The 128,406-nt window shown below is 41.7% G+C and overlaps 5 protein-coding genes across 7 annotated transcripts; 2 read left to right on the top strand and 3 right to left on the bottom strand.

Annotated features, from left to right (window-relative positions):
- The first annotated feature begins 3,992 nt into the window (after positions 1-3,992).
- ccnjl (cyclin J-like) lies at positions 3,993-32,997 on the top strand. The gene is made up of 6 exons (XM_020484625.2): positions 3,993-4,308; positions 4,919-5,020; positions 11,101-11,311; positions 28,321-28,620; positions 30,213-30,372; positions 31,021-32,997. The coding sequence occupies exons 2-6, from the start codon at positions 4,952-4,954 to the stop codon at positions 31,505-31,507; spliced, it is 1,227 nt and encodes a 408-aa protein (XP_020340214.1). The 5' UTR covers positions 3,993-4,308; positions 4,919-4,951; the 3' UTR covers positions 31,508-32,997.
- Positions 32,998-39,402: 6,405 nt separating this feature from the next.
- fabp6 (fatty acid binding protein 6, ileal (gastrotropin)) lies at positions 39,403-40,793 on the bottom strand. The gene is made up of 4 exons (XM_031825920.1): positions 40,635-40,793; positions 40,205-40,380; positions 39,635-39,724; positions 39,403-39,526 (listed from the first exon to the last, which is right to left on the bottom strand). The coding sequence occupies exons 1-4, from the start codon at positions 40,699-40,701 to the stop codon at positions 39,476-39,478; spliced, it is 384 nt and encodes a 127-aa protein (XP_031681780.1). The 5' UTR covers positions 40,702-40,793; the 3' UTR covers positions 39,403-39,475.
- Positions 40,794-45,650: 4,857 nt separating this feature from the next.
- pwwp2a (PWWP domain containing 2A) lies at positions 45,651-61,855 on the top strand. 2 transcript variants are annotated; one of them, XM_020485984.2, is made up of 3 exons: positions 45,651-46,821; positions 52,075-54,001; positions 57,768-61,855. In XM_020485984.2, the coding sequence occupies exons 1-2, from the start codon at positions 45,680-45,682 to the stop codon at positions 53,972-53,974; spliced, it is 3,042 nt and encodes a 1,013-aa protein (XP_020341573.1). In that variant the 5' UTR covers positions 45,651-45,679; the 3' UTR covers positions 53,975-54,001; positions 57,768-61,855. The 2 variants fall into 2 exon arrangements, with proteins under 2 accessions (XP_020341573.1, XP_020341574.1); XM_020485985.2 differs by lacking the exon at positions 57,768-61,855 and having other exon boundaries at positions 45,664-46,821; positions 52,075-56,005.
- A 352-nt stretch (positions 61,856-62,207) lies between these two features.
- Positions 62,208-81,887, bottom strand: ttc1 (tetratricopeptide repeat domain 1). 2 transcript variants are annotated; one of them, XM_020485986.2, is made up of 8 exons: positions 81,796-81,887; positions 69,081-69,669; positions 68,833-68,893; positions 68,634-68,746; positions 68,115-68,151; positions 67,665-67,813; positions 63,037-63,091; positions 62,208-62,606 (listed from the first exon to the last, which is right to left on the bottom strand). In XM_020485986.2, the coding sequence occupies exons 2-8, from the start codon at positions 69,645-69,647 to the stop codon at positions 62,470-62,472; spliced, it is 1,119 nt and encodes a 372-aa protein (XP_020341575.1). In that variant the 5' UTR covers positions 69,648-69,669; positions 81,796-81,887; the 3' UTR covers positions 62,208-62,469. The 2 variants fall into 2 exon arrangements, with proteins under 2 accessions (XP_020341575.1, XP_031682837.1); XM_031826977.1 differs by lacking the exon at positions 81,796-81,887 and adding an exon at positions 74,711-74,855.
- Positions 81,888-90,754: 8,867 nt separating this feature from the next.
- On the bottom strand, positions 90,755-105,873 carry adra1ba (adrenoceptor alpha 1Ba). The gene is made up of 2 exons (XM_031826976.1): positions 104,778-105,873; positions 90,755-92,097 (listed from the first exon to the last, which is right to left on the bottom strand). Exons 1-2 carry the CDS (start codon positions 105,745-105,747, stop codon positions 91,556-91,558), a joined length of 1,512 nt encoding a protein of 503 aa, XP_031682836.1. The 5' UTR covers positions 105,748-105,873; the 3' UTR covers positions 90,755-91,555.
- Positions 105,874-128,406: the final 22,533 nt, after the last annotated feature.

Below are 128,406 nucleotides of genomic sequence, written 5' to 3'. Positions count from 1 at the left end.
TAGGTGTGTCCAAACTTTTGACTGGAACTGTGGTTGTATGGTTTGTTTAAATTTGCAATCATTGGTTTTTGTTTGAAATACATTTTAAATAGAAAAATCTGTAAAAGTATCAAATAAAATGTATCTGGGTATTTTAATAGTAAATGTATATTATCTACATTATCTTTGAAACCTCTATCAGGGTTGTGACATTTTGTGAAAATGCAGTTATTAGGTGAGAATCTGAAGGTATCTGATCTGACCTGTAGGAATTCTCCAGTTGAACGTGTGTTTGTAGAAGATAGTGCTTGTTGAAAGTGTCTGCAAAAGTGAGACCATCTGACACTTCCATTAAGACGTCTATGATCTACAGTTACCTTCATGTGAACTAGAAGGAGGCCCCCCTCATGTCATGTCAGCCTGAGCCCTCTGACCAGATCCTAAAGCCCAGCCTGGAGAAAACTCTTCACACATCAACCACCACTCCAGTCAAATCCTCCTCCAACAAAACCTGAAACAAAAGAACCATACGCCTTTAAATGTCAAGAGATCTCAAATGTTACAAAAATAGAAAGACACAAACAAATCACCAGGCCAACCAAAATAAATGGATGACTGGATGACTGTCTGACCTTCTTTTCTCTCCTCCTGAGGTTTGGCCTGGGGCTATGTGGTCCAGGCCCAGTGGGAGCTGAAACGACGGCGTGGCAGTTAGCTCTAGCAGCAGGTGCTGGTTGGGTTGTACTGGAGCTGAGCATACCACTGGAATCCACCTAGCATGGCCAGCGTACTCACAGTCACAGGGCTGGCTATAAATAGCCCCTGAAGCCCCATAACACTATCATCAGTGAGATAGGCCTGGGGTTCTGTGGGTGCGTTGCGCGGGGAAGTGCTGGGCCACTAAATGGCTCCTGTACATTGAATCTGTGTTATTTGACGGTAGGGATACTGTAGGTATAGGAGGAACCTATACGTTTCCTTAATAGGGTCGTTCCACAAAATGAGTTCCTTTTGCATCTCTTTGATATTTTAAGTAGAACTTGTTCACCAATATTGAATTTGAAAAGGCTGTTATATTACATGTACTTCCCATTTATACAGATCACATGGGGAGGGGGATTCAGGTACTAAGTTGTAAATATAGAAAAAAGGAGTTGCCTGGTAATGTGTATGTATCTTTCAAATCTTGGAATGTTCTCAAACCATTACTGTCCATGATATCGGCAAGGGTAGGGATTCCACATTTGGACCGGCATTGTAAATAAGAATTTGTTCTTAACTGACTTGCCTAGTTAAATAAAGGTTAAATAAAATAAATAAATATGGCAACAGACTGACTTAAAGATTAAATCATTAATATTTTTTTTAAATTAGGGGGATGCAAAAGGCCGCCCCAAAAAAATCAGATTTTTAATATGAATAAAGACTTGCCAAAGTGCCAAAATTCAGCATTTTGGTTTGTCCCCCTGTCAACCCTGAGTCACTTCTGGGAAGTTTTTTTTAAACCACTTAATCACTAAATTTCTCCAAGTTTCACCATCATTGTAAAGCGCTAGTTATTTTGTTGCTTTGACAAAGTCCTTTCTGAAGATTATTATTTATTTATCTCCCTTGTTTTAATGTCACCCTGTTACATGAACTGCACTCTCATTTTAATATGGTGAAAACTATTCCTTTTAATATATATATATATAAACATTGAACATCTAATAGTCAAATCATAGAGTACTAGCAGGTGAGCTGGTTCTACTCTTTTTTTGCAATTTTCTGGTATTTTGTGGTGGAAAACTGAGTGGGTTGAGCAAAACACGTAGACCCGGTTACCCATAGATGGACAGGCTAGAAATGTTTTAACAGGTCATTTTTTGGGGTGAAGCTTGCATTCAATTGCTACTCCTTGTTGCACACAACAAGCTTCCATTCTCCCTGTCATGAGGACATTTATGGCTGATTTAAGAAGAAATCGTCAACCCTGTTACTTTATTTGGCACTTAATAGGAACTTACCATAGTCATACTTTTTTATTTAACCTCTTGAGATGGGAATACCTATTTTTATGAAGTTGAACATGTGCTATTTATGACAGAATGTTAACATTTTGTGAAATCAACATTTTTTAAATATTTTTTTTACCAAGTTACACTTCTCAAAAGGCACTGAATTGTTGGACGACCTAGAACAAGTTACATTTCTCAAAAGGCACCGGATTGGCGAAACAGCCCAGAACTTCGATTTTAAGTTGATGTAATAATGAATAAATATATACGTAAGGACACATAGTGGGCACATTATAGATATATTAACTTTGATAGCTATAGTATAAGTGTTTCTTTTTTTGCAAGTTTTGTCTTATTGACTGTTGTTGTAGCAGTACTGCTGTGGGATCATGAATCAGCAGTTGAGAAATCCCCCTGTGTTAAATGTGTCATGGTGCTGTGCCAAACGTCCCTGCTGGGCCATGCGCCTGATGGGACACGACCATACCAACCATACCAAGAAGACAGGGAATGGACATTTGGTCCAATTTACCATGGCAGCGCCAAATAGTTTGGTGGCATGGCATTCACAGCATTTCAATGAGCTATCTGGTATTGCTGTGTGTGCTAAAGCCCCACTCTGCTAGATGTCTGTGGTGTGCATAGCCCCAGTCCCTGCAGATCAGCTGGGATAAACTGTAACACTATGGTGTTAACTTATGTGTCTGGGGTGATTGAGGGGGTCTGTATGTGGGAATGGCCCTACAGTGATGGACAGGGTATGATTACTCCTGCATTCTTCACGCCTTATTAGTTTGCATGCTCTCTTGCACTCTTCTAAACAAATACAAATTTGAACACATTTCATCAAATTATGCAGACCTGGTCCAATGGAAAATGCCTGATACCTAACCCTACAGATCATAAATGTTTAGGCTTTAACAGTCACATTCTGTTAAAGGTCCCCAAAGCACACACATCACTGGGTCGCTCGTCTTTTCAGTTCACTGCAGCTAGCAACTGGAGTGAGCTGCAACAAACACTCAAACTGGACAGTTTTATCTCAATCTCTGCATTCAAAGAATCAATCATGGACACTCTTACTGACAGTTGTGGCTGCTTTGCGTGATGTATTGTTGTCTCTACCTTCTTGCCCTTTGTGCTGTTGTCTGTGCCCAATAATGTTTGTACCATGTTTTGTGCTGTTGTCATGTTGCTACCATGCTGTGTTGTCATGTGTTGCTGCCTTGCTATGTTGTTGTCTTTAGGTCTCTCTTGTCGTGATGTGTGTTTTGTCCTATATTTATATGTTTTTTATTTAAAAAAAAAAAAAGCCCAGCCCCCGTCCCCGCAGGATGTATTTTGCCTTTTGGTAGGCCGTCATTGTAAACAAGAATTTGTCCTTAATTGACTTGCCTAGTTAAATAAAGGTTAAATAAAATAAATATGGCAACAGACTGTGCAATCATGGAAAATATGTATGTTATTGTTGTATAAATCCAAACAAATCCCCCCCCTCCCCCACACGCACATGAACATTTACTCACCAATAACATGAAAGTATCTCTCTAAAAAAGCAATAAAGTATGTCCAGGATGATGAAAATGGATCCATGGCAAACATCGATTAGTTCATGTGCCACCTGTTGGTCAAACAGAGAAATGGCATAAGAATCATAATGTAGAATCATAATGTGGAATCCTAATTAATTATAATGCCATTGTCCTACATACATGGTCTGATTGCATTGCCACACTGATGCAGGTTTTGGTGTAATTCCTCTAGTTCACAAAAAATAGGATATAGATTATTATTATTGAAACATATTATAATACATTTGTCCAGACATATAGGCCTACGACCTGTACCACCATCGTTCAATAGCTTAATGTATTTTCAAATAGGCCTGATCTCCCCAGAATATAAAACACGAAGTTCAAATCCTGTAACAATGTAGCCTACAAGTATGGATGTTACATAGAATATCCACCCCAATATTATTTTAGTTGAGGGCGCTATCTGTATATTCAGAGACCACTCCAGTTTTTCTCCATACTAAGAGGGAGAGCGGCGTGTGGTTAGTTGTCTGACCGAGTTCCATTGAGAGCGAGGATCACATCACAGGGGGCGAATGAAGAGGGGCGTAAATAAAAACAAACATAATTCAACCACAATATCCCGGTCTTTAGGTGTGGGTTCATGACGATTAAACTAAGAGTTGGTTATTTTGCTGATATTTTCATGTTGGGAAACTGTCGGCGAAGGATTTAATCTCAGATTGCGGCTGGTCTGAAACAAAGGGGTCGGGGACTCCGGAGTGTTGCAGTGTTCAGTGGTAAAAGCAGGTTGAAAGGTAACGTTTTAATAAATATTAGCCTAAAAATCCAGCATATCACTAGTTTTGCACGTTGTGGACTAACCTTTCCAACAGTTTCCGTTGTACAGTCATGTTGCGTTGAACAATTCTCAGAAATATCCGATTGGTAGTTCATAACTTTCTAGCGGTTAGGTGAATTGCCACGCGTGGTAAATTAAGCCAAGTAACAATTTATGTGAACGAAGCCAACAATTTACATGTGTCTGAACATTAGCATACCTTTTGCAATACAGATTGTGAGGTAGGTGCTTGCTTTTTAGATTGGCTAATGTTGTAGGGTAGCCTACATATTCATTTAATTACCCAAGTGTAATAAACTGCAATCCGCTAGAGCACCTGGTGGTCTCTTAACTCGATGACTGCACACGTCCAACATACTACTATGACAGTTTGAGTGCATTATTTTTGCTGCAAAATCCAAATGGTTTGGGTACCACTGAAATAACGCATTAACTCATACAACAATTCAAGTTAAACGTGTCAGTTTTCCTACATTTGCCATTATGAATGAGATGATACCAGTGATGTAGAATCGTTTGGACAGGGATCTAATCAGTTTCTGGACACTGCTTGATGTTTTCCTCAGGGTGGACCGTGGGCACGACTCACTACTGGCAAGATGGAACGGGAGGGGCAGTGGTGGAAGAGCCAGCTCGCTGCAGACATCCACCAGTCTCTACGAATAAAGGTGAACGTCTTATTCTTTGATGGTTCTTGAAATCTTTTTCATCCGCAGCAAACATGGTGCTTAGTTGAATTACACAAATACCACAACAACAACAAAAACAATTTCCAGTAGTGAGCTCATCTATTCCTTGCTGTCTTTGATGCTAAAGTGTGAAATGTCACCTCCCCCTGTAACGATTGAGGTGTTTATCCCTGTCTGATTATCAAAACCTCTTCCACAGCATGGGACACATCTTATGTTAATGGTACACATAGATGCACTTATCTAACTTATTGTGTTATTCTATTTTGTAGATCAGGATTTCCACCATCCATCAGGGATTGACACTTAATCTGTGAACAATGATAAACTCCAAAACGTCTTGAAATAGAGATTATATTGAACGGTCATCCTAAATGGTCATTTGTCAAATTGACAATGTTTATTTTGAGCAAATGCTGGGCATATGAGCTGATGCCTCCAGCTAAACTAAGAGGAGATCTGTGTTGTGTTCAGATGGGTGGAAGAGGTTTGTTCTAGGCAAACGTTGGGTTGTTGTTTGTCTGTGTTGACTGGATTAGGGAGCACAGAGGACCTGACTACTCCACTCTGCTGCTTTTTGACTGTAACACCAGTGTGTTACACTTAAGCAATAAGGCCCGAAGGGGTGTGGTATATGGCCAATATACCACTGCGAAGGGCTGTTCTTAAGCATGATGCAACACGGAGTGCCTGGATACAGCCCTGGTTTATTGGCCTTGTACCACAAATCCCAGAGGTGCCTTATTGCTATTATAAACTGGTTACCAATGTAATTAGAGCAGTAAAAATAAATGTTTTGTCATACCTGTGGAATACACTTGGGAAATTGTGTTTCCATAGCTAGGGCTGACTGTGAGGACTTTTGTGAAGAGCAGAATCAACAACCTCAGCATAATTAAAACAGCTTCTTTGTGAGAAGGTGTAACCTCACAGTTAGCCAATGTTATGTAAATGCCAGCTGAAAAGTACCAGTGGCCTTGCCTTGGCCCCAACTTAGAGCAGGCCCGCCGGAGCTATGGCTCAGTGAGACACGGGTGCCGGCCCGCGTAGTTCCTCAGTGGAAATGTGCCAACATGGCTCGCTCTGGCTGTTTGTGGCTGTTTATAGCCCGGCTGTATATCATGCCCACTTCCTGTAGGAACTGCTAAGTGGAAGCTCTTTGTCTGTATGTGGAGCATTTGCTTTTATCCTGATTCCAGTACTGCTCTCTTGCCAAAGACTCAACATTATTATACTGAACAAAAATATAAACGCAACATGCAAAGTGTTGGTGCCATGTTTCATGAGTTGAAATAAAATATCCCAGAAAGCCTTGTTCTGGGGACAATAAAAGGCCACAACACAATGCCACAGATGTCTCAAGTTTTGAAGGAGTGTCCACCAGAGTTGTTGCCAGAGAATTGAATGTTCATTTCTCCACTATAAACTGCCTCCAACGTCGTGTTAGAGAATTTGTCAGTATATCCGAGCAGCCTCACAACCAGCGACCACGTGTAACCTTGCCAGTCCAGGACCTCAACATTCAGCTTCTTCACCTGTGGGATTGTCTGAGACCAGCCATCCTGACAGCTGATGAAACTGAGTAGTATTTCTGTCTGCAATAAAGCACTTTTTGGAGGAAAAACTCAGTTTGATTGGCTGGGCCTGGCTCCCAAGTGGGTGGGCCTATGCCTGGCTGCACCCTTGCTCAGTCATGTGAAATCCATAGATTAGGGCCAAATGAATTCATTTCAATTGACTGGTTTCCTTATGTGAAGTGTAACTCAGTAAAATCGTTGAAATTGTTGCATGTTGTTTTTATATTTTTGTTCAGTACAGATATGAAGTCCCTCTCGTCCTTGCCTGTTATCCAATAGCTAACCTTAAACACATTGACCTAAAACAGCGACAGATAATGGGGCTGAAGTGATGAATGACTTTATGCGGACATTCCTTGTTCATCGTGACGGAATGCAATCTCCAGAGCTTTGATGTTGACACACCACCCTAGTTTGAAAAAATGTACATGCTGGCCAGATCTGATTTTATCACCAGCTATTCAGAAATAGAATGTGACAGGTGAAACCTCACATATAGCATTTTCTTCACTGAATAAATACTTCAGCAAATGGATGCATAAGCGCTAAACCAGGTGATTTTACCACAGGGATAGTGTAAAGTAACCCATTACAACTGCTCTTGTTACTGAAATTGACTAGTTTTTCCGAGTACTTGTACTTTTTTGAGGAATTTTGAAAGTCAGTCATTTTGCTTGAGTAAAATTGTATATAAATAACAGTACTTCTTCTTGAGTAGGATATCTCAGTACTCTTTCCACCCTTTAAAAAAAATTGCTTTGAATGTTTAAACCCTGTCAAACTGCAGCAACCTTGTACTTGTTCATATGAGTTCTATTTTCAAACTAAACTAATTGGGGGGGGGGGTCCTTTACATGTACAAAGAGACAAGAACTGCGATTGAACAGTAGAACTAACAGGTCTGAGCTTGCTTTACGCAGGCTTGCATCTTGTAGGCCTATGCATCTGTAATTGAAAAGTTACTCACACAGTATGGCATCACTATGGTGTTGATTAATTCATTCCAGTCATCAAGTCCAGTCTAGTTTTGGGATTGAAAAATCCTAGCCACCCGAAGTTTGAATATGAACCAAATTTCGTCACATTCACGTTTTCTATTAGCACAAATAAATGAGCCTGTTTTAGGCTATAATTACAGTACCCCGGTCAACTGTAAGTGCTTAGGCTATAAATGCATGACTTTTCTGCTTCGGTTTCCCCTGGCCAGAGGGGATCAGATTACATAGGCTTCTCTAGGCTACCTGCAGCTGTGGTTTGTTATCAGTAATCTACAGTTGATCAGATTGAAGCACAGATTAATTGAGCACGAGTTGACAAATCATGATGAAAATTTATCAAATTGAATGTGCACAAGACATCGCTCTACTGCTGTATATGTACAATTATAAACTGGGTGGTTCGAGCACTGAATGCTGATTGGCTGACAGTCGTGTTATATCAGGCCATATATCACGGGTATAACAAACATTTATTTTTACTGCTCTAATTACATTGGAAACCACAAACCACCTTGGGGGTTTGTGGTTTATGGTCAATATACCACGGCTAAGGGCTGTATCCAGGCACTCCTCGTTGTGTTTTGCGTAAGAACAGCCCATAGACGTAGTATATTGGCCATATACCACACCCCCCCGGGCTTTATTGCTAAGGTATATCAGTCACCAGTGACTTCATCAGCTGCCTGTTGCTAGCTCGCTTCGCTGACAAACACAGGGATCAAATTTTTGCTAGCTATCTGATGTTGTGCACTGATAAACAGCGTGTAGCATCAGTTTGTAACTTATTTACGAAGTTTGACAGTTTGCTGATGAAGTTGTAGACATGTTCCCAGCAGTCAGTCCGTTCTTCAGCATGTTTCCAAAGCACGGATCGCTACATCCTAACGTTGGTCGGCTAAAAGCAAAGTGCAGGAGCACAGAATTTTTCCAAGTTAATGACGATGACGTCCAGAGTGCTTATTTATATCCGTGGCAAATCATTTTAAAGATGCACATTTCCTACTAATGTAACAGCATTGTTGCGTAAAGTATTTTGTAAAGTTTTTATGTTTCCCTTTTATTAAGATGTCCGAAGCCTGCTGGTGGTAGTTCTGTGATAACTGCACTGTAATTTACGTTTTGTGGAAGAAAAAACAACTTTGTTTTTTCGGGTTAGGGGATTTTTTTCTAAAAGTTAATGTCCCAATTTTGTTAAAACGTTCATACCTGTAGTCTAAACAATAGTGCTTTGTCCCTTTTTTTTCAATACTTTTGTGTCTATTTTTTATTAAACCAAATGAAGTGCTGGGGCAGAAGACAGTTCACCACACGTTTGCTGGCAGTCCTGCTGTGCTGATTTCTGCAACATGGAGAGATGGAAATCGCCACACGATTCTACAAATTAAAAAACGTATATGTATGATCTTTTGAGACAGAATCTTTACATTATTATTACGACATATGGGTAGGACATTTCAATACTCGTTCCACCCCTGTACAAGGGCATGGTGTTTTATGAGAGCTTGATGCACAAACCATTCTTTCCCACTGACTGTTGCTATGGAGGCCTTTACCTCTGTCGTCTACTCACCGAAGCATGTTCAATGTATTAATAGCACTTCTTCATCCGCCAGACCCAGAGAACTTGTTTCCACTGCTCCAGAGTCCAATGGCAGGAAGCTTTGCACCACTCCAGCAGATGCTTAGCATTGCGCATGGTGAGCTTAGGCTTGTGTGTGTGACTGCTACAGCACTTGGCAGTCCTGTTCTGTGAGCTTATGTGGCCTACCACCTTGCGGCTGATCCGTTGTTGCTCCTAGACTTTTCCACTTTACAATAACAGCATTTACAGTTGACCAGGGCAGCTCTAGCAGGGCAGAAATTTTACAAACTGACTCTGGGGTAGTGGGTGCTAAGATTCTGATGGGTTTAATAACATCATCATACTTGCACAAAATTATTGTTGAATTGTGGAAGGGAATTTATTAATGAATTGGAAATTCAAAATCAGTAACGTTATTGTTCCACTTGTGAACTGCATTATTGTGTCTTATTGTGTCTGTGTCTTGTGAACTGCATTATTGTGAAAATGCAATAAGCAGAGCAGCAACAAACGAAGCAACACAAATGAAGCAACACAAAAGTAACCCCTTCAAATTAGTTGATTCGACTATTTCAGCCACACCTGTTGCTGACAGGTGTATAAAAAACGAGCACACAGCCGTGCAATCTCCATAGACAAATATTGTCAGTAGAATGGCCTACTGAAGAGCTCAGTGACTTTCAACGTGGCACTGTCATAGGATGCCACCTTTCCAACAAGTCAGTTTGTCAAATGTCTGCCCTGCTAGAGCTGACCCGGTCAACTGTAAGTGCTGTTATTGTGAAGTGGAAACGTCTAGGAGCAGTAATGGCTCAGCTGCGAAGCGGTAGGCCACACAAGCTCACAGAATGGGAGTGCATAGTGCGTAAAATGTCTGTCCTCGGTTGCAACACTACCGCTTTCCAAACTTCCCCTGGAAGCAACATCAGAACAAGAATTGTTTGTGGGGAGCTTCATGAAATGGGATTCCATTGCCGAGCATCCGCACAGAAGCCGAAGATCACCATGCGCAATGCCAAGCGTCAGCTGGAGTGGTGTAAAGCTCGCCGCCGTTGGAATCTGGAGCAGTGGAAACGCGTTCTCTAGAGTGATCTGGGTTTGGCGGATGCCAGGAGAACGCTACCTGCCCCAATGCCAACGGTAAAGTTTGGTGAAGGAGGAATAATGGTCGGGGGCTGTTTTTCATGGTTTGGACTAGGCCCATTAGTTCCAGTGAAGGGAAATCTTAATGCTACTGCATACAATGACATACTAGACAATTCTGTGCTTCCATATATGTAGCAACAGTTTGGGGAAGACCCTTTCCTGTTTCAGCTTGACAATGCCCCCGTGCACAAAGCGAGGCCCATACAGAAATGGTTTGTCAAGATCGGTGTGGAAGAACTTGACTGGCCTGCATAGAGCCCTGACCTCAACACCATTGAACACCTTTGGGAGGAATTGGAACACAGACTGCAAGCCAGGCCTAATCGCCCAACATCAGTGCCCGACCTCACTAATGCTCTTGTGGTTGAATGGAAGCAAGTCCCCACAGCAAAGTTCCAACATCTAGTGGAAATCCTTCCCAGAAGAGTGGAGGCTGTTATAGCAGCAAAGGGGGGACCACCTCCATATTAATGCCAATGATTTTAGAATGAGATATTCGACGAGCGTGTGTCCACATGCCTTTGGTCATGTAGTGTATTTCACAGAGTTTATTGAGCAATATTTTAGGCCCACGGTCAAGAATGGGCGGCAGTTTCTTGGCTGTGATTGACATTTGAAAGTGGAGTCTTTGCACATGCTCTCATATGCCTCCTGACACGGTGCTGTATTTTGTCTGTATACGCAATTCAACTCTGCAGTCTGCAATATCCTTACTCCCTCTCATCCTGTCTCCTCTCATTTACCTGCTTTCCTCAGGAGCTGAAGTTGCCCACCTACAAGTCCCACTCTCCTCAGATAGGGATGCGGCGTTACTTTGCTGACCTGCTGGCTGTCCTCAGTAACCGCTACCAGCTGTGCCCAGCGGCTCGCCACCTGGCCGTCTACCTCCTGGATTTGTTCATGGACCACTACGACGTGGCAGTCCGCCAGCTCTACATCATTGCCCTCTCCTGCCTGCTCCTAGCCAGTAAGTCAGCTACTGAACTGCTAACAATAGATCTGGTAAAGATGGAACAGCAGTAGGAGTATCTGTGGTACGCATCAAATTATAGTGACAAGTTTCAGATACTTCAGTTATAATATCCTTCCTTTTTTGAGTAGATTTTGGTTGTTTATCCCGCTCTTTTACAGAAATGTATATTTAAATGTTTTCCACTACAGATGTTTTTTATTTGTGGAAAGGAAAGCAGGGAGAGTGAGCAGCACTACAGCCTATAGTGGGCTTTAAGTGGCTGTAGCTGCGTGGTTTGTCTGAGACATGTTTGGTGACAGCTGTGTGTTTAAGAGGCCATGCCCTCCCCTGGTCCCTCAGACCTCTGTCAGTCACCAAGGGAACTTATCACATGTACAAACCATGAGGCCTGCGTTACCCACAACCCTTGCCGGCATAGTAATTATAGCTGTTGGAGAGAAGAATCAAATCAAATTTTATGTCACATGCGCCGAAATACTTACTTACAAGCCCTTAACCAAAACTAGATTTTTTTTTAAACGGCATTGAAGAAAATATTTACTAAATAATCTAAAGTAAAAAGTAACACAATAATGAGGCTATATACAGGAGGTACCAGTACCAAGTCAATGTGTGGGGGTACAGGTTAGTCGAGGTAATTTGTACATGTAGGTAGGGGTAAAGGGACAATGGATAGGTAATATACAGCTAGTAGCAGCAGTGTAAAAACAAAGGGGGGGGTGTCAATGCAAATTGTTAGGGTAGCCATTTTAATAATTGTCCAACAGTCTTATGGCTTGGGGGTAGAAAGCTGTTAAGGAGCCTTTTGGACCTAGACTTGGTGCTCCGGTTACCTCTTGAAGTGGGGTAGCAGAGTGAACACTGACTTGGGTGACTGAAGTCTTTGACAATTTAAGGGGCCTTCCTCAGACACCGCCTAGTATATAGGTACTGGATGGTAGGAAGCTTGGCCCCAGTGACGTACTGGGCGTCCACATCACCAACAAACTATCATGGTCCAAACACACCAAGAAAGTCATGAAGAGGGCACAACAACACCTATTCCCCCTCAGGAGACTGAAAAGATTTGGCATGGGTCCCCAGATCCTCGGCTGCCGAGCAGTTGCCATATCAGGCGGTGATGCAACCGGTCAGGATGCTCTCAATGGTGTGTCTCCTTTTCCTGTAGTCCACGATCATCTCCTTTGTCTTGTTCATGTTGAGGGAGAGGTTGTTGTCCGGGCACCATACTGCCATGTCTCTGACCTCCCTATAGGCTGTCTCATCGTTTTTGGTGGTCAGGCCTGCCACCATTGTCATCAGCGAACTTAATGATGGTGTTGGAGGCGTGCTTGGCAATGCAGTCGTGAGTGAACAGGGAGTACAGGGGGGAACTAAGCAGCATCCCTGACGGGTCCCCGTGTTAAGCATCAGCTTGGCAGATGTGTTGTTGCCTAACCTTACCCCCTGGGGGCAGCCCGTCGGGAAGACCAGGATCCACTTGCAGAGGGAGGTGTTGAGTCCCAGGGTCCTTAGCTTAGTGATGAGCTTTGTGGAGACTTCTAGAGAATTGATGGAGTTGTAGACTTTATGACTGTCTATATCGGGGAATAATTGCCATTGTAGTGAAACAACATTTTTGTTGACCAAGTAATTATTATTATTTATGGGTTTTTTTTATGTTGGGGGTGGTACAGGTACATATTCTTTTTTTTTTTTTTTACGTTTGTAAAACATGTACCCACTCACTCATGCTGCCACTCAAAAGAAGAAGAAAAACCTGCAAGAAGTGCATACAGAGTTGAAGTCATAATACATTCAGTATAAACAGGAAAACATAAGTGGGCCTCTACCCCCAACCTCCTCCTTCTTCCACTCCCCCAACCCCACCCAGCCAACATTTTTCAATCCAACCCCCGGAAACCATGTTTCCCACCCCACCTAGCAACTAGGGTTGCTCGTCAGTCACTCCCCAGACCAGCCACCCCCTCCCGGCGACGAGAGAGAACCCTCCCCATACCACCCCTTCCCTGTGGTCCTGAAAGCAAAGAAAGTTAAAAAGATTAAAATAGGCAGTGGGGGAAAAAGTACCCAATTGTCATACTTATAAAGATACTTTAATAGAAAATGTAAAAGTGAAAGTCACCCAGTAAAATGCAACTTGGGTAAAAGTCTAAAAGTATTTGGTTTTAAATATCAAGTATCAAAAGTAAAATAATAAATCATTTCAAAGTGCTTATATTAAGAAAACCAGAGAGCACAATGTTTTTGTTTATTTATGGATAGCCAGGGGCACACTACAACACTCAGACATAATTTACAAATGAAGCATTTGTGTTTAATGAGTCCGCCAGATCAGAGGGGATTAGGGATGACCAGGGATGTTCTCTTGATAAGCATTCAATATGTAAAGAGTACTTTTGAGTTTCACGGAAAATGTATGGAGTATAAAGTACATTATTTTTTTTAGGAATGTAGTGAAGTAAAAATGGTCAAAACCCCCAGAAAACTATTTAAGTATATTTAAGTGCTTTACACCACTGGAAATAGGTACAGTGGCAAGAAAAAGTATGTGAACCCTTTGGAATTACCTGGATTTCTGCATAAATTGGTCATATAATTTGATCTGATCTTCGTCTAAGTCACAACAATAGACACACACTGTCTGCTTAAACTAATAACACACAAACAATTATACATTTTCGTGTCTTTATTGAATACACCATGTACACATAAATAATAATGTGTTGACCCTCCTTTGGCAGCAATAAACTCAATCAAATGTTTTCTGTAGTTGAGAATCAGACCTGCACAACGGTCAGGAGGAATTTTGGACCATTCATCTTTACGAAACTGTTTCATTTCAGCAATATTCTTAAGCTGTCTGGTGTGAACCGCTCTCGGGTCATGCCACAGCATTTTAAATCGGGTTGAGGTCAGGACTCTAACTGAGCCCCTCCAGAAGGCGTATTTTCTTCTGTTGAAGCCATTCTGTTGTTGATTTACTTTTGTGTTTTGCATCATTGTCCTTTTGCATCACCCTTCTTCTGTTGAGCTTCAATTGGTGCACAGATAGCCCAACATTCTCCTGCAAAATGTAAATGTAATGTAAATGTAAATGTAAATAAACTTGGGAATTCATTTTTCCATCGATTTTATTTATTTTATTTTACCTTTATTTAACTAGGCAAGTCAGTTAAGAACAAATTCTTATTTTCAATGACGGCCTAGGAACAGTGGGTTAACTGCCTGTTCAGGGGCAGAATGACAGATTTGTACCTTGTCACCTCGGGGGTTTGAACTTGCAACCTTCCGGTTACTAGTCCAACGCTCTAACCACTAGGCTACCCTGCCGATGATAGCAAGCTGTCCAGGCCCTGAGGCAGCGAAGCAGCCCCAAACCATGATGCTCCCTCTACCATAATTTACAGTTAGGATGAGATTTTGATGTTCTCCACAACCCCTTTCCAACTTAATGCAAGTCAACAATTCTTAATCTTAGGTCTTCTGAGATATCTTTTGTTTGAGGCATGGTTCACATTAGGCAATGCTTCTTGTGAATAGCAAACTCAAAGTTTGTGATTTATTCTAATTTTTATAGGGCACAGGTCAGCTGACTCCTGACTCCAATGAGCTTTTTTCATTAGCCTAGGGGCTCACATACTTTTTCCAACCTACACTGGAAATGTTTAAATTATGTATTCAATATAGACAAAGAAAAATACAATAATTTGTGTGTTATTAGTTTAAGTACACTGTGTTCATCTGTTGTTGTGACTAAGATGAAGGTCAGATCAAATTTTCTGACTAATTTATGCAGAAATCCAGGTAATTTCAAAAGGTTCACATACTTTTTCTTGCCACTGTATGTATGTGTTGGGCTTTATAAATGGTTTATTTGTATGTGTAGGCTTTAGCTGAGATTATTCTTTACAGAGTCAAGTATATTTGTCCAGGCCTCAATTGTTCCTTGACTAGGACCATTCATTCTCGCTGTCGATAATTTGAAAGTTATAACTTCTAATAATAAAGCTGTATTCACTGGCAAATTGGGATAGAGTGAGGTTATTGCCATCTAAAAGCTCAGACACACCGGTAGGATTGTCAAATGTTTGACTGCCAAGAGTCAATCTCTTTTGTGTTCACACAGCTAGCTAGCTAAGGACACTGTTAATTCGGCAGCTAACACAGGTAGCTGTTTCTTGGAAACTAGCTAATCCATTGTGATTTAATTATAATGTCAATACTAATGGTTAACTAGTTGGATTAATAATTTAGTGTTGTGTGCATTGTCTGTGCACTTCGCTAGATACCATCCTGTAGCCTACATTGCATTTGAAACATGACTGGCTCATCCATAAATTTGACTGGAGTGCAGGGTGAGATTCCCAAAGGCTGAAGCGTAGACCTTCTTTGCTCCAGTAGTGCTCAGTTCACGAGCTCAGAGCATGCCCGGCCCAACATGCATTTGTAGTCTACTTGTGTGCCCCTTGCTTTAGCTACTGTCATGGAGTTTGCTAAATATTGCCATTAAGAAACTGATCAAACACACAGGTGCAAAATCAAGATGACCAACAAGGATGAAAAGCCAGAGAGGGAGTGCGCTGATGGGAGTCCACAACTAAATAATCATTGTGGAATCTGAAAAGACGCATATCTCGAAAGCATGATGGTGTACTTACTACGCCCACTTACTGAAAGGAAGGAATGAGGTGGGTAGCTAACTGTGTCATTGTAGCAAAGTATTTATAAACAAAAAAGTCTGATTTCTTAAGAATCCTTCATTTTTGTTCTATTATCTAGGCCTGGCATATTCCAACTTTCAAGGAGCTTTCCGTTTTGATTGGGTTATTTTTCCTAAAAACCTTTAGGCCTACCTATAAGGGTGTTTTCCTCCACTGTACTCACATCCTACAATACCCTGTACATTATGCCGTGAATCTATTCTACCACGTCCAGAAATCTGCTCCTTTAATTCTCTGTTCCCAACGCACTAGACAACCAGTTCTTTAGCCGTACCCATATCCTACCCATCTGTTCCTCTGGTGATGTAGAGGTTAACCTAGGCCCTGTAGACCCCAGTACCACACCTATTCCCCAGGCGCTATCATTTGTTGACTTCTGTAACCATAAAAGCCTTGGTTTCATGCATGTTAACATCAGAAGCCTCCTCCCTAAGTTTGTTTTATTCACTGCTTTAGTACACTCCGCCAACCATACTGTCCTAGCCGTGTCTGAATCCTGGCTTAGGAAGGCCACCAAAAATTCGGAAATTTCCATCCCCAACTACAAACGTTTCCGCCAAGATAGAACTGCCAAAGGGGGTGGAGTCACAATCTTCTGCAGATATAGTCTGCTGAGTTCTGTCATGCTATCCAGGTCTGTGCCCAAACAGTTCAAGCTTCTACTTTTATAACTCCACCATTCCAGAAATAAGTCTCTCACAGTTGCCGCTTGTTATAGACCCCCCCTCAGGCCCCAGCTGTGCCATGGACTCCATATGTCAATTGATTGCCCCCCATTTATCTTCAGAGTTCGTACTGTTAGATGACCTAAACTGGGATATGCTTAACACCCCGGACATCCTACAATCTAATCTAGATGCCATCAATCTCATACAAATTATTAAGGAACCTACCAGGTACAACCCTAGATCCGTAAATACGGGCACCCTCATAGATATCATCTTGACAAACCTGCCCTCTAAATACACCTCTGCTGTCTTCAACCAGGATCTCAGCGATCACTGCCTCATTGCCTGCATCCGTAATGGGTCCACTGTCAAACGACCACCCCTCATCACTGTCAAACGCTCCCTAAAACACTTCAGCGAGCAGTCCTTTCTAATCGACCTGGCCCGGGTATCCTGGAAGGATATTGACATCATCCTGTCAGTAGAAGATGCCTGGTTATTCTTTAAAAGTGCTTTCCTCACCATCTTAAATAAGCATGCCCCATTCAAAAAATGTAGAACTAAGAACAGATATACAGTTGAAGTTGGAAGTTTACATACACCTTAGTCAAATACATTTAAACTCAGTTTTTCCACAATTCCTGACATTTAATCCAAGTACAAATTCCCTGTTTTAGGTCAGTTAGGATCACCTCTTTATTTTAAGAATGTGAAATGTCAGAATAGTGGTGGAGAGTGATTTATTTCAGCTTTTATTTATTTCATCTCATTCCCAGTGGGTCAGAAGTTTAAATCCACTCAATTAATATTTGGTAGCATTGCCTTTTAAATTGTTTAACTTGGGTCAAACGTTTTGGGTAGCTTTCTACAAGCTTCCAACAATAAGTTGGGTGAATTTTGGCCCATTCCTCCTGACAGAGCTGGTGTAACTGAGTCAGGTTTGTAGGCCTCCTTGCTCACACACTTTTTCAGTTCTGCCCACAAATCTTCTATATGATTTAGGTCCGGGCTTTGTGATTGCCACTCCAATATCTTGACTTTGTTGTCCTTAAGCCATTTTGCCACAACTTTTTAAGTCTGCTTGGGATCATTGTCCATTTGGAAGACCCATTTGAGACCAAGCTTTAACTTCCTGACTGATGTTTTGAGATGTTGCTTCAATATATCACCTTATTTTTCCTACCTCATGATGCCATCTATTTTGTGAAGTGCACCAGCCCCTCCTGCGTCAAATCACCCCCACAACATGATTCTGCCACCCCCGTGCTTCACAGTTGGGATGTTGTTCTTTGGTTTGCAAGCCTCCCCCTTTTTCCTCCAAACATAGCAATGGTCATTATGGCCAAACAGTTCTATTTTTGTTTCATCAGACCAGAGGACATTTTTTTTTAAACGTTGTCCTCATGTGCAGTTGCAAACCGTAGCCTAGCTTTTTTTATGGTGGTTTTGGAGCAGTGGCTTCTTCCTTGCTGAGCGGCTTTTCAGGTTATGTCGATATGGGACCCGTTTTACTGTAGATACTTTTAGATACTTTTGTACCTGTATACTCCAGCATCTTCAAAATGTCCTTTGCTGCTGTTCTGGGATTGATTTGCACTTTTCGCACCAAAGTACGTTAATCTCTAGGAGACAGAACGCGTCTCCTTCCTGAGCGGTATGACGGCTGCGTGGTCCCATGGTGTTTATACTTGCATACTATTGTTTGTACAGATGAACATGGTACCTTCAGGCGTTTGGAAATTGCTCACAAGGATGATCAAGACTTGTGGAGGTCTGTAAAAATTAATTTAGATTTTCCCATGATGTCAAGATAAGAGGCACTGAGTTTGAAGGTAGGCCTTGAAATACATCTACATGTACACCTCAAATTGACTCAAATGATGTCAATAAACCTATTAGAAGCTTCTAAAGCCATGACATAATTTTCTTGAATTTTCCAAGCTGTTTAAAGGCACAGTCAATTTAGTGTATGTAAACTTCTGACCCACTGGAATTGTGATACAGTGAATTATAAGTGAAATAATCTGCCTGTAAACAATTGTTGGGAAACTGACTTGTCATGCACAAAGTAGATGTCCAAACCGACTTGCCAAAACTATAGTTTGTTAAAACCTCTCTAGGGTACGTGGGACAGTACGTCCCACCTGACCAATATTCAGGGAAATTGCAGAGCGCCAATTTCAGAAACAGAAATACTGATTATAAAAATTCAGAAAACATACAAGTGTTATACATAGGTTTAAAGATGAACTTCTTGTGAATCCAACCACGGTGTCAGATTTCAGAACGTTTGTTAGATAAAGTCTCTCTTTATATCCAAAAACCTCTGTTTTGTTCGCACGTTTTCTTCAGTAATCCACAGGCTCTAACGCAGTCACAGCAGGCAGACAAAAATCCCAATTGTATCTGTAAAGTTCATAGAAACATGTCAAACGATGTTTATATTCAATCCTCAGGTTGTTTTTAGCCTAAATAATCGATAATATTTAAACCGGACAATAACGTTGACAACATAAAAGGTAAACAAGAAAGGCGCACTCTCGGGATTGGACATGAAAAAGCTCTGTGACACTTTAGGATACAGTCATTCAGACTGATTTCCCTAATTTCACCAGAGGTGAAAATAGTGCCCCCTACCCTAGAGAAGTTTTAACAAGAAATTTGTGGAGTGGTTGAAAAACTAGTTTTAATGACTCCAACCTAAATGTATGTCAACTTCCGACTTCACTCCAGACTTGACTGCCCTTGACCAGTACAAAAACATCCTGTGGCGTACTGCATTAGCATCGAATAGTCCCCGCGATATGCAACTATCAGGGAAGTTAGGAACCAATATACACAGTCAGTTAGGAAAGCAAAGGTTAGCTTTTTCAAACAGAGATTTGCATCCTGTAGCACAATTTCCAAAAGGTTTTGGAGCACCTCCTCCCAGCTGCCCACTGCACTGAGGCTAAGAAACACTGTCGCCACCAATAAATTTACGATAATCGATATTTTCAATAAGCATTTTCCTACGGCTGGCCATGCTTTCCACCTGGCTACCCCTAACCCGGCCAACAACTCTGCACCCCCCTGCAGCAACTTCCCCAAGCCCCCCCCCCCCCCCGCTTCTCCTTCACCCAAATCCAGATAGCTGATGTTCTGAAAGAGCTGCAAGATCTGGACCCTCTCTTTCTAAAATTATTGCAACCCCTATTACTATCCTGTTCAACCTCGCTTTCGTATCGTCTGAGATCCCCAAAGATTGGAAAGCTGCCGCTGTCATCCCCCTCTTCAAAGAGAAACTCTAGACCCAAACTGTTATAGACCTATATCCATCCTGCCCTGCCTTTTCTAAAGTCTTCGAAAGCCAAGTTAACAAACAGATCACCGACCATTTCAAATCCCACCGTACCTTCTCCGCTATGCAATCTAGTTTCCGAGCTGGTCATGGGTGCACCTCAGCCACGTTCAAGGTCCTAAACGATATCATAACCACCATCGATTAACTCTGTCAATCACCGCATTCTTATCGGCAGACTCAATAGCCTTGGTTTCTCAAATGACTGCCTCGCCTGGTTCACCAACTACTTCTCAGATAGTTCAGTGTGTCAAATTGGAGGGCCTCTTGTCCAGACCTCTGGCAGTCTACATGGGGGTGCCACAGAGTTAAATTCTCGGGCCGACTCTTTTCTCTGTATTTTTCAATGATGTCGCTTTTGCTGCTTGTGATTCTCTGATCCACCTCTATGAAGACGACACCATTCTGTATTCTTCTTGCCCTTCTTTCGACACTGTGTTAACAAACCTCCAGGGGAGCTTCAATGCCATACAACACTCCTTCCGTGGCCTCCAACTGCTCTTAAATGCTAGTAAAACTAAATGCATGCTCTTCAACCGATTACTTGCAGCACCCTCCCACCTGTCTAGCATCACTACTCTGCACGGTTCTGACTTAGAATATGTGGACATCTACAAATACCTAGGTGTCTGGATAGACTGTAAACTCTCCTTCCAGACTCACATTAAGCACCTCCAATCCAGAATTAAACCTCGGATCTGCTTCCTATTTCGCAACAAAGCCTCCTTCACTCATGCTGCCAAACATACCCTCGTAAAACTGACTATCCTGCTTATCCTTGACTTCGGTGATGTCATTTACAAAATAGCTTCCAGCACTCTACTCAGCAAATCACAGTGACATCCAGTTTTTCACCAATGCCCCATATACTACCTACAACTGCGATCTGTATGCTCTCGTTGGCTGGCCCTGACTTCATATTCGCCGCTAAACCCACTGGCTCCAGGTCAGCAAGTCTTTGCTAGGTTAAGCCCCACCTTATCTCAGCTCACTGGTCACCATAGCAACACCCACCCATAGCACACACTCCAGCAGGTATATTTCACTGGTCGTCCCCAAAGCCAGCTCCTTCTTTGGCCGCCTTTCTTTCCAGTTCTCTGCTGCCAATGACAGGGACGAATTTCAAAAATCACTGAAGCTGGAGACTCATATCTCCCTCTCTAACTATAAGTGTCAGCTGTCAGAGCAGCTTACCGATCACTGCACCTGTACACAGCCCATCTTCTAAAAAGCCCACCCAACTACCTCATCCCTATATTGTTATTTATTTTTGCTCTTTTACACCAGTGTCTCTACTTGCACATCATCTGCACATCTATCACTCTAGTGTTAATGCTAAATTGTATTTTTTTCACCTCTATGGCCTATTTATTGCCTTAACTCCCTAATCTTACTACATTTGCACACACTGTATATATACTTTTCTATTGTGTGATTGACTGTATGTTTGTTTATCCCATGTGTAACTCTGTGTTGTTTTTGATCGCACTGCTTTGCGATTAGCATCCCCGGTGGCTCTGCAAGCATGGAGAGGATATTCTCCGCTGCTGGCCTGCCCCCCAGACACCATCACATGAGCCTGAATTCATTTCTCAAAATAAATTCAAAGGCACTGTAGACTGAGTTTAATAAGGCATTTTACGTTAATCCCAGCCTATATACACAATTTATAGACTAATGATTGAATACAACTAAATGTTGTTTAAATGCTGAGCGCTTAATGTCCCTGACTTCCTACCAGCCTAGTGTGTCACACTCGCGAATGCTTCACAATGTATTTCTTTGTAGGCTATAGCCTCAATAATATAGCCTAAATAATTCATTTCTGTTCCTTCTTAGGCTCCTGACCTATTTTGAGTTTTTATATGCTGTTTAATGTGACGTGTTTGAAATGATGAGCGCTTCTTACCTTCACCTTCTCGTGTTTTATTCAAATACTTTTCATTCATATCATATGGTTTAGTTTCAATACTTAAAAACCAAATGGTAGGTCCAGGTAGTCACAAAAATAGATGGTTGTTTGTTAAATTGTGATTTTAATGAATGGAGCGTCAATATGTTTTTCCTGTGAGTGCTGAGCGGTTGAAAAGGACGTGGAGCCCCGGCCCTACCGCTCGATGAGCAGGATTTCCGACCGCTCAACTGCCCACATAATCTTACTGGGATATTATTCCATCTAATGAGATCGGATTTAATTGATTTGAGCGTTCTGTTAAAGTTTGTGCCAATGGTTTTTTCTAAGGGAGGAAATATTCTACTACTACTATTCTACTAATATCTACTACAAAGTATTTAAAATGGGAACAATTGGGATTTCATAAGTAGAGATGGAGTCCTCACTCAGGGTCTTGAAGCAGTAGGGCTGATTTGGTTAGATTCATTTTATAACTTGAGATGTCGTTGAATTTTTCTATGATCATCAATGTGTTTTAGATATAGTAAAATATCTTCTGCATGTAATGATCTCTTCCCCCCAAATTAACCTTTGTGAATGGCTCTGTTAATCATTTCGAGCAACCGTACACTTAATTGATTCCAAATCTTTAAATAGGAGGAATACCCATCCCATCCCATTTTAGTTATGCTCTCCAATGCTCTTTTGAGTTCATTGAGAGAGATTTGGGCTCCCAGCGAGGTGGCTTCTGTTGAGAGATGAAGTTCTTAGTCTGGTTTTGATGTTGATTTACTATCAGAGGTGTACAGTTCTTTATAATCAGATTAATTTGGGTTCTGATAGTAACTCCTCTCTTTCAGATGTAATTTCTGCTAAATCAGCTAATTGATCATTACTGCGTACCTTGTTGGCCAGTAAACGACAAAGACGATTGATTACCATGGAAGTCTTACTCGATGGTTGGCAAATTCTGCTCTCTGTCTTATCAATAAATGATGTTCTGTCTTGACTTTGGAAAGAGTAATAGCTACCTGGAATGAAAAGTGTTTGTTGAAAACACTAATGCAGTGAACAACATTTCCAATTCTGACACCTTTTTAATTGTGATTTATTCAACCCAGATGAAAATGCAGTTGTATTATTTTTAATCAAACCTTTGGTTGCATCCCATAGAATCCGGGGGTCATCGACTGAATTTTTATTGATGAATTAATTTAGTTTAAATTTCTAATTGATCACAGAATGTATGATTTTGTAGTAATGAAACGTCAAAACACCATATATCGAATTTCTATTTTCTTGATTAAGGAAAGTAGAGTTGTAGATAATAGTATGAAATCGATTGAGGAGAATGTTTTCTGCTTGTTTGAGTAGAAAGTGAACTCTCTTGCTTTCGGATTATGCGCTCGGATTATGCGCTAGGTTATATGCTGGAGAACCTTGGTTGCGTGTGTGGCTTGTTGTTGGTCTTATTAGATTTGTCTTGCATGTCCAAAATAGCATTCATGTCTGTCCCAAAAAAACGATGGAATTGAGTTAATTTTAACAATATGCTGTTCAGTGAATCAGTACACATTAATAAAGGAAATTTGACTTCCACTATGGATACATTTAAGGAAAGGGATTCTGCCTTCTTGGTCTTCGCCTTCACCCAAGTTGGTGATTTTGAGTCTCTCTTGTATCATTATGAATAATTAATAATAATAATATATATATATATATATATATATATATATATATATATATATATATATATATATATATATATATATATATATATATATATATGTGTGTTTTTTTACAAATGAAAAGCTAAAATGAAATGTCAATAAGTATTAAGCCCCTTTGTTATGGCAAGCCTAAATAGGTTAATGAGTGAAAATGTGCTTAACAAGTCACATAATAAATTCCATTGACTCACTCTGTGTTCAATAATAGTGTTTAACATGATTTTTGAATGACTACCTCATCCCTGTACTCCACACATACAGATAATTGTAAGGTCCCTCAGTCGAGCAGTGAATTTGAAACCGAAAAGACCAGTGAGGTTTTCCAATGCCTCGCAAAGAAGGGCACCTATTGTTAGAAGGGTAAAAATATAAAAATGCAGACATTGAATATCCCTTTGAGCATGGTGACATTATTAATTACATTTTTGGTGGTTTATCAATAAACACTGTCACTACAAAGATACAAGTGTCCTTCCTAACTCAGTCGCTGGAGAGGATGGAAACCACTCAGGGATTTCACCATAAGGCCAATGGTGACTTTTTAAAAACGGTTACAGAGTTTAATGGCTGTGATAACTGAGGATGGATCAACAACATTGTAGTAACTCCAAAATACTAACCTAATTGACAGAGTGGAGAGAAGGAAGCCTGTACAGAATACAAATGTTCCAAACCCTGCTTGCAAAAAGGCACTGAAGTAATACTGCAAAGAAATTAACTTTATGTCCTGGAAACAGTGAGTTTGGGGCAAATACAACACATCCCTGAGTACCACTCTTTATATTTTCACGCATGGTGGTGGGTGCATCATGTAATGGGTATGCTTTTCATCGGCAAGGACTAGGGAGTTGATTTTAGGATAAAAATGTATGGAATAGAGCTGAGCACAGCCTAAATCCTAGAGGAAAACCTGGTTCAGTCTGCTATTCAACAGACACTGGGAGACAAATTCACCTTTTCAGCAGGACAATAACTTAAAACACAAGGCCAAATATACACTGGAGTTGCTAAACAAGATGACATTGAATGTTTCTGAGTGGCCGAGTTACAGTTTTGACTTAAATCAATCTTAAATCTATGGCAAGACTTGAAAATGGCTGTCTAGCAATGATCAACAACCAACTTGACAGAGCTTGAAGAATTAAAAAAAAAATAATGTGCAAATATTGCACAATACAGGTGTGCAAAGCTCCCAGAAAGACTCACAGCTGTAATCACTGCCAAAGGAGATTCTAACATGTGTAGACTCAGTGGTGTGAATACTTATGTAAATGAAATGTTTATGTATATAATTTGCAATACATGTCTAAAAACACATGTTTTAATCTTCCTCACTATTGTGTGTAGTGAGGAAGGGGAAAAAAGATTTAATCCCATTATGAATCGAGGCTGCAACACAACAAAAATGTGGAATAAGTCAAGGGGTATGAATACTTTCCTGAAGGCACTGATATAAGCTCATTGATGTGTAACAAAAAAGCAGGAACCGCAGGGAAACTCATCCATTGGTCGTTCCCCATCAAGAAGACCCTACTTGTAAATCCCTCTTTCCCTCAAAGAAAGAAAGTACGTACTGCTGGGCCTTTTTCAGGTGAATGTTTCTGGGTTGAAATATTTGCATTACACTGGAATGTTTAATGGCTAAATAAGGAAAAGTGGGGCAATTATTTGACCCCTTTTTGAAAACACACACACCCTCCACTGATCTGAGGAGGGGGCCTCTGCCTGAGTGCCCAGGACTGATCTCCAGAGGTCAGGGGCCAGGGGTCTGCATTGTTGGAGCATCTGGCTCCAGGGGGAGATACATGAGGATTTAGCTGTGACCACCCAGTGAAAGGGACAAGTGGGAGAGAAGAAATATATATATATATATATAATTTTATTTAATCAAGTAAGTTGACTGAGAACACATTCTCATTTATAGCAACGACCTGGGGAATAGTGGCAGGGAAGAGGAGGGGGATGAATGAGACAATTGTAAACTGGGGATGATTAGGTGGCCATGATGGTATGAGTGCCAGATTGGGAATTTAGCCAGGACATCCGTTTAACATCCCATCCAAAAGACGGCACCCATACGCAGGGCAATGTCCCCAATCACTGCCTTGGAGCATTGGGATATTTGTCTTTTAGACCAAAGGAAAGGGTGCCTCCTATTGGCCCTCCAACACCACTTCCAGCAGCATCTGGTCTCCATCCAGGGACCAACCAGGACCAACCCTGCTTAGCTTCAGAAGCAAGCCAGCAGTAGGATGCAGGGTAGTATGCTGCTGAAGTAGTCCTCCGTTGTCAATGACATATATTTTTTAGCATCATGATTCCTGTAATAAAGGTGTCTTTCCTGATGCTTTACCTGACTTCTTTTTTTTTTTTTGCTAGGCCAGGCTGATGTAATGAGCGAGCCTCTTACGCTCTTCCCCCTTGTGTATAATATTTCAAAATGCAATTGCGGGGAAAAAACTACTTTGGAACTACTTTTCCATATTAAAGAGAAGTCTCTGCTTTCCGTGGGTATAATTTGTATTTCTCAATTATAATTTTTTTATTGAGCTCCATGCACACTGTTTTACAATGAAGATACCTGATATGGCTTTGAAATACGGAGAGCACGAAATTGCACATCAGCCATCGCAAGTGCCCAGGCCTGATCTCCAGAGGTCAGGAGCCAGGGGTCCTGCATTGTTGGAGCATCTGACTCCAGAGGGAGATGCTTGAGGATTTAGCTGTGACCAGTTTCACACCAAGTGGGGGGGGGAGTAGAATCCTCAGTCGTTAATTGCATATATTCAAGGTTCATTTGTCGCTAGACCATATAGGAATGTCTTGTTTGCACATTTACAAAATGTATCAAATCGTTATAAATTTATTTTATTTAACCTTTTATTTAACCAGGCGGGCCAGTTAAGTTGTCATTTACAACTGCGACCTGGACAAGATAAAGCAAAGCAGTGTGATCAAAAACAACAAGACAGAGTTGCACATAAACAAACCGTACAGTCAATAACACAATAGAAAAATCTATGTACAGCGTGTGCAAATGTAGGGAGGTAAGGCAATAAATAGGCCATAGAGGTGAAATAATTACAATTGAACATTAACACTGGAGTGATAGATGTGCAGATGATGATGTGCAAGTAGAGATACTGGGGTGCAAGAGGATAAATAAAATGTGGATGAGATAGTTGGGTGGGCTATTTACAGATTGGCTGTGTACAGGTACAGTGATCAGTAAGCTGCTCTGACAGCTGACGCTTAAAGTTAGAGAGGGAGATATTAGACTCCAGCTTCAGTGATTTTTGCAAATTGTTCCAATCATTGGCAGCAGAGAACTGGAAGGAAAGGCGGCCAAAGAAGGAGCTGGCTTTGGGGACGACCAGTGAAATATACCTGCTGGAGCACGTGCTATGGGTGGGTGTTGCTATGGTGACCAGTGAGCTAAGGTGGGGCTTTACCTAGCAAAGACTTATAGATGACCTGGAGCCAGTGGGTCTGGCAACGAATATGTAGCGAGGGCCAGCCAACGAGAGCATACAGGACGCAGTGGTGGGTAGTATATGGGGCATTGGTGACAAAACGGATGGCACTGTGATAGACTACATCCAGTTTTCTGAGTAGAGTGTTGGAGGCTATTTTATAAATGACATCATGGATCGGTAGGATAGTCAGTTTTACGAGGGTATACTTATTTTCCATCATAATTTGCAAATAAATTCATTAAAGATCCTACAATGTGATTTTCTGGATTTTATTTTCTCATTTTGTCTGTCATAGTTGATGTGTACCTATGATGAAAATTACAGGCCTCTTGCTGCAGGGGGGTGCAGAGCTGTTGGCCCGGTTAGGGGTAGCCAGGTGGAAAGCATGGCCAGCGGTAGAAAAATGCTTATTGAAATGATCGATTATCGTAGATTTATCGGTGGAGACCGTGTTTCGTAGCCTCAGTGCAGTGGGCAGCTGGGAGGAGGTGCTCTTGTTCTCCATGGACTTTAGTGTCTCAACTTTTTGGAATTATTCCTACAGGATGCAAATTTCTGTTTGAAAAATCTAGCCTTAGCTTTCCTAACTGTCTGAGTATATTGGTTTCTGACTTCCCTGAAAAGTTGCATATCGCGGGAGTTATTCGATGCTAATGCAGAACGCCACAGGATGATTTTGTGCTGGTCAAGGGCAGTCAAGTCTGGAGTGAACCAAGGGCTATATCTGTTCTTAGTTCTACATTGGGGCATGCTTTTAATGAGGCATGCTTATTTTTGTTTGAATAGAATGTGTATTATTTAAGCAATAAGGCTCGAGGGGATGTAGTATTTGTCCAATATACCACGGCTAAGGGCTGTTCTTACGTACGACGCAACGCAGAGTGCCTGGATACTGCCCTTAGCCGGTGAATGTTGACAATATACCGCAAATCCCGGAGGTGCCTTATTGCTATTGGAAACTGCTTACCAATGTAGTTAGAGCAGTAAAAATACCCATAATATACGGTCTGATTATACTACGGCTTTCAACCAATCAACATTTAGGCCTCGAAAAACCCAGTTTTATTATAAGTTATGAATTATACATCTATAAGCACTCTTCACAAACAAATTCACTCCATCTACAAAATGTGTTCAATTTTCACTCACCGTAACACCATCTCCCCTCCAGGTAAGTTTGAAGAGAAGGAGGACCGTGTACCAAAGCTGGAGCAGCTAAACTCTCTGGGCTTCATGTGTAGCCTGAACCTGTCACTGAGCAGGAAGGACCTGGTAAAGATGGAGCTGCTCCTCTTAGAGACGTTTGGCTGGAACCTGTGTATGCCCACGCCTGCACACTTCATAGACTACTACCTCCATGCCGCTGTACAGGAGGGAGAACTGCACAACGGCTGGCCCCTCTCCTCCCTCAGTAAGACCAAAGCCTTCATGGACAAGTACACACACTACTTCCTGGAAGTCTCACTGCAAGGTGAGGATGAGATTGTGGCAGTCATGACATTTTGTCCGCTGGTTATTGTCATGCAAAAGACTGCCGGTCTCACGGTTGTTGACCGTTAATTAACAGACATGTTTAGCATTTCCACGTATACAAGCCACTGCTGTGCACCGTTGGAATATCCACATTTAAAAAAAAGTATATATCAATTCAATATACACCCTCACATTAAATCCATTATTTGTTTTAGGCAGATCTGAAAGAACATTATGATACGAAGCAAATGTATTGAAGAATAGAATAAGAGTTGGCCTACTGTAGGCCTATGTTATCTGGCAATGCTCAATGTTGTGTTCATTTAGCTGACAAGATATACTTACAAGTCCCGTTCCATGACTTTATATGATTTTATAGTAAGAAGAATATAATTGAACTTAGCTGAATAAAATAGAAAGGATATTTTTCCAATTTCGGAGTGAGGGTGCATATGAAGTGGCTATGTTGAGCGTAAAAGTGATCATTCGAAACGGGTCCGATACCCTAGATTTTAGAGTTATTTGGCAACTTCAGTTGTGAATGATAGATCCCTTAGAATGCCTTCGAAATCAAAACGTATATGGGCTGCATGATGCGACTGTAGGATGTTGATGATTTGAGAAAGTCGGCAAAAAAAAAAAAAAAAAGAGCTGTGTTCCTTGCCTCAGGCTTCACACACTGTTCTCTCATTAAGTGATCATATTTTCACCTGTCAGACTATTCTCAATTTAATCTTGTCTTTACTAATATGCAAAAAATAAAAAAATAAAGCTGAGAAATACGTATAGTAGCAACTGGGATCCTCCAATTTTTTGTGGGAACCATCAAAACTCTGCTTTCACACAGGATTATAGAAATGTCTGGGCTTATAAGAAAACATTTCACTCCATGCATCATCCACTGTTTTGAGGAGCACTCTCTCACTGCGCGACAGATGATATTTCACCCAAACTCTGTATGCCATGGGCTCTCCAACCCTGTTCCTGCAGCTACCCAGAGCTTAATTTGGGAAACCAAGTGAAATATGTTCGGGAACATCGATAGTAACATCTTTTCACAACATATTTCATTAAACGTTTGACAGGCCCTTTGTGTGCTCGTATAGGCTAGCTAGACCAATTATTTACCAAAGACACATCAGTTGTATGTTTTTCTGCCATGTGTAATATGCGTAGTATGCGGTAGGCTATGTAGGGTATAATGGCACAATCAATATTTTAATTCAGTTTTTTTGTTCGGGCTTGGGCTCATATATAGGCCTATGCATAAGCTTTAATATACATCTGGGTGTTTGAATGAATCATCACCTTAGAAAGCGCTGTCCATTTCGTTGTGTTAGGCTTTGAAACAACATCCACATCGACCATGTTTTTCCACTCAGTTTCAACCTGTTGTTGAACTTCTTTCCTCAAATTGATCATCACAATACGGTCACCGCAACAGCCCTGATTAGGAGTGCCCAAGAATGGAAGTCCATAAAGTGACTGCAGTGGGTGGTCTAATGGGCAAGACAGTTGCTCTCTATGGTGGGGCCATTCGTTGTTGAGTAAATGAGTGAGACTGATGATCTCTGTGTTTGTGCGTCTCAGACCATGCCTTCCTCGGCTTCCGACCGTCCCAGGTGGCGGCAGCCTGCATTGCGGCGTCCCGCATCTGTCTCCAGATCACCCCAAGCTGGACCACCGTTCTCCACCTGCTCACCGGATACTCCTGGGAGTCCCTCACCCCGTGCATCGAGCTCATGCTGCTGTAAGACTCCACTACTGCTTTACATAATGTGCTGTACACACACATTAATCTGGTCATTAGTCGGATTCCGACTCATCTGTTTTGAGTTTACACTTCATCAGGTAGTGAAGAAGCACCAATTGAATTAGGGCTATGTATAATATTTGTGCACATAAAGAGGAAGGCCAATTCATCTCTATTAAACAAAACATTCTGAAAGTTCTGGAGTCCTGTTTTGACATTCTATATGTCATCTATTGTGAATTACTTTATAATGACTTTACATGATGATGACTAAAATGTATTCTGTTGTGTGACGCTGCTCAAACTTTTTGTTGTTGGGTGCCACCAACTGCAGAAGTTGGGAAAATGTTAGTCTGGAGCCCTGAACAGGCAAAACATTTTGCTACGGAATCTGACTAATGAATACACCCCATGTTTACTGACATCTGCTTACACTTAGTTTATCCTCTGCCATTTCTAAACTGTGTAGTTGTATGCTTCCCATGTATGTCCCTTTCCTCCATTTTAATGCAATTTGAGGTTGAAGTTCTACAGCTTTTTCATACTGTCATTAGCGTTGACCCTTAGTTATTACCTCTGTATGTTGTTTATGTCCATCAGCTAAACGTCATTAAGTTGTCATTTTCACTGTTTTTCTCCCTCTAGTGCCCATGACAACGATGTGAAACAAGCCAACAAATCCAAGTCCAACTCTCTGTCTGTCCAGAGTCCTCTCCAACCCCAGGCCCTTCCCTCAACCTCCACGGTCTCTGTCTCCACCATGAAACAGCCCTTGTCTACCTCTCAGCAGCTGCTCTTCCAGACAGGTGGATACCAGCAGCAGCTCACCCAGCACTCTACTCCCCTTTCCCAGCTGCACATGCTAGGTGAGTCCCAGACTCTGGGCCCTGTCGGGTCTCGCGACTACCTCCAGGCCCACCAGAGAGGGCTCCTCTCAGGGTCGGTTTCTCAGGGAGTCTTCTCCTCCTACCCCAGCTTAGCCTCAGGGCTGCGCTCCTCCCTGCCCCTGCAGGGACCCATCTCCATGCAAGTGGCTCTAGCTGCAGAGCCCCGTCACTGCCTCCCCCTGTCGTACGGGGGAGGCTACCTGGGCTCCCATCACACCTACACAGCAGGCTGCTTCGACAGGTGACGCCAGGAGAGGGAGGACAAACAGAACCTGGGGCAGTCAGTGTCTTCCTCCATCCATTCTGACCTCATCCACTGGGGACAAAGGAAACCAAAACAAAGAAGCAATGTCAATGCAGATGTTGCTGAGGTCATAATATTGACCTAACAAAAGCCCTACCTATTTGAAATGAGACACTTTGTGATGAGCTGATTACATACAGTACATACTGTTCCCTTCACGTGACTGCTTGCTCTATACTGAGACTGTGAGGCTGGTTTAGCCACTGTGATTCTGCTATCAACTGTGGTTGTGTGGAGCCCCTGCTTCCAAATCAGTTCTCTCAATGTGGGACTGCTGTTTTTTTTATATACTATTATCTTTCAATGCTGCTGCTTTAAACAAAATTATGACTTTATGATCAGTGGAAAGTGGTCTGTCCCTTGGTATTATTTACATTATATCATTTCACGGTTTGAAGTATTACTTGAAAGAATATGTATTTAAACAGCTGTGTAAATGAATTTCTTTTTTGATGTTGTGTTTTCTTTGTTTTTACCCAGTAGAAAAAAGAGTGTGTATTGTAATGTAGGAGATGCCTTGCTATGATTTCTGGTCCATCTTTGGCCTTGGCTGGTGTAGAGTAGTCTCAATCTTGTTTTGCCTTTCTGGTGCCCCTGGAAGCAGATGGAGCCATGGTTCCCAGGGGAACAGCCACATCCATCCTCTCAGCACATCAAACCACAGGGGAAGAAGTGATGCTTTACTAGCTAGTCCCCAGGGGGGCAAAGCCATGCTTTCTCCTCAGTTAATGTAAATTCTCCTGACTGGTACCATTTCATCTGTATGTCTGACTGAAACCCATGACAGTCACACAACCCTCACTGGAACAGCTACTGTTGCTGTCCTTGTCACAAGGACCTTGAGCAGTTAATGACACCAGGATCACGTTGGGAAGGCTTCTGTACAGGATAGCTTGTAGTTCAGTACCGCTGACATTCTCATCTGGTCATACTACTACTGATGTCCTACCTCACTCTCCAGGGGGGTTGCTATTTGTGTAGTTTTACTGTAATTTACTGTACCTGTAAAATGGACCATGCTTGATCAGATGTAAAGAGTGCCACCAAACATTTATCCTATAAAATTAACAAAAGTATAGTTGACCTTTAAAGCTGGGACCCTTAAGGGTGAAACTGCCACATCACCCCCCCCCCCCCCCCCCCCCCATTGCACGTGCAATAGAACAGCTGTATAAAGTGCATTCGGAAAGTATTCACAACCCTTGACTTTGTCCACATTTTGTTACGTTAGTCTTATTCTAAAATGAATTGAAAAATAAATCGATCTATACACAATACCCCATAATGACAAAGCAAAAACAAAATCCAATAAAAAACTGAAATACTTTATTTGCACAAGTATTCGAACCCTTTCCTATGAGACTGGAAATTGACCTCGGGTGCATCCTGTTTCCATTGATCATCCTTGATATTTCAACAACTTGATTGGACATGATTTGGTAAGGCACACATCTGTGTATATAAGGTCCCACAGTTGACAATGCATGTCAGAGCAAAAACCAAGCCATGAGGTCCAAGGAATTGTCCGTAGAGCTCAGACAGGATTGTGTCAAGGCACAGATCTGGGGAAGGGTAACAAAACATTTCTGCAGTGTTGAAGGTCCCCAAGAACACATTGGCCTCCATCATTCTTAAATGGAAGAAGTGGGGAACCACCAAGACTACCTAGAGCTCAATCAATCAAATGTATAGAGCCCTTCTTACATCAGCTGATGTCACAAAGTGCAGTACAGAAACCCAGCCTAAAACCCCAAACAGCAAGCAATGTAGGTGTAGAAGCACGGTGGCTAGGAAAAACTCCCTAGAAAGACCAGAACCTAGGAAGAAACCTAGAGAGGAACCAGGCTACGAGGGGTGGCCAGTCCTCTTCTGGCTGTGCTGGGTGGAGATTATAACAGAACATGGCCAAGATGTTCAAATGTTCATAGATGACCAGCAGGGTCAAATAATAATAATCACAGTGGTTGTCGAGGGTGCAGCAAGTCAACACCTCAGGAGTAAATGTCAGTTGTCTTTTCATATACGATCATTGAGTATCTCTACCGCTCCTGCTGTCTCTAGAGAGTTGAAAACCGCAGGTCTGGGACAGGTAGCACGTCCGGTGAACATGTCAGGGTTCCATAGCTGCAGGCAGAAGAGTTGAAACTGGAGCAGCAGCACGGCCAGGTGGACTGGGGACAGCAAGGAGTCATCAGGCCAGGTAGTCCTGAGGCATGGCCCTAGGGCTCAGGTCCTCAGAAAGAGAGAAAGAGAGAGAATTAGACAGAGCATACTTAAATTCACACAGAACACCGGATAAGACAGGAGAAATACTCCAGATATAACAGACTGACCCTAGCCCCCGACACACAAACTACTGCAGCATAAATACTGGAGGCTGAGATAGGTCGGGTCGGGAGGACACTGGCCCCGTCCGACGATACCCCGGACAGGGCCAAACAGGCAGGATACAACCCCACCCACTTTGCCAAAGCACAGCCCCCATACCATTAGAGGGATATCTTCAACCACCAACTTACCATCCTGAGACAAGGCCGAGTATAGCCCACGAAGATCTCCGCTACAGCACAACCCAAGGTGGGGGGGGCACTCAACTCACTCAAGTGACACACCCCTCCTGGGGACGGCATGGAAGAGCACCAGTAAGCCAGTAACTCAGCCCCTGTAATAGGGTTAGAGGCAGAGAGTCCCAGTGGAGAGAGGGGAGCCGGCCAGGCAGAGACAGCAAGGGCGGTTCTTTGCTGGCCTCCCAGCCAAACTGAGCAATCGTTGGAGAAGGGCCTTGGTCAGGGAGGTGACCAACAAATTGAAGGTCACTCTGGCAGAGCTCCAGAGTTCCTCTGTAGAGATGGGAGAACTTTCCAGAAGGACAACCATCTCTGCAGCACTCCACCAACCAGGTCTTTATAGGCACTCCTCAGTAAAATGCACATAACAGCCCGCTTGGAGTTTGCCAAAAGGCACCTAAAGACTTTCAGACCATGAGAAACAAGATTCTCTGGTCTGATGAAACCAAGATTGAACTCTTTGGCCTGAATGCTAAGCGTCACATCTGGAGGAAACCTAGTACCATTCCTATGGTGAATCATAGTGGTGGCAGCATCATGCTGTGTGGATGTTTTTCAGAAGCAGTGACTGGGAGACTAGTTAGGATCAAGGGAAAGATGAATGGAGCAAAGTACAGAGAGATCCTTGATGAAAACCTGCTCCAGAGCACTCAGGACCTTCGACTGGGGGCGAAGGTTCACCTTCCAACAGGATAACGACCCTAAGCACACAGCCTAGACAATGCAGGAGTGGCTTCGGGACAAGTCTCTGAATGTCCTTGTGGCCCAGTCAGAGCCTGGACTTGAACCTGATCGATTGTGTCTGGAGAGACCTGAAAATAGCTGTGCGGCGACGCTCTCAATCCAACTTGACAGACCTTGAGAGGATCTGCAGAGAATAATGGGAGGAACTCCACAAATGCAGGTGTGCCAAGCTTGTAACGTCATACCCAAGACTCAAGGCTGCAATCACTGCGAAAGGTGCTTCAACAAAGTACTGAGTAAAGGGTCTGAATACTTATGTAAATGTGATATTTCAGTTAATTTTTTGTCAATTTAAAAAATATTTTAAAAAGCTGTTATTGCTTTGTCATTATGGAGTATTGTTTGTAAATTGATGAGGGAAAAAATTAACAATTTAATCAATTTTAGAATAAGGTTGTAACGTAACAAAATGTAGAAAAAAGGGAGTTGAAGACTTTCCAAATGCACTATTGTTTTGATACGTAACATACCCCCAGTGCTCAACTCTGCTTGTCAACAGAACAAAAACAATAGTGGCCGTGGGGCAGACATTGGCGTTGTTTCCCATTACTGCCGATTCCATCCTTAGGCTGTTTTCTGATTAATGGTTACCTTGGATACAACCCACTGAATGTCAGTAGGAATATTTAAAACATTAAAGAACAGAAGTTAAGTAACTAAGAGAGTGTACAGTCGTGGCCAAAAGTTTTGAGAATGACACAAATATTAATTTTCACAAAGTCTGCTGCCTTAGTTTGTATGATGGGATGGCAATTTGCATGTACTCAAATGTTATGAAGAGTGATCAGATGAATTGCAATTAGTTGCAAAGTCCCTCTTTGCCATGCAAATGAACTGAATCCCCCAAAAAACATTTCCTCTGCATTTCGGCCCTGCCACAAAAGGACCAGCTGACATCATGTCAGTGATTCTCTCGACAACACAGGTGTGAGTGTTGACGAGGACAAGGCTGGAGATCACTCTGTCATGCTGATTGAGTTCGAATAACAGACTGGAAGCTTCAAAAGGAGGGTGGTGCTTGGGATCATTGTTCTTCCTCTGTCAATCATGGTTACCTGCAAGGAAACACGTGCCGTCATCATTGCTTTGCACAAAAAAGGGCTTCACAGTGAAAGATTGCACCTAAATCAACCATTTATTGGATCATCAAGAACTTCAAGGAGAGCGGTTCAATTGTTGTGAAGAAGACTTCAGGGCGCCCAAGAAAGTCCAGCAAGCGCCAGGACTGTCTCATAAAGTTGATTCAGCTGTGGGATCAGGGCACCACCAGTACAGAGCCTGCTCAGGAATGGCAGCAGGCAGGTGTGAGTGCATCTGCACGCACAGTGAAGCGAAGACTTTTGGAGGATGGCCTGGTGTCAAAGAAGGGCAGCAAACAAGCCACTTCTCTCCAGGAAAAACATCATCATGATATTCTGCAAAACGTACAGGGATTGGACTGCTGAGGACTGGGGTAAAGTCATTTTCTCTGATGAATCCCCTTTCCGATTGTTTGGGGCATCCGGATAAAAGCTTGTCCGGAGAAGACAAGGTGAGCGCTACCATCAGTCCTGTGTCATGCCAACAGTAAAGCATCCTGAGACCATTCATGTGTGGGATCGCTTCTCAGCCAAGAGAGTGGGCTCACTCACAATTTTGCTGAAGAACACAGCCATGAATAAAGAATGGTACCAACACGTCATCCGAGAGCAACTTCTCCCAACCATCCAGGAACAGTTTGGTGACGAACAATCCCTTTTCCAGCATGATGGAGCACCTTGCCATAAGGCAAAAGTGATAACTAAGTGGCTCGGGGAACAAAACATCCCCAGATTTTAATCCCATTGAGAACTTGTGGTCAATCCTCAAGAGGCGGGTGGACAAACAAAACCCCACAAATTCTGACAAACTCCAAGCATTGATTGTGCAAGAATGGGCTGCCATCAGTGGCCCAGAAGTTAATTGACAGCATGCCAGGGCGGATTGCAGAGATCTTGAAAAAGAAGGGTCAACACTGCAAATATTGACTCTTTACATCAACTTCATGTAATTGTCAATAAATAAAAGCCTTTGGCACTAATGAAATGCTTGTAATTATACTTCAGTATTCCATAGTAACATCTGACAAAAATATCTAAATATCCCACTGAAGCAGCAAACTTTGTGAATATTAATATTTGTGTCATTCTCAAAACTTTTGGCCACGACTGTATTACTCGGGCTTATATGGAATATGAGCTTGATGTCTGTGTCATGAGTCATGATGCTGCCTTGACGTCTAAATCCAGGCTGGCCAGACATGTTGTTACCGATGGCCAAGTACATGTGGGTCCAGTACCCGGAATAGCTCAGGTTTGATGGACTAATTAAATATTTTCCACTGAACACATCCTAACCACGATGCCTATCTGCTTCCCCTACTGCTTACAGAGGGCATGAAGAGGCCATGGCCCTGTCGTCTACTGGGTCTCCGATAACAAAACCATCCTCTTGCATACCTTAACTTTTACCTACCTCAATATGTAGTGATACCTATGTTTATTATTTGCTACTTTTTCATTAGATCAAATGTATGTACATTTAGCTGACTTTAATATTTGATGTACACATTTAATCATTTTTTGGCCAGTTCTTTTTTTTCTCCGAAACGTTTTTTCCCCTCCTCACAGTATCTGCACATGTGCACGGGTTTGCTTCACACTGTTACAGCGTGTTAGCTACGGGACCAAAACAGCAGAGAAGTTGAGCCTTGCTCTTCAACGCTCTTAGTAGTTGCGGAAATGTATCCACTATGCTGTTTACGTCATATCACTGACTCTACCTGTAACTTTTGGTTGTTGTTTTATGTTGGAATATATGAAGAGGTCAATGCACCATCAAATACCAATCTATCTTGTGTGATATGTAGGCTACTGATTGGTCATTTTAGTTAAGACTACTTTCAATCACACTGCCATCTTGTTTTAAAGCACACTTTCTTTTTTTTTTGCAAATGCTTTGTAGTACTTGGAAACTGCTTGGAAAGGCAGTGGATTTCTTTACCTGAATGAAAATGTTGCACATTGCAACCACCTAGAAGCATCAACTCTTGAAATCCAAATGGACCAACTATATCTACCCTGATGGATCAATAACAGCTATGTGCATTTGTGCAGGAGAAGCACATATTGGGGAAGGGGAATCGGTGTTTACTCTGTCAAATGACTGGCAAATAAAACAGTTTACAAAAGCGAGATTGACATGATCGTTTCTTCACCCTTTGTTTTTCATGTTTGTAGAGAATATCCTGTAGATGTGTATAGCAAGCCTTTGAAGTCGATTAGCATACCCCCAGGGGGAATAGTTTAATATGAATGTCTCAATTCATTGCACATGAAAAGCTATTCAACGGGGGAAGAGGAGCTCTACCCTCTACCACTAAACCCCTCCCTCCCCAGCCTCCCCTGATGCTCCCTTCCTCTACAGACCTCAAGACAATGAAGGAGAACTCTATCCCTAATTTCCACCCTCCCTTTGCCACTAAACAAATAGTTAAGAAACTGGAGACTATTGATACTGTAGGCCTTGCAAAGTGTAAAGAAACTGTAAGTAATCATTGCAGATAAAAAATGTAAAACATGTTATTCTCTCAAAATACAAACCACGGCTGAAAGACAAAATAAGGAAGTACAAGCCATGCATAGTCAAAAATATAATAACATTTGCCTTTAGAAATCTAACACTCGTACTTGACCCCCTCTTTTCTTTTTCAGAAATGGACATCTTAATTTTCAGAGGATTTCTGAGATGTTTTGTAACGTCCTTTGTGTCCTGTGTTCATTCACTTCACAGATCATAAAGTTGTACGACATTTTTCATTAGTGATAAACCGTGGGAGAGGAAAATATATTTATAATCCAATGATAGGAAAGGGAGGTTATAGTAGCCCCTCTTTCTTTGGACGGATCGGTAGGGGGTACTGAAGGCAGTCCCAGGAGGTGGGAAGTGGGGACTCTGGAGTAGGCAAGGGGGGTTGGGTAATGGATCATTCTCGCTAGCTCTGTTTACAAAGCAGAGAGGGGAGGGGCTGGCTGGTTACAAAGAGAGGGGAACACTCATTCACCCCAGACATCCCTTCATCTGTCTATTGTTTTGTAACTATCTCAGAGAGCTTAATTGCTCTTAACTCAGTATGCATGCACATCCTAAGAGAGTGTGGCACACAAACCTGTTGTTTGCTTGTTAATCTTTAATCCTAAAACCTAACTATGTACATCTATCATGGTGGAAATGGAAAATCCAACTGGTTTCCAGACTCTATTCTACACACTGCTTAATCTTGATGTTATAGGGTATGAATCTTTCTAGCAAACTCTTGAAAACTATTCTTTCAACCTTTTATTAAAGTTGCTACTGAATTGTATTGTGTTTAAAGATAGATTGCCCCCCCCCCCCCCCCATGGTTGTCCCATAATAAATGTAGTGACATTTGTCAAGAAGTTTTCCTTTACCATTATGTGGCAAACATCTTCAAGCATAGGAGAGACACAAAGACCAAGGCAGCAGGTTGGCTAAGCAGTCTTACTTTATTTACTCATTATTCCGTTTGTTTTTTTGCTAATGGCAAGGTCACAATGTGTTTAGATCTTCTTGCTGGTTCTTTTCAGCACGACTGAGCCCGCGATTGAGGTCTAAGCAGGGGGAAAAATACACAAAACATTACTTGAACTGCCAAAATGTATTTTTTTCTTCTCCCCTCTAATATACACCATCTTCTGCAAAGTGCCACTTTTACTTACCTCTATCAGCTTTCCTCCGCTGATTTCAGATGTGTGGTGGTAGTTGGGGAATTTCGTGCTCAGCTTGCCCCCCTCCATTGTAACTGTGGCCTGAAATGGATGGACACAAATGCTATTTATTCATACTATATTCTGTTAAACCAACAATCTGTTTCTGTTCGTTTCATCTAGATTCTAGATTACAATACATGCATCTGAGTTCCCCTATTATAAATATGAATTGAACCTATATTTAACTAGGCAAGTCAGTTAAAAACAAACTCTTATTTTCAATGACGCTGCGCCCTACGGGACTCCCAATCACGGCTGGTTGTGATACAGCCTGGATTTGAACCAGGGTGTCTGTAGTGATGCCTCTAGCACTGAGATGCAGTGCCTTAGACCGCTGCGCCACTCGGGAGCCCCCTAGACAATGTTTTACTACAATGAAAGACTATATGAGACTTTTGTTTGAAGTACTATAATACAGAAACTTACACAACAGACACCAGGATAGGATTTTTTTTTGTTGTTACGAATTCCTGATCTGAACTGACTGAAAGTTGTATGACACATCATGGAGATTCTTACCTTGAACTTTTTCCCTCCAATAGTCTCCATGTCACATTCCTGGTCAATGACAAACTTGTTGCTGATGGTCTTGTTTGTGGGATAGAGCTGGGACCATGAGAACACATTGCCGTTCTGCACCACCTCAGTAATGAGCTTGTAGTCACGACCCTTCTCAATGATGTCATCAGGGATGCCTTGGATTACAAGAAAATATGTAGTTAGACTAGGGGTAATGAGGCAATTGTGAATCATATTCTCATGTCTGAGCACCGTAGTTTGTCTATACTACTACTGCTAATCCCCATTGAATGTGCAGTGATGTGAATACATCCATTTCAATATATTGCATAAACCAATTGAATTCAAGATGTCAAGACAAAGACTGAGGCTTTCGTAGGCTTACTATTACTTTATAAAGGTGGTTATTGAACTTGAATAAATGTCTTACCAAGGAGCTTGCAGAATTCATCGTATCCTTCCTGGGACTCAGTTTCCCATTTTCCAGCGAAGGCCATGGTGTACAGAAAACAAAGGAGAGGTAAAGGAGAGGGAGAAGCAGTTCCAAGACCAGCAGGGAAGAGTCAGGTACTGAGTGACAACCTGTCCCTCTTTAAATAGACATGGCAACCATCTCCTCCCTTCTTTCATTACAATGGGTACATCACTACGCCATAAACTTTTATGGTGCCATCAGAGAGTTGGTGACCATGGGTTCACTCACCTTTGGCACATAATCTACTACTGTATGTGGGGGGAAAAAAACTGATTATTAACAGTATTTCAATACTACATCAATGGCAACATAGAGGAACAAAATGCCCTCAGAACAGAGGACATGATTGGACCATACAACCCCTCCTTTAATTTGTTAGTCAACAGTGAATTACATGGTGAGTTTACATTCTGCCTCAGTCTGGGACCTGCCATACATGACACAGGTTCTGAATCAACAACAGTTTCTCCTTGTCTGTTTAGTTATCCATTAGGAGTGTTGCCATGATCTCTATGACAGCTACAGAACATTACTCTGCATTTTCCACCCTTGACCAAAGATCCTATGATGAGACGAGACATAGAACTTGGCAGCACACAATATCAGCTCATGGAGGACAGTAAGCTCGTTACACCACCGCCAAAACACCAGGGATAATCGTCAGGGGTGGACAGTCTGTTCGAGCACATCGGAAACACACATACACACACCTAGCCTCTGAGACCTTTCCAAAGAATGCACGCCCACAAATTCAGTGTTCCACTTGTACATCAAACTTCCTACGGCTCCTATTTTTAGATGCTACTCAGTGCAAGTCCCAGCACTTGCCAAGAACTATACAGAAATACACACATTTTTATATCAGCGCATTTTGAAATTCAAAAGGCGTTGGTGAGGAAGCGACACATGCAGGTCAATACCCTTAAAGTCATAAGGGTTAAACCCCACTGCTCGTCCAAGAACCTCTACTAAAGAGTATGCCTTTTCAAAATGCAAGCCACAAGACTGAATACATCTCACACTTTTGCATTTCTTGTAGCTCCAAATCTCGATGTGATTAACTATGAAATTACACTGAGTGTACAAAACATTATGAACACCTGCTCTTTCCATGACAGACTGACCAGGTGAATGCTATGATCCCTTATTGATGTCACTTGTTAAATCCACGTCAGTCAGTGTAGACGAAGGGAAGGATACAGGTTAAATAAGGATTGAGACAATTGAGATATGGATTGTGTATGTGTGCCATTCAGAGGTTGAATGGGAAAGACAAAATATTGAAGTGCCTTTGAACATGGTATGGTAGTAGATACCAGGCACATTGGTTTGTGTCAAGAACTGCAACGCTGCTGGGTTTTTCACAGTCAACAGTTTCCACGTGTATCAAGAATGGTCCACCACCCAAAGGACATCCAGCCAACTTAACACAAATCTGTGAAGCATTGTAGTCAACCTGGGTGCAACTCAATCCGGTCCAACTCAATATTAGGAAGGTGTTCTTAATGTTTTGTATTTTCAGCTAAATTATACAATCCAGTGGATGAGCTATGCAGTGCTTATGGCATGGGCAGAAAGTCACAGTAAATATTGTAGACATGCTTGATGAGATGGTGCCATACATGTTGACATACTAGAATAACTTACAGTTGAAGTTGGAAGTTTACATACATCTTCGCCAAATACATTTAAACTCAGTTTTTCACAATTACTGACATTTAATCATAGTAAACATTTGCTGTTTTAGGTCAGTTAGGATCACCACTTTATTTTAAGAATGTGAAATGTCATAATAAGAGTAGAGATAATGATTTATTTCAGCTTTTACTTCTTTCATCACATTCCCAGTGGGTCAGAAGTTTACATACACTCAATTAGTTTTTGGTAGCATTGCCTTTAAATTGTTTAACTTGAGTCAAGCTTGTGAAGCCTTTCACAAGCTTCCCATAACAAGTTGGATGAAGTTTGGCCCATTCCTCCTGACAGAGATGGTGCAACTGAGTCAGGTTTGTAGGACTCCTTGCTCGCACACGCTTTTTCAGTTCTGTGCACAAGTGTTCTATAGGATTGAGGTCAGGGCTTTGTGATGGCCACTCCAATACCTTGACTTTGTTGTCCTTAAGCCATTTTGCCACAACTTTGGAAATCTGCTTGGGGTCATTGTCCATTTGGAAGACCCATTTACGACCAAGCTTTAACTTCCTGACTGATGTCTTGAGATGTTGCTTCAATATATCCACTTAAATTTTCCTCCCTCATGATCTCATCTATTTTGTGAAGTGCACCAGTCCCTCCTGCAGCAAAGCACCCCCACAACATGATGCTGCCACTACCGTGCTTCATGGTTGGGATGGTGTTCTTCGGCTTGCAAGCTTTCACCCTTTTTCCTCCAAACATAACGATGGTCATTATGGCCAAACAGTTCTATTTTTGTTTCATCAGACCAGAGGACATTTCTCCAAAAAGTATGATATTTGTCCTCATGTGCAGTTGCAAACCGTAGTCTGGCTTTGTACGGCGGTTTTGGAGCAGTGGCTTCTTCCTTGCTGAGCAGCCTTTCAGGTTAGGACTTGTTTTACTGTGGATATAGATACTTTTGTACCTGTTTCCTCCAGCATCTTCATAAGGTCCTTTGCTGTTGTTCTGGGATTTGCACTTTTTGCACCAAAGTACATTCATCTCTAGGAAACAGAACCCGTCTTCTTCTTGAGCAGTATGATGGCTGCGTCGTCCCATGGTGTTTATACTTGCGTACTATTGTTTGTACAGATTAACATGGTACCTTCAGGCGTTTGGAAATTGCTTCCAAGGATGAACCTGACTTGTGGAGGTCTAGTTTTTTTTCTTAGGTCTTGGCTGATTTCTTTTGATTTTCCCATGATGTCAAGCAAAGAGGCACTGAGTTTGAAGGTAGGCCTTGAAATACATCCACAGGTACACCTCCAATTGACTCAAATGGTGTCAATTAGCCTATCAGAGGCTTCTAAAGAGATATCATCGTTTTCTGGAATTTTAAAGGCACAAGCTGTGTAAAGGCACAGTCAACTTAGTGAATGTAAAGTTTTGACCCACTGGAATTGTGACACAGTGAATTTAGTGAAATAATCTGTCTGTAAACATTTGTTGGAAAAATGACTTGTGTCATGCACAAAGTAGATGTCCTAACCGAGTTGCCCAAACTATAGTTTGTTTACAAGAAATTTGTGGAATGGTTGAAAAACGAGTTTTAATGACTCCAACCTAAGTGTATGTAAACTTTCAACTTCAACTGTATGTAATAAGATCCACATTTTTATATCTAGCCTACTGTTGGCTACTATTTTTGATAGTTCATTGAATTACGTAATGCTCATCTAAATGTAAGAAAATGCTCATGTGAAATTCTTTAAAAATTTAAATGAATAAGTAAGTAAGTTTATTCGGGTATTGGTTACTCATTGACTCATACTGTATCACCGTTGATTTCAACACTTGAGTCGTTGTTGTACTATGCCAAGATAACACATAAAACTCTTTCATGATTATTTTCTCAACAGTGTCCTTCAGCACAGAGCTAAATCATTTTATTCTCTCCTGAGGGTTGAATCAGTTTGAAGAGTGTATAACACACTGAAACATCAACTTTTATAGTGCACCATACTACTTAAGTACCCCTTACCAATGACAAATGTCATACAATCTTTCTCTGTCAGAAGTCATTTTTGTAAGGTGATACTCTCAAAAGGGGTACTACGGTATCTCTTATGGATAATCTCTAATTCACACAAAGGACACACATGTAACACAAATGCTCTTCCTCAACTGAAAATGTGTTTCAGCTGCCTTGAAATAATACTATTATCTTCCATCCACCCCCATATAATATCCAATGGTATTTCCTGCTGAGATGCTTTGACAGTGCTTTTCAGAGTAACCACCTTAATCTCAGGTCAAAAGTTCCCTATGAACACATTAGGCCTAGGAGTGTATACTATAGGCCAAGATCTATATGAGGGGTGTATTTCAGACACTGCTGGTACTGCTATAAAAATCCTGTAAAGTATCCATTGAATAATATGGATAAGGGATATATAGCAATGCATTATATTTATAGAATTTATCCATTCAGATACACCTTTTATGCAGATGTAAACAGTAGAACTGATATGACCCCTCGTTTTTGGATCCTATCTTTAGAAACTGTGGTATACATAGACCTACTGGTAAGCTTGGTTTCTAAAGGAAACAACTATAATGTGAGAATGAAATAGCAATGTGCAATTGTGGCCTAAGACTTAAAGCCATATAAAGCCTTGCACCAGACCAGTCAGTAATCGTGAAGCTGAAGGCTATGGCAAGCACCAAAGACATTAATTGTGCTTGTTGTTTTCGTCGTCTTCGTCATTTGGACTGCTACTTAGATAGATAGAGCTACAACCGGACGTTACTTTTTCGTAGCAGATTAGGAGAATTTAAGCAGCAGGTTAAGATAATTAACTTTTTATGCATTTACTCTATAAAGTGTTCTCTTGCCTCGTATGAGACATAATGACACAGTTATACATAGTTTATACTTGTGAGTCACCACCTGACGAATTTGAAGTGACTGATAAGTGTTAAATGCAATGCATTCAGTGTTGCCCAGACAATATGTTTGAAGGATAGGGATAGAACTAGAACCAAAGACAAAAGGTCCAAAATCAATATAGGCCTACTGTACATTTTTTAACATCTCTGCTTGAACCTCGCTGATGCTTGAAATACAATACAATATCGCCCCTTGTGGATAAGGTTCACAAAAGGTTTATTTTTTGCCTGTTACGTTAGGTTAAGGTTAGACAAAGGGAGCCAATTACAAAAGTGTTTCCAGGGTTTCCTTTGAATGACGTGGTTATTGACAACTCAACTACAACTTTATAGTTCACTGGCCTATCAAGTGTTCTTGGCTTTCAAGTGGGCGGGCTCTAGTGCTATCACAGGGAGAGGACGGGACCTGGCCGTAGAAGCAAAGCGGAAAGAAAATGGCGGCCGTGGCTGCGGAGCCAGGAGCTGTTGCGGTATCAACAACAACAGCGGGGGACTGTGGTGAGCTCGAACCGGTGCCAGCTGTGCCGGGGGGCAAACTCGACTCCGATGCAACGCAGCAGTACGCGCCAGTAATAGACCTTGTTCACCAACTCAAGGATGGGGATGCAGTTCAGGAATGCAGCCAGGTCCAAATGGAGCTAGTGAGCAGGCCAGACCAAGAAGCCGCGGGAAAAGTCCTCGCTGCTTGTGCATTGGATGAACACATCGATACAGGATGTCTCATGGTCGGCTTAGAAAATACCGATAACCATTCTCGCGGGGGCTATGGTTCGAAATACACAATGTCGAGGGCAGAACGTTTGAAACAATTTTTTTCGCCTAATGTTGATCCTGCAAACGAGCTCAGTAAGCACGAGCCCTACGCCTGCCATCAGAATAGCTCCATCTCCGATTCACAGCCATCGGTGGTCTTTTTGCATTCGTTCCCTGCGCATCCTGTGACTACGGAGGCTGGGCTGTCGTTGGCAGAGCCAGCAGAGCCCATAATCAATTACTATCAAAACACAGAATTAACCCAACCTACTATTATCGAGTGTGACTATAGAGCTTTAATTAAACCGTCCCATGAGGCTGAACTGGAGCCCGAATCAGCAGATGATGCTCTTTCTGGTACCGAGTACAAGGCCGAGTTTTTGGGAGATGCCTCTCTTGAACATCCCCAGTCCATAGAACACGTCGACTCTCTGCCAGTTCTAGAGACGGAGACACACATTGGAACACCCATGGAGACTGGATACATTTATGACTTTTCGAGCATCACAAACCAGAACTCTGCGAGTCCCGAGCTTCCTGTAATGGCAGTGGGTCAGGTTGACTCCTCGGCAGAACTTGGGGACTCGTGCTCACGACAGCGGAGTTTGGAAACGAACTTCCACGAGAGCGAGACCGTATTGAATCCCCCTCACCCCATGACCGTTGCTGATACTGAGGAGGTACAGTCCGAGTCAGTGGACAATCTGATACCTGGTTCTGAAGTTCGAGTATCTCTGGATCACATCATCGACGACGCACTGGTGGTGTCCTTTCGGTTAGGGGAGAAGATCTTCTCTGGGGTTCTGATGGACCTCTCTAAAAGGTATAGTATAATCCTTCTCGGAAATGTCTCTTATATTTTAGTTTTATGCCACATTTGTTTTTCTATGTAACTTCCTAAGACTTTTCTGTCCATTAGTTTACACCACATATTTTTGTTTACTACTGACATCCACTGCACATTATGCACATACAAAATTACACAACAATTCACACCTGAAAGATGTGGCTTGTCCTCATTCCGACTTGTCAGCTGTCAGTAAAGGACCTTGTTCTTTGCAAACCCCTGCCTCCTGAACTAAACTGATAGTTTTCTACATTTGCCAGGGGTCGAGGGGTCAAGCTACCATGGTGATCTCTAGTTTGACAGCGTATCACAAAAATACAGAGGAACTGCTCTTATCACCAGTTATGTGGGCAGTGCTTTCGGTTTGTCATTTCAGTTTACACAACTAAACTTGATGTTTCTATTTACAAAGTCCAGGTATATCAGAGGTCAGCTGGAGAGGATGATCACATGCTCAGTCTGTAGTGTAAGGTCATACTAAGGAGAATGCTGCAGTTGGTAGAGTAGTCATGTAGCACTATGCCACCATCAACAATTGGATTCTCTTTGGATTCTATCTAATGTCCTTCTTGTAATTTGTCACCTGTCTCATCAACACCTTTCCTCCAACCCTCCCTTTATCATCTGCAGGTGTAGATTTTGGGTCATAATTAAACTTGCTGACATGCCTGGGGACTATGTTGAATATCTTCATTATGTTTAGCAAAGATGACATCTGCACACACAATCAACACCTTGTTGTGTTTAGTTTCCCCTCACAAGCTGCTTACAGCTCATTGTGTAGTTGCTCTTCAGGACTTCATATCATTTCAAGGTATTCTTCTGGTGTTATACCATATGCGCTATTAATATAGGTTATCAATACATGGTAGAATATGCTATAACTTGGAAGCCACTTTAGTGTAAGTTGCTTTGATAAGAGCCTGAGCAGCAGTCATCCCAAGGACAATGGCCGGTTTATTACAATGACAAGATGGAGGCCACTCAAACTTTACTGCTTCATTGTCTACAGTACTGGAGATAATCAACACCATCCCCGCTCTACAAACAAAAGACTCAATTTTTAGATCCTCATTGTTGAGTCTAAGGGATCGGTTTATGGCTTTTGTTTTCCAACAGTCCCCTGAGTGCAGGCCTTGTGCCTGTGATTTGCCAGACTGTGTTCCATAGCATAGGTCATATGGAATCATTGTTTTTCCTATTGGATGTGTGCTCAAGATGAGAGATGAGTCGCTGTCTTCGGTTCAGACTAACTCGCCTCTAGACATCGACCTGGTACTAAAATGTCTACTCTACCCGTCCCCTACTTAGGTGTATGCATCTGGAAAGATGGAAGTTAGGACAGGTGGGTGGAATTTCCACCATATTGTTTGCTATCAGAGGAAAAGCTGGAGCTGCTACCATATTGTATACTTATTAAATTATTTCAAATCTATGAAGTGCCAAGGGGAAAGGGCTTGCTGATGTTTCTGGACCAGGCCAACCTTTTACCTAGCTGACAGTCACCTGGTGTTGATTAGGAAGGAAAAGATGGTGGTTGTGTGTTAATGAAAGGTGTTGGTTGATAAGGAGGCTGCTGTGAGAAGCTGTGACGCAAATGAAAGACAGTGGTGAGGAAAGGCATGTTCCCCTCTTTCTCTTGACTGTTTCATTCATTGTGATTAGAGTGAGACACTCGCTAATCCTTAACTCTCCAGTGCAATTTTACAGTTGATTTTGGCTGTCAGAGGAATCTGCATCTTTCTATGATTTCAAGGATGTTTATAAGTAGCAATGGAGGGGCTCATGGCCATATTAATGCAGGTATAGATGTAGACTACTTGCTTATGCGCATTACCATCAGAAAGAACCCATGAGCACCATCATGTGAAATTCACAGGAGCATGTTAAATGAAAGTTAAGTCTATATTTTTGGGAAATTAAGGCAATGTTTAAATCGTAAATTAGGCATAAGTAAAGTCATATGGAAAAGGGGTCTTAGAAAACATCTACCCGATAGATAAAGTCTTAAGCTATCAAAAATACATCAAAACAAAATGTTGATGTAAAAACCCTGCCAACTAATATCAACACTAATATATTTAGTTTTGGAGAAATGGTTTACCTTCTGCAAGTTTAAGAAATATTGCCTTGTAATTCCATTACAAAAAAATGCACATTTTAAGATATTTTGTAATTTTGGATAATGAAAGTTCACAGAAGTAACAAGTAATGGTAAACCTACCAATTAGTATTTTGTTTATGAATTAAGTCATTCAAATTGGTAACGTATTTACAGAAAAATATGTAACGTAATTACGGCAAATTAATTGGCTACGATAGGAAATCATAATAGTCACAAACCACAGTTGGGTCACCTGCTACTGTCCTCTCTTTCACTGGCATTGTAACGGTTTTCTTTCTCCTTCTGTCGTCTGGTGGTCAAACCAAGAGTGTTATAACAGTGAGTCTGGACAACCCGTGCCTCTCCCTTTTTCCTCGCTCTCTGCCTTTCTCTCTTTCTCTCCAGTTAATGTCACCTCTCCCAGCTCCTACTGACACCTACCCATGAGCCCCTTGTAACCAGCTTCCTAACCCATTAAGCACTGATGTCCATGGATGTTGAAAAGTAGTTAACATTTGGTCAGTCCAAATGCACTGTATGTCACGTCCTCTGCATCCATTTTGCTCTCACGTGTTCGGAGTTTGTTATAACCAATTTATTCATGCGATTATGATTTGCTATAGGTCAGGCCCCATTGGTTATGTGCATGCGATGCATACATGTGTCACAAAAAAACGTAAGGGTTGCGGGAATGTTTTTCCTAAACAAATTAGGTATTTTGGTAACAGAACTTTTAAGTAAGAAATGGCAAATTATGTTGCAGCTTAAGCAACACGGACAGCACGATTAACACATTAAGTTTTGTAGTGGTTTACTGCATCAGGGTGGAGCGAGAGAGACACCGGGTGCTAGTCACAGTCGCTCACTGTCTTCTTTTTTTTTTTTTACAACGCTGCAAGCCCGAGTACAATCAAATCAATTGAGGTTGGACTCCCTCTTGTAATTTCTGTCTTCATTATTTAATCAAACAGTGTGCTTAAAGCATCAGACAAGCTCAGTGTATATATTTGATTTGATTAACACACATAGGATGTGTCTACAGGTGCAAAAATACATGTTTAAACATTTCGACCAATTGGTCAAAAGAACAGACTGTCGACCAACATTTTTGCTGTTGTTGGGGACAGCCCTAAGGTACACAAAGGTAGAAATGTGAAAGATCCTACTTTTGCATATTTGGGTATTTTTCTACACATTGGTAATTTTTGTAATGAGCTCCGCCCCCAAACAAGACCTCATTTAGTTGGTCCGGACCAGACCAACTCTGAAACAATCATAGATGTCTTAGTTTCACAAGTTTGGACGTCACAGTAGAGTTCAGTATTGGGCCCATACCCCAAAAGCATCTTAAGGCAAAGTTCATCTTTATAACCTTCATAAGAGCATCTTTACATTTCAGAGCTGTTTCCCAAAACATATTTATTGACGTTGCACTTGCTTGACAAATACAAATATTCTTGCTCTTATCCATAAGAATCCGCACTGTGTATGCTAGCTGTTTGATAGAGCGCACATGCGAAGACCAGAGTAGGCACATTTGCTATTTAACGCAACAGTTTGTTACAAAACTATTGGTAGATTTGAAAATGCGATGTAAACACACTGAACTTTAGATTTGTATTCGGTACATGAAAATTTAAGCAAAAAAAAAACACATTTTTGTGTGCTCTACGTCATCACGCAGTGATTTTTGGCTGGGTAAATGTGCATATTTTCGAATGTCGCCAGTTGGATAGAAACCTAGCTATTGATCCATTGTTTTGTTCTCCAAAGGGGAGGAAGGGTGGTCCAGTAGAGTTAGCATTTGGTCCAGTAGAGTTAGCATTTGGTCCAGTAGTGTTAGCATTTGGTCCAGTAGAGTTAGCATTTGGTCCAGTAGAGTTAGCATGATAAATCTTGTCCTGTATTTGCGCTTGATGCAGCATAGGGACACATTTACCCAAGGCCATCTATCTCTGTATAGCTCTGTCATCTCCCATGTAACATGGGGATTTTTTTAGGAGGTGTTCTGGTAGGAAACATAGTTTCTAGGCTGAGATCATATGAGGTACACTAACTCAACTAGGTCTATGTAGTGGTAGTTGAACCACTTGACATATAGTATCTGGATAATGTTCAGTAGGGTCGGCAGTTTTAAGATTTTGGTTGAGCTGAAGTTGTCAATGTGTATAGGGGCTCTTCTGGGGTAAAAATAATATATATATATATATATGAACCCAAAATAAACAAATCTGAATAAGCCTATAAAAACTTTTTATAGGCTTATATATATATATATTCTGCCATGGTAATAGCCACCGCTGAAACTTTTTATAGGCTTATTCAGATTAGTTTATTTTGGGTTCATGGTAGCGTTGAATTTAGACTAGGGCTGCTTCATGGGGAAGTAAATGATCATATAGGCTATGTCTGGTTTTCTTTGCATGGCCCACATCTCTACACCTCCTGGAATTTCATTTTGATGAACACTCAGTCATAGAGAAAACAAGGCAGGCAGGGCAATTCAGATTTTTCTTCACTAATTGGTCTGTTGACCGATCAGATCAGGTCTGAAAAATATCTGATGTGAAAAGATCTGTGATTGGTCAAAAGACCAATTAGTGTAAAAAAAATAAAAAATAATCTTAATTGGTCTTCCTGTATCAACGCAGCCCAATAGATGTTGAAATGTGTGGCAGTTTCAACCCAAGAGTCACTTCTGATCCCAAATTCATAAGGTAGGACTTAATAAACACAGTCATGGAGTTTCTGCTGCCAACTTCACTTATCTGCCGTATTAAAACATTAGTGAAATAAGCTGGAGGGTGAGCATTAATATTGTAAACAAGGATAGTTTTTTTCCTTTGTTTGTAGGGCCTTGTGCACTCTAGTTAGCTATGGTGATGTTGTGTTTTAGGCCGTGGGAGCTTCTTTGATCTTTTGCAACACTAATTTAATATTTCATCTTTGAATGTTCAGGATTTAATTGATTTAGATTGATTTCCTAAATGTACAATGTAGGCCTAAATGAGAAACATCTTGAATTAGCATGAAATGTTTTGACAAATACAAGACAAAAAACAAGTTTAAAGTTGAGTTTTTATAGTTATCCACAGTTTCTAAATCCTCAAATTCTCTCTTCTCAGGTTTGGACCCTATGGAATTCCAATCACTGTGTTCCCAAAGAGAGAATACAAGGATAAACCTGAATCTATGCAGCTAAAGACAGAACCATTCCAGCCAGAAAAGGTGGAAATGCCAGTCCAGGAAAACCCTGACAGCCAAGTTGTCGCAATCCCCGAACCAAACCCTGACCCCCAGCCTAAGCCTAACCCATGGACTTCAAAACCTCCGCCACTGTTTCAGGAGGGAGCCCCTTACCCTCCGCCATTGTTCATCAGGGACACCTACAACCAGTCGTTACCTCAGCCACCCCCCCGCAAGATCAAGCGGCCCAAGCGCAGGCTGTATCGCGAGGAGCCCACCTCTATCATGAACGCCATCAAGTTGCGGCCCCGCCAGGTGCTCTGTGACAAGTGCAAGGGGACTGTCATGACCGTGGACAAGAGGGAGCCACGTAGAGGCCCTGTGTCGGACTCTAGGGGCGAGGACACCAAGCGGAGACGCAACGACAGTTCAGCTACTGTCAGCAAGCGGCCACGTAATGACTCTCGCTCTGAGGAGAAGCGCCATGCTGCTGAGGCGTCCAAACGGCAGGCCTCAGGGATTCGAGTCTCCTCTTCCTCTTCTCTGGGCCAGGTGAAAGGCGGAGCTGGAGGGAACAGGGTTCTGAGGACAACAGCCACCACAACAACATCACCGGTCAACAGCAGCTCCAGAGTCCAGCTCAATGCCAAGAAAGTGCTACAGAGCAAAAATGTTGATCACTCCAAGGCAAGGGAGGTGCTGAAACTGGCCAAGGCGCAGAAGAGGCAGAGAGAGACTACAGTGGTCACTGGCAGCAGTGGCAACGCCAAGACGATGACGAGGGCCGCTGCCCTGCAGGAGGCCCACGCCCACCAGAAGGTCCACTTCACCCGGCGGCTGCAGCAGATCAGCGGGGTGGGACCAAGCAACGCCACCCCTCTGCCACCCAGGATGCGCATCAAGCCCCAAAGGTACCGTAATGAAGAGAATGACTCTTCTACATGTAAGCCGCCTTGCCTCGAGAAAGTGCCGGGAAGTGGCCGTTTGTCCCCTCCAAAGCCAGGCGCGCCCCGCTGCACCTCCACGCGCTCCTCCTCCTCCTCCTGCTCCACAGGCGAGGCCACTGCTGCTGAAAACCAGGGTCTAGATAAAGGGCCAGAACCTGAGCTCAGTCCTCAGACCCAATCCCAGACCCAAGTGGAACCCCTCACAGCCACGGAGCACAGCGACCCCAAGGTGGAGCCAGAGGAGCAGGGGGGGCGGGAGGAGAGGCGGGAGACGCGCGGCAGCAAGGCTGGCAACCTTGTGGTGTACATGACCCTTAACCCCAGCCAGCCTGACTCCTCTAATACCTCCATGTGCAGCGTTGATAGTGCAGATGACTTAAAGTCTTCAAACTCAGAGTGTAGCTCCACCGAGACCTTTGACTTTCCCCCTCCCGGTGATTTGCACTCGCCCCCCGCACCCGGCACATCCTCAGCAGTCACTGACCCCTCGCCAGCACCTACGGAAGAGAAAACCCCTCGTAAATCTCAGAAAGTGTTTTCCAAAAATGTGTCTAAGTGTGTCTCTCTGGACGGCAGGAGCATTTGCGTAGGGGACATCGTTTGGGCCAAAATATATGGTTTTCCTTGGTGGCCAGCCCGCGTCTTAGGCATCCAGATCAGCCGCAAAGATAATGGGCTCTTAGTCAGGCAGGAGGCCCGTGTCGCCTGGTTCGGTTCACCCACCACCTCCTTCCTGGCACTTGCACAGGTCGCCCCCTTTCTAGAAAGCTTCCAGTCACGCTTCGACAAGAAGAGAAAGGGCTTGTACCGTAAAGCCATCACAGAGGCAGCCAAGGCTGCCAAGCAGCTCACTCCTGAGGTTCGCGCCTTGCTTACGCAATTCGAGACGTGAGGTGGTGTGCTTTGGGGAAAAGGAAAGGTAGGCAAACATGCCCCCCCCCCCTTCCCCTCCTAGTCACCTACCATGTCCCTTCACCTTCCTGGGAGAAAGAAACTAAATATTTCAGGCCAGACAACCAGGACTCCTCTTTTTTTTCTATGATCAAAAAGGGACTGAATGGGTTGGGGTTATACACACTACTGCATATATAAAAATGGCAGCGTTTATTTTATTTTATCATCCTTCTCAAATTTCACTTATTTATCCAAACTGGTAGAAATCTGGTCATTTCATTTAACATTTTTTTTACAGAATGGTTGGTGATGGAAATATTCACCTTATCTTGAGGCCTTTAAGTTTCACTCTATGTGCAAAGAAGCTTATGTCATGTTCTAACACCATGGTTCATAGGTTTGCTTGATTGGCTGCCAATTGTCAAAATCTTAAGAGACAAAAAGTGTAGTTCTTTCAGTCTATGCAACAAGCGGTTCAGTTTCAGGTACTGTGAACGGAAAGTTACAGGATCTGAGCAGCAGTAAATATGATGTATCTGTGCTGGTTGAAGACATGTACTGTAGCTGTGATGTGACGAGGAAGTGGACCCTGGTGGATTTGAAGAGCGAGCAGTTATAGGGGCTTAGGTACCTGCTGTATCTCAGACACAGTCAGAGCTGACTGGCTGTGGGAACTGGCTGCCGGGCCGGTAAGCTCTTGATCACCGTGTGGCACATTGCCAGCCAGGGCTTTCCAGACAGTTGAGCTGGGCTTGTGAGGATGTGCCTGTAAGCCAAAGTCACCTCAAGTGCCGGTGAGAGGAGGATGGTGCCCTGTTTCTAATCCTCTCTGAAAACAGAGATGGTTGCAGGGCAGTAGATACTGTACTGAGAGCGTGCCCGCTCAACTGGGCAGTGGGCACATCCACCCCCCTCATACCTGTCCAGTCCCCTTGGGCCACCTCACCTCTCCCCTGTTCTCTCTCCTCATCTGACTCTGTCCTGTCTGTAGTCTCAATACCTTGTGCTCCTCAGTTAACCAAGACTGTTTTATTACTCTCTGGTCTTCCTATCTAGCTCTGTGATTTTGCATGCTGTTATACATAGAATGATGCCCAATTTGTTTTAAAATCACTGATTTGAATTGTCTGCACATCGGGACATTTTAAACAAAGATGTTTGTTGATGGAGCGACGGCGTACTATGAAAATGATAGAACCAACTAGCATTGACAGAGGGAAGCCATTTGAGTTACTCCTCTCATATACGTGTGGTATGGCACGTTACAGGGATGAACTATTTTTGCTGTTATTTTCTACAACTTTTACTATGGGTTTGCCATGTCTTGTTGACTTGTACTAAGTAGTTCAGTGATTTCTCAGAGTTCTCAGAGTTCAGCTGTTACTCAACCCTATTTGAGTTGGAATGTGTTTGACTTTATTTGGTGCTCCTGAACTCAACCTTCTATCACTTCACTGCTTGGCTAATCTCATACGACTGCAAATCCTGATTTTATGTATTATTGTACAGTACAATCTGTATCAAATTATTTTTAGTGGATTTTTATGATGAATAATGGAAAAAAGGGCTTTTTTGTTTGGCTGAAGTTGGGGGAGGGTTGTGAGGAAGGGTTACCTCACCAGTTCTGATCTCTACCAGTTCTGTTCACTTCAGATTTGACCATTTCATTACCAATGACAAATTACATTTCCTAAAGATGTTTCTTCATTTACCTGCCTACATACCTATCCACTCTGACTAAATATTAAGGGACATACAGTAACACCAACATCGCCTCACCTTTGCCCTTTTGGCCCCGAACAGGTAGAGATCAGAGGCTTATTGCTCGGTAGAGTACACTGACCTGACCATTGTTACAAGCAGAGACGAAGTGTATAATGACAGGTTTGCTCTGTTTCTTCTATTTCGGACATCATCTGTTTGCAGATCAGAGAATGCTGTTGGAAAAAGTAACAGTTGAAGAACACTTGTGTAAATGTTTTTCTGATGTTTTTAAAAAGTATTATAAATAAAATGTCAACTTCAAGAATCTTACCTAGTTGTCTTCATTTTAGTGCTCTACTTCCATTAACACCTACAAATCCAATGCCATTTATAAGGCTTCAGTTTCACCTTGAAACAAGCTGGAATAAAAACATTGGTCATTTGGAATTTGAGATATTTCTATTGTCCCCCTCGTACTAAAATGGGGGCATTTTAAGTTGACAATGACCATGCCTTTTAAATTGTGGCTTGTGGTCTTATAATAGCTGCCATTAACTGCAAATGTTTGTGGGGCTTTTATGAAATAGCAGACCTGTAGAAAACTACTTGCCAGTCAAGCCCCTGTTTACCACTTGAGGCTATTGGTACATTAACAATAATGAGAGGAAATGGCTGAATGTTGAGATTTTTTGGGGGAGTAAAATCATTCCTTTTATTGAACAGATTTTCTTACCTGCAAACAGATCTAGGACATTGACATCATATGCTAATAGAAGCCATTGTTCAATGGCTGTCAGTCAGTGTATCTGAAGCAATGCATCTTTGAATGGCATTGTAGAATTTAACATTTAGGAGGAGTTTGATGGTTCCGTCCTGTTTGTAAATGAAATAGTACTGAGAAGTAATGTTTTGGTTTGAAATACAAATGAAAAGGCTACTTACCTTCCTAATATTGAGTTGCACCCCCGTTTGCCCTAAGATCAGCCTCAATCTGTCAGGGAATGGACTACAAGGTGTTGAAAGCATTCTATAGGGATGCTGGCCCATGTTGATGCCAATGATTCCCACAGTTGTCAAGTTGGCTGGATATCCTTTGGGTGGTAAGATCGTTCTTGATACACACAGGAAACTGTTGAGCGTGAAAAACCCAGCACTGTTGCAGTTCTTGATACATGCAAACCGGTGCGCCCGGCATCTACTATCGTACCCCATTCGAAGGCACTTAAATATTTTGTCTTTCCTATTCACCCTCTGAATGGCACAAATCCATCTTTAACCTGTCTCCTCTCCTTTATCTACAGTGATTGAAGTGGATTAAACCGGTAACATATATAAGAGATAATTGCGTTCACTTGGTCAGTCTGGCATGGAAAGGGCAGGTGTTCCTAATGTTTTGTACACTCAGTGTATATATCCATGTACGGGAGCAGCATACACATAACATTACGTAAATCAAGGAGCTGATCCACAGAGCAGCAGCATTTCAAGATTAACTAGGTTAAATCTCAAAGACATTTGAATAATCAGTGGAGTAAATGCACGCCAGACCAGCAAGCTGCTGAAAAAGTTATCACAGATCACGATGACTCGTTTGTGATGTCTATCTCGGTTGTACCACTGTCAATCAGAAACTTGCTAGGCTGAGGCATCCATGCAGCAGAACCCAGGTATAGATCCCTCATTGAGAGACACACAGGACCCCTCCCAAAATGCATTAGAGGTGCCCTTGAGCCCAGAAATGGCGCCGTTGCAACATGAACAATGCACCGTTAGGTTCATTCTTGATTTCACTCAAGATCACTGGAGGCCCCTCGAAGAATGTTGTGTTGTTGGCTAACTAATGTGCACTGACCTACAGCCTTTTATTCAATGAACATTTTAGTATTCGTAGGAGTGCCCTTCCTGACATGTACCATAGCGCTGCCGTTTTCAATGTCTCAGTGCTTTGATGAAAAAGCTTTTTTAATGGCATGCACTAAAACCTATTGAATCTGCTTTGTTGAAGCCAAATACAGAAAGAGCATGCCCTCTGATTTGCATGAAAAGATCCCTGATGTGTTCATGTCTCTCTCTGTCTTCTCTTCCAGTGCTACAACGCTGAAGGGCTGCTGATGGGTCCTTTACACTGCCAGACGGAAGGACATGTCCAGAATTGGAGACGTCATCGATATAATTATTTTTTATTTAAGTATCGGAAGAAGGAACATTTATATATTTATAATGAATTGCAGACCTACTCCACCTCTGAGCCTGTCCATCATGCTGAATACCATTTGATTTCTTTGAGCAGGCGTCCATGTCCACAAGCATGTGACCTTAGTTTGAGTGAGGACATCTGCAGAGTAGACGAGCACTCTGACCATTATAGATATCTATTACATTTGTATTACATACATGTTGACAGGACACAGGATTTTGCAGGGTTTTTAGTATGTTGATCAGTGATCTTGAAATGCAAAGACAAAAAAATGAATAAAAACAATACTATGTAAAACATTTATATTAATGCAATAAAGATTGCATGTGCTATGCTATTACAGTGCATTTGCAGAAGGCTGTGCTTTGTTGTGTTGAAGCAGTCTTGAAAAAGAATACTGGTGTCTCAAGCCCGTTTATACCTGGTGTCCGAGAAGACGATCAAACTTGACTATCTAGAGGAAGTAAAAGTTGTAACAAGGTTTCCGTAGGTGAACCTGCGGAAGGATCATTCTGATCCTGTCCACAGTCTGATTGTGCCCACATTTGAAGTGAAGTGATTGTGATCAGATCTTCCTGACCACCCCAGGAGGTAGTCAGGGACACGTATCTGGATTATCAAACATTTTAAATCGTCCCTCTTGACTCAAGGCAATAGATTTATCAATATTTCTCCCCAAATTCGTGGTATCCAATTAGTAGTTACAGTCTTGTTCCATTGCTGCAACTCCCGTACAGATTTGGAAGAGGCAAACCAGGATCTCTAATGGCACAGCTAGCACTGCGATGCAGTGCCTTAGTCCACAGCGCCACTAGGGAGACCCAGCAATATTTGTGTTAACATAAAATAAAAATTTGCATTAATATGCTGAATTATACCTTTTTTGAGAAAGGTGATTGGGAGGATTAGAACCTGTGACCTTCTGGTCCCTTGCCACATCCATTGCACCAGCAGGGGGATGGTACTAGCCCAGTCTTGTCACATATTTAAAGCTGTTCAGCCAGAAAGTTAGTAGATTAGAAATGTGATAAGTTGAAAATGTTGGTTAAATTATAAAAAATAAGTTGTAACTGGGATTCGAACTGGCAACCTTGCGGGTCGCAACCAATGATATATATATACACACACACGTACGTGTATTTTTCTTAATGTCAACATTTGTTTAATTCTATTACAGACACCTTAATGCATACTTTCAAATGATATGTGAGCTGAACATACACATTTTAATTTTAAACATTTAAAGTACGTATGTCCCCACTACAACAACAAAATACTTAAATCAATGTAATTTTGTCCCTGAAAACAATAAGTAATTGAAATACTGTAGAATTACATGAATTCCTATTGAGGATTGCTTCTTCTGAGTTCCAATATGGCCGACCAGTGGATTCTAAGCCTCTCATCGACCAATACATAGCATCAGCAATCTAACGTTCATAGACATCATTTGTTGCAACCCGCATTTAACGCCCTCCATCCTACCTCCCTAAAGGGCCTTTTTTTTCTGTTGCTCTCACCTGTAACTCCAACCACTGATATTCTAAGCTTTGCCCACTGAGCATTATGCCTAGATTAAAACAGATCAAGCGATAGCTGACACCCGCATAGCTGATGGCGGTGTTGAAGGTGTAACTGCGTTGGAGCTGTCAAATCGGTGAGCAGCTGCTCTTAATCGTGGTCACGAAACCACACCCATTTCACTTCACTCCCATTTCACTCGCATTAGAAGAACGAGAAACTAGGCTATTTACAGTGCATTCACATTTTGTTATGTGACATCCTTATTCTAAAATTGATTAAATACAAATAAATCTCAAGCTACACACAATATCCCATAATGACAAATCAAAAACAGGCCTTTTAGATATCTTAGCACATTTATTTACATAAGTATTCAGACCCATTGATCATCCTTGAGATGTTTCTACAACTTAATTGGAGTCCACCGGTGGTAAATTCAATTAATTGGACATGATTTGGAAAGGCACACACCTGTCTGTATAAGGTCCCACAGTTGACAGTGCATGTCAGAGCAAAAACAAAGCCATGAGGTTGAAGGAAATAAGCTGAGACAGGATTGTGTCAAGGCACAGATCTGGGGAAAGGTACCAAAAAATGTCTTCACCATTGAAGGGCCCCAAGAACTACGTGACCTCCATCATTCTTAAATGGAAGAAGTTTGGAACCACCGAGACTCTTCCTAGAGCTGTCCGCCCGTTCCACACTGAGCAATTGGGTTTGAAGGGCCTTGGTCAGGAGCTGACCAAGAACCCGATGGCCACTCTGAAAGAGCTCCAGAGTTCCTCTGTGGAGGTAGGAGAACCTTCCAGGACAACTATGTCTGCAGCCCTCCACCAATCAGGCCTTTATGGTAGAGTGGCCAGACGGAAGCCACTCCTCAGTAAAAGGCACATGACAGCCCGTTTGAAGTTTGCCAAAAGGCACCTAAAGGACGCAGACCATGAGAAACAAGATTCTCTGGTCTGATGAAACTCCCGATCTAACATCTCTGGAGAGACCTGAAAACAGCTGTGCAGCGACACTCCCCATCCATCCTGACAGAACTTGAGAGGATCTGTAAAGAAGAATGGGAAACTCCCCAAATACAGGTGTGCCAAGCTTGTAGCGTCATAGCCATGAAGATGAGGCTGTAATTGCTGATAAAGGTGCTTCAACAAAGTACTGAGTAAAGGGTCTGAATACTTAAGTAAATGTGATGGCAAACATTTCTAAAAACCTGTTTTTACTTTGTCATTATGGTGTATTGTGTGAAGATTGATGAGAACAATTTTAGAATAAGGCTGTAACGAAAAAACAAAAATGTGGAAAAAAGTCAAGGGGTCTGAATACTTTCCAATCACACTGTAGAAATGACACTCAAATTGAAAATCATTAAACAAAATCATGAGGATTTCTATCAGCCTTATCAAGGTGTAGATTACATCTCACAGTCCAGTGTTAGAATTTGTAAACAAGGCTGCATGGGATTTCTCTTAATGTGACTCCATTGCCAATGGCAATGTCCACTTTAAGTATAATGCTGGGAACAGCTTGTGGATGTAACTCAGTTCCACCTCTTGACACCGTCAAAAGATCAGCTATGTGGATGTAGGAGGATCACCATCAGTTATTTTGATCGTCTACACCGGTCTAAAAATGTGGGCCCAATCAGAATGTGGACGATATCAGCACCAGGTATAAACGGGGCTTCAGTCTGCCCCAACCTTATACCAGCTCCTGTTGTCCCACAGTAAGCTACCCGCTGAGCTACAAGCAGCCTTAAAGAACAGGAGTTAGCTGAACAACTCCAAATGTCTAGACTGTTCCTGGGGAGATGCAGTACTTAGTGTGTAATCTACAATTGACTGGCAGATACAGAAAATCAAAGATATCATGCTCCCCCAGTCCTGTAGGGCTCTATTCAATCAGCTTCACTGAAGCGTAAGAAATGTTAAGGTAATATCCTTATGAGCCGACATTATGCAGCGTTTAACGCGAATGCAGTCTCCACTAACGCGGGAACATTGCCTTTAAATTTCGCTGAAGCCCCCTTCATCCAGCAGATTTTTTTGATGACATGACATTTTATGTGCAAATTTAAGCGTACATGTCATTTTCCTTGCCAGATGTCCCTATTCAGTCACTCTCTAGGGTTAAAACCACAATATTCCTCCCTGACTTTCCTCCTCACTTCAAGACAAGCAGAGCCAGTTGACTGGACCGATTGTGAGGTCACAGGCTGGATTGGGGATTCCCAAAGGGAAACAAACACATGGTCAAGTCAGTCAGGAGCAGCTGAAGAGAGCCACAGTGACTGAATCAGCTGTGGCTCATCTCTCGCCATCTCGTGTACATGTATGCGTTTTGATACAATCTATTAATGTCTTGACTTAACACACTGGTGGATGTGGGAAATCCTGTTTTGTAATTACTGTATATCTCCTAAAATCAGTAAATCTGCTTTTTGCCTTTGTACTTGGTGTTTTTCTATATTGTACTGTAATTCACATTTGACACCAATATGCATATCCTCTGAATATATAAGCCAATGAAAAAGGCCTACACAGAGTAGATCATCTTTTCAACACAATTTAACACAATTTAACAACTACACTCTGGCCCTGTACACACAGAGGTTGTACAACTGATGTACAACCCATTTGACAAAAAGGTGTGATACCACAGATATTCTTCAGAAGTTGTCAAATGTGTTCTACATCAGTATAACCTGAGTGTTTATGGGGCCAATGACACTTTCAATCCTCACATCCTGACATCAAAGAAGTGGCAAAGGAAATAGCGCCATATAAAAACAAGGACAAAGCAGCAAAGTAACAGTCATTGATCATTTAATGGCTATACCCTTAGGAAACACAGTTGACTGTTAAGACAGTACACTCTCACACACACAAATGCACACACACTAACATCTTATTTAACCATGAAAGACTAATTTGTCGTGTGGATTTCAAACGGATCCCACTCAAGACTTCTGACACACCAGTGGAGGGTCCTGAGTGTCAGTCTCTTAGCTCTGGGGATGGAAGGCCAGCCAGGTGTGACAGCTCTCAGACTGGCTTGTCATGCTGTTATCTGTTGTTGTTATTTGGACTCTGAACAAAGTTGACGGAGTAGGATCCAGTGCCTGTATCCTGGTTCACTTGGAAGTTTGAGGTGGACAGGCCAAAAGGCCGTAGGAACATATTGCCCAAGTCCTTCAGCTTGCCTATGGACAAACAGACAGGGTAAGGCAAAATACATGAAGGCTAAATTATGACAAAAAATTTAATTATAACAATAAAATGACCAATAACATATGAAAACATTTCCATTTAGGTCTGTATTATTAAACAACCTTTCTCCTTCCTCCCAAACACTCTGCTTTTTGGTTAACCACTCCCAGCCTAGTGAGTAACAGCTGGATCCACACAACATTATAGGTGACCATGATGGAACAGAACCACCCTAAAACTGCCACGGCATGTTGCGGCCACCCTCACTTGCGAACAATCTGATTTAACATATCACAGTGCACCGTTCACAGTTTCTTGCTGGTCAGTGAATGTACTTTAGTCTCTAGCCTTTTGAAATGTTCCCCTGGGGGTGCAATCTAATGTAGAAAAGCATTAGGTGAAAAATACAAAAAGGTCTCATACCCATCATCTCTTCCTTCAGCTTCTCATTTCGTTCGTGGATCTGTTGTGGAAGCCGCTGTATGGAGGAGAGAGAAAGAGAGTCAGTCAGTCAAGGAGGCTGGTTACTATTCTGTGGCCCCAACATTTCACACAACACAACAGTGCACATCAGATATGATTTAGCGCCCTCTGATCTCACAACCTTTACCTGTTTGGATTAGAACGTCAAGGACATGGTGTTACTACTTTACCCCCTGGTTGTCTTGACAACGTCTCTGTGGTGGGACTATTGCATTAACCCCTGGACTAGAGCTAGTAACCTCAGATGTAGTGGGAAAGGGGGATACCTAGTCAGTTGTACAACTGAACACCAACTGAAATGTGTCTTCCGCATTTAACCAGAGGTGCGGGGGGCTGCCTTAATCAACATCCACGTCTTCGGCACCCAGGGAACAGTGGGTTACCTGCCTTGCTCAGGGGCAGAACGACAGATTTTACCTTGTCAGCTCGGGGATTCCATCCAGCAACCTTTCGGTTACTGGCCCAATGCTCTAACCACTAGGCCGCCCCACAGGTTTTTTCCCCTCAATCCATCACAGTAATATCTCATTATCCACCTCAGGTCAGAAGGACCCCTTTTCTTTGCTTTGTAATTATTGGCATATTATATCTAGGGTGCTGGTCTATACAGCATGCTTCCAATGACATACAGTGTCTTCAGAAAGTATTCACACTCGGAATTTTAAATGGATTCAATTGAGATTTCTCCTCACTGGCCTACAGTGCATTCGGAAAGTCTTCATACCCCTGGACTATTTCCACATTTTGTTACATTACAGCCTTATTCTAAAATTGATTAAATTGCTTTTCCCCCCTCAATCTACACACAATATCCCCCGACGACAAACCAAAAACAGGTTGAGATATTTTTGCAAATGTATTACAAAACATCACATTTTCATAAGTATTCAGACCTTTTACTGAGTACTTTGTTGAATCACCTTTGGCAGCAATCACAGCCTCGAGTCTTCTTGGGTATGACGCTATAAGCTTGGCACACCTGTATTTGGGGAGTTTCTCCCATTCTTCTCTGCAGATTCTCTCAAGCTCTGTCAGCTTGAATGGGGATCGTCACTGCACAGCTATTTTCAGGTCTCTCCAGAGATGTTCTATCGGGTTCTAGTCCGGGCTCTGGCACTCAAGGACATTCAGAGACTTGTCCCTAAGCCACTCCTGCATTGTCTTGGCTGTGTGCTTAGGATCGTTGTCCTGTTGGAAGGAGAATCTTCGCCCCAGTCTGAGGTCCTGATAGCTCTGGAGCAGGTTTTTAATCCTTGGCATTCAGGCCAAAGAGTTAGATCTTGGTTTCATCAGACCAGAGAATCTTGTTTCTCATGGTCTGAGAGTTCTTCAGGTGCCTTTTGGCAAACTCCAAGTGGGCTGTCATGTGCCTTTTACTGAGGAGTGGCTTCCGTCTGGTCAATCTACCATAAATTCCTGATTGGTGGAGTGCTGCAGAGATGGTTGTCCTTCTGGAAGATTCTCCCATTTCCACAGAAGAACTCCGGAGCTCTGTCAGAGTGACCATCGGGTTCTTGGTCACCTCCCCGACCAAGGCCCTTCTCCCCCGATTGCTCATTTTGGCCGGGCGGCAGGCTCTAGGAAAAGACTTGGTGGTTCCAACCTTCTATTAAGAATGGAGGCCACTGCGTTCTTGGGGACCTTATCGTGTCCAATTGAATATACCACAGATGGACTCCAATCAAGTTGTAGAAACATCTCAAGGATGATTGATGGATGCACAGGATGCACCTGAGCTCAATTTCAAGTCTCATAGCAAAGGGTCTGAATACTTCTGTAAATAAGGTATTTCTGTTCATTTATGAATTTGCATTTCTAAAAATATGCATTCACTTTGTCATTATAGTGTATTGTGTGTAGATTGATGAGGAAATCTAATCAATTTTAGAATAAGGCTGTAATGTAATAAAATGTGGAAAAAGTCAAGGGGTCTGAATACTTTCCGAATTCACTATACACACACACAATACCCCATAGTGGAATTATGTTCCAATTTTGTATATATATATATATATATTTGATCAAATGTTTAGCGTCAATAAGTATTCAACCCATTTGTTATGTCAAGCCTAAATAAGTTCAGGAGTAAATGTGCTTCACAAGTCACATAATAAATTGCATGGACTCACTCCTTGTGCAACAAGCGTTTATGATTTTTAAATGACGACCTCATCTCTGTACCCCACCCATACAGTTATCTGTAAGGTTCCTCAGTTGAGCAATACATTTCAAACACAGATTGAAACCACAAATACCAGGGAGCTTTTTCAATGACTTACAAAGAAGGGCACCTAATGGTAGATCGCAAAAAAAGCAGAAAAAAAGCAGACATTGAATATCTATTTGAGCATGGTGAAGTTATTATTTACACTTTGGATGTTGTATCAATACACCCAGTCACTACAAAGACACAGGCGTCCTTCCTAACTCAGTTGCCGGAGAAGAAGGAAACTACTCAGCGGTTTCACCATGGTGGCTTTAAAACAGTTAGAGTTTAAAGGCTGTGCTGGGCAAGGAGAAAACTGAGGATGGATCAACAACACTGTAGTTACTCCACAATACTAACCTAATTGACAGAGTGACAAGGCACTAAAGTAATACTGCAAAAGAATTGGCAAAGCAATTCACCTTCTTCCTGAATACAAAGTGTTATTGGATTTTCCCCAAACATAGCACATTACTGAGTACCACTCTCCATATTTCAAGTATAGTGGTGGCAGCATCATGTTATTGGTATGCTTGTAATTGTTAAGGGCTGGGGAGTTGAAGATAAAAAATAAACGGAATGGAGCTAAGCACAGGCAAAATCCTAGAGGAAAACCCAGTTCAGTCTGCATTCCACCAGACACAGGAAGATGCATTCACCTTTCAGCAGGACAATAACCTAAAACACTTGGCCAAATCTACACTTACCAAAAATACAGTGAATGTTCCTGAGTGGCCGAGTTAGAGTTTTGGCTTAAATCTACTTGAAAATCTATGGCAAGATCTGAAAATGGTTGTCTAGCAATGAACAGCAACCAACTTGACAGATCTGTGTATAAAACTCTTAGACACTCACAGCTGTAATCACTGCTATAGGTGCTTCTACAAAGTATTGTCTCAGGGTTGTGAATACTTATGTAAATGAGATATTTCTGTATTTCATTTAATCAATCAATTTGAAAATGTAAACATTTTTTTTTTTACTGTCTTTATGGGGTATTGTGTGTAGATTGGCAGATAAATATATATTTAATTAATGCAGTAACAAAATGTGGAATAAGTCAAACGGTATGAATACTTTCTGAAGGCTCTGTAACTGCTCTCATCTCACATTATCCATTCTAGACCAAACAAAGGAAATGTGGAACTGTTGGGAGGAGTGGAGTTGATTCTTGGGTACGTGTGTGTGTGCGTGTGTGTTAGAGCCGGAGGAGATACATTAGACAGAGTATTTGGAGACCATTTAGTGTCTGCTGGTGTAGTTTCATATGAAAATAATTGCACTATACTCCTTCCTCTCCGTATTTTATCTGGTCTTCTCCTTGCCTCGGTCTACTCTTCTTGGCCAGGCCAAGATGTGCCGAGCGCGTTCCAAATGGGTCCTAATCCCCTATAAAGTGCACTAGGCTAGGCCAGTTGTGCGCACCCGTAGGGCGGCACACAATTGGCCCAGCATCGTCCGGGTTAGGCCAGGGTAGCCCGTCATCGTATGATAAGATTTTGTTCTTAACTGATTTGCCTAAATAAATAAAGGTTCATGTTTTTTTTAAAGAACTGGGCAATATGGACAAAAATCCATATTGCGATAAATTGCCTGAATTGATGCGATAATGATAAATAGAACGATACATTTATAACATTAGTGTCGAGCACCAGTTATTATTATTAGTATTATTATATTTTAAACTACTACTACTACTACTGGTTTGATGGTTGTAGCCAACAATTGTCCCATTAACAATAACCTATATTAGCAAATATTTTTAATTTCAAACTTCACATTTCTCTAGTATTGGCCACAAAATGCCTGCGATAAGCGGTCGGTGTGGATAATTTTGGGTTTATCATCACTGCTCTACTACTTAGTGCACTATATATGTAATAGGGTGGCATTTGAGATGCAGGAGCTGTGAGCTTGTGTTGTGTAAGCCGCCTCCTCATGGCTACATTAGTAAGAGCTGCTGCTTGGCTCCTGTTGCTATGCATGGCCTCATTCAGAACAAAAAAAAACTTCTCTACCCTTGACACAGATACAGACAACTCCAGCACAGACAGCCTCATAGAATGGAAAGACGAAAAAAACCTTTGTCCAAGCCATTTCAGTTTGCCAATATTGCAAGTTAAACAGTGATGATTAATTCAAACCCTAGCTATTGAACGAGCAAGATCAATGAAATTGTCAAATAAGTGGGCCTCATATCAAAATCTTGTTTTTTCATCCAAGGCAACTCTAACCACATGTAAAACCCAATCCTTATACAGTACTCTCCAAGTGTTAAAAATGAACTATGTGCATGTACTGAATAGTGACCGTTAAGTGCTAAATTGTTACTTTGAGTTAAATGCCAGTTTTTGCCACTAACCATGCAGGCCTCTCTGGCCGCAGGCAGGTTTGGGTCTTTCTCCAGAGCAGCCTTGTAGTCTTCCAAAGCCTCATCCAGCTTGTCTGTTTTCTCATAGAGCTCTGCCCTCCGCAGGATCGCCCGCATGTAGTTTGGGTTCAACTCTATAGCTGGAGGTGAAAAAAACAAGGAAACAAATGTTCAGAGTGCTAGTTACATAGCAATGGGTATGAATAAATGTAATTCACCCAAATCTGCACCTGGTGTTGGTGATTTTGATAATAGCAACTGCAATTTACCGGATACACCTGGTTTGGGTGAACAGAAAATATGTAGAAACATGGGGGGTTCTGGAGTGGGAAGTGTGTTTGCTACACACACCATACACTGGTAAAGTAGGACACCAGGTCCCAGAGAGTTCAATCATCTGACATGGTTGAATTACAATACATACAGATTTAACAGTCTCACCTTTTGTGCAGTCAGCAATGGCTTTCTCATTCTTATCCTGTTGGCGGGGAAAAAGGTTTGATTGAAACTCAGTCTGCATTTTGTTGTGTATTTGTCTAGGTGTTGTACATCTTTTTGGGTAGGTAAGTTATGAGATGACATCATCAACTCCAAATGGCCCGTTGATGTCTTGACACATAGGACTCGAATGAATCAGGCAAGAGCATAGCTCCCATTCAAACCTATAGTTACAGTGGAGTACCACTAGGTGTCACAAGAGCTCTGCGTCTTTTTGCCCCGCCACTAAACTGCGCACATGACTTCGCAATAGTAGAAGATAGTTTACTTCAAGACAATTGTGCCATAAAAGGTACACTTTAGCAATATGTTATAATATAGGTAGCTGTCTGAGAAGGTATTTTGACAAAACGAACAGAAATGTAGGAAACCTCAGGAGGGTAATAACAATCAACTAGGTAAACTCAGATAGGTCCTCAGAATTCCCCACTTGGTTAAGTTTATCGTTGCTATCAGTCTTACCAGGTGCAGGCGGGCAGCAGCACGGTTAGAGAAGAGAATAGCCCTCTCCTTGCTGTAACACACAGGGCACACTCCCAAAGCTGCAGTGTAAGACTCCTCTGCCTCAGTGTGCTCTAGGAAGATAAAGGGTCAGTCAATTCCTATTGGACACGTTTCCACTAACAGCCGTCCTACAGCAGTTTAGCCTACAGCAGCTTACCTCCACTCTTGAACTGACTGTTCCCCTTGTCCTTTAGTGTCATGCTCTCCTCTCTGCGGCTCTATGGCACAAAGGAAACAAACATTAAACACAAAAGATGGGGAGCTTTTGCAATGTCAACTTACTAAGCACCAAATGATGGTTGTAGAGTTTCAAGTTGGAAAAAAAGCATCTTGCATTTTGGTGAGTTATTATTATAACAGAAACACGTCGTAGGAAACTAATGTTTAGACTAGGATAAAATTCACCTCCTTTTCTTCCTCTGTCAGGACTTTCTCCACTTCTCTCAGATATTCCTCGTCAAACTCAGGAGCCGGGTTCTCTTCTCCTTTCAGTTCAGTATCAGAATCTCCCCCTTCAACTGCCAAACTCATGTCTTCTTCAGTGCACTCATCCCAACTCTCTTTCTCCTCCTCCATTCCTTCACCTCTCTCCCCCTCTTTATTTTCCAATATTGTCGTTCTCACCCCTGACATCTCAGCTTCTCCTAACTCTGCATTGATGTGTTCTTCCTCTGTGTTTTGTGAGTTGTTCAATCGGACTGTCTCTTTACTGTCTCCCTCTGCTCCCTGGCATAACAGTGGGGCTTCTGAACAGTCAGTCTTCCTTTCCTTGTCACTCATGGAGCCGTCTGCTCCATCCAGAGACTCCTCACAGTCAAAGAAGTCATCGTCCTCCTGCTCAGTACCCCTGTGGGCTGCTGTGCTTTGGCTGTCTGGACATTCATGTTGTTTGGATACTCTCATAGCATTGGTCAGAGAGTTGGTCATCTTGTCAAGGAGCACCTCGGACTCCTTTTCTGCTGTGGAATCCATACAATTTTCTCCCTGTACAAAACTTCACATAAGAAGAAGGCGTTGTAGTCAGTTCTACATTCTGTCAATTTAACCTGCATCTCAGTTTAATCTAAGGATAGACTATGTCACAGTGCACTGAGATACCAGTGACGGGAGATAATATAATTCACATAGGATATCGCCACAACCTGATATGTGGATACTTGCTCATGGAACATCTCATTCCAAAATCATGGGTATTAATGTGAAGTTGGTCCCCCCCTTTGCTGCTATAACAGCTTTAACTCTTCTGGAAAGGCTTTCCACTAGATGTTTGAACATTACTGTGAGGACTTGCTTCCATTCAGCCACAAGAGCATTAGTGAGGTCGGGCACCGATGTTGGGCGATTAGGCCTGGTTCGCAGTCGGCGTTCCAATTAATCCCAAAGGTGTTCGATGGGGGTGAGGTCAGGGCCAGTCAAGTTCTTCCACACCGATCAACAAATCATATCTGTATGGACCTCGCTTTGTTCACGGGGGCATTGTCATGCTGAAATAGGAAAGGGCCTTCCATAAACTGTTGCTACAAAGTTGGAAGCATAGAATCATCTAGAATGTCATTGTATGCAGTAGTGTTAAGATTTCCCTTCACTGAAACTAAGGGGCCTAGCGCAAACCATGAAAAACAGCCCCAATAAAGGTCTCCTCCACCAAACATTACAGTTGGCACTATGCATTGGGGCAGGTATGTTCTCCAGGCATCCGCCAAACCAAGAGTTGACCGTCGGACTGCCAGATGTGCCACGTTGTAAGTAACTGAGTTTTTCAGTAAGGCCATTCTACTGCCAATGTTCGTCTATGGAGATTGCATGGCGGTGTGCTCGATTTTAAACATCTGTTAGCAAAGGGTGTGGCTGAAATAGCCAAATCCACTCATTTGAAAGGGATGTTCACATACTTTTGTATATATAGTGTACATATAGTGTACATGAGTGGTAAATCAGTACTGATGTTGTAATTTGAGTAGTGATGAGCAGAATTTAGGACATACCGGTGAACACACATTTCCCATTCACATTCCTAAACAATTCCAGCTTAATGATAGTATTGTACACTGAACAAAAATATAAAACGCAACATGTAAAGTGTTGGTCCCATGTTTCATGAGCTGAAATAAAAGATCCCAGAAACTTTCCATACGCACAAAAATCGTATTTTCTCAAATATTGTGCACAAATGTGTTTACATCCCTGTTAGTGAGTATTTTTTCCTTTGCCAAGATAATCCATCCACCTGACAGATGTGGCATATCAAGAAGCTGATTAAACCGCATGATCATTACACGGGTACACCTCGTGCTGGGGACAATAAAAGGCCAATCTAAAATGTCACAACACAATGCCACAGATGTCTCAAGTTGAGGGAGCATACAATTGGCATGCTGACTGCAGGAATGTCCAGCAGAACTGTTGACAGATCATTTAATGTTAATTTCTCGACCGTAAGCCACCTCCAACATTGTTTTAGAGAATTTGGCAGTACGTCCAACAGGGCTCACAACCACAGACCACGTGGCGTTGTGTGGGCGAGCGGTTTGCTGTCAACACTAAACACAGCGCCACTTGGTGGCAGTGGGGTTATGGTATGGGCAGACATAAGCTACGGACAACAAACCCAATTTTAAAGATGGCAATTTGAATGCACAGAGATACTGTGACAAGATCCTAAAGACCCATTGTCGTGCCATTCATCCTCCGCCATCACCTCAAAGTTTCAGCATTATAATGCACGGCCCCATGTCACAAGGATCTGCACACAATTCCTTGAAATTGAAAATGTCCCAGTTCTTCTATGGCCTGCATAATCACCAGATATGTCACCCATTTAACATGTTTGGGATGCTCTGGATCGACATGTAAAGCAGCTTCTTTCAGTTCTCTTAATATCCAGAAACTTCGCACACCCATTGAAGATAAGTGGGACAACATTCCACAGGCCACAATCAACAGCCTAATTAACTCTATGTGAAGGAGAAGACGACTGGTTTTCTGATCCACTCTCATACCTTTAAGGTATCTGTGACCAGCAGATGCATATCTGTATTCCCAGTTATGTGGAATCCATAGATTTGGGCCTAATTTATTTATTTCAATTGACTGATTTCCTTATGTGATTTGTAACAGTAAAATATTCTAAATTGTTGCATGTTGCGTTTATATTTTGGGATATTTGAGAATCTACTACTTAACAGCTACGAAAAAGCGTCTTGCTTCCAACTGGCAGCTTTATAGTGTCACCGGTCGGGAGAAGGGCAGGTGGACTGTGTGAGGAAAACGGCACGCGAACGGCAGGATCTGGGCTGCCGCTTGATAAAGAGGAATATCGCGGGCGCCCCTGAATGAGGAGATTGGCAAAAAAAAAGCACTTGAGGTTGTTGAAGAGAAAAAGTCACAATGTAGAACTGGCGCCAGAGCAGGATGCAGCGTTGTCTCTCCCCCTTCATGTGGCTATTCAGGGCCGATTCACCCATGCTGGCAATGCCGAAGTCTTTTTCTTTGCACTTTACACGGTGTGGGTTGGTTGAGTTCAGTGATGTAGTGGTAAAAAAAGGTGGGTAAACTATAATGAATAAAAATATAAAACAACAAGTAATACGTTGGTCACATGTTTCATGAACTGAACTAATACGCAAAAAAAGTAGGTTGAACTGAACTCATACGCAAAAAAAGCAGGTTGAATCTACATTAGCCCATCATTTTAGCTATCAATGTGATGTTCGCAGCACCTAATCAATCAGTTCTGTAACTGCCTGGCTGAGTGGAGGTGTGTGGATAGAATGAGCGAGCTCGCCTGGCAACCAGAGCGCAAAACACGTGAGGAAATAAAACTCAATAGTCTGCCTGGAAATTAATCTGCAAGACCAACATATTTTTCAAATATTTTTTTTTAACATATTTGATCCTTTTCTGTTCCAATTATTTTAATTCAAGTACCAAGTTGAGAAAGTGTTTAATTTTCAAGGAATTCTAGGACTTGAATTTCAGAGTGCCAAATTAAAGTACTTTAAGCACCTTGTGCGAAACCAAAGTCAGACCTTTTCATCAGGTAAGCAATGGCAAAAACATATTTGAAATATTGATTTGTATATAAAAAAAATTGAGCTATTGAGGTAATGAGAATTTTGTGAAAATGTTGGTAAAATGCATAACATCTGATTTAAAAATATATATAATTAAGATATAGATTAGATTAAGATACAGACTAATCGCAGTGAATCAAGAGAAAATTGGGTGGGAAAATTACAAAGATTATTATTATTTTTTGACAGTTTCGTGAAAATGACCCAGCTACACTTTGAAATGGCAGTGAAATGTGAATGCGTCCATACAGACATTAAAGAGTAGGTAGTGTAAGGCAAGGCGCAGAGAATGTTCGACCAACCTTTACTTGGAGACAAACACGTCTTCTAAACTTCCATGTGTAGTTGCAGGGGTTTGTTTGAATTCAGAAAATGATCTGTTATTCAATAAAATAAAATAAAATATCCATTAAGTATTCCAACAACGTGTACTCTGCCATCTTGTATTTAAAAAATCTTCCCATTGATCGAGAGGCGAGTTTCATCATGACATGCTGCACTTTGGGTAGGACACCAGTCTCAAACAATAACAGAAGATTTGAAATAGACGAGATGGCAGCGTACATATTGATGGATTACTTAATGGATAAATATTTTTATTTAACTGAATAACAGAACATTTTCTAAATTCAAACAAACCCCTGCAACTACACATGGAAGTTTAGAATATGTGTTTGTCTTCCAAGTCAGCAATTGAAGAAGTATCGCCAAGTAAAGGTTGGTCGAACATTCTGTGCTATGCTTTACACTACATACTGTGTAACAGCTGTATGGAAGCATTCATATACAGTGACTTCAGGAAGTATTCACGCCCCCTTTACATTTTCCACATTTTGTTGTGCTACAGCCTGAATTTAAAATGGATTAAAATGTAGATTTTGTCACTGGCCTACGACACACAATACCCCATAATGTCAAAGTGGATTTAAAAGAAAAGAAGTTTTACAAATTAATAAAAAATGAAAAGCTGAAATGTATCGAGTCAATAAGTATTCAACTCCTTTGTCATGGCAAGCCTAAATAAGTGAAGGAGTAGAAATGTGCTTAACAAGTCACATAATACATTGCATGGACTCTGTGTGCAATAATAGTGTTTAACATGAGTGTTGAATGACTACCTCATCTATGTACCACACACATACAATTATTTGTAAGGTCCCTTAGTTGAGCAGTGAATTTCAAACACAGATTCAACCACAAGGCACTGATTAGTAAAGCTAATAAAAAGTAGACATTGAAAATCTCTTTGAGCATGGTGAAGTTATCAACTACACTTTGGATGTTGTATCAATACACCCAGTCACTACAAAGATAAAGGCGTCCTTCCTAACTCAGTTGCCGGAGAGGAAGGAAACCGCTCAGGGATTTCACCATGAGGCCCACGGTGACTTTAAAACAGAGTTTAAAGGCTGTGATAGGAGATAACTGAGGATGGATCAACAACACTATAGTTACAGTGGGGCAAAAAAGTATTTAGTCAGCCACCAATTGTGCAAGTTCTCCCACTTAAAAAGATGAGAGAGGCCTGTAATTTTCATCATAGGTACACTTCAACTATGACAGACAAAATTAGGGGGAAAAAATCCAGAAAATCACATTGTAGAATTTATGAATTTATTTGCAAATTATGGTGGAAAATAAGTATTTGGTCACCTACAAACAAGCTAGATTTCTGGCTCTCACAGACCTGTAACTTCTTCTTTAAGAGGCTGCCCTGTCCTCCACTCGTTACCTGTATTAATGGCACCTGTTTGAACTTATCAGTATTAAAGACACCTGTCCACAACCTCAAACAGTCACACTCCAAACTCCACTATGGCCAAGACCAAAGAGCTGTCAAAGGACACCAGAAACAAAATTGTAGACCTGCACCAGGCTGGGAAGACTGAATCTGCAATAGGTAAGCAGCTTGGTTTGAATAAATCAACTGTGGGAGCAATTATTAGGAAATGGAAGACTTACAAGACCACTGATAATCTCCCTCGATCTGGGGCTCCACGCAAGATCTCACCCCGTGGCGTCAAAATGATGACAAGAACGGTGAGAAAAATCCCTGAACCACACGGGGGGACCTAGTGAATGACCTGCAGAGAGCTGGGACCAAAGTAACAAAGCATACCATCAGCAAGGGCATTGAAGATGAAATGTGGCTGGGTCTTTCAGCATGACAATGATCCCAAATACACCGCCCGGGCAACGATGGAGTGGCTTCGTAAGAAGCATTTCAAGGTCCTGGAGTGGCCTAGCCAGTCTCCAGATCTCAACCCCATAGAAAATCTTTGGAGGGAGTTGAAAGTCCGTGTTTCCCAGCAACAGCCCCAAAACATCACTGCTCTAGAGTGATAATAAGTTATTTATTTACCTGCATGGAGGAATGGGCCAAAATACCAGCAACAGTGTGTGAAAACCTTGGGAAGACTTACAGAAAACATTTGACCTCTGTCATTGCCAACAAAGGGTATATAACAAAGTATTTAGATAAACTTTTGTTATTGACCAAATACTTATTTTCCACCGTAATTTGCAAATAAATTCATAAAAAATCCTACAATGTGATTTTCTGGATTTTTTTTCTAATTTTGTCTGTCATAGTTGAAAATTACAGGCCTCTCATCTTTTTAAGTGGGAGAACTTGCACAATTGGTGGCTGACTAAATACTTTTTTGCCCCACTGTACTCCACAATACTAACCTGATTTACATAGTGAAAAGAGAAGATTTTTGGAATATTTTGATTCTGTACACACGCATCCTGTTTGCAACAAGGCGCTAATGTAACTGTCAAAAAAATGTGGCAAAGAACACTTGGATTACAGCCGAGTGTTCCGCCCTGCTCAACCCGGTGTTGCTCATTCAGCCGACAGAAACTTTCAACCGGTTCTCCCCATTAAGCAACGAGATGGAGTCAGAGGGCGAGCCCTCTCGGGTTTCTCCTCCACCCGCTATGGTCGGTCTGAGCCGCCGAAGCCTCCCACCATTAGCTCTAACAAACTGAAAACCCTAGTCATTGGCAACTTCATTACCCGCAATATTTGACTTAAAAAGAATCATCTAGGGGCCTCCCGGGTGGTGCAGTGGTTAAGAGCGCTGTACTGCAGCGCCAGCTGTGCCACCAGAGGCTCTGGGTTTGCGCCCAGGCTCTGTCGTAACCGGCCGCGACACACAATTGGTCTAGCGTCGCCCGGGTTAGGGAGGGATTGGCCGGTAGGGATATCCTTGTCTCATCACGCACTAGCGACTCCTGTGGCGGGCCGGGCGCAGTGCGCGCTAACCAAGGTTGCCAGGTGCATGGTGTTTCCTCCGACACATTGGTGCGGCTGGCTTCCGGGTTGGATGCGTGCTGTGTTAAGAAGCAGTGCGGCTTGGTTGGGTTGTGTATCGGAAGACGCATGACTTTCAACCTTCGTCTCTCCTGAGCCCGTACGGGAGTTGTAGTGATGAGACAAGATAGTAGCTACTAAACAATTGGATACAACGAAATTGGGGAGAAAACGGGGTAAAAATAAATACAAAAAAATTAAAAGAATCATCCAGCAATCATTCACTGTTTACCAGGGGTCAGACCTACCAGCAAAGGCTAATCTGAAGATGGTGCTGGCTAAGGCTAAAACTGGCGAGTGTAGAAAGTATAGGGTTATTGTTATCCACGTCCGAACCAACGATGTTAGGATGAAACAGTTAGAGGTCACCAAGTGCAATACATCTTCATCATGTAAATCAGCTAGAAAGATGTGTCGGCATCGAGTAATTGTCTCTGGCCCCCTCCCAGTTAGGGGACTGATGAGCTCTACAGTCTCACAACTTTATCGCTGGTTGAAAACTGTTTTCTGCCCCTCCCAAAAGATAGAATTTGTAGATAATTGGCCCTCTTTCTGGGACTCACCCACAAACAAGACCATGGCCTGCTGAGGAATGACAGACTCCATTCTAGCTGGAGGGGTGCTCTCATCTTATCTCATCTATGAACATAGACAGGGCTCTAACTCCTCTAGCGCTACAATGAGATAGCCAGCCTGCCAGCTTAGAGTCTGCCACTAGCACAGTCAGTGTAGTCAGCTAAGCTATCCCCATTGAGACTGTGTCTGGGCCTCGATCTAGGCTAAGCAAAACAAACATGGCTGTGTTCACCCTCACAATCTCACTGGAATAAAGACCTCCTCCATTCTTGTGATTATTGAGAGATTGAGATCTCACATCTCAAAATAGTGTTACTTAATGTTAGATCCCTCACTTCCAAGGAAGTCAGTCAATTAACTAATCACTGATCATAATCTTGATGTGATTGGCCTGACTGAAATATGGCTCAAGCATGATGAATGTACTGTGTTAATTGAGGCCTCTCCTCCTGGTTACACTAGTGACCATATCCACTGTGCATCCTGCAAAGGTGGAGGTGTTGCTAACATTTATGGACAGCAGCAAATTTCAATTTACAAAAAAGAAAATGACTGCGTTTTCATCTTTTGAGCATCTAGTCATGGAATCTATGCAGCCTACTTATAGTTACTGTTTACAGGACTCCTGGGCCGTATACAACGTTCCTCACCGAGTTCCCGGAATTCCTATCAGACCTATCGGTAGGTAACATAAAAACATTTGGACTTTAATATTCACATGGAAAAGTCCACAGACCCACTCAAAAAGGCTTTCAGAGCATTATCGACTCAGTGGGTTTTGTCCAACATGTCATCCAGACCTACTGTACTAATTGCCACAGTCATACCCGGATCTAGTTTTGTCCCGTGGAATAAATATTGTAGATCTAAATGTTTTTCCTCATAACCCTGGACAATCGGACCACTATTTTATTAAGTTTGCAATCGCAACAAATAATCTGCTCAAACCCCAACCAAAATCAACAAAAGCAGTGCTATAAATTCTCAGACAAACCCAAAGATTCCTAGATGCACTTCCAGACTCCCTCCACCTACCTAAGGATGATGGAGAACAGAAATCAGTTAAGTACCTAACTGAGGATCTTAACTTTGCATCATACCCTTGACGCAGTTGCACCCCTAAAAAAAAAGAAATGTGGCATGAGAAATTTGCACCCTGGTATACAGAAAATACTCAAGCCCTGAAGCAAGCCTCCAGAAAATTGGAACGGAAATGGCGCTCCACCAAACTGGAAGTCTTCCGACTAGCTTGGAAATACAGTACCGTGAAATATCAGAGCCCTCACTGCTGCTCGGACGTCCTATTTTTCCAACCTAATTGAGGAGAATAAGAACAATCCAACATTTATTTTTGATACTGTGGCAAAGCTAACTAAAAAGCAGCAGTCAACATTAGAGGATAGCTTTCACTTCAGCAGTGATAAATTCATGAACATCTTTGATGAAAAGATCATTATCATTAGAAAGCAAACTACGGACTCCACTTTGAATCCGCGTATGTCTCCAAAACTTAGTTGTCGCGAGTCTGCACAGAACTGCCAGGACCTAGGATCAACAGAAACACTAAAGTTTTTTAATCCTGTATCTCTTGACACATTTATGAAAATAGTAATGGCCTCTAAACCGTCAAACTGCATACTGGACCCTATTCCAACTAAACATCTGAAAGTGCTACTTCCTGTGCTTGGCCCCCCAATGTTGAACATAATAAATGACTCCCTATCCACCGGATGTGTACCAATATCACTGAAAGTGGCAGTAATAAAGCCTTGAAAAAGCCAAACCATGACATGGAAAATGTAAAAAACTAAAATTGGCTTATATCAACTCTCCCAACCCTTTCAAACATTTTTTAAAAAGCTGTTGCGCAACTCACTGCCTTCCCGAAGACAAATAATGTATACCAAATGCTTCAGTCTGGTTTTAGATCCCATTATAGCACTGAGACTGCACTCGTGAAGGTGTGAAATGACCTTTTAATGCCATCAGACCAAGGCTCTGCATCTGTCCTCGTGGTCCTAGACATTAGTACTGCTTTTGGCACCATCGATCACCATATTCTTTTGGAGAGATTAGAAACCCTAATTGGTCTACACAGACAAGTTCTTACCTGGTTTAGATCTTATATGTCGTAAAGATATCCATTTGTCTCTGTGGATGGTTTGGCCTCTGACAAATCAATTGTAATAGGCGTTCCTCAAGGTTGCCTACCCTGAAAGCCTCTGTTTCAGACATAAGGAAGTGGATGGCATCAAATGTTTTACTTTTAAACTTGGACAAAACAGAGATGCTAGTTCCCAAGAAACAAAGAGATCTGCTGATGGATCTGACAATTATTCTTGATGGTTGTACAGTCATCTCAAATAAAACTAGTGAAAGACCTCAGCGTTACTCTGGACCCTGATCTCTCTTTTGACGAACATATCAAGAATATTTCAAGGACAGCTTTTTTCCACCTTCGTAACATTGCAAAAATCAGAAACTTTTTGGCCAAAGATTATGCAGAAAAGCTAATCCATGCTTTTGTTAATTTTACTATTGCAGTGCTCTACTCTCCAGCTACCTGGTTAAAGCACTAAATAAACTCCAGTTAGTGCTAAACACAGCTGCTAGAATCCTGACAAGAACCAAATAAAATCATATTACTCCAGTTAGCCTCTACATTGGCTTCCTGTTAAGGCTAGGGCTGATTTCAAGGTTTTACTGCTAAAGCATTACATTGGATTGATCCTACCTATCTCTCCAATTTGGTCTTGCCGTACATACCTACACGTACGCTACGGTCACAAGACACAGGCCTCCTTATTGTCCCTATAATTTGCTAAGCAAACAGCTGGAGGCAGGGTCTTCTCCTATAGACCTCACTTTTTTTTGAACGGTCAGCATATCGATGTGAGAGACACAGACTCGGTCTCGAGTCTTTACTGAAGACTCATCTCTTCAGTAGGTCCTATAATTGAGTGTAGTCTGGCCCATGAGTACGAAGGTGAACGGCAAGGCACTGGAGCGACGAACTGCCCTTGCTGTCTCTGCCTGGCCGGCTCTCTCCACTGGGATTCTCTGTCTCTGACCCTATTACGCGGCCTGAGTCACCGGCTTACTAGTGCTCTGCCTTGCCGTCCCTAGGAGGGGTGCGTGACTTGAGTGGGTTGAGTCACAGATGTAATCTTCCTTTCCGGTTTTGCACCCCCTCAGGCTTGTGCGGTGGAGATCTTCGTAGGCTATACTCAGCCTTGTCTCAGGGTAGTAAATTGGTGGTCTGATGATATCCCTCTTGTGGGGTTATATACTGCCTGGTTGGCCCTGTCTGGGGGTATTGTCGGACAAGGCCACGGTGTCCCCCAACACACCCCTCTCTCCGTCTCTAGTGTCTGCTGCAAGAGTCTATGTGCCGGGGGGCTAAGGTCAGTCTGTTATATCTGGTGTAATTCTCATGTCTTATCAAGTGTCCTGTGTGAATTTAAGCATGCTCCCTCTAATTATCTCTCTCTCCCTCCACTCCCGGAGGACCTGAGCCGTAGGATCATGCCTCAGGACTACCTGGCCTGATGACTCCTGGCTGTCCCCAGTCCACCTGGTCATGCTACTGCTACAGTTTCAACTGTTCTACCTGCGGCTAGGAAACCCTGATCCGTTCACCGGTCGTGCTACCTACCACCGGACCTGTTGCACCCTCTACAACCGCTGTGATTATTTTATACTGCTGGTCATCTATGAATGTTTGAATATCTTGAAGAACAATCTGTCCTTAAATGGCCATGTAGTCTTATAATCTCCACCCGGCACAGTCAGAAGAGGACTGGCCACCCCTCTGAGCCTGGTTCCTCCCTAGGTTTCTTCCTAGGTTCCTGCCTTTTTAGAGAATTTTCCCTAGCCACAGTGCTTCTACATCTGCATTGCTGGGTTTCCGTATAGCACTTTGTGACATCTGCTGATGTAAAAAGGGCTTTATAAAAAATAAAAAAAGGATTTATTGATTAAATTAACATATTGTCCTAAATACAAAGTGTTATGTTTGGGTTAAATCCAAATATAACACATTACTGAGTATCCCACTCCATATTTTCAAGCATAGTGGTGGCTGCATCATGTAACGGGTACGCTTGTAATCATTAAGGACTGAGGAGTTTTTCAGGATAAAAAAAACAAAACAATGGAGATAAGCACAGGCAAAATCCTAGAGGAAAACCTGGTTCAGTCTGCTTTCCACCAGACACTGGGAGATGAATTCACCTTTCAGCTGTACAATAATCTAAAAACAAGGCCAAATCTACACTGGAGTTGCCTACCAAGAAGACAAGTTCCCGAGTGGCCGAGTTACAGTTTTGACTTAAATTTACTTAAAAATCTATGGCAAGACCTGAAAATGGTTGTCTAGCAATGGTCAACAACCAATTTGACAGAGCTTAAATCATTTTGAAAAGAATAAAATGGGCAAATGTTGCACAATCCAGGTGTGTAAAGCTCTTACACTTAGCCAGAAAGACAACTGCTGTAATCACTGCCAAAGGTGATTCTACAAAGTATTGACTCAGGGGTGTGAGTACTTATGTAAATGTAATCTTTCTGGATTTCATTTTCAGTAAATTTGCTAACATTTCTAAAAACATGTATTCACTTTGTCATTATGGGGAATTGTGTGTAGATGGGTGAGAAATGTATTTAAACCAATTTGAATCCAGGCTGTAACAACAATTGCGGAATAAATCAAGGTGTGTGAATACTCCGAAGGCAATGTATCACGGCCGTTTAAGCCTCTTGATGTCAGCTCCCTCTCTAACACGAATGTAGAGGCATGGACACTTTTATTACTTCTAGCTACTACGTTCGCTACAAAACTGTTTACTTAATATTAGTATTATGTTTGCTTATCTAGCAGCAAAAAAAAAAATGTTTTACTTCAGCGATAAAGCTAACGTTAGCTTGCTAGCTAGTCAGCTAAATTCATGCGTTAGCTAGCTAGCATAATGCTACCTAACATGTACAGACCCAAATTATACACATTTTGACATTTGAATTATGTTTTCTTCATATACATTTCAATAACTGAAGCTAAATTACTTCTTCACCATCGTAAACATATATATATATATATTACAAAGGTTCGTTAAGGAGTATAATATTGCATATTTAGGATTTAGTACAGTCCTACCTCTACTCACGATGACGTTCCCTCTGTAAACAATGCTTCCGCTTGCTTATCCAATCACATAAGGGTTACGACCCCGAGGAACTCTGGGATATGTAGTCATTAAGGAAACACTTGGCTTAATGAATGTTTCACATAAATACTGTCTGTTTCGTCACAGAATTATTCTTTGGTTTCACCCTGAAGAAAACCATTAAAAACCGACTAATTCATGAATGAATCTCTCTCAAACGTGCCTTTCAGAAATCCAGCTAACAATTCTAGGGAGAGAAAGCGTTTTTGTAATGTTACTCTCATGTTTGAGTGTTCTATCCATGTTAGCAAGAATATTAGAATATTTTGGTGTTAAATTTAGGTGAACATTCCCTCAATGTCAAGCAGAACTGATTTAGAACGTGTTTGCAATGTTCACAGAATATACTACATCAATGTTCTAGATGTGTTATATGGGACATTGCAAGAACATTCATGTGTCCAGTTAGAATATTCCCTCAACGTCCCACCAAACATACACAGGACATGGATGCCATTGTTCTCACAATACAAGATATTAATGTTCTAGACAAGCTTCATGGAAATGTTGAAAGAACATTTCTGTGTATCAGTTGTCAGGATGTCAATCTGATGGTCTCAAAGAAACATTGTCCAAAAAAGGTATATTTTATTAAACATCACACCTTGTTACTGTTGTCAAGCACATCAAGGCCTTGATTCATTACCAGCTACAAGTTTAGGGATACTCACACACAGTGGTGTTTCACATACAGCAGTGTTTTCAACTTACACGTTTGACACACTTTGCATGTTCATTTATATAGTAATTATGATTTAACATGTCCTCACCAGGGTTTTGAACTCACAAACCTCTTGGTTTACAGTACTCAGATCTTCTTGCTACGCCACCATGTCTGTGTCAGTTATCAGTTAATTTGACTATTCTCTCATCATTCTCTCATTTCCTTATTTCAACCATTTAAGAGATTTCTGTATAGTTGTTTAATGGTTTTGGCACATAATAACCCGTTATAATGATACTCCTGAACCACTATGATCAATGCAAGTTTTTCTTGAGTGTACTTTGAACTGAACTCAGATTTACTTCAAAGTGCATTCATCCTATTGCTTAGACATATCAAGTTGTTTCAGACCTACAAAAGTGCATTGTTCAGGGGAAAAGTTGACATATAATTGCTTTTGCAACGTTCCCATGAAACATGTCTAGAACATTATTCTAGGGTTCTGAGAACATGGTAACCATGCTCTGGGTAAGTTATATTTTACATTAAGGGAATGGACTCTTGGAAACATTCCTTGCACATCACAGGAACATTCCAATGAAAACATTAGATGTATCTCGTGCTGCTCAGTTGGTAGAACATGGCACTTGCAACACCAGGGTTGTGGGTTTGATTCCCACAGGGACCAGCATGAAAATGTGTGCTCTGGATAAGAGTTTCTGCTAAATGACTTAAATGTTAATGAGACTAAGGGAACATTCTCTAAAGCTGTGGGAATGTTTGTTGTTAGCTGCGATCTGTGTAAAGATTAGCCCTCATTCTTCTTATTTAAGGGCTCTGGAATCAATGAATGGGCTTGGTTGAACTGGATGGAGTGGAGAGAAGGTTATTTGACTGGATAAAACCCTGTCTCAGTAATTTCTCATTTGTGTAGCCCAGTTAGCGCTAAAACATTCATCATCAACATCCCTTTGAGATAACTTTTTAGTATTTGCTAGAAAAAGCCTGAAATATGCATAAGAGATGGTACTTGCTCTACAAATCCGAATGCTGTTATCTTGGGTACAAATTATACAAGTTGTGGGACCATTTTGGGAGGGAGAAAAGGGTATTATTGAGATCAAATGACATGGACAGATACATCCTCAAAAAGTGCTTTATAGCTGAATGCTGACATAGAAAATGTCTCTCTCACATTCTCTGCTGAACATCTATTTTTATGATGTACACAGTATTCTGTATCACTGAATGGATTAGGGACATATTTGCAAAGGAGTGTGTTCTTGACCCTGATGATAAACGTCATGCCTTGACCTCTGCTGCTATGCTTTCATGCTGCCATCAAACAGACAGTGCTTAAGATCATTACTTGCATCGTTCTATAAACACTTCAGGCTACCAAATTCCACAAGACCCAGACAAGTGATGCCACACTTAATAAGGAGCTTATTTTCTGGTCCTTTATCACCTGGTGAATGCTGTTGTTCACCCACAATAAATACTGTTGATACTGGAATGTGTGATCTATTAAGTTATCCATAAATATGTGTCCCATTCCCTTAAAAGGAGGGTGATATGTATGTTATAACCTACATTATAATGATGAAACTGAGAAATGATGAGGAACAGCCAGGAACGTTCATAAATCACGTTTATTATCACGTTAACCTTTGCAATCAAAACTAAATAACAATGCACTACAAATCCATTTATTGACACAGAAATCAACTCTGTGCTGTCTTATCTGTGTCTGCTGAACAGAATGTACAGTGATTGGTAGGAGAAATGGAGTAGTATACTGTACGTTTCCAACGGTCCGTTCTCCCTCACATAGTCCAGCTGTAAAGTAATAATTTTTGTCTGAATTAAGATTGATACATTTTAATATGACTATACATTTTCAAGAGGGCTAACATCCATTATCGTTATTAGTAGTATTTCTGAATTAAGGCATTTGATTTTACAATATCTTTCCATTCAGAGCTTGCAAGAAAGGCATTTCACTGTACTTGTGCACATGACATTAAAACATAGAGGGCATAGAGGGTCTTGATTTTAATTTCATTTAATGTATTTATTTGAAATCTTATTCGGCATAGTTAGATTGTTACTGCACTGTCCCTCTAAATTGTTTGAGATAAAAAGCACATTCCCCCTTTAAATAAAACATTTTCTATCACATATACCGCCATCTAAATAAATAAATACAATATCAATCCCAAGTTTAGCAGATGTGAACTACAAATGCTGCAAATGTGTACAAACGCTGCAATACGATACTGTAAATCAAGATACATCACACATATATATACATGCCTTCAAACAATAAAAATGCAATATTACATTACATAGTGGCTGTTGTGGAACACTACATATACATTCTTAAATTGAGAGAACAAACCCAAATACACATGGGGATTGATGTCAACCATGAACCTAAATGATCTCAACACAATGCTTTCAATAGCCTTTACTGGGCAGCTAGCTATCAAATATAAATGTTTCACTCAACATACAAATAGAACAAACACAATATGACAAGAAGAATATGTTTCACCCTCCAAAATAGTCAAGACAATTATCTTTTATACACACTGAGTGTATGAAAGATTAAGAACACCTTCCTAAACTCAGCAAAAAAAAAAGAACCGGCCCTTTTTCAGGACCCTGTCTTTCAAAGATAATTAGTAAAAATACAAATACCTTCACAGATCTTCATTGTAAAGGGTTTAAACATGGTTCCCCATGCTTGTTCAATGAACCATAAACAATTAAGGAACATGCACCTGTGGAACGGTCGTTAAGACACTAACAGCTTACAGACGGTAGGCAATTAAGGTCACAGTAATGAAAACTTAGGACACCGAAGAGGTTTTTCTACTGACTCTGAAAAACACCAAAAGAAAGATGCCCAGGGTACCTGCTCAACTGCGTGAATGTGCCTTATGCATGCTGCAAGGAGGCATGAGGACAGCAGATTTGGCCAGGGTAATCAATTGCAATGTCCGTACTGTGAGACCCCTAAGCCAGCGCTACAGGGAGACAGGACGGACAGCTGATCATCCTCTCAGTGGCAGACCATGTGTAACAACACCTGCACAGGATCCGTACATCCGAACATCACACATGCGGCACAGGTACAGGATGGCAACAACAACTGCCCGAGTTACACCAGGAATGCACAATCCCTTCATCAGTGCTCAGACTCTCCGCAATAGGCTGAGAGAGGCTGGACTGAGGGTTTGTAGGCCTGTTGTAAGGCAGGTCCTCACCAGACATCACCGGCACAAACCCACAGTCGCTGGACCAGACAGGACTGGCAAAAAGTGCTCTTCACTTGACGAGTCACGGTTTTGACTCCACAGGGGTGATGGTCGGATTCGTGTTTATCGTCGAAGGAATTAGTGTTACACCGAGGCCTGTACTCTGTAGCGTGATCGATTTGGAGGTGGAGGGTCCGTCATTGTCTGGAGTGGTGTGTCACAGCATTATCGGACTGAGCTTGTCGTCATTGCAGGCACATCTCAACGCTGTACGTTACAGGCAAGATATCCTCCTTCATGTGGTACCCTTCCTGCAGGCTCATCCTGACATGACCCTCCAGCATGACAATGCCACCAGCCGTACTGCTCGTTCTGTGCGTGATTTCCTGCAAGACAGGAATGTTTTGCCATGGCCAGCGAAGAGCCCAGATCTCAATCCCATTGAGCATGTCTGGGACCTGTTAGATCAGAGGGTGAGGGCTTGGGCCATTCCCCCCAGAAGTGTCTGGGAACATGCAGGTGTCTTGGTGGAAGAGTGGGGTAACATCTGACAGTAAGAACTGGCAAAACTGGTGCAGTCCATGAGGTGGAGTACTTAATGCAGCTGGTGGCCACACCAGATACGGACTGTTACTTTTGATTTTGACCCACCCCCTTTGTTCAGGGACACATTATTCCATTTCTGTTAGTCACATGTCTGTGGAACTTGTTCAGTTTATGTCTCAGTTGTTGAATCTTGTTATGTTCATACAAATATTTACACATGCTAAGTTTGCTGAAAATAAACACAGTTGATATTGAGAGGACATTTCTTTTTTTGCTGAGTTTGTTATCGATTTGCACCCCCTTTGGGTGGTGGCCCATTCTTGATACACATGGGAAACTGTTGAGCGTGAAAACCCAGCAGCGTTGCAGTTCTTGACAAAAACCGGTGCGCCTGGAAACTACTACCATACCCTGTTCAAAGGCACTGAAATATTTTGTCTTGCCCATTTACCCTCTGAATGGCAGACACACAATCCAAGTCTCAATTGTTTCAAGGCTTAAAAATACTTCTTTAACCTGTCTCCTCCACTTCATCTACACCAATTGAAGTGGATTTAACAAGTGACATCAATAAGGGATCATAGCTTTCACTTGGATTCACCTGGTCAGTCTATGTCATGGAAAGGTGTCCTAATTTTTTGTACACTCAGTGTATGTTACAATGCAGAGCAGTGCAACCAAAGTCAAGACTTGGGGCAAAGTTGATCCCCTTCAAGGGCCTAGTTACAGTTTTTTTTGTCACCTCGGTGCAATTTATGTGGTACATTTTCACAACTCTTAGTACAAATCTCAAAACAGATAATAAAAAAGGCAGTTATTTCAAAAGTCTAAGCACATTTTCAATTGACTAAGTGTTTAATCTAGAAATACATTTTTCACATTGCAATACATGTTCAGATAAAGTAATTGCTATTCCCAATGCAATGCTCTCATTATTTTGATATAATTCTCATCTCTTTTCTTAAGAGACATTTACTATTACTTAATTCGACTGCTTTTAATTGATAATCACTTAAATGTATGGTAAACCTATAGATTTAACATGTAAATTGGTTTGTTAACTACAGATTTTGAGAACTACATAATGAAAATGTATGTTTGTAAAGTAGAAACCTGAAATGTATGATAAATATATACATATATATACCAAAGTTGTAGAACACCTACTCATTCAAGGGGTTTTCTTTATTTATTTTTACTATTTTCTACATTGTAGAATAATAGTGAAGACATCAAAACTATGAAATAACACATGAAATCATGTAGTAACCAAAAAAGTATTCAACAAATCAAAGTATATTTTGCACTCCGCAGAGTGAAGGAAAAGCAGCCAGCAAGTGCGCAGCATATGTGGGAACTACTTTAAGACTTTTGGAAAATCATTCCAGGTGAAGCTGGTTTGCAGAATGTCAAGAGTGTGCAAAGCTGTCATCAAGACAAAACATGGCTATTTGAAGACTCAATTACAAAATATACTTTGATTTGTTGAATACTTTTTTGGTTACTACATGATTTCATGTGTTATTTCATAGTTTTGATGTCCGACACATCCCAAACAATCTCAATTGGGTTGAGGTCGGGGGATTGTGGATGCCAGGTCATCTGATGCAGCACTCCATCACTCTCCTTCTTGATAAAACAGCCCTTACACAGCCTGGATGTGCGTTTGGTCATTGTCCTGTTGAAAAACAAATGATAGTCCCACTAAGCGCAAACCAGATGGGATGGCATATCGCTGCAGAATGCTGTGGTAGCCATTTATGTTAAGTGTGCCTTGAATTCTAAATAAATCACAGACAGTGTCACCAGGAAAGTACCACCACACTATAACACCTCATCCTCCATGTTTTACAGTGGGAAATACACATGCGGAGATCATCTGCTCACCCACATCGCATCTCACAAAGACACAGCCGTTGGAACCAAAAATCTCAGACCAAAGAATAGAAACACTTTTTCGGTTACAACGTGATTCCATATGTGTTATTTCATAGTTTTAATGTATTCAATGTTATTCTACAGTGTAGAAAATAGTCAAACAAAAACCCTTGAATGAGTAGGTGTTCTAAAACTTTTGACTGAACTTTTGTGAATGGCACAAGTCATTTTTCCAACAACTGTTTAAAGACAGATTATTTCACTTATAATTCCCTGTGTCACAATTCCAGTGGGTCAGAAGTTTACATACACTAAGTTGACTGTGCCTTTAAACAGCTTGGAAAATTCCAGGAAATTATGTCATGGATTTAGAAGCTTCTGATAGGCTAATTGACATGATTTGAGTAAATTGGAGGTGTACCTGTGGATGTTTTTCAAGGCCTACCTTCAAACCCAGGGCCTCTTTGCTTGACATCATGGGAAAATCAAAAGAAATCAGCCAAGACCTAAGAAAAAAAAGTTGTAGACCTCCACAAGTCTGGTTCATCCTTGGGAGCAATTTCCAAACGGCTGAAGGTACCATGTTCATCTGTACAAACGATAATATGCAAGTATAAACACCATGGGACCACGCAGCTGTCATACCGCTCCTAGAGACGAATGTACTTTGGCGCAAAAAGTGCAAATCAATCCCAGAACAACAGCAAAGGACCTTGTGAAGATGCTGGAGGAAACAGGTACAAAAGTATCTATACCCACAGTAAAACGAGTCCTATATCGACATAACCTGAAAGGCCGCTCAGCAATGAAGAAGCCACTGCTCCAAAACCACCACAAAAAAGACAGACTATGGTTTGCAACTGCCCATGGGGACAAAGATCATACTTTTTGGAGAAATGTCCTCTGGTCTGATGAAACAAAAATAGAACTGTTTGGCCATAATGACCATTGTTATGTTTGGAGGAAAAGGGGGAGGCTTGCAAGCCGACGAACACCATCCCAACCGTGAAGCACGGTAGTGGCAGCATCATGTTGTGGGGGTGCTTTGCTACAGTAGGGACTGGTGCACTTCAGAAAATAGATGGCATCGCGTGGAAGGAAAGTTATGTGGATATATTGAAGCAACATCTCAAGACATCAGTCAGGAAGTTAAAGCTTGGTTGCAAATGGGTCTTACTGCCTACTGCCAAAGTTGTGGCAAAATAGCTTAAGGACAACAAAGTCAAGGTATTGGAGTGGCCATCACAAAGTCCTAACCTCACTCAATCCTATACAAAATTTGTGGTTAGAACTGAAAAAGCTTGTGTGAGCAAGGAGGCCTATAAACCTAACTCCGTTGCACCAGCTGTGTCAGGAGGAATGGGCCAAAATTCACCCAATTTATTGTGGGAAGCTTGTAGAAGGCTAACCGAAACGTTTGACCCAAGTTCAACAATTTAAAGGCAATGCTACCTAATACTAATACCAATGTAAACTTCTGACCCATTGGGAATGTGATGAAAGAAATACAAGCTGAAGTAAATCATTCTCTCTACTATTATTCTGATATTTCACATTCTTAAAATAAAGTGGTGATCCTAACTGACCTAAGACAGAGGATTTTTACTGGCATTACATGCCAGGAATTGTGAAAAACTGAGTTTAAATCTATTTGGCTAAGGTGTATGTAAACTTCCGACTTGAACTGTATATATATATACTCTCGAATGTACTACTTTCATGATTTTACTCAACAGTACTCTTTTGGCAGTTAAACAACAACTACTTGCCTATGTTGATTAAGGCAGCCCCCTACACCTCTCTGATTCAGAGGGGTTGGGTTAAATGTGTAAGACATATTTCAGTTATGCTAGGTATCCCCTTTTCCTAGTGCCATGCTCTTATGCACTGAGCCATGTACAGAACCAATACAATACACAATTACAATACATTTGGAAGATGCATGAATGTCATCTCCATGAATGTAACACCCTCCTTCAGGCCATGGATGAGGCATATGATTACATAAATTCAGACCAATGTCAGGCTTAGATTCGCCATGCCAAAAGCTTTTTCCCCAGGTGCATGAACAATGAAGATATTTACTGCAAACTAGTGCCTGTTAAACAGATGTCTACAATAGTCACACCTTTCATCACACATGGGATAATGGACATTATGGAAATGTAATGCTCAGTCAATTGTAATGGGTAGTGCAGGTGTATTGCCTGATGTGAAAAAGGTATAATGTACTGTAATTTACAGTAAAATGCCATTTTAAACTGTCACGCCCTGATCTGTTTCACCAGTCCTTGTGCTTGTCTCCACCCCCCTCCAGGTGTCGCCCATCTTCCCCATTGTCCCCCTGGTACTTATTCCTGTGTTCTCTGTTTGTCTGTGCCAGTTCGTTTTGCTTGTCAAGTCAACCAGCGTTTTGTCTCAGCTCCTGCTTTTTCCCAGTCTCTCTTTTTCTCGCCCTCCTGGTTTTGACCCTTGCCTGTACTGACTCTGAGCCCGCCTGCCTGACCACTGCCTGACCTGACCCTGAGCCTGCCTGCCATCCCGTTGCCCCACTACTCTGGATTATAGACCCCTGTCTGACCTGACCTGTCGTTTGCCTGCCCCTGTTGCTGTGCTAAACATTGTTACAACAACAGTCTGCATTTGGGTCTTACCTGAAACATGATAGAAACAAGTGTCTAAGATGTTTTGCTAGTGGATTAACTGCTATTTAAAATAACTAAATTGAGAAGATATTATGATGTTGTGTTTTGATGATTAAATCAATGTACTCACTATATTTCAGAGTTAATCTATATTGTGGATCAACGGTTGTGTGGTAAAATATGTCTACAAATGAAATAAATGGACAATGAAAGGGTTTGAATTAAGACAGGCTGCATTACAAGTGCTACCCATTTTGAGTTTTGTACTAAGAGTTTTGAAAATTCACACCATAATTGTGAAAATAGTACCAAAACGATAAAAATAAAAAGTTGTATGTGCCAGAGCTGCACATGTTATTCTGAAAAGGTTTTGTGCAGTAGCAGAGGCCTTCAGTGTTCTGTCTAAAAGTATCCTTTAATAATACAAATAATTATTTAAAAGGACATTTGGAGGACATGGAACTACAAGCAATCAGACTTTTAGTAATAAATACTTACGGACACATTGACCATTGACCCTCTGGTGTGATGCGTAAATCTTAAATCCAGACTGCTACAGTAGTTAGGCCTTTGTCCATATTTCAGCATCCAGTATAAAATACCCACATGCACCTGGATGTAAAGGCTACCGTTGCATAAGTACAGACTATCAAACGGCATTGTCCAGGCTTATGACTGATGCTCCAACCCGCCATTACATTATTGTCTCAGGTGTTCCCCGGATTGCCCCATGCTCCACCTTTCCATTCCCACTCTGTCCATTGGCATGCACTGGCTCCCTGGCCAGGGGGGAGGCCAGGTTGACTCTGATAGTTCTGCTGGTGCTCTGGCGGACAGCCCCAGGAAGGGCCCTCATCTGGCTGGTGAAGGGGCTCCCAGGCAGAGACAGGCAGGGGGACAGGGAGCCATGGCCCCACCCAGACTCCAGGCGAGAGCCGGATCCTTTGCTCACACAGCGAGGGCTGGGGTTGACAGAGGACAGGGTCTGCTGACTCCCGTTCAGGTAGGAGTTGTTGGTGGAGCCCAGGTGAGAGGAACGGTAGTTGTAGTAGGCCCTCCAGCCCTTCTGCTTTTTCTTCTGATGGCAGCGGCACTTGAGGATGCGGATGAAGGCCTGTTTGAACTCTCGGCTGTAGCAGGGGTAGATGATGGGATTCAGGCAGCTGTTGAAGTAGCCCAGCCAGAAGATCACCTTAAAGAACGTCTCCGGGGGACGCAGGTTGGCGTTGAATGAGCCTGGGACATTACATGGAGAAAACGTGTCATAAATGGTCAGAGATGTCCAAAAACAATGTCATTATATATTATATCTTATATCTGTTATATATTTTAACTTAACTTTACATTTTAAATATAAGAGGTGGTATGCACTGTGGTGGTAGATATACTGTATCTGAGAAAACTATGTAAACGCTGAACCATCTCTTCAATGCATTATGTTTGGTTATCAATAGATGGCAGCATTCATCAAAAGAACCTCACAGACAGTCAATGTACCAGCAGCTACTTTATCACTGGCATCCTCCTCTCGCTCGAGACCAAGGATCTGGAAAGACAGGAAAGGTGAAATATAGGCTTGGTGGGGTTTCAATCGCTCAACTTTCCCCTTCCCAGACTTTTCAGATCAACGATCAGTGACCAAGCTGATGAGAACTTTTAAAGAGTACAAGCGGGGCTTCACTCAACTGGTTTTGTTGAAGCATCAAACACTATTATCAATTGTACAACTGGCAAAAGTATTTATTTTTAATCATACATTCGTTCAACTATAGAGGGCATAATCTATAGTGTATGAACTCCCGTGCCTCAGGTGTATAGTGACACGGGAGTATCATACACTATAGAGATATAGAGATTGGTGGTTCTCCAATTATTACAATTATTACAGTGATTCCAAGTATTACCATTTTGGTGCTGATTCTACTGTCTTGACTGTTTCCTGTTTTGGAATGTTTTAGAGAAAGATAGCATGACTCACTGACAGCACACGTCATTAGTGTACAGTACTATACTCTCCTTAAAGGCCCAATTTAGCTGGTTTTATATCAATATCAAATAATTTATGGGTCACAATTAAGTACCTTACTGTAATAGATTTGAATTAAAATGGGCAAAAATAGCTTTTTAGCAAAAAACGATTTATCTTGCAAGAATTTCGCTAGGACTTCTGGGAATGGTCTGAGGGAGGGAAACTGAAAACTCTTTGTTATTGATCTATTAACCAATTACCGCATGGAAGACAAAGATTCCCGCCCATGCAAACCTGCTGATTAGAAGGTCCTGTGTAGATTGTGTTTTCAACCAGCAATTATCAGGAAATAACACTGATCAAATGTTTTCACACTTTTTCAGTGTTAGTTTCATCAGCTGTTGTACAATATGATACAAAACACAGGAAAAACTGCACTTTGAATGCACTGGGCCTTTAATCACTGAGGTCAACCCTACCAACCTTGCATGTGCTTCCACTGATTCTGAATAAGCTACTGAGTTTCCAATACTATTGAAGAAAAGTAGTAAAAAAAAGTTATAGGCAGGATTTACAAGCACCCCAATTAAATATAGAAATCATTACAGTAAGCTACTGTGACGACACTACTGTGCACTTTTTCAAGTTTCATCTTTGCTGTCTCCAGCTCATAAACAAAGGTCACAGACATCCGCCATCATTCCAAATTCTTCCCCATTTTACAGGCACACTAATCCCAGAGGCTTTCAGCTGCTGGGAGTCCACTCTTTAACAAACCCTCGCACTCATCCCCCGATACACATCGCATCCCCTTTTTTGGCATTTTTGGACTCAGCATTGTGTAATCATCCACTTTGGTATGTCTTGCCACAGAAGCCTTGGCTGTCACGTTATTGGATGAAAACCTGAAGAGAAAGATGTTGCATTCTATCCTATTTCTCTCTTTCGGCTTTGGGATGGAGAGAAGATTAACCAGAGTTATTACAGTGTTTCCTCAGAATAGAGCCATGGCTCATAGAACCATCTCATTCAAGGACACATTTGTCATTTCCCAGCCTGTCCCTAGGAGAGACTGTGTTTACACTTTAATCATGTGCTACTGGCTGGCTTTATTGTCCAGGGCAAAGTGCCTTCATAGCCGGAGCTTCCACAACGCTATTCCACTAACTGTAACGCCCTCATCCCCCAACCTCCGTAGTCACCAGAAGCCAGGAACCCACTTTACTCTGATAGTGCTTACATGCAAAGATTTAGGATGCTTCTTCGCGCCGTGCAACTGTGGAATCCAGGCTAACAAATCACAGTGCACTCTGTCCAACTTCTCTCTCAATCCCACTTGCACAGTCCATCTCCTAGGGCTTTATTTACACATACCAGTTGGCCATTTCATCTACTCGCCAAGTCCTTCACACATCCGGACAACACTGGCTGCCCGTCTTATCTACAAAATGTCTGAGTCCGGCTTGACGGCTGCTGAATTCTGACAAACTAATGAGCCAACCACAGAAAGGTAGTCAATGTTGCGAGGTAGTAAACAACAAAGCAAAGACTGATGCAATACATTTGACTATGAATGGGGGGACAATCAAATGTACAGTAGGCTTCCAGTATGCAGAGCCCTGTGAGGCTGCTGGCTTTCAACACATCTCCTGGCTATGTCCTGAGTGCTGCTAAAAAACAGCATGCTATAGAGGGAGGGGGAGGAGAACTCAGGATAATGCAGCAAACTCCTCAATCTATCATGGTTTCACAATCAATCGCCATACATAGAAATCATCTCAAATGGAATCTCTCAGTCCATGCCCTCTTCTACAAATGTGGAGGTCCTTAGAGGAACTGTATTCCCGGGCATTGAGTAACATGGAATGAGAAAACAACAGTCATGTTGGCACATTAATTTCTCAGAGGTCCAGACAGACTGGGAATATTTTTACTTTTATCACTGATGCTGTCAAATGACTATTTGTGCTACGCATTTTAGCTACATAACTGGTATTTCCATTTTAGGACAGAAACATTGACTACAGATTGTCAAAATGAGCAGTTAATTTTTATAGGAAGGATTTATCCATTTTCTGGTTTGGGCATGTTTGTTAACACATACCTGATTATGATAGTGTGGTCAAGGAATAAAATCAAATCCAATCAAATAGTATTTGTCACATGCGCCGAATACAACAGGTGTAGACCTTACAGTGAAATGCTTACATACAAGCCCTTAACCAACAATGCAGTTTTAAGAAAAAAAACATTTAAAAAAATTAAATAATAATAATAACAATAATTTAGAGCAGCAATAAACAATAAACAGCCATAGCGGCAGGTAGCCTAGGGCCAGTAACCGAAAGGTTGCTAGATTGAATCCCCGAGCTGACAAGGTAAACATTTGTTGTTCTGCCCATTAACAAGGCAGTTAACCCACTGTTCCTAGGTTGTCATTGTAAATAAGAAGTTGTTCTTAGCTGACTTGCCTAGTTAAGTAAAGGTTAAATAAAAAATTTCCCGGGGTACCGGTACAGAGTCACTGGTTACTTGAGGTAATTGAGGTAGTATGTAGGTAGAAATATATAAGTGACTTATACATAGATAATTAGAGAGAGCAGCAGCAGCGTAAAATAGTGAATAGAGTCTAGGTCGCCATTTGATTAGATGTTCAGTAGTCTGATGGCTTGGGGGTAAAAGCTGTTTAGAAACCTCTTGGTGTAATGTTCGTCATCTTCCTCTGATGAGGAGTAAGATAGATCGGACCAATTTTCAGCGTGGTAAGTGTCCATAATTTAATAAGAAAAACTGAACATGACAAAATACAAAACAACACCGTGAAACAAACAAAACAGTCCTGTGTGGCTCAAACACAAACACGGAAAATAATCACCCACAACTCAAGGGTGAAAACAGGCTGCCTAAGTATGGTTCTCAATCAGGGACAACGATTGACAGCTGCCTCTGATTGAGAACCATACCAGGCCAAACACAGAAATACCAAATCATAGAAAAAAGAACATAGACTTCCCACCCAACTCAACCTAAAACAAAGACATAACAAAAGAACTAAGGTCAGAATGTGACACTTGGACCTAGACTTGGTGCTCCGGTACCGCTTTCCGTGTGGTAGCAGAGAGAACAGTCTATGACTAGGGTGGCTGGAGTCGTTGACAATTTTTAGGGCCTTCCTCTGACACTGCCTGGTATAGAGGTCCTGGATGGCAGGAAGCTTGGCCCCAGTGATGTACTGGGCCATACGCACTACCCTCTGTGGTGCCTTGCAGGCGGAGGCCGAGCAGTTGCCATACCAGGCAGTGATGCAACCAGTCAGGATGCTCTCGATGGTGCAGCTGTAGAACCTTTTGAGGATTTGAGGACCCATGCCAAATCTTTTCTGTCTCCTGAGGGGGAATAGGATTTGTCGTGCCCTCTTATCGACTGTCTTGGTGTGCTTGGACCATGTTAGTTTGTTGCTTATGTGGACACCAAGGAACTTGAAGCTCTCAGCCTGCTCCACTATAGCTCTGTCGATGAGAATGGGGGTGGGCTCGGTCTTCCTTTTCCTGTAGTCCACAATCATCTCCTTAGTCTTGATGTCATTGAGGGAGAGGTTGTTGTCCTGGCACCACACGGCCAGGTCTCTGACCTCCTCCCTATATGCTGTCTCGTCATTGTTGGTGATCAGGCCTACCACTGTTGTGTCATCGGTAAACTTAATGATGGTTTTGGAGTCGTGCCTTGCCGTGCAGTCATGAATGAACAGGGAGTACAGGAGGTGACTGAGCACGCACCCCTGAGGGGCCCCAGTGTTGAGGATCAGCATGGCGGATGTGTTGTTACCTACCCTTACCACCTGGGGGCGGCCCGTCAGGAAGTCCAGGATCCAGTTGCATCCAGGATCCAGTTGCAGAGGGAGGTGTGTAGTCCCAAGGTCCTTAGCTTAGTGATGAGCTTTGAGGAAACTATGGTGTTGAACGCTGAGCTGTAGTCAATGAACAGCATTCTCACAAAGGTGTTCCTTTTGTCCAGGTGTGAAGGGGCAGGGTGGAGTGCAATAGAGATTGCATCATCTGTGGATCTGTTGGGGCAGTATGCAAATTGGAGTGGGTCTAGGTTTTCTGGGATAATGGTGTTGATGTGAGCCATGACCAGCCTTTCAAAGCACTCCATGGCTACAGATGTGAGTGCTATGGGTTGGTAGACATTTTGGCAGGTTACCTTAGTGTTCTTGGCCACAGGGACTATGGTGGTCTACTTGAAACATGTTGGTATTACAGACTCAGACAGGGAGTGGTTGAAATTGTCAGAGAAGACACTTGCCAGGTGGTCAGCACATGCTTGGAGTACACATCCTGGTAATCCGTCTGGCCATGTGGCCTTGTGAATGTTGACCTGTTTAAAACTTCTTGTAACTAGGGGGCAGTATTTTCATTTTTGGAAAAATAACTTTCCCAGAGTAAATAGGCTATTTTGTCAGGACAAGATGCTAGAATATGCATATAAATGACAGCTTAGGATAGAAAACACTCTAAAGTTTCCAAAACTGTAAAAATATTATCTGTGAGTATAACAGAACTGATATTACAGGTGAAAGCCTGAGAAAAATCCAATCTGGAAGTGACTCATGTTTTGAAAGCTCTGCGTTCTGATGCGTACCTATTGAGCAGTGAATGGGCTATCAACCAGATTCCTTTTTCTACGTATTCCCCAAGGTGTCTACAGCATTTTGAAGTAGTTTCACGCATTTATGTTGACGAATGAGCGTAAGTGACTATATTGCATAAGTGGTCACCGGATGACTCTCAGAGTGATTCTTGCGTAAAATACAGAGGTAGCCATTTTTCCTCTCGGTCCTACTGAAAAGCCAACTGTCCCAGTTGATATATTATCGAATAGATATTTGAAAAACACCTTGAGGATTGATTATAAACAACGTTTGCCATGTTTCTGTCGATATTATGGAGCTAATTTGGAATATTTTTCGGCGTTTTCGTGACCACAAATTTCGGTCGATTTCTCAGCCAAACGTGAAGAACAAACGGAGCTATTTCGCCTCCATAAATAATATTTTTGGAAAAAAGGAACATTTGCTATCTAACTGGGAGTCTTGTGAGTGAAAACATCCGAAGCTCATCAAAGGTGATTTAATTTGATTGCTTTTCTGATTTTCGTGACCAAGTTGCCTACTGCTAGCTGGACATAATGCTATGCTAGGCTATCGATAAACTTACACAAATGCTTGTCTTGCTTTGGCTGTAAAGCATATTTTCAAAATATGAGACGACAGGGTGATTAACAAAAGGCTAAGCTGTGTTTCAATATATTTCACTTGTGATTTCATGAATATGAATATTTTCTAGTAATATTTATGTCCGTTGCGTTATGCTAATTAGTGTCAGATGATGACAACGATCCCGGACACGGGATGGGTAGTTACAACAGGTCTTGCTCACATCGGCTGTGGAGAGCATGATCACACAGTCGTCCAGAACAGCTGATGCTCTCATGCATGTTTCAGTGTTATTATCCTCGAAGAGAGCACATAAGTAATTTAGCTAATCTGGTAGGCTTGTGTCACTGGGCAGCTCTCGGCTGTGCTTCCCTTTGTATAGTCTGTAATAGTTTGCAAGCTCTGCCACATCCGATGAGCGTCGGAGCCTGTGTAGTACGATTTGATTTACCTGTTTGATGGTTCATTGGAGGGCATAGCGGGATTTCTTATAAGCTTCCGGGTTAGAGTCCCGCTCCTTGAAAACAGCAGCTCTACCCTTTAGCTCAATGCGGATGTTTCCTTTAATCCATAGCTTCTGGGTGGGGTATGTTCATACAGTCACTGAGGGGGCAACGTCATCAATGCATTTATTGATGAAGCCAGTGACTGATGTGGTGTACTCCTCAATGCCATCAGAAGAACCATATTCCAGTCTGTGCTAGCAAAACAGTTCTGTAGCTTAGCATCTGCTTCATCTGACCACTGTTTTATTGACCGAGTCACTGGTGCTTCCTGCTTTAATTAAAGTCAAAGTGGAATCACAATGTTTGTGATAATTTTTTTGAAAAAAATAAAATAATCATGCTTGTAGCAGGAATCAGGAGGATAAAATTATGGTCAGATATGTCAAATGGAGGGCGAGGGAGAGCTTTGTACGTGTCTTTGTGTGTGGAGTATAGGTGGTCCAGAGTTTTTTCCCCCTCTGAATGCACATTTAACATGCTGGTAGAAATTTGGTAAAATGGATTTAAGTTTCCCGACATTAAAGTCCCCGGCCACTAAGAGTACCGCCTCTGGATAAGCGTTTCCTGTTTGCTTTTGGCGGTATACAGTTCATTGAGTGCAATCTTAGTGCCAGCATCGGTCTGTGGTGGTATGCAGACAGCTACGAAAAATACAGATAAAAACTCTAGGTAGATAGTGTGGTCTACAGCTTATCATGAGATACTCTACCTCAGGCAAGCAAAACCTAGAGACTTCCTTAGATATCGTGCTCCAACTGTTATTTACAAATAGACATAGTCTGCCTCCCCTTGTCTTACCAGAGGCTGCTGTCTATCCTGCTGATACAATGTATAACCCGCCAGCTGTATGCTATTCATGTCGTCGTTAACTACGACTAGGTGAAACATAAGATATTACAGTTTTTAATGTCCCGTTGGTAGGATATAAGTGCTTTTAGTTCGTCCAAGTTATTATCCAGCAATTGTACACAGGCCAAAACTACTGATGGCAAGGGCACATTATCCAATCGTCGGCTGATCCTCACAAGGCACCCCGATATCCTTCCGCATGATCTTTTCCGTCTCTTTCTTCTGCGAATGACGGGATGAGGGCCTTGTTTTGGTGTCTGGAGTAAATCCCTCTCATCCGACTCATTAAAGAGAAATTATTCGTCCAGTTCAAGGCGAGTAATTGCTGTTCTGATTTCTAGAAGCTCTTTCCGGACATAAGAGACAATAGCAGCAACATTATGTACAAAATAAGTTACCAACAGTATGAAAAAATCTAACCAAATAGCATGGTTGGTAAACAGCCCATAAAACGGCAGCCATCTTCTCCGGCGCCATTTAATGTACACACATTAATGGACAAAAGCATGGAATAAAATATCATGTCAAAAGCCATTTTTAAAGAGGGCTTTAAGATGCATGATAGTAAGTGGGACCTACTGTATGAGTGCCTTGGCATTCCCACTGCAGTCCTGCCCCCTGCCCTCTAAAAGCATCAGGAACCTATCACCATCATATCACACTCAAGGTCCAGCTCACTGGAGAATTTGGGTTGATAAGTTAACTAATCTGAAACATTATGGGAAACATCTATTAAATATGGTGGGAATGCAATATCATGCATATGCATTTAACTGTAACCGTGGTAAAATAGTAAATATTGGTTACATAACTTGGAAAGCAACAATCATTGGAGGGTCAGTATCTTTAGCAGGTAATATTTTGGTTCATCTAGTGAGTTCTGAGATGAAAAAAACAGAAGCCCTCAACAGCTATACTGATCAACACCATCAGTGGTCAATTGAAAAAATGCTGTTTCCTGTTTGTCCCATAAAATCTATCCTTCTATTCTTCACCAGCTCCGCCTGAGGACAAGCCATAAAATACAGGCACAATAGGTCACAGAGCACTATAGTTTGTGGTTACTACATCATGTTGGGTGACAAAAACAAAACATGCCTTTGGCGGGTCAAGGCAGAGAGTTTGAACATTTTAAAATGTATTCTGGCATTGAAAAGTGGAAGTATTGTCACACACAATCTGAAAAAGCTCTCACAAAGATACTTTAATATCCTGGCAGTTGCAATAGCAACAAGTCTGTCAAATATGAACACCAAGAATTCTTCACCCAGCTATTTTTATCCAATTTGTCTAAGGGAGTGCTTTTAAGGACTACCATTCATTTCCAATGAAAACACCTTCTATATTCCAATTATTACTGTTTAAATCTAGGGCTTTATTGCATAACTGAGATAATAACCACTCCCAATCTCCATACCTTAAGTAAATAATAACAGGTGATGTAACAGATTATATAGTTTTAATATAATTTATATAATATCACTGATATACTGGTAGAGATAGCAAAGACAGGGCTATTCAGGGCTTATTGTTGCTTCCTGGACTCATAACAAATATATCAGACATCATATTCCAAAAACCATAGAAGGAGGAAATTACAACCAATGTTAGAAAAGCTACAATCGTTCAAACCAACAACATTTTTATTATCTTTAACAGAAGTCCCTGAGTGTCTGGATGAGGGTCCAACGACACCGATGTCTGCAGCAGTCACTCTATGCACACTCTACACACTCACTCACACTCACTTACACTGACACTCCAAAACTCACACTTAATTTGCTCATACATAACACGCACACACATTCATATTGACTCTACACACACACACACTCACACACACTCACATACAACCATCATATACGCTGCTGCTACTCAGTTTATCATATATCCTGATGCCTTAGCCCTAGACATATCTAACTCTACCACTCCAGTATCCCTGCACATTGTAAATATGGTATTGGCACTGACTCTGGCACTGACCCTATATATATAGCTTACTTATTTTCTTATGTTCTTATTTCTATTTCTTGTGTGTTTTTGTTCTACTTAACTTAAAAACATTTTTTTTATTGTACTACTGATATTGATTACTGCAATGAGCAAGCAAGGCATTTCACTGTAGTTGTGCAATTGACAATAAAAACATGATTTGTGAACTTGACTAACTAGGCTACTACCCAAAGTACTGTCAGATTGTTCACCATATAGTACTCTGTGTGATCTGTACTAGATGCCATCCCTCTACTCTACACAATGCTTCCACGTCCATGGTGTGGCCAGGCTAGGTCGCCGCTCTGCTCAGTGCGTATATTATTGTCTCCATCTCTGCCATCCACACAGCCAGTCTACATCACACCCTGAGAAGGCCCCAGGAACCAATAGGGAGCCACAATTTGACATTGTAACTGGGTCATTTGAGCAAAGCCAAAATAACCTGATTATCACCACAAAGATGTACATTTCTCTTATCTCACGCAAGGTCATGACTGACTGATGTCACCCTTCATTCAGGATGTATTTCTGTGATAGACACACTGGTTTAGTAAAAGCACAGAATAATTAGTATACCAGTAATCAATCATTGAAAATATAGTATCTCCTGTATTTATAGACTCTCCCTGTCGTATAGGCCTACTGAGTTTTTGCTTTACAAAATTGAAATGAAAAATGTCCAGTTAACTGTGTGAAGTCCAGATGGAAAGAATTAAGACTTTGGGCCTGCGATTTGGAAATGAGACTTTCAAAGAGCATGAACATGCTACGGTTTACATTTCTAAATGGACATGGTGTTTCAGGGTGGTCATAATTCAGTAAATATAGACGAATATAGAGGGCAGGGGATGGAAAGGACTCATGTATAAAAGTCTGTTTCATCTCTCTGAACTGTTCCATGTCAACAACAGATGTAGGAGGAATCCACTTTGATGTGTAATGTGTTGCTCACTTGATTTAAGAGGTGCTGGGAACATGGGAAACTCAAGATAGAGGCTTGCCGGCGCTAAAACACACACAAGAAGAGGCCAACCACCCCCATTAGCACCCACAATAAATGATTTATTAGTACACCAGATTCGTGCACCATTGCACCCTTATGCTACAACCAAGCTACCCCTAACTAGCTACCTCCATTTTCTGGTGCCACAGGTCTTTTTCTATCTTTACATTTTTGACAAGTTAACCTTTCGATAATAAAAGGAAGTTGTATTTTACTGTCATACCCCACTTTCACGTTTTGGCATGGGTGTAGACCTACTGCGTCTGATTAACCCCTTTTCTGCCTAACCAAATTATTTTATTTTTGACATGACTACCTTCAGACTTATGAAAACTCTATATTATTGGTATACTGTATTTGGAAAAAATAGTATCTGTGTGTGTGTCAGAGAGAGAGACTGTGTGTGTGTGTAAATAAATGCCTGTGTGCTTGTGTGAGAATGATAAGCAGAGAATATCCTGTACAGATATATGCTGTCCTCTTATGTCACACACACAGCGCCATGCACAGACCTTTCAGGGACAGGTGCTCAACATTTTTAAAAAGGCACCCTGCTTGATTTTTTGTTTTACTTTCATAAATCATAACTCGAAATTCATAACATACCAAAATGCCTGTAAAGATTGTATTTTTATTTTCTCATCATCCCAAATTGTAAGTAACTAAGTTACTTGGTTGACATCGGTAAAAGGGAGTCCGCTAATCAGCTGATCTTTGATGTTGATCTGCCAGCTAGTTTAATTTATTTTACTGATTGTGATTTCGCCTACCTCTGTCTTTTTGTCGCTCTCTGCTGCGCATATCAGCCAACCAGACCGAATTATGTAGGCTAAATATGGTGTTATCAAGTACTAATCAAATATAACGCCGTTGTGGCAGTACCGCTGATATGTATACTAGGTAGCTAGCTGCACACACTCCGACAGTGACCGCATCTCTCAATGTTTGGATACCGGGCGTGCGCAATACCCGTACAGGGCAGACTGGGACAAAGGCCCGGGCCGGGTTTCCTGAATCCCGATAGTGATGGAATTTTGGTTTACGAGTGTTTTAACGATGCATCCTAAAAATAAGATGTCACGCCCTTTTCCCAAAACACCACGCAGTGCACTTGTTACAATCTGAAACTGAACGGCCTTTACAGGAGCCTTTACAGGAGCTGTCCCGTGCTGAAAATGACTCCAGTATATAGACCAAAGAGCTCGCTGTAGCTTTTAAATGTTTTATGGCTATTCGAAGTAATCTTTTTTTATATATATTTTTTTTACACAGTACAGTTTTCCAATTATGAGAAAACATGTTTTGTAGCCTATTATGTATTTAAGTGTTTTGTTTTTTTGCCATGTGTTATGCATTCTAAGTGTTCTCGTGCTATTTTGTATGCAATGTTGGTTTATGTCAATTCTGAATTTCTTCAGTTTGTGTAAACTGTAAAAGTCGCTAATTCCCTCGTTTGCTATAGAAACTATCAATGTGACCTAAAAATAGGATATGACAATGGTTTTCGCAAATATTGCTCAACAAATCAGTGTAGCCTAAGGGCAGGCAGGAATTTAGCTTAAAGTAGGCTTAGGGTACAGCTATTCTACAATGAAATAAATAAACAATTAAAATAATTAAACATGAAGTAGCAAGTTAAGCAACGTTGACATATACCTAATATGTTGACCTTTAGGTTATTGGTTAGGCTACAGTGAAATGCGTAAGCTTTTAGATAATAGTAGCCTATAGGCTTAATAGATAAGAACATTGTAGCGGCTCGGATGTAGGTCCATCGATTGCACATGGGCCTACATGAAAGTGATGTCAATATTTAGCTTATATTTAGCATTCAGTTGGCTTGTTTTAAATATGAAAAAATGTGGCATTGATTCGCTTGTTTATAACATTGCGAACTTTTCAGGCTATTAATATTCAACTATGAAGTTTTCGGCCGTCACAGAGAGACAGATAAACATCTTCATTCTATGTTTAGCTGACATTGTCTGTGTGTAAAGTGACGCGGAAGGACAAACGATCAACATGTGCAACCAACAGACTGGGTGGGGGGTGGGGGGTGGCGAACTTGATGACTTGCGGGAAGTGGGATCCGAACAACAATGACAAAAAAAATATACAAAAATATATATTTTTGGGGAAAATAATACCACCACCCAAAAGGGCACTTTGGAGACCGGAAGGGCAAGGGGTCATGTGCTCTGCCAGGGAGAGCCCTGTATGTGCTCGTGCCTGGTGACCACACTCATTTTCAAGGTTTCTTTGTTACAAACAGAATGAATGCATTCAGTGTCCTGTCTATCAGTTATGTGGTTCAATTTAACCTAATGCAACTAGGGGGCAATGATGACAACAGTTTGCTCAACAAAACCCCAAACCTACCGATGGGCAGCACGAGGAAGAATGGCAGCCAGCAGAGAATAAACATGCCCACCACGACACCGAGCGTTTTAGCAGCTTTCTTCTCTCGGGAGAACTTGAGCAGTTTGACTGTTAGCGTGCTCCGTGTCTGGCCCTTGCCTGCGCCGCAGTATTCCTGTAGTTGTGCGTTTTTGCAGTGGATCCTGAGCGTGAGCTCATTCGAGTCCATGTGTTCTTTCATGACCCCCGCCTCTAAGTTCTTAGTGGTCCGTTTGGCAACTACATAAACCTGACAGTACATGCAAAGGATGACGGCCAGAGGTATGTAAAATGAACCCAATGACGAGAATAGTGCGTAAAAGGGCTCTTCGGTGATGGGGCAAATGGTGTCGTCATTTGAGGGTGGTTGTTTCCACCCGAGCAGAGGTCCAATGGAAATGACAGTAGCGAGAACCCAAACACCGAGCATGGCCAAAAGGGCTCTTTTCTCTGTTACTATACAGGGGTACTGCAGTGGGTAGCGCACTCCTATATAACGGTCTATGGATATTACGCACAGGCTCATAATGGAAGCAGTGCAACATAGCACGTCCACTGCCGCCCAGATGTCACAGAATATCCTCCCGAATACCCAGTAGTCAAGAATCTCCAATGTTGCAGACACCGGCAGCACCGTTGTACCCAGCAACAGGTCCGCAATGGCGAGGTTGATAATGAAATAGTTTGTTGGGATGCGCAGGTGTCTGTTGCATACAACGGAAAGTATTACGAGTATGTTGCCCACGATTGCGAACAGAATGAACGCGCCCAGAACTATACCAACGGACACGGCTCGGGTAAGGTCCAGCGGATTCGTGTCTGTGTTATTGTCTGTGCCATTTGCTGTGGTCAAGTTGGAATTATTTGCAGATAATGGTCCCTGTGTCTCCGAGTACAGCTCCGAGGAACGGTTACTCCAGAAGTTGACTTCATCAGCAGTATCAAAATTCATGTTGACGACCCTGTTCCTCCATACCAGGTATGTGTAAATCCATGGATCAACACAAACTTTGTTTATTTTCTTACATCACCTGTGTACTTAATTTTCAATGGTAATCAAACTAAAACAATTACGAAGAATGAGCGCAAAACTCCGAGAAAAAACGCAATTGCCTTTTATGGTGTGATTCCATAATCCCATGATGTCCGGAAAAATTAAGTCTCATAACACATGATTATATAACTTTAACCAGCTACTACAGTCGTCGTGACTGTCGCCTCTCACTCAGTTCCCTCCCCACTGCAGCGCTCCCACCGTGGTGATACAAACTGCTGAAACACAGCGACACCACTGAGGGACCCCTCCCGCATCCATGCGCACAAGATACAACCTTTCCTCCCCTTTCTGGATTGACCTAAACATTTTGACACCCATACTGCAAGTAAATACCAGCGCGCTAACAGTTTACTTCTTGAATTGATATAAGAAGGACAACAAATCAAAGCACTAACCTGTACTGCTCATTACACATATAGTCATTATCTTAAACCGCAATCTACACGAACTCATGGGCAATTTATTGTGAAAAAAATCATTTAGGCGACTCATTCAATATCTTTAAGCGGACTATTACGCACAGTTTACTGATGAAAGTTAGACGTTTACAATGTGTTTTTTATTATTAGCACAACGAGTAAACATTCTTAGGTAGTAAGCTTTTGGAAATGAATTGCGTAAGGGAAGGGTCAGACAGTCGCGCGTGGATCCCCTACCAGACACTCTGGAGCCCAGCATTAAAGGATGACAGTGTGGACAAATATTCCAGCTAATCATCCTCAATTGCATAAGGTAACTCAACCCACTAGCAAATGCTATTGAAAGCAAAGAGACATGTTGAAAATGTGTACTGTACCAGTCAAAAGATTGGACACATCTACTCATTCAAGGGTTTTTCTTTATTTTGACTATTTTCTACATTGTAGAATAATAGTGAAGACATCAAACCTATGAAATAACACATATGGAATCATGTAGTAACCAATAAAGTGTTGAACAAATTTAGATTCTTCGAGGTAGCCACACTTTTGCCTTGATGACAGCTTTGCACACTCTTCGCATTCTCTCAACCAGCTTCACCTGAAGTGCTTTTCCACCAGTCTTGAATGAGATCCCACATATGCTGAGCACTTTTTGGCTGCTTTTCCTTCACTCTGCGGTCAAACTCATTCCATACCATCTCAATTGGTTTGAGGTCGGGTGATTGTAGAGGTGAGGTCATCTGATGCAGCGCTCCATCACTCTACTTCTTGGTCAAATAGCTCCTACACAACCTGGATGTGTGTTGGGTCATTGTCCTGTTGAAAAATAAATTATAGTCCTACTAAGCCCAAACCAGATGGGATGGCATATCGCTGCAGAATGCTGTGGTAGCCATGCTGGTTAAGTGGGAACTACACATGCGGAGATCATCCGTTCACCTACTCTGCATCTCATAAAGACATGGCAGTTGGAACCAAAAGTCTCAAATTTGGACTCATCAGACCAAAGGACAGATTTCCATTCATGTTTTTTGGCTCAAGCAAGTCTCTTCTTATTGGCGTCCTTTAGTAGTGGTTTCTTTGCAGCAATTTGACTATGAAGGCCTAATTCATACAGTCTCCTCTGAACAGTTGATGTTGAGATGTGTCTGTTACTTGAACTCCGTTAAGCATTTATTTGGGCTGAAAATTCTGAGGCTGGTAACTCTAATGAACGTATCCACTGCAGCAGAGGTAACTTTGTGTATTTCTTTCCTGTGGCGGTCCTCATGAGAGCCAGTTTCATCAGGGCGCTTGATGGTTTTTGCGACTGCACTCAAAGAAACATTTAGTTCTTGACATTTTCCGGATGGACTGACCTTCATGCCTTAAAGTAATGATGGACTGTCATTTCTCTTTGCTTATTTGAGCTGTTCTTGCCATAATATGGACTTGGTCTTTTACCAAATAGGGCTATCTTCTGTATACCACCCCTACCTTGTCACAACACAACTGATTCGATCACATGCAGTAAGAAAGAAAGAAATTCCGCAAACAAGGCACACCTGTTAATTGAAATGCATTCCAGGTGACTACCTCATGAAGATGGTTGAGAGAATGCCAAGAGTGTGCAAAGCTGTCATCAATGCAAAGAGTAGCTACTTTGAAGAATCTAAAATCTAAAATATATTTTGATTTGTTTAACACTTTTTTGGTTACTACATGATTCCATATGTGTTGTTTCCATTATTATTCTACAATGTAGAAAATAGTACAAATAAAGAAAAACCCTTGAAAGAATAGGTGTGTCCAAACTTTTGACTGGTACTGTAAGTTAATTCCAAATAAAATGACAAATTTATGGCTAATTCACAGTAGGCTTACACACACACACACACACACACACACACACACACACACACACACACACACACACACACACACACACACACACACACACACACACACACACACACACACACACACACACACACACACACACACACACAAAGTATTTTAGTGTCACCCCTCTTGATGTTGCAGAGAAATTAAAGTTTTACAGTTTATTTCTTGCAATTCTACACATTTTGCCATGGTTCGTAAAGAAAATGTTACAGTTTTAAACTCCCAGTGCAGTCGAAAAACATGATTTTCATGCTTTTTATACATATTTCCACACTGAGGTTGGAATAATATTGTGAAATTGGGAAGATTATGATAAAGCCCTTTTAGTGTAAGATCTGATTGAAAAAAAGCGCCTGACATTTCAGTCTGTTTTGGTGGTGCCTTCCATGGTGACATCACCATTCGGTAAATTAGTTATCAGACTAATAAGAAAGAGTTCTAAACCTAAATAACAGCAAATGTTCAGTTTTCCCCTCCCCACTCAGAGCACTTCCAGACCGTCCTAGCAACATTTTTGCCTGAGAAATCGCTCTTTGCTAAGAAGCTAGTTTTGCTTAATTTTACCAATTTGAATGGAAAACAATCACAGTAAGGTATTTAATTGTCATCCAGAAAACATTTGTTATTGAGATGGAAAATGGCTGTATTCGACCTTTAAAGCAAGTTTTCTGCAATTCTTCACATTTTTCCATGGGGTTGAGAGAAAATGTGGCATTTTATAACAAATTTCATGCAATTCTACTCCTTTTGTCATGGGGACGAGATATATTTTCGCAGATTTAAAGCTAATTTCCTGCAATTATAAAAATGCTATGTTATAATATCTGAGTGAGAATGACTAACAAAATCAATTAGGGCCTGTCATGCCAAATAATGTCCCCTGGCCCAAAAAAGTGTCCCCCTCTGCATCATAATGCATTCGATAAAATATTAGCGTCCGTTGCTATATCAACAGTGTGATGACCGAATGATTAGAATTTTGGAGATCATTACAGCCTAAATTACGTTCTTTTCATCATCGCTATGCAAACAAGGCTGATTTCCGCCTCAATTTCGCTGTTAAAACAAGTTTTGTTTCACTAATAAAATGAAAACATTATTTCTAACTACTTTTGGGTACCTTGTTAACATTACAACATGAAATCCATGTCTTAAACGTTGCTACGTTTCAGAAATAGCAAAGAAAACATGTAATCTGCTTGACACATTAAAGTTACTTACAGATCACGAAGTCAGCTAATTTCCACTCCATTCATATGCAAATCCGTTTGATTCATACACTGGCTTGTCTGGCTGTCATGTTTTATTTTAACCTGCCCTTCCCTTATCTACACTGAAATAATATAATTTCAGAAGTCCTCTATTAGGATAAAAAAGAGATATATACAGTATATCTCTGTCACGCCTTGGTCTTAGTATTTTGTGTTTTCTTTAGTTGTTTGTTCAGGCCAGGGTGTGACATGGGGTTATTGTATTGTCTTATTGGGGTTTTTGTAGGCATTGGGATTGTGGTTGATTAGGGGTGTGTCTAGTATAGGCTTGGCTGCCTGAGGCGGTTCTCAATCTGAGTCAGGTGATTCTCGTTGTTTCGGATTGGGAACTGTATTTAGGTAGCCTGAGTTTCACTTTGTATTTCGTGGGTGATTGTTCCTGTCTCTGTGTAATTTCACCAGATAGGCTGTAATTAGGTTTCACGTTCCGTTTGTTGTTTTTGTATTTATTCAGTTATTTCATGTATCGTTCCGTTTTTTCTTCATTAAAGATCATGATTAACCACCACGCTGCATTTCGGTCCGACTCTCTTTCTACAAACGAAGAACGCCGTTACAATCTCGCATAGCTCATTAATACACCCTTGTGGTTGAATATGTACAGTTGAAGTCGGAAGTTTATGTACACTTAGGTTGGAGTCATTAAAACTCATTTTTCAACCACTCCACAAATTTCTTGTTTTTTGGCAATTCGGCTAGGACATCTATTTTGTGCATGACACAAGTAATTTTTCCAAACAATTGTTCACAGACAGATTATTTCACTTATAATTCCCTGTATCACAATTCCAGTGGGTCAGAAGTTTACATACACTAAGTTGACTGTGCCTTCAAAAAAAATTCAGAAAATTATGTCATGGCTTAAGAAGCTTCTGATAGGCTAATTGACAGGATTTGAGTCAATTGGAGGTGTACCTGTGGCCTACCTTCAAACTCAGTGCCTCTTTGCTTGACATCATGGGAAAATCAAAAGAAATCAGCCAAGACCTCACATTTTTTTTTGTAGACCTCCACAAGTCTGGTTCATCCTTGGGAGCAATTTGCAAATGCCTGAAGGTACCGTGTTCATCTGTAAAAACAATAGTACGCAAGCATAAACACCATGGGACCACACAGCTGTCATACCGCTCAGGAAGGAGAGGCATTCTGTCTCCTAGAGACGAATGTACTTTGGAGCAAAAAGTGCAAATCAATCCCAGAACAACAGCAAAGGACCTTGTGAAGATGCTGGAGGAAACAGGTACAAAAGTATCTATATCCACAGTAAAATGAGTCCTATATCGACATAACCTAAATGGCCGCTCAGCAGGGAAGAAGCCACTGCTCCAAAACCGCCATAAAAAATACAGACTACAGTTTGCAACTGCACATGGGGACAAAGATTGTACTTTTTGGAGAAATGTCCTCTGGTCTGATGAAACAAAAATAGAACTGTTGGCCATAATGACCATCGTTATGTTTGCAGGAAAAAGGGTGAGGCTTTCAATCTGAAGAACACCATCCCAACCGTGAAGCACGAGGGTGGCAGCATCATGTTGTGGCGGTGCTTTGCTGCAGGAGGCACTGGTGCACTTGACAAAATAGACAATTATGTGGCTATATTGAAGCAACATCTCAAGACATCAGTCAGGAAGTTAAAGCTTGGTCGCAAATGGGTCTTCCAAATGGATAAAGACATACTTCCAAGCATACTTCCAAAGTTGTGGCAAAATGGCCAACAAAGGACAACAAAGTCAAGGTATTGGAGTGGCCATCACAAAGCTCTGACCTCAATCCTATAGAAAATGTGTTGGCAGAACTGAAAAAGTGTGTGCGAGCAAGGAGGTCTACAAACCTGACTCAGTTACACCATCTCTGTCAAGAGGAATGGGCCAAAATTCACCCAACTTATTGTGGGAAGCTTGTGGAAGGCTATCCGAAATGTTTGATCCAAGTTAAACAATTTAAAGGCAATGCTACCAAATACTAATTGAGTGTATGTGAACTTCTGACCCACTGGGAATGTGATGAAATAAATAAAAGCTTAAATAAATCATTCTCTCTTCTATTATTCTGACATTTCACATTCTTAAAATAAAGTGGGGATCCTAACTGACCTAAGACCATTTTTTCCTAGGATTAAATGTCAGGAATTGTGAAAAACTGAGTTGAAATGGCAAAGGTGGCTAAGGTGTATGTTAACTTCCGACTTCAACTGTATCCATTGTATCCATATCCATTATATGTCCTAAAATACAACAATGAATAATGTGGAACAAATAAATACAATCAATGGATACCGTACAACTTACAATAATGAACACCTTGTGAAACAGCTGTGAAAACCAACTTGCCAATATTTGAGATTGAAATACATAAACATAGATTTTTTTTCCCACCAATTTTTTTGTACACTCACATCGTAGACTAAAATACAGAATTGTGATGTGTGGAATTTTGAGGAGGTGGTTGCTGTGTGGGTGGGTGGGAGGTTCTGCCTGTCACTTGTTCTCAACAGGAAGCCAGTCTCAGAAGGGGGACTAGAAGAGGGAGACTGGAAAGTCCAGGCACTGCTGCTCTCTTTGTTCTGAGTGTTTGCAGTGCTAGTGTTTTTAGTTAATCTATGTATCTCACATATTATGTGCTCAGTATGATAGAGCAAAAAAAACTTCTTAGCAGATAATGACAACATGACAACAACGGTAGCTGTAGATGATGTAATGAAAAGTTGGAGGGTGGTTGGTAATGGAGGACATCAGGTGGATCCATGGGTGTTGGGCAGAACCCCTAGGTCCTGCAGAACAGGAGCAGAGTTAAAGGGAACAGGCAGAGACGTTAACAAGTAAACACACAAGTTACACTTTACTGTGAGAAAATGTGATGGATTAGTGCAGTGTTATAAATGGGGGATATGTACTTTTCAACACTTTTGGAAGTTATAGCCTACCTCAAGCTGGTCCCACCTCCGACTCAGAGCACAGAGACTGATCCGAACTCATTGGTTCTGGTGGATGGGATACCTCCTGGGGGGTTGTTTGGACCTCAAGTAATTTGGAGAGGTAAACTGAAGAACAACATTTTTATAAACTCAGCATAACTACAATTTCTTGTCTATTGGGCTTCATCGAAGTGTAGGGCATCAGTGTTTTCAGTGGTCGACCATCCAACTGCTCCAACTGGGGAAGATTGCTGGCTTCCACCAAGGTAACCATAGGAAGACTGAGAAAAATGTCAGTGTTAGGGAAACTACAACTAGCTTCAGGTTATTTTGTGTGCAAATGCAAATAGTTATTATCTGAGATTTTTTATATTCACCTTAACAGATGGTGACCCCAGCTAGGAGTGAAAGAGCAGTGAGGTTTCCCAGGTCTCGCCTTCCTTTTGTCCTTCTTCCAAACCAAGTCATTTGCTCGAATGTCGAAGCACTTGGTCCCCTTCTTGATTCTGCTCCAGTAGCTCTCCCGTTTCACCTACGCCTTGTCGATGTTCAGTCTCACCATGCTTGATACCAGGAATGAATCCAATTATATTTCATATTACAAATACATTTCTTACATGTCACTTGGAGGGCCAGAAAATAAATTTACAGCGGACAATCATTTTTACCTGGTCAAAAACCTCCACATCCTTCTCAGTCCGTGCCTGAAGGTGGCCCTCGAAGGCGTTCTGATCTGGTTCGACAACTTCCTCCAGATCAGGTGGGGTTTCAGTGATCTGAAAGTATGTTATACAAAAATAGCAATAGACAAACAACAACACTAAGTCAATCATGGGTGAACCGTGGGTTGAAGACTGGCCTCACCAGTCTCGGACTTGATGGGTATCATACAAAACAAAAATCTATTTTTGGTTCCAAGCACCTGTTTTAATGGGTTACAGAAGGGAATGTCGAGTTAAGCACGTACTCTTAATTTACTGACCTTAATGGGTATTGCCTCCACCCACTTGGTAAAGCGATCGGTCACCATCAGACACCAGCTGTTGCCATTCCTGGATTTTGTGAAGGGTCCAATGAGGTCCACCCCTAACATTTAAAGTGGCCCAATGAGGTCCACCCCTAACATTTAAAGTGGCCCGATGAGGTCCACCCCTAACATTTAAAGTGGTCCGATGAGGTCCACCCCTAACATTTAAAGTGGTCCGATGAGGTCCACCCCTAACATTTAAAGTGGTCCGATGAGGTCCACCCCTAACAGTTAAAGTGTTGGAGAGAAGATTACTTTATTATTACCCTTTATTCTTATCTGTGTCATACAGTATACAGATTTTTATATTTGTAAGGATACTGACACACACACACACACATTTTATAATATTGAACTCTGCTGTGGTCAACTAATGCAACCATTACAAAACAACTTATCAGGGCAAAATTTGAATTGGCACAGTGCCATGGTGATACAACTTTGATGGGTTTCAACTCCGGCGCCACAGTCGTTGCCCTCTCAAACTTCTGGCAGGCTAGACAGGGTACTGACCTTGAAGCAAAAAGAGACAAATGAAAACATTGTATGCTCTCTGATATGACATTCATTGAAATCATAATAATTTCAGATATAATAGAATGTGATTGGTAAAACAAAATGTTATTTAACTTGCCCAGCTGTCCACCTCCTTGACAATTCCCTGTCAGAAGAAGCGTAGGTTGATTTTGGCAATCATGCTCTTCACTCTGAAATGGCCAGCATGCATCTCAGTCAGCACGGCCTCCTTCTCCTCAGTGAAAATCACCCTTCTGTGTGGCTGGCTATCCTTCCACCGTAGGTACATATGATTGCCTAACAAGTTGGAAGAGAAGATTTGTTGAAATACTCGAGTCTAAGTAGATTTGCACTTATGTCTTTCTCTCTCTGTTTCTCTCTCTTCAGCTCTCTCTCTGTATGTCCTCCACTCTCTTCCCACCTCTCTCTCCCTCTCTCACTTTCACCCCCCCCCCACCCCCTGTGTCTGTCTAGCAAAGACACCTAGTTAAGGGCATTTGGAATTACCATATTCGCATACACCTATTCATTTGATTGATCAGGATTAACTTATAGCTAGATACCTCAATATGACAGACAACTATATCAGTGGAGGGGGGGTCACTTTTTGGCTGGGGGACAATATTTGGCATGACATGCCCCCTGGAGGTCAGGGCCCCTGTGCAAGTTAGCTGACATGGCTGAATGAGTGGCTGTCAGTGACTGACTTAACAAGAGAAAAATTGCTAATGCACAACCAAATTTAGAAATTGCACCTGGTGTATTCTACTATTCTTACTCTCAATAGTAAGTTAAGACGCCAACCGAGTTTTTTTCGTTGGGTGCCTCCTAGTGACCCCGGGCCCCTAAGCGACAGCTTATGTCGATTATGCCTGGAACCGGTCCCGCACACGCACACGTACACAGTCTCCCTTGGCAGGCCAAATATTATATTTCAAAACGCTTTGGTGCTATTTTCAGAAGTAAAAAAACGTACTAAACTCTAAGCTGATTAGACTTGTAATGCCCCTAGTTTATGTTCTTAATCTTTGGTTGTGCATTCTTTGGTGTTTCACACATCTTTCACCCCTGATTCATTCATGCAAAAGTTTTCCATGAAATACCACGATAACATTTAGTTTAGTCACCAATACATCAGATAATGACAGGCTCAACATTTTGACATTTTATCTACCATTTAATCCAATAGCAAAAAATACAAGCTACACATTTCTAAACTGTTCTTTTTGATGTGCTGAATAGAATGAATAGTAGATGGTAAACATAATCTTACACACAGTATTTGATTACAACTTGACATGCACATTTTTTAAACACAATTTGTATCCAATGGCAGTTTGTGAGCATGTTGAGAAATATGTCAGTCTTACAGTTTCGTTATCCTTATATGTAGGAGAAATCACACGTACACAGTCTCCCTTGGCAGGCCAAATATTATATTTCAAAACGCTTTGGTGCTATTTTCAGAAGTAAAAAAACGTACTAAACTCTAAGCTGATTAGACTTGTAATGCCCCTAGTTTATGTTCTTAATCTTTGGTTGTGCATTCTTTGGTGTTTCACACATCTTTCACCCCTGATTCATTCATGCAAAAGTTTTCCATGAAATACCACGATAACATTTAGTTTAGTCACCAATACATCAGATAATGACAGGCTCAACATTTTGACATTTTATCTACCATTTAATCCAATAGCAAAAAATACAAGCTACACATTTCTAAACTGTTCTTTTTGATGTGCTGAATAGAATGAATAGTAGATGGTAAACATAATCTTACACACAGTATTTGATTACAACTTGACATGCACATTTTTTAAACACAATTTGTATCCAATGGCAGTTTGTGAGCATGTTGAGAAATATGTCAGTCTTACAGTTTCGTTATCCTTATATGTAGGAGAAATCATTAGAGATAGGAGTAGCCTATTGTAAAGCAGTTGGCTATTCAAAAAAACATAACACAGTGTTGTATGCAATTTCTGCCCCATGCAGCATTGTACAAGATCACCTTTTGTGATTTTGGTTCAGTAGTTATCCGTTTTGAGCAGTTTGATTAAGTAATAGTTCATTTTATTGTTAACAAATGACAAGAAAATCATATAAAAAGTTGTGAATATTACGTTTTGAAAAGCAGATACTTAGATTGAATATGTATCCAAATTGAAAGAGTGTTTTGGTGCAGTGAACAAGTTGCTTTGTTTATTGTACTCAGTTAATTGTAAATGTGCTTAGAGTTTTGAAAATGTACCACGTACTGTAAATTGTACCAAAGTGATTAAGAACAACTTTGCTGCCAAATCTTTGTTGTTTTCAGTAGCGTTAGACACCTGTGGTGTCTGATTTAATGCAAACACCTGGGAATGCTCTTCAAAGAGTCGGAAAATAAACTACAATGGATTGTATTACAAAGTAACCATAACTGAAATATTATTCACTGTGTGTGTAGGCCTACTGTAGTCCAGGCTTTCTACTGCAGTCATTGCAGTCTAGACCTTTTGCCTTATTCTTAGATGGCACTGCCAAACTTTCTAAGATCGATTGAATATGGCAGCCTCTGCACTAAGGCCTTGAAGCAGGGAATTTAAAGATGGTGTGTGGGAGTCTGATGCATTGACACATGAGAGATCAGTGCCGACCACAGTATAAAACCAAATGCAGGCAACATAAAGAGGTATGATGGATATAAATATTGAACACACACTAATACCTCATCTCTTCATATAACTCTTGATCTGTAGCCAAGATAAGTAACACATAGATGAACATTTAAAGTGATTCCGTTTTCCCCCTGAACTACCTCAGGTTGATGAATGGGCGAGGGTGACTTAAGGGTATATACGAAGTCAGCAAAAATGGCTGAGTGGGATTCCATGACACAATTCTCCCACAGAGCTGGGAACTACAAAGAGGTTTCGAAACACACAGAGCTGTTCATTTTATAATCCGCTGTACACACTAGACTCAAACAGTTACCGATCCTAGGATTTAGGATCAATCTAATGGTACAAAGTCCATGGGACTCACCTGTTCACTTTTTGCTCACTTCATTTATTTTACCATGTCCTAAAGCACCTAGACATTTCAGGCCTGTTGTTGGAGCTGATCCTTTTAATAGCTTTCACCGTAAGTATTAGAGAGAGAGAGAGAGAGACTCCAAAATAGTAAATATGCCCACCCCCTCTTATTAGACTTATTTATGAACACCACTGAATCAGTTGTGCACCACCCACTTACAATATTTCAAATGGTAAATCTTTAAAGTAGGATGTTATTTCCACAACAAAAAACAATATATTGATTTGCAAACAGGCCATAAAGAACTGCCCATGCTATTACATTAAAGTAATAACATATATGCATGTATGGCCAGGTGTGTAGGGTGGTACTCAAACATGAGCTTGTCATCAGATTGGACATCATTGGGAGTCATGGCAGGACTAACTGTTCTGTTGTTGACTTTTAATAAAGAACCAAAAAAGTTAGCAGGGAATTTACTGTAATTTTTTTCTGTCAGGATTAACAGACTGTTGAAAAAAAAAACAATCACACTATCTTGATACTTCAACAGGGATTCTTCCTTACTTTGAACATTAAGGTTCAATTGTGCATGCACGAGATCTGAAAAGCCTGCACAAAAAAAAGAGTAATGGGATGTTTACAGAATTGAGCACTATTATGAGAGGCCTGGATAATGTAATCTAGATAAAAGTCATTATAATTCATCCATCTGGACCCTGAGCAGAAAATACAGCTCTTTAAACTGAGATGTACTTCACAGAGGAGAACACAGCCATAAACATATAAACAGTTGATTCAGCACAATCAGATGGAAATAGAAGGTCCTATAGGACATGAATCAAAGTGCTATTTCTTCCCTGCCTCCAACCCATTCTTCTTAAAATAGGTTTTATGGGTAATCTTATGTTCTGTACCTGTGTTTTTATTTTACATTTGACAGATATGCAGGCAATCAGTGGTGTAAAGTACTTTAGTAGATAAAACAACATGAGCAGGCGCACACCCAGAATAATAGTTTGTGTGGAGGTGCTTATTAACGGCGAATAAACTATAAACTATCAAAATAAAGAAAGTCGCACACTCCATGTATAATCTCCCAGCAATTTAATAGGTATTTACCAACATTTCAGCATCACTGTGCCTTCCTCAGGGTGCCTTCCCCCTTATCTTTTTCCCACTGAGGTAGGCACAGTGATGCCAAAATGTTGGTAAATACCTATTAAATTGCTGGGAGATTATACATGGAGTGTGCGACTTTCTTTATTTTGATAGTCTAAAGTACTTGAGTAAAAAAACGTTCAAGTACTACCTAAGTAGTTTTTGGGGGGTATCTGTACTTTATTATTGATATTTTTTACAACCTTTACTTCACTACATTCCTAAATAAAATAATGTACTTTTTACTCCATACATTTTCCCTGACACCCAAAAGTTACATTTTGAATTCTTAGCAGGACAGGAAAATGGTCCAAGTCACACAATTAGCAAGAGAACATCTGGCAGAAGTACTAAACACACATGCTCTGTTTGTCATGCCTGCTTGCGCTCCACCTCCCTGGCACTGGAGGACGCCAGGCTGCCTATCATTACGCATACCTGTCACCTTCGTTACGCGCATCAGCACTTCATTGGACTCACCTGTACTCATTCACGTTTTGATTGTCTTCCCTATATCTGTCTTTTCCTCAGTTTTATCCCTGTGTCAGCATTATTGTCATTATGTTTTCCCTGTCCAGACACTGTGCTTGTTTGTTTCTTGTCAGTTTTATTAAATGTTCACTCCCTGTACTTGCTTCTTGTCTCCCAGCATCTGTCCTTACATAATGCTGACACCACAATTTGAAGCATCAGGGAGTTTTAGTTTTTAGTTTTTGTTGGTGAAGTCGGGTCTGGGTGCCGCTGCCGATGGAACCGGGGGTGCCACAGCTGGCTCGTCGGGCTTCCACGCCTTAGCTGGCTCGAGAGGTTTCCTCAGCTGGCTCGTCGGGCTTCCACGCCTTAGCTGGCTCGAGAGGTTTCCTTGCCTAGGTTGGCTCGGCAGGCTCCCATCCCACGTCATGCCTCAGCTGGCTCGAGAGGTTTCCTTGCCTAGGTTGGCTCGGCAGGCTCCCATCCCACGTCATGCCTCAGCCGGCTCGTCAGGCTCCTAAGCCTCCTAAGCCTCAGTCGGCTCGCCAGGCTCCTCTCGCCTCAGTAGGATCGCCAGGCTTTCACACCTCAGATGGCTCGTCAGGCTTCTACGCCTCAGCTGGCTTGTCCGGCACCCATGCCTCGGCCGGCCCATCAGGCTCGCCCAGGTGGGACACCGGGTGGTGCACCTAGAGACGGGGGTACTGTCAGGCCGGCGCTCGAGGGTGACAGGTGTGCATTACGCAGTGTCCAATTTACAGTAGCTATTACAGAAAAAAGACCATGCTAATGTTTGAGGATAGTGCACAACAACAAAACACTTTTATCATGGTCAACTGGTCTTATACATTCACATCTGAAGGTAAAAAATTAACTTACATTCAGTAATCTTGCTCTGATTTGTCATCCTGAGGGTCCCAGAGATAAAATGCAGCATAGTTTTGCTTGATAAAATCTATTTTTATATTCAAATGTAGGAACTGGGTTCTACAGTTTGAACCCCTGCTGTCTCTGGCTCCACACCCACCCCGCCTGGCCATCTAGATGTGTGAAAGTTAGTGTTAGTTAATGATCCATCATGTATGACAATTCTGGGAGTGTGTGAACTTAAATTGTTTATTACCATAGCATTTTTGTATGTTCTCTATAGTTATCTACTTGAAAATGTATAAATTGACCAATTCGGCACATTTGTGCAAACTCCTGGCAGACATGATGCAAAATATTGCGTAGTGAGGTAATTCTTCACTGGATCAGTCTGAACTTTGCACGCACACTGCTGCCATCTTGTTGACAAAATCTTACATCTAGGATCCTATCTTAATGTATGGCCTTTCTCTTGCATTTCGTTTTTTGTTTGTATTATCTTTTACCAGATCTAATGTGTTATATTCTCCTACATTCATTTCATATTTCCACAAACTTCAAAGTGTTTCCTTTCAAATGGTATCAAGCATATGTATATCCTTGCTTCAGGTCCTGAGCTACAGGCAGTTAGATTTGGGTGTCATTTTAGGTGAAAATGTAAAAACAGGGTCCAATCCTTTTAAGGTATCTTTACTTTTACTCAAGTAGGACAATTGGATACTTTTTCTACCACTGCAGACAATATACTTCTGAGTTCACATCACAACCCCACAAATGTTTTGTGGGATAAACTGAAAGGAGTCAAATTGAATGTATCTTAATAGCTTAGTTGATGTTTGACCCTCTTTCATCTTTAGGAAAATGTAGGGGATTTGTGTGATCTGATTCTAGAGCCTTCATAAATTTAATGAGAAAATATTGATTCCCCACTTTCCCCAGGTTTACAGTATAGTCATTTATGGAAATGTTTAAACTTGAAGACATTGTGTGGTGAATGTTTATGCATTACTTTGAACCAAGCTCAGTTTATATCTGAGCAGAAATATTGTATCTCATTGGGAGGAGGGAGCCACGTCAAAGGATAACTATGGGAATGAGCCATCAGTATATACTCAATTCAACTCAGACTTTGTCCTCCTTATTTCTGTCCCTTTCCTTTAAAAATACTGAGACAAAATAACAGAAAATTGTTTAAGATTAGCTTTGTAGTCTGTAACTGTAGAGAAATGGGCATTGATTGTCTAACGACCATCTTTGCTCTTTACTTAGACAATTTTTGTCTAACTGCCTGAGCCTCAAACATTAAAAGCTCCAGGGAGTGGTGTACAACAGGTTGTAGTAAGGGAAGTGATTAGCCATGCTGGTAGTAGTGGAGTTCTGAACACAAACCATTTACTCTTTCATTAATACCTGGGGAATAAAATGGGAATGGTGCCACAATTCAATTCTGTCGACACAAGTAGCTTGATGCACTTAGCTACCGTTGCCAAATCTGAGAGTCATCTGACAATTTATTTCACACTTGTGTTGGTGCAGGTCTATGCATAGGCACATACACACACACGCGCGCGAACGCACACAAATGTGTAGAGACGTGCACACACACAAACCCATACTCCTCCATCAAAGGGAGTGCCAGGGGAAATAGAAGCCAAGAGCCTCATCCTTTTACAGTCAGTAAGACTGAACAATCACACAAAGCTATTTGAATTGCATTGCATCTAAACAGGCATCAAACCAAATGATGAATATAAACAACTGAATCATCATAGCTGGACGAGGGCATCTGAATAAATGTACAGGGTGTCGCTTAACAAAAATAGTATTACGCATATTCATCAATTCTGCATTCTCCAAACTCCTTACCTAATTTCCCCCTCTCCTTTGGGAGGTCTGGTCTCATTTAGGATATTCTCCACATTGTGGGGCGTAGTTTAATGATCTGTGTTATTCCGAGGCAGCCATTTACCCAGAATGTCCTGCTGGTGTGGAACCATGAATATGATCACAGTCTGTGGCTTTATGACACACATGGAAAGGTGCCAAACGATGAGAGGTTATGAGAACTGCTCTCTTACACTGCATGTTGGTCAAATGTTACATTTTTGATGCAAAAACTAGCCAAGAATTCAGTTTTGATTTAGCCATGATGAAATAATTGATGTGCTCCACTGATTTGTGTGTGTGTCTGTAGAATGCCAAGGAAAATTTGGGACTGGGAATGTTTAAATTAGATTTGTTTTCTTTGTCAGTGGTAATTTCAGAGAGGATATCCTGCAACGGACTGGAATGGAAACAAGAAGGGAGTTTTTGCAATCACTCTTTATCTCCCTAAAACACTCCACAGAACTACACTGAACAAAAATATAAACGAAATGCGCAACATTTGCAAAGATTTGACTGAGTTACAGTTCATATAGGGAAATCAGTCAATTGAAAACAATTAATTAGGCCATAAATGATGGATTTCACGACTGGGAATACAGATATGCATCTGTTGATCACAGATACCTTAAAAAAAGATAGGGGCGTGGATCTGAAAAACAGTCCGTATCTGATATGACAACCATTTGCCTCATGCAGCATGACACATCTACTTTCCATATAGTTGATCAGGCTGTTGATTGTGGCCTGTGGAATATTGTCCCACTCCTCTTCAATGGCTGTGAGAAGTTGCTGGATATTGCTGGGAACTGGAACACGTTGATCCAGAGCATCCCACACATGCTTTATGTGTGCTATGCAGTGGCAACTTTAGCAAGTAAATCTTGGTGAGGCAAACTCCAAAAAATTGTTTTAGATGCATGCCAGCAAAGCCACTACACAACACAACACTAAACAAGACATTAATTGGACTATAACTGTGACAAATGGTGCCCACAAGCTGTTTGAAGCTACATAAAGATGTCCAAACCGCGGCGTCTCAACATCAGTCCCAACACCTTACCACTGTTACACCTGCCTATCAGCAGAGCCTTGTCTGGCAGTGAAACAGTTCATTCGGCCTCATTTACTGACTTAAAAAAAAAACATAGCTGAAATGGTTGACTTGCTTACACAAATGTGGTCTCCACTGACAATTGAGATGTACAAACTACGGCATTAGAGGACGATGAGGAAAACCGGCAGGAGTCATGCTGGATTGACAGCAAGGCCAATGCTTGAATGTTAATACATTTAGGATTGAAATAGATAACCTTAAACCCAGACTTGGACCACACATCCACTCCACTGAGTAGCAGGCTAGTGATTACTTTGCAAGGCTTGCAGTTAGCCACTGATTCCTTCCAAACCACTCATTGTTGAATTTGCAATGCAGATTGCCCGGTTAGCCAATGTGCGGGAGCACTGGTTGGTCGGGCCAATTGAGGTAGTATGTACATGAATGTATAGTTAAAGTGACTATGCATGTATGATAAACAGAGAATAGCAGCAGCATAAAAGAGGGGTTGGGGGGGCACACAATGCAGATAGTCCAGGTAGCAATTGGATTACCTGTTCAGGAGTCTTATGGCTTGGGGATAAAAACTGTTGAGAAGCCTTTTTGTCCTAGACTTGGCACTCCGGTACAGCTTGCAATGCGGTAGTAGAGAGAACAGTCTATGACTGGGGTGGCTGACAATTTTTAGGGCCTTCCTCTGACACCGCCTGGTGTAGAGGTCCTGGATGGCAGGCAGCTGAACGGACCTCAATCCCATAGAAAATTTGTGGGAAGAACTGAAAAAGCATGTGAGAGTAAAGAGGCCTACAAACCTGACTGTTACACCAGTTCTGTCAGGAGGAATGGGCCAAAATTCACCCAACTTATTGAGGGAAGCTAGTGTAAGGCTTCCTGAAATATTTGACCCAAGTTAAACAATTTAAAGGCAATGCTACCAAATACTAATTGAGTGTATGTAAACTTCTGACCCACTGGCAATGTGATGAAATAAATAAAAGCTGAAATAAATAATTTTCTATACTATTATTCTGACATTTCACATTCTTAAAAGAAAGTGGTGATCCTAACTGACCTAAGACAGGGAATATTTTACTAGGATTACATGCCAGGAATTTAAGTTTAAATGTATCTGTATATGCATATGAGATGAATAATATAGGGTGTGCAAACATTATATAAAGTGGCATTGTTTATTAAAGTGACAAGTGATGCATTCATTACATCCAATTTTGTATTATTAAAGTGGCTAGAGATTTGAGTCTGTATGTTGACAGCAGCCACTCAATGTTAGTGATGGCTGTTTAACAGTCTGATGGCCTTGAGATAGAACAGGCAGTTAACCCACTGTTCCTAGGCCGTCATTGAAAATAAGAATTTGTTCTTAACTGACTTGCCTAGTAAAATAAAGGTAAAATAAAAAATAAAATAAATAAATAGAAGCTGTTTTTCAGTCTCTCTGTCCCAGCTTTGATGCACCTGTACTGACCTCGCCTTCTGGATGACAGCGGAGTGAACACACAGTGGATCGGGTGGTTGGCCTTCCTGTGATTTTTATTCATGTGACCTTCCTGTGGTCTTTTTGGCCTTCCTGTGACATCGGGTGATGTAGGTGTCCTGGAGGGCAGGTAGTTTGCCCCCGGTGATGCGTTGTGCAGACCTCACTACCCTCTGGAGAGCCTTACAGTTGTGGGCGGAGCAGTTGCGCTGTTTGCGCCTTCATCACCACACTGTCTGTGTGGGTGGACCATTTCAATTTGTCTGTGATGTGCAGGCCCGAGGAACTTTCCACCTTCTCCACTACTGTCCCGTCGATGTAGATAGGGGGGGTGCTCCCTCTGCTGTCTCATAGTAATGAACGTGTAGGGGTTGAGAGTCAGGACGAGACAGACAGGCAGGAAGCTTTTCTCAGCCAGTCGAAATCATGAATCGGCATAATCTTTTATGGATATAAACAAATAAATGTCAATAGAAAACATGTAAAATTAAACAAAATGCAGCTGGTTTGCAGTCTTTCCAGCTTCAGTTTCAAGTGATTGTGTTAGCTGTGTTGTTGGCTAGCTCCTCTGAACAACAGTGTCCTGACAAGAGAGAACATTTTCTATCCCAGGAGAAATTGCATATCATTAGCTCATTCTTATGAATTTATCCAAATAAATGTCACTAGAAAAAAGGTTAAACAAATGCAAATGCAGGTACTTTGCTGTTATTCTGGCTGCACTATTTGACATAACTGTAAATTGTAAGTAGCTGGCAAGCAAGGGATAAGAATGTTGCCAGCCAGTATGGCAATAGAACATTTAGAACAAATGACCATAGATACAGAACAAAAAGACTTAACCACTGGGTTGCGTAGATAGAACAAACAACCAGCTGGCTTGGGTAGAAACCCTAGATTAGTGCCAGGACAATAACTTGTGGAAGGATGAAAAAGTATGAATAAATTCATTCAAATAAAGTTTTGAATGGAAATACACTACATTTATTTAACTAGTCAAGTCAGTTAAGAACAAATTCTTATCTTCAATGACAGCCTAGGAACAGTGGGTTAACTGCCTGTTCAGGGGCAGAATTACATATTTGACCCTTGTCAGCTTGGGGATTTGAAATTGCAACCTTCCAGTCCAACGCTCTAACCACTAGGCTACCCTGCCGCCCCACATGACCAAAAGTATGTGAACACCTGCTCGTCGAACATCTTATTCCAAAATCATGGGAATTAATATGAAGTTGGTCCCCCTTTGCTGCTATAACAGCCTCTAGTCTTCTGGGAAGGCTTTCCACTAGATGTTGGAACATTTCTGTGGGGACTTACTTCCATTCAGCCATGAGCTTTAGTGAGGTCGGACATGATGTTGGGTGATTAGATCTGTTTCGCAGTTGGCGTTCCAATTCATCCCAAAGGTGTTCGATGGGGTTGAGGTCAAGGCTCTGTGCAGGCCAGTCAAGTTCTTCCACACCGACCTCGACAAACCATTGCTGTATGGACTTTGTTTTGTGCACGGGGGCATTGTCATGATGAAACAGGAAAGGGCCTTCCCCAAACAAAGTTGGAAACACAGAATAGTCTAGAATGTCATTGTATACTGTAGTGTTAAGATTTCCATTCCCTTGAACTATGGGGCCTAGTCCAATCCATGAAAAATAGCCCCAGACTATTATTCCTACTCCACCAAACTTTACAGTTGGCCAAGCCCAGATTCGTCCATCAAACTTCCAGATAGTGAAGTGTGATTCATCATTCCACAGAACACGTTTCCACTTCTCCAAAGTCCAATGGCGGCGAGCTTGACACCACTCCAGCCAACGCTTGGCATTGCGCATGGTGATCTTAGGCTTGTGTGCTGCTGCTCGGCCATGGAAACCCATTTCTTGAAGCTCCCGACTAACAGTTTTTGTGCTGATGTTGCTTCCAGAGGCAGTTTGGAACTCTGTAGTGGGTGTTGCAACCGAGGACAGGCGGTTTTTACGCTCTGTGCACTTCAGCCCTTGGCGGTCCCGTTCTGTGAGCTTGTGTGGCATATCACTTCGCGGCTGAGCTGTTGTTGCTCCTAGATGTTTCCACTTCACAATAACAGCACTTACAGTTGACCGGGGCAGTTCTAGCAGGGCAAAAAATTGACAAGCTGACTCGTTGGAAAGGTGGCATCCTATCACGGTGCCATGTTGAAAGTCACTGAGCTCTTCAGTAAGGCAATTCTACTGCCAATGTATGTCTATGGAGATTGCATGGCTTTGTGCTCGATTTTATACACATTTATACACGTATAGTGTAGGTCTATCATTATTTGAATATGTTGGTAACCCATTGTCGACTTTGTCTTGGGCCTAACAACACCTGTTCCAATATATCCTCCAAACACCGGCTTCTCAGGCATTATCTTGAATGTCTGTGTGGGTGTGTGCTAATGTATAGAAAATCAGAGCAAGTGGTCAGTCCAGTTCAAGTGTTCAGCAGTCTGATGGCTTGCAGATAGATAAGGGAGTGAACAGCTCGTGGCTGGGGTGTATGGGATCCTTGATGATGCTGCGGGACTTCTTCAGGCACACCCCCTGGAGGGCCTTGTGGTTAGTGGACAGAACAATTCCCATACCAGGCCATGATGCAACCGGTCAGGACACATTCGATGGTGCAACAGTAGTATTTAGACAGGACCTGGGGTGGGATGCAATTTCTTCAGCTGCCTTAGGAAGTAGAGATGCTGTTGCACCCTCTTGACAAGAGTGGTGGTGTTGTTGGTCCATGTCAAGTCCTCTGTGATGTGGATGCCGAGGAACATAAAACTGCTGACTCCCTACTGCAGTCCCGTTGATGCGGATCTGGGCATGTTCCCTCCTCTGCTTCTTGAAGTCAACTATCAACTCCTTTGTTTTGCTCACATTGAGGAAGAGGTTGTTATCCTGGCACCACAATGCCAGTTCACTTACCTCCTCCCTATAGGCTGACTTGTTTGTTTGTTATCAGGCCTACAACCATGGTGTCGTCAGCAAACTTGATGATGGAGTTGGTGTCATGCAAAGCCACGCAGTCGTGGGTGAACAGGGAGTACAGCAGACGGCCGAGAACACACCCCTGGGGGGCCACTGTTTTAAGAGTCTATGTCGCACTCGCCCCGTAGCATTCACTTCTGTCATCATGAAGTGCTTTGAGAGACTAGTCAAGGATTATATCACCTCTACCTTACCTGACACCCTAGACCCAATTAAATTGGCTTACCACCCCAATAGATCCACAGACGATGCAATCGCCATCGCACTGCAAACTGCCCTATCCCATCTGGACAAGAGGAATACCTATGTAAGAATGCTGTTCATTGACTATAACTCAGCATTCAACACCTGAGTACCCTCCAAGCTCATCATTAAGCTCGAGGCCCTGGGTCTGAACCCCGCCCTGTGCAACTGGGTCCTGGACTTCCTGACGGGCCTCCCCCAGGTGGTGAAGGTAGGAAACAACACCTCCACTTCGCTGATCCTCACCACTGGGGTCCCACAAGGATGCATGCTCAGCATCCTCCTGTACTCCCTGTTTACCCATGACTGCGTGGCAACACACACCTCCAACTCAATCATCAAGTTTGCAGACAACACAACAGCAGTAGGCTTGATTACCAACAACGATGAGACAGCCTACAGGGAGGAGGTGAGGGCTCTGGGGGTGTGGTGCCAGGAAAATAACCTCTCACCCAAAAAACACAAGCATTTGGCTACACCCGCAATAACATCTGCTAAACACGCGTATGTGAAAAATAACATTTGATTTGATTTGATTTGATTTAGAGGAGGTGGTAATGTCAATTCAAACAGCCTGTTGTCTGCCTGTCAGGAAGTCCAGGATCCAGTTGCAGAGGGTGGTGTCCAGACTCAGGGCTCTGAGCTTGGTGTTAAGATTGGAGGGAACAATAGCATTAAATACGGAACTATATTCAACGAACAGCATTCTCGCATAGCTAATACAAACATAGCTCTTACTAAACTGGTTAGTAGGAATCAATACACATTGAAGATCAGAGTATGAAAGAGAGAAAAAAACATTTCAGGAGTGGTGGTGGTTCTGCCCCCTCCTTTCCCTGGGATGCAGCTGAATAGGTCACTGGTAACTGAGTGGGTGGCCATGGACTGCTGTAGAGGCCATGCATCATTTAACATTGCCATGTTAAAGAAACTGCAAAGACAGAGGCGAATCGTGATTACCAATTAAGTTCATTAAGCTAACTCGAAAAACCTTCGTTGACGTTCGTCTCTCCAACAAACCGTTGCTAATTTTGCGAAATTTAAACAAGAGCACAAGACAGCAGAGACTACCACTCAGCAGTCAGATATTTTCCAAGTTATTTGTGTACATTTCGAGAAACCATAGTTTTCCAGCAAGGGTTGTTGTTGTGTACCATGAAATGGATTGCTGATGCACGAGCTAGCAGGCGGCCTGCACACAGAGTAGAATAAGACATTTCTTAAAAGGCCAAATGTAATTGTTATATTTTTAGGTTCAAATTCAAGTGCAATAATTGTTTTACCTGTTGAGGGAAATAGAATAAAAATAAATCCTACTGGATTGTAGG

The sequence above is a fragment of the Oncorhynchus kisutch genome, linkage group LG6, assembly GCF_002021735.2.
Source record: "Oncorhynchus kisutch isolate 150728-3 linkage group LG6, Okis_V2, whole genome shotgun sequence".
In the NCBI taxonomy this organism is placed as follows: domain Eukaryota; kingdom Metazoa; phylum Chordata; class Actinopteri; order Salmoniformes; family Salmonidae; genus Oncorhynchus; species Oncorhynchus kisutch.
Note: the sequence above shows the minus strand (reverse complement) of the source record. Positions and strands in the feature narration are given on the sequence as shown.

What these genes read in the sequence shown, in the direction of transcription:
- ccnjl (XM_020484625.2), top strand. Translation starts at nt 4,952, where the DNA reads ATGGAACGGGAGGGGCAGTGGTGGAAGAGCCAGCTCGCTGCAGACATC. An exon ending in ACCAGTCTCTACGAATAAAG is followed by an intron (nt 5,021 to 11,100) that starts GTGAACGTCTTA and finishes TGCTTTCCTCAG; the next exon opens with GAGCTGAAGTTGCCCACCTA. An exon ending in CCTGGAAGTCTCACTGCAAG is followed by an intron (nt 28,621 to 30,212) that starts GTGAGGATGAGA and finishes TGTGCGTCTCAG; the next exon opens with ACCATGCCTTCCTCGGCTTC.
- fabp6 (XM_031825920.1), bottom strand. Translation starts at nt 40,701, where the DNA reads ATGGCCTTCGCTGGAAAATGGGAAACTGAGTCCCAGGAAGGATACGAT. An exon ending in TTGGAGGGAAAAAGTTCAAG is followed by an intron (nt 39,725 to 40,204) that starts GTAAGAATCTCC and finishes CATCCATTTCAG; the next exon opens with GCCACAGTTACAATGGAGGG. An exon ending in GCGGAGGAAAGCTGATAGAG is followed by an intron (nt 39,527 to 39,634) that starts GTAAGTAAAAGT and finishes CCCCCTGCTTAG; the next exon opens with ACCTCAATCGCGGGCTCAGT.
- pwwp2a (XM_020485984.2), top strand. Translation starts at nt 45,680, where the DNA reads ATGGCGGCCGTGGCTGCGGAGCCAGGAGCTGTTGCGGTATCAACAACA. An exon ending in CTGATGGACCTCTCTAAAAG is followed by an intron (nt 46,822 to 52,074) that starts GTATAGTATAAT and finishes CTCTCTTCTCAG; the next exon opens with GTTTGGACCCTATGGAATTC.
- ttc1 (XM_020485986.2), bottom strand. Translation starts at nt 69,647, where the DNA reads ATGGATTCCACAGCAGAAAAGGAGTCCGAGGTGCTCCTTGACAAGATG. An exon ending in CAGTCAGTTCAAGAGTGGAG is followed by an intron (nt 68,747 to 68,832) that starts GTAAGCTGCTGT and finishes TTATCTTCCTAG; the next exon opens with AGCACACTGAGGCAGAGGAG. An exon ending in GCTGAAGGAAGAGATGATGG is followed by an intron (nt 62,607 to 63,036) that starts GTATGAGACCTT and finishes GTTTGTCCATAG; the next exon opens with GCAAGCTGAAGGACTTGGGC.
- adra1ba (XM_031826976.1), bottom strand. Translation starts at nt 105,747, where the DNA reads ATGAATTTTGATACTGCTGATGAAGTCAACTTCTGGAGTAACCGTTCC. An exon ending in CTTCCTCGTGCTGCCCATCG is followed by an intron (nt 92,098 to 104,777) that starts GTAGGTTTGGGG and finishes GTAATGTCCCAG; the next exon opens with GCTCATTCAACGCCAACCTG.